We start from the raw sequence: 144,179 nt of genomic DNA, 5'->3' as shown, positions 1-144,179 counted from the left end.
ATCAGTGGTTAATATGAGTGCCCTCAGTAAACAGCGCAACAGATAGCAAACAGTTAGAAACAGTCACGCAATTGGCTTCTTAAGAGATCGCACGCACGCACGCACGCACGTTCTCGCGATCTTCCGATCCGCGATTGCACTGACTAGGCTACGGTAAAATTAACGGGAGACCGCGGTGGTCACGTCATGAAGCAGGATTTGAACCTGCGACGCTGGCACAATGCTTCAAGTGCTTTGCACAGCGACGTCTAATCCATTGTGCAACGGGAGCTCTGATTTTTTAGTGCTCGGTGTTCTATCCATTATTACAGTCTCGTAACGCTGGCCGTAGTGTGTAGGCCCAAGGCCGTCCATGTAAAAAATGATTTGTATTTCTCTGGCTGTTGCAATTGATATCAGTGGTTAATATGAGTGCCCTCAGTAAACAGCGCAACAGACAGCAAACAGTTAGAAACAGTCACGCAATTGGCTTCTTAAGAGATCGCACGCACGCACGCACGCACGCACGTTCTCGCGATCTTCCGATCCGCGATTGCACTGACTAGGCTACGGTAAAATTAACGGGAGACCGCAGTGGTCACGTGATGAAGCAGGATTTGAACCTGCGACGCTGGCACAATGCTTCAAGTGCTTTGCATAGCGACGTCTAATCCATTGTGCTACGGGAGATCTGATTAACGTAGTGCTTGGTGTTCTATCCATTATGAGTCTCAGTGTTCTATCCATTAGGACAGTCTCGGTGTTCTATCCATTATGACAGTCTCGTGACGCTGGCCGTAGTGTGTGTAGGCCAAAGGCCTTCCTTGTAAAAAATGATTTTTATTTCTCTGGTTGTTGCAATTGATATCAGTGGTTAATATGAGTGCCCTCAGTAAACAGCGCAACAGATAGCAAACAGTTAGAAACAGTCACGCAATTGGCTTCTTAAGAGATCGCACGCACGCACGCACGTACGTTCTCGCGATCTTCCGATCCGCGATTGCACTGACTAGGCTACGGTAAAATTAATGGGAGACCGTGGTGGTCACGTGATGAAGCAGGATTTGAACCTGCGACTGGCACAATGCTTCAAGTGCTTTGCACAGCGACGTCTAATCCATTGTGCTACGGGAGATCTGATTAACGTAGTGCTTGGTGTTCTATCCATTATGAGTCTCAGTGTTCTATCCATTAGGACAGTCTCGGTGTTCTATCCATTATGACAGTCTCGTGACGCTGGCCGTAGTGTGTGTAGGCCAAAGGCCTTCCTTGTAAAAAATGATTTTTATTTCTCTGGTTGTTGCAATTGATATCAGTGGTTAATATGAGTGCCCTCAGTAAACAGCGCAACAGATAGCAAACAGTTAGAAACAGTCACGCAATTGGCTTCTTAAGAGATCGCACGCACGCATGCACGCACGTTCTCGCGATCTTCCGATCCGCGATTGCACTGACTAGGCTACGGTAAAATTAACGGGAGACCGCGGTGGTCACGTCATGAAGCAGGATTTGAATCTGCGAGATGGCACAATGCTTCAAGTGCTTTGCACAGCGACGTCTAATCCATTATGCTACGGGAGCTCTGATTAAAGTAGTGCTCGGTGTTCTATCCATTATGACAGTCTCAGTGTTCTCTCCATTAGGACAGTCTCGGTGTTCTATCCATTATGACAGTCTCGTGACGCTGGCCGTAGTGTGTGTAGGCCAAAGGCCTTCCTTGTAAAAAATGATTTTTATTTCTCTGGCTGTTGCAATTGATATCAGTGGTTAATATGAGTGCCCTCAGTAAACAGCGCAACAGATAGCAAACAGTTAGAAACAGTCACGCAATTGGCTTCTTAAGAGATCGCACGCACGCACGCACGCACGTTCTCGCGATCTTCCGATCCGCGATTGCACTGACTAGGCTACGGTAAAATTAACGGGAGACCGCGGTGGTCACGTCATGAAGCAGGATTTGAACCTGCGACGCTGGCACAATGCTTCAAGTGCTTTGCACAGCGACGTCTAATCCATTGTGCAACGGGAGCTCTGATTTTTTAGTGCTCGGTGTTCTATCCATTATGAGTCTCAGTGTTCTATCCATTAGGACAGTCTCGGTGTTCTATCCATTATGACAGTCTCGTGACGCTGGCCGTAGTGTGTGTAGGCCAAAGGCCTTCCTTGTAAAAAATGATTTTTATTTCTCTGGTTGTTGCAATTGATATCAGTGGTTAATATGAGTGCCCTCAGTAAACAGCGCAACAGATAGCAAACAGTTAGAAACAGTCACGCAATTGGCTTCTTAAGAGATCGCACGCACGCATGCACGCACGTTCTCGCGATCTTCCGATCCGCGATTGCACTGACTAGGCTACGGTAAAATTAACGGGAGACCGCGGTGGTCACGTCATGAAGCAGGATTTGAATCTGCGAGATGGCACAATGCTTCAAGTGCTTTGCACAGCGACGTCTAATCCATTATGCTACGGGAGCTCTGATTAAAGTAGTGCTCGGTGTTCTATCCATTATGACAGTCTCAGTGTTCTCTCCATTAGGACAGTCTCGGTGTTCTATCCATTATGACAGTCTCGTGACGCTGGCCGTAGTGTGTGTAGGCCAAAGGCCTTCCTTGTAAAAAATGATTTTTATTTCTCTGGCTGTTGCAATTGATATCAGTGGTTAATATGAGTGCCCTCAGTAAACAGCGCAACAGATAGCAAACAGTTAGAAACAGTCACGCAATTGGCTTCTTAAGAGATCGCACGCACGCACGCACGCACGTTCTCGCGATCTTCCGATCCGCGATTGCACTGACTAGGCTACGGTAAAATTAACGGGAGACCGCGGTGGTCACGTCATGAAGCAGGATTTGAACCTGCGACGCTGGCACAATGCTTCAAGTGCTTTGCACAGCGACGTCTAATCCATTGTGCAACGGGAGCTCTGATTTTTTAGTGCTCGGTGTTCTATCCATTATTACAGTCTCGTAACGCTGGCCGTAGTGTGTAGGCCCAAGGCCGTCCATGTAAAAAATGATTTGTATTTCTCTGGCTGTTGCAATTGATATCAGTGGTTAATATGAGTGCCCTCAGTAAACAGCGCAACAGACAGCAAACAGTTAGAAACAGTCACGCAATTGGCTTCTTAAGAGATCGCACGCACGCACGCACGCACGCACGTTCTCGCGATCTTCCGATCCGCGATTGCACTGACTAGGCTACGGTAAAATTAACGGGAGACCGCAGTGGTCACGTGATGAAGCAGGATTTGAACCTGCGACGCTGGCACAATGCTTCAAGTGCTTTGCATAGCGACGTCTAATCCATTGTGCTACGGGAGATCTGATTAACGTAGTGCTTGGTGTTCTATCCATTATGAGTCTCAGTGTTCTATCCATTAGGACAGTCTCGGTGTTCTATCCATTATGACAGTCTCGTGACGCTGGCCGTAGTGTGTGTAGGCCAAAGGCCTTCCTTGTAAAAAATGATTTTTATTTCTCTGGTTGTTGCAATTGATATCAGTGGTTAATATGAGTGCCCTCAGTAAACAGCGCAACAGATAGCAAACAGTTAGAAACAGTCACGCAATTGGCTTCTTAAGAGATCGCACGCACGCACGCACGTACGTTCTCGCGATCTTCCGATCCGCGATTGCACTGACTAGGCTACGGTAAAATTAATGGGAGACCGTGGTGGTCACGTGATGAAGCAGGATTTGAACCTGCGACTGGCACAATGCTTCAAGTGCTTTGCACAGCGACGTCTAATCCATTGTGCTACGGGAGATCTGATTAACGTAGTGCTTGGTGTTCTATCCATTATGAGTCTCAGTGTTCTATCCATTAGGACAGTCTCGGTGTTCTATCCATTATGACAGTCTCGTGACGCTGGCCGTAGTGTGTGTAGGCCAAAGGCCTTCCTTGTAAAAAATGATTTTTATTTCTCTGGTTGTTGCAATTGATATCAGTGGTTAATATGAGTGCCCTCAGTAAACAGCGCAACAGATAGCAAACAGTTAGAAACAGTCACGCAATTGGCTTCTTAAGAGATCGCACGCACGCATGCACGCACGTTCTCGCGATCTTCCGATCCGCGATTGCACTGACTAGGCTACGGTAAAATTAACGGGAGACCGCGGTGGTCACGTCATGAAGCAGGATTTGAATCTGCGAGATGGCACAATGCTTCAAGTGCTTTGCACAGCGACGTCTAATCCATTATGCTACGGGAGCTCTGATTAAAGTAGTGCTCGGTGTTCTATCCATTATGACAGTCTCAGTGTTCTCTCCATTAGGACAGTCTCGGTGTTCTATCCATTATGACAGTCTCGTGACGCTGGCCGTAGTGTGTGTAGGCCAAAGGCCTTCCTTGTAAAAAATGATTTTTATTTCTCTGGCTGTTGCAATTGATATCAGTGGTTAATATGAGTGCCCTCAGTAAACAGCGCAACAGATAGCAAACAGTTAGAAACAGTCACGCAATTGGCTTCTTAAGAGATCGCACGCACGCACGCACGTACGTTCTCGCGATCTTCCGATCCGCGATTGCACTGACTAGGCTACGGTAAAATTAACGGGAGACCGCGGTGGTCACGTCATGAAGCAGGATTTGAACCTGCGACGCTGGCACAATGCTTCAAGTGCTTTGCACAGCGACGTCTAATCCATTGTGCAACGGGAGCTCTGATTTTTTAGTGCTCGGTGTTCTATCCATTATTACAGTCTCGTAACGCTGGCCGTAGTGTGTAGGCCCAAGGCCGTCCATGTAAAAAATGATTTGTATTTCTCTGGCTGTTGCAATTGATATCAGTGGTTAATATGAGTGCCCTCAGTAAACAGCGCAACAGACAGCAAACAGTTAGAAACAGTCACGCAATTGGCTTCTTAAGAGATCGCACGCACGCACGCACGTTCTCGCGATCTTCCGATCCGCGATTGCAATGACTAGGCTATGGTAAAATGTACGGGAGACCGCGGTGGTCACGTGATGAATCAGGATTTGAACCTGCGACGCTGGCACAATGCTTCAAGTGCTTTGCACAGCGACGTCTAATCCATTGTGCTACGGGAGCTCTGTCTAATCCATTGTGCTACGGGAGCTCTGATTAACATAGTGCTCGGTGTTCTATCCATTATGACAGTCTCGTGACGCTGGCCGTAGTGTGTGTAGGCCAAAGGCCGTCCTTGTAAAAAATGATTTGTATTTCTCTGGCTGTTGCAATTGATATCAGTGGTTAATATGAGTGCCCTCAGTAAACAGCGCAACAGACAGCAAACAGTTAGAAACAGTCACGCAATTGGCTTCTTAAGAGATCGCACGCACGCACGCACGCACGCACGTTCTCGCGATCTTCCGATCCGCGATTGCACTGACTAGGCTACGGTAAAATTAACGGGAGACCGCAGTGGTCACGTCATGAAGCAGGATTTGAACCTGCGACGCTGGCACAATGCTTCAAGTGCTTTGCACAGCGACGTCTAATCCATTGTGCAACGGGAGCTCTGATTTTTTAGTGCTCGGTGTTCTATCCATTATGAGTCTCAGTGTTCTATCCATTAGGACAGTCTCGGTGTTCTATCCATTATGACAGTCTCGTGACGCTGGCCGTAGTGTGTGTAGGCCAAAGGCCTTCCTTGTAAAAAATGATTTTTATTTCTCTGGTTGTTGCAATTGATATCAGTGGTTAATATGAGTGCCCTCAGTAAACAGCGCAACAGATAGCAAACAGTTAGAAACAGTCACGCAATTGGCTTCTTAAGAGATCGCACGCACGCATGCACGCACGTTCTCGCGATCTTCCGATCCGCGATTGCACTGACTAGGCTACGGTAAAATTAACGGGAGACCGCGGTGGTCACGTCATGAAGCAGGATTTGAATCTGCGAGATGGCACAATGCTTCAAGTGCTTTGCACAGCGACGTCTAATCCATTATGCTACGGGAGCTCTGATTAAAGTAGTGCTCGGTGTTCTATCCATTATGACAGTCTCAGTGTTCTCTCCATTAGGACAGTCTCGGTGTTCTATCCATTATGACAGTCTCGTGACGCTGGCCGTAGTGTGTGTAGGCCAAAGGCCTTCCTTGTAAAAAATGATTTTTATTTCTCTGGCTGTTGCAATTGATATCAGTGGTTAATATGAGTGCCCTCAGTAAACAGCGCAACAGATAGCAAACAGTTAGAAACAGTCACGCAATTGGCTTCTTAAGAGATCGCACGCACGCACGCACGCACGTTCTCGCGATCTTCCGATCCGCGATTGCACTGACTAGGCTACGGTAAAATTAACGGGAGACCGCGGTGGTCACGTCATGAAGCAGGATTTGAACCTGCGACGCTGGCACAATGCTTCAAGTGCTTTGCACAGCGACGTCTAATCCATTGTGCAACGGGAGCTCTGATTTTTTAGTGCTCGGTGTTCTATCCATTATTACAGTCTCGTAACGCTGGCCGTAGTGTGTAGGCCCAAGGCCGTCCATGTAAAAAATGATTTGTATTTCTCTGGCTGTTGCAATTGATATCAGTGGTTAATATGAGTGCCCTCAGTAAACAGCGCAACAGACAGCAAACAGTTAGAAACAGTCACGCAATTGGCTTCTTAAGAGATCGCACGCACGCACGCACGCACGCACGTTCTCGCGATCTTCCGATCCGCGATTGCACTGACTAGGCTACGGTAAAATTAACGGGAGACCGCAGTGGTCACGTGATGAAGCAGGATTTGAACCTGCGACGCTGGCACAATGCTTCAAGTGCTTTGCATAGCGACGTCTAATCCATTGTGCTACGGGAGATCTGATTAACGTAGTGCTTGGTGTTCTATCCATTATGAGTCTCAGTGTTCTATCCATTAGGACAGTCTCGGTGTTCTATCCATTATGACAGTCTCGTGACGCTGGCCGTAGTGTGTGTAGGCCAAAGGCCTTCCTTGTAAAAAATGATTTTTATTTCTCTGGTTGTTGCAATTGATATCAGTGGTTAATATGAGTGCCCTCAGTAAACAGCGCAACAGATAGCAAACAGTTAGAAACAGTCACGCAATTGGCTTCTTAAGAGATCGCACGCACGCACGCACGTACGTTCTCGCGATCTTCCGATCCGCGATTGCACTGACTAGGCTACGGTAAAATTAATGGGAGACCGTGGTGGTCACGTGATGAAGCAGGATTTGAACCTGCGACTGGCACAATGCTTCAAGTGCTTTGCACAGCGACGTCTAATCCATTGTGCTACGGGAGATCTGATTAACGTAGTGCTTGGTGTTCTATCCATTATGAGTCTCAGTGTTCTATCCATTAGGACAGTCTCGGTGTTCTATCCATTATGACAGTCTCGTGACGCTGGCCGTAGTGTGTGTAGGCCAAAGGCCTTCCTTGTAAAAAATGATTTTTATTTCTCTGGTTGTTGCAATTGATATCAGTGGTTAATATGAGTGCCCTCAGTAAACAGCGCAACAGATAGCAAACAGTTAGAAACAGTCACGCAATTGGCTTCTTAAGAGATCGCACGCACGCATGCACGCACGTTCTCGCGATCTTCCGATCCGCGATTGCACTGACTAGGCTACGGTAAAATTAACGGGAGACCGCGGTGGTCACGTCATGAAGCAGGATTTGAATCTGCGAGATGGCACAATGCTTCAAGTGCTTTGCACAGCGACGTCTAATCCATTATGCTACGGGAGCTCTGATTAAAGTAGTGCTCGGTGTTCTATCCATTATGACAGTCTCAGTGTTCTCTCCATTAGGACAGTCTCGGTGTTCTATCCATTATGACAGTCTCGTGACGCTGGCCGTAGTGTGTGTAGGCCAAAGGCCTTCCTTGTAAAAAATGATTTTTATTTCTCTGGCTGTTGCAATTGATATCAGTGGTTAATATGAGTGCCCTCAGTAAACAGCGCAACAGATAGCAAACAGTTAGAAACAGTCACGCAATTGGCTTCTTAAGAGATCGCACGCACGCACGCACGCACGTTCTCGCGATCTTCCGATCCGCGATTGCACTGACTAGGCTACGGTAAAATTAACGGGAGACCGCGGTGGTCACGTCATGAAGCAGGATTTGAACCTGCGACGCTGGCACAATGCTTCAAGTGCTTTGCACAGCGACGTCTAATCCATTGTGCAACGGGAGCTCTGATTTTTTAGTGCTCGGTGTTCTATCCATTATGAGTCTCAGTGTTCTATCCATTAGGACAGTCTCGGTGTTCTATCCATTATGACAGTCTCGTGACGCTGGCCGTAGTGTGTGTAGGCCAAAGGCCTTCCTTGTAAAAAATGATTTTTATTTCTCTGGTTGTTGCAATTGATATCAGTGGTTAATATGAGTGCCCTCAGTAAACAGCGCAACAGATAGCAAACAGTTAGAAACAGTCACGCAATTGGCTTCTTAAGAGATCGCACGCACGCATGCACGCACGTTCTCGCGATCTTCCGATCCGCGATTGCACTGACTAGGCTACGGTAAAATTAACGGGAGACCGCGGTGGTCACGTCATGAAGCAGGATTTGAATCTGCGAGATGGCACAATGCTTCAAGTGCTTTGCACAGCGACGTCTAATCCATTATGCTACGGGAGCTCTGATTAAAGTAGTGCTCGGTGTTCTATCCATTATGACAGTCTCAGTGTTCTCTCCATTAGGACAGTCTCGGTGTTCTATCCATTATGACAGTCTCGTGACGCTGGCCGTAGTGTGTGTAGGCCAAAGGCCTTCCTTGTAAAAAATGATTTTTATTTCTCTGGCTGTTGCAATTGATATCAGTGGTTAATATGAGTGCCCTCAGTAAACAGCGCAACAGATAGCAAACAGTTAGAAACAGTCACGCAATTGGCTTCTTAAGAGATCGCACGCACGCACGCACGCACGTTCTCGCGATCTTCCGATCCGCGATTGCACTGACTAGGCTACGGTAAAATTAACGGGAGACCGCGGTGGTCACGTCATGAAGCAGGATTTGAACCTGCGACGCTGGCACAATGCTTCAAGTGCTTTGCACAGCGACGTCTAATCCATTGTGCAACGGGAGCTCTGATTTTTTAGTGCTCGGTGTTCTATCCATTATTACAGTCTCGTAACGCTGGCCGTAGTGTGTAGGCCCAAGGCCGTCCATGTAAAAAATGATTTGTATTTCTCTGGCTGTTGCAATTGATATCAGTGGTTAATATGAGTGCCCTCAGTAAACAGCGCAACAGACAGCAAACAGTTAGAAACAGTCACGCAATTGGCTTCTTAAGAGATCGCACGCACGCACGCACGCACGCACGTTCTCGCGATCTTCCGATCCGCGATTGCACTGACTAGGCTACGGTAAAATTAACGGGAGACCGCAGTGGTCACGTGATGAAGCAGGATTTGAACCTGCGACGCTGGCACAATGCTTCAAGTGCTTTGCATAGCGACGTCTAATCCATTGTGCTACGGGAGATCTGATTAACGTAGTGCTTGGTGTTCTATCCATTATGAGTCTCAGTGTTCTATCCATTAGGACAGTCTCGGTGTTCTATCCATTATGACAGTCTCGTGACGCTGGCCGTAGTGTGTGTAGGCCAAAGGCCTTCCTTGTAAAAAATGATTTTTATTTCTCTGGTTGTTGCAATTGATATCAGTGGTTAATATGAGTGCCCTCAGTAAACAGCGCAACAGATAGCAAACAGTTAGAAACAGTCACGCAATTGGCTTCTTAAGAGATCGCACGCACGCACGCACGTACGTTCTCGCGATCTTCCGATCCGCGATTGCACTGACTAGGCTACGGTAAAATTAATGGGAGACCGTGGTGGTCACGTGATGAAGCAGGATTTGAACCTGCGACTGGCACAATGCTTCAAGTGCTTTGCACAGCGACGTCTAATCCATTGTGCTACGGGAGATCTGATTAACGTAGTGCTTGGTGTTCTATCCATTATGAGTCTCAGTGTTCTATCCATTAGGACAGTCTCGGTGTTCTATCCATTATGACAGTCTCGTGACGCTGGCCGTAGTGTGTGTAGGCCAAAGGCCTTCCTTGTAAAAAATGATTTTTATTTCTCTGGTTGTTGCAATTGATATCAGTGGTTAATATGAGTGCCCTCAGTAAACAGCGCAACAGATAGCAAACAGTTAGAAACAGTCACGCAATTGGCTTCTTAAGAGATCGCACGCACGCATGCACGCACGTTCTCGCGATCTTCCGATCCGCGATTGCACTGACTAGGCTACGGTAAAATTAACGGGAGACCGCGGTGGTCACGTCATGAAGCAGGATTTGAATCTGCGAGATGGCACAATGCTTCAAGTGCTTTGCACAGCGACGTCTAATCCATTATGCTACGGGAGCTCTGATTAAAGTAGTGCTCGGTGTTCTATCCATTATGACAGTCTCAGTGTTCTCTCCATTAGGACAGTCTCGGTGTTCTATCCATTATGACAGTCTCGTGACGCTGGCCGTAGTGTGTGTAGGCCAAAGGCCTTCCTTGTAAAAAATGATTTTTATTTCTCTGGCTGTTGCAATTGATATCAGTGGTTAATATGAGTGCCCTCAGTAAACAGCGCAACAGATAGCAAACAGTTAGAAACAGTCACGCAATTGGCTTCTTAAGAGATCGCACGCACGCACGCACGCACGTTCTCGCGATCTTCCGATCCGCGATTGCACTGACTAGGCTACGGTAAAATTAACGGGAGACCGCGGTGGTCACGTCATGAAGCAGGATTTGAACCTGCGACGCTGGCACAATGCTTCAAGTGCTTTGCACAGCGACGTCTAATCCATTGTGCAACGGGAGCTCTGATTTTTTAGTGCTCGGTGTTCTATCCATTATGAGTCTCAGTGTTCTATCCATTAGGACAGTCTCGGTGTTCTATCCATTATGACAGTCTCGTGACGCTGGCCGTAGTGTGTGTAGGCCAAAGGCCTTCCTTGTAAAAAATGATTTTTATTTCTCTGGTTGTTGCAATTGATATCAGTGGTTAATATGAGTGCCCTCAGTAAACAGCGCAACAGATAGCAAACAGTTAGAAACAGTCACGCAATTGGCTTCTTAAGAGATCGCACGCACGCATGCACGCACGTTCTCGCGATCTTCCGATCCGCGATTGCACTGACTAGGCTACGGTAAAATTAACGGGAGACCGCGGTGGTCACGTCATGAAGCAGGATTTGAATCTGCGAGATGGCACAATGCTTCAAGTGCTTTGCACAGCGACGTCTAATCCATTATGCTACGGGAGCTCTGATTAAAGTAGTGCTCGGTGTTCTATCCATTATGACAGTCTCAGTGTTCTCTCCATTAGGACAGTCTCGGTGTTCTATCCATTATGACAGTCTCGTGACGCTGGCCGTAGTGTGTGTAGGCCAAAGGCCTTCCTTGTAAAAAATGATTTTTATTTCTCTGGCTGTTGCAATTGATATCAGTGGTTAATATGAGTGCCCTCAGTAAACAGCGCAACAGATAGCAAACAGTTAGAAACAGTCACGCAATTGGCTTCTTAAGAGATCGCACGCACGCACGCACGCACGTTCTCGCGATCTTCCGATCCGCGATTGCACTGACTAGGCTACGGTAAAATTAACGGGAGACCGCGGTGGTCACGTCATGAAGCAGGATTTGAACCTGCGACGCTGGCACAATGCTTCAAGTGCTTTGCACAGCGACGTCTAATCCATTGTGCAACGGGAGCTCTGATTTTTTAGTGCTCGGTGTTCTATCCATTATTACAGTCTCGTAACGCTGGCCGTAGTGTGTAGGCCCAAGGCCGTCCATGTAAAAAATGATTTGTATTTCTCTGGCTGTTGCAATTGATATCAGTGGTTAATATGAGTGCCCTCAGTAAACAGCGCAACAGACAGCAAACAGTTAGAAACAGTCACGCAATTGGCTTCTTAAGAGATCGCACGCACGCACGCACGCACGCACGTTCTCGCGATCTTCCGATCCGCGATTGCACTGACTAGGCTACGGTAAAATTAACGGGAGACCGCAGTGGTCACGTGATGAAGCAGGATTTGAACCTGCGACGCTGGCACAATGCTTCAAGTGCTTTGCATAGCGACGTCTAATCCATTGTGCTACGGGAGATCTGATTAACGTAGTGCTTGGTGTTCTATCCATTATGAGTCTCAGTGTTCTATCCATTAGGACAGTCTCGGTGTTCTATCCATTATGACAGTCTCGTGACGCTGGCCGTAGTGTGTGTAGGCCAAAGGCCTTCCTTGTAAAAAATGATTTTTATTTCTCTGGTTGTTGCAATTGATATCAGTGGTTAATATGAGTGCCCTCAGTAAACAGCGCAACAGATAGCAAACAGTTAGAAACAGTCACGCAATTGGCTTCTTAAGAGATCGCACGCACGCACGCACGTACGTTCTCGCGATCTTCCGATCCGCGATTGCACTGACTAGGCTACGGTAAAATTAATGGGAGACCGTGGTGGTCACGTGATGAAGCAGGATTTGAACCTGCGACTGGCACAATGCTTCAAGTGCTTTGCACAGCGACGTCTAATCCATTGTGCTACGGGAGATCTGATTAACGTAGTGCTTGGTGTTCTATCCATTATGAGTCTCAGTGTTCTATCCATTAGGACAGTCTCGGTGTTCTATCCATTATGACAGTCTCGTGACGCTGGCCGTAGTGTGTGTAGGCCAAAGGCCTTCCTTGTAAAAAATGATTTTTATTTCTCTGGTTGTTGCAATTGATATCAGTGGTTAATATGAGTGCCCTCAGTAAACAGCGCAACAGATAGCAAACAGTTAGAAACAGTCACGCAATTGGCTTCTTAAGAGATCGCACGCACGTTCTCGCGATCTTCCGATCCGCGATTGCACTGACTAGGCTACGGTAAAATTAACGGGAGACCGCGGTGGTCACGTCATGAAGCAGGATTTGAATCTGCGAGATGGCACAATGCTTCAAGTGCTTTGCACAGCGACGTCTAATCCATTATGCTACGGGAGCTCTGATTAAAGTAGTGCTCGGTGTTCTATCCATTATGACAGTCTCAGTGTTCTCTCCATTAGGACAGTCTCGGTGTTCTATCCATTATGACAGTCTCGTGACGCTGGCCGTAGTGTGTGTAGGCCAAAGGCCTTCCTTGTAAAAAATGATTTTTATTTCTCTGGCTGTTGCAATTGATATCAGTGGTTAATATGAGTGCCCTCAGTAAACAGCGCAACAGATAGCAAACAGTTAGAAACAGTCACGCAATTGGCTTCTTAAGAGATCGCACGCACGCACGCACGCACGTTCTCGCGATCTTCCGATCCGCGATTGCACTGACTAGGCTACGGTAAAATTAACGGGAGACCGCGGTGGTCACGTCATGAAGCAGGATTTGAACCTGCGACGCTGGCACAATGCTTCAAGTGCTTTGCACAGCGACGTCTAATCCATTGTGCAACGGGAGCTCTGATTTTTTAGTGCTCGGTGTTCTATCCATTATGAGTCTCAGTGTTCTATCCATTAGGACAGTCTCGGTGTTCTATCCATTATGACAGTCTCGTGACGCTGGCCGTAGTGTGTGTAGGCCAAAGGCCTTCCTTGTAAAAAATGATTTTTATTTCTCTGGTTGTTGCAATTGATATCAGTGGTTAATATGAGTGCCCTCAGTAAACAGCGCAACAGATAGCAAACAGTTAGAAACAGTCACGCAATTGGCTTCTTAAGAGATCGCACGCACGCATGCACGCACGTTCTCGCGATCTTCCGATCCGCGATTGCACTGACTAGGCTACGGTAAAATTAACGGGAGACCGCGGTGGTCACGTCATGAAGCAGGATTTGAATCTGCGAGATGGCACAATGCTTCAAGTGCTTTGCACAGCGACGTCTAATCCATTATGCTACGGGAGCTCTGATTAAAGTAGTGCTCGGTGTTCTATCCATTATGACAGTCTCAGTGTTCTCTCCATTAGGACAGTCTCGGTGTTCTATCCATTATGACAGTCTCGTGACGCTGGCCGTAGTGTGTGTAGGCCAAAGGCCTTCCTTGTAAAAAATGATTTTTATTTCTCTGGCTGTTGCAATTGATATCAGTGGTTAATATGAGTGCCCTCAGTAAACAGCGCAACAGATAGCAAACAGTTAGAAACAGTCACGCAATTGGCTTCTTAAGAGATCGCACGCACGCACGCACGCACGTTCTCGCGATCTTCCGATCCGCGATTGCACTGACTAGGCTACGGTAAAATTAACGGGAGACCGCGGTGGTCACGTCATGAAGCAGGATTTGAACCTGCGACGCTGGCACAATGCTTCAAGTGCTTTGCACAGCGACGTCTAATCCATTGTGCAACGGGAGCTCTGATTTTTTAGTGCTCGGTGTTCTATCCATTATTACAGTCTCGTAACGCTGGCCGTAGTGTGTAGGCCCAAGGCCGTCCATGTAAAAAATGATTTGTATTTCTCTGGCTGTTGCAATTGATATCAGTGGTTAATATGAGTGCCCTCAGTAAACAGCGCAACAGACAGCAAACAGTTAGAAACAGTCACGCAATTGGCTTCTTAAGAGATCGCACGCACGCACGCACGCACGCACGTTCTCGCGATCTTCCGATCCGCGATTGCACTGACTAGGCTACGGTAAAATTAACGGGAGACCGCAGTGGTCACGTGATGAAGCAGGATTTGAACCTGCGACGCTGGCACAATGCTTCAAGTGCTTTGCATAGCGACGTCTAATCCATTGTGCTACGGGAGATCTGATTAACGTAGTGCTTGGTGTTCTATCCATTATGAGTCTCAGTGTTCTATCCATTAGGACAGTCTCGGTGTTCTATCCATTATGACAGTCTCGTGACGCTGGCCGTAGTGTGTGTAGGCCAAAGGCCTTCCTTGTAAAAAATGATTTTTATTTCTCTGGTTGTTGCAATTGATATCAGTGGTTAATATGAGTGCCCTCAGTAAACAGCGCAACAGATAGCAAACAGTTAGAAACAGTCACGCAATTGGCTTCTTAAGAGATCGCACGCACGCACGCACGTACGTTCTCGCGATCTTCCGATCCGCGATTGCACTGACTAGGCTACGGTAAAATTAATGGGAGACCGTGGTGGTCACGTGATGAAGCAGGATTTGAACCTGCGACTGGCACAATGCTTCAAGTGCTTTGCACAGCGACGTCTAATCCATTGTGCTACGGGAGATCTGATTAACGTAGTGCTTGGTGTTCTATCCATTATGAGTCTCAGTGTTCTATCCATTAGGACAGTCTCGGTGTTCTATCCATTATGACAGTCTCGTGACGCTGGCCGTAGTGTGTGTAGGCCAAAGGCCTTCCTTGTAAAAAATGATTTTTATTTCTCTGGTTGTTGCAATTGATATCAGTGGTTAATATGAGTGCCCTCAGTAAACAGCGCAACAGATAGCAAACAGTTAGAAACAGTCACGCAATTGGCTTCTTAAGAGATCGCACGCACGCATGCACGCACGTTCTCGCGATCTTCCGATCCGCGATTGCACTGACTAGGCTACGGTAAAATTAACGGGAGACCGCGGTGGTCACGTCATGAAGCAGGATTTGAATCTGCGAGATGGCACAATGCTTCAAGTGCTTTGCACAGCGACGTCTAATCCATTATGCTACGGGAGCTCTGATTAAAGTAGTGCTCGGTGTTCTATCCATTATGACAGTCTCAGTGTTCTCTCCATTAGGACAGTCTCGGTGTTCTATCCATTATGACAGTCTCGTGACGCTGGCCGTAGTGTGTGTAGGCCAAAGGCCTTCCTTGTAAAAAATGATTTTTATTTCTCTGGCTGTTGCAATTGATATCAGTGGTTAATATGAGTGCCCTCAGTAAACAGCGCAACAGATAGCAAACAGTTAGAAACAGTCACGCAATTGGCTTCTTAAGAGATCGCACGCACGCACGCACGTACGTTCTCGCGATCTTCCGATCCGCGATTGCACTGACTAGGCTACGGTAAAATTAACGGGAGACCGCGGTGGTCACGTCATGAAGCAGGATTTGAACCTGCGACGCTGGCACAATGCTTCAAGTGCTTTGCACAGCGACGTCTAATCCATTGTGCAACGGGAGCTCTGATTTTTTAGTGCTCGGTGTTCTATCCATTATTACAGTCTCGTAACGCTGGCCGTAGTGTGTAGGCCCAAGGCCGTCCATGTAAAAAATGATTTGTATTTCTCTGGCTGTTGCAATTGATATCAGTGGTTAATATGAGTGCCCTCAGTAAACAGCGCAACAGACAGCAAACAGTTAGAAACAGTCACGCAATTGGCTTCTTAAGAGATCGCACGCACGCACGCACGTTCTCGCGATCTTCCGATCCGCGATTGCAATGACTAGGCTATGGTAAAATGTACGGGAGACCGCGGTGGTCACGTGATGAATCAGGATTTGAACCTGCGACGCTGGCACAATGCTTCAAGTGCTTTGCACAGCGACGTCTAATCCATTGTGCTACGGGAGCTCTGTCTAATCCATTGTGCTACGGGAGCTCTGATTAACATAGTGCTCGGTGTTCTATCCATTATGACAGTCTCGTGACGCTGGCCGTAGTGTGTGTAGGCCAAAGGCCGTCCTTGTAAAAAATGATTTGTATTTCTCTGGCTGTTGCAATTGATATCAGTGGTTAATATGAGTGCCCTCAGTAAACAGCGCAACAGACAGCAAACAGTTAGAAACAGTCACGCAATTGGCTTCTTAAGAGATCGCACGCACGCACGCACGCACGCACGTTCTCGCGATCTTCCGATCCGCGATTGCACTGACTAGGCTACGGTAAAATTAACGGGAGACCGCAGTGGTCACGTGATGAAGCAGGATTTGAACCTGCGACGCTGGCACAATGCTTCAAGTGCTTTGCATAGCGACGTCTAATCCATTGTGCTACGGGAGATCTGATTAACGTAGTGCTTGGTGTTCTATCCATTATGAGTCTCAGTGTTCTATCCATTAGGACAGTCTCGGTGTTCTATCCATTATGACAGTCTCGTGACGCTGGCCGTAGTGTGTGTAGGCCAAAGGCCTTCCTTGTAAAAAATGATTTTTATTTCTCTGGTTGTTGCAATTGATATCAGTGGTTAATATGAGTGCCCTCAGTAAACAGCGCAACAGATAGCAAACAGTTAGAAACAGTCACGCAATTGGCTTCTTAAGAGATCGCACGCACGCACGCACGTACGTTCTCGCGATCTTCCGATCCACGATTGCACTGACTAGGCTACGGTAAAATTAATGGGAGACCGTGGTGGTCACGTGATGAAGCAGGATTTGAACCTGCGACTGGCACAATGCTTCAAGTGCTTTGCACAGCGACGTCTAATCCATTGTGCTACGGGAGATCTGATTAACGTAGTGCTTGGTGTTCTATCCATTATGAGTCTCAGTGTTCTATCCATTAGGACAGTCTCGGTGTTCTATCCATTATGACAGTCTCGTGACGCTGGCCGTAGTGTGTGTAGGCCAAAGGCCTTCCTTGTAAAAAATGATTTTTATTTCTCTGGTTGTTGCAATTGATATCAGTGGTTAATATGAGTGCCCTCAGTAAACAGCGCAACAGATAGCAAACAGTTAGAAACAGTCACGCAATTGGCTTCTTAAGAGATCGCACGCACGCATGCACGCACGTTCTCGCGATCTTCCGATCCGCGATTGCACTGACTAGGCTACGGTAAAATTAACGGGAGACCGCGGTGGTCACGTCATGAAGCAGGATTTGAATCTGCGAGATGGCACAATGCTTCAAGTGCTTTGCACAGCGACGTCTAATCCATTATGCTACGGGAGCTCTGATTAAAGTAGTGCTCGGTGTTCTATCCATTATGACAGTCTCAGTGTTCTCTCCATTAGGACAGTCTCGGTGTTCTATCCATTATGACAGTCTCGTGACGCTGGCCGTAGTGTGTGTAGGCCAAAGGCCTTCCTTGTAAAAAATGATTTTTATTTCTCTGGCTGTTGCAATTGATATCAGTGGTTAATATGAGTGCCCTCAGTAAACAGCGCAACAGATAGCAAACAGTTAGAAACAGTCACGCAATTGGCTTCTTAAGAGATCGCACGCACGCACGCACGTACGTTCTCGCGATCTTCCGATCCGCGATTGCACTGACTAGGCTACGGTAAAATTAACGGGAGACCGCGGTGGTCACGTCATGAAGCAGGATTTGAACCTGCGACGCTGGCACAATGCTTCAAGTGCTTTGCACAGCGACGTCTAATCCATTGTGCAACGGGAGCTCTGATTTTTTAGTGCTCGGTGTTCTATCCATTATTACAGTCTCGTAACGCTGGCCGTAGTGTGTAGGCCCAAGGCCGTCCATGTAAAAAATGATTTGTATTTCTCTGGCTGTTGCAATTGATATCAGTGGTTAATATGAGTGCCCTCAGTAAACAGCGCAACAGACAGCAAACAGTTAGAAACAGTCACGCAATTGGCTTCTTAAGAGATCGCACGCACGCACGCACGTTCTCGCGATCTTCCGATCCGCGATTGCAATGACTAGGCTATGGTAAAATGTACGGGAGACCGCGGTGGTCACGTGATGAATCAGGATTTGAACCTGCGACGCTGGCACAATGCTTCAAGTGCTTTGCACAGCGACGTCTAATCCATTGTGCTACGGGAGCTCTGTCTAATCCATTGTGCTACGGGAGCTCTGATTAACATAGTGCTCGGTGTTCTATCCATTATGACAGTCTCGTGACGCTGGCCGTAGTGTGTGTAGGCCAAAGGCCGTCCTTGTAAAAAATGATTTGTATTTCTCTGGCTGTTGCAATTGATATCAGTGGTTAATATGAGTGCCCTCAGTAAACAGCGCAACAGACAGCAAACAGTTAGAAACAGTCACGCAATTGGCTTCTTAAGAGATCGCACGCACGCACGCACGCACGCACGTTCTCGCGATCTTCCGATCCGCGATTGCACTGACTAGGCTACGGTAAAATTAACGGGAGACCGCAGTGGTCACGTGATGAAGCAGGATTTGAACCTGCGACGCTGGCACAATGCTTCAAGTGCTTTGCATAGCGACGTCTAATCCATTGTGCTACGGGAGATCTGATTAACGTAGTGCTTGGTGTTCTATCCAGTATGAGTCTCAGTGTTCTATCCATTAGGACAGTCTCGGTGTTCTATCCATTATGACAGTCTCGTGACGCTGGCCGTAGTGTGTGTAGGCCAAAGGCCTTCCTTGTAAAAAATGATTTTTATTTCTCTGGTTGTTGCAATTGATATCAGTGGTTAATATGAGTGCCCTCAGTAAACAGCGCAACAGATAGCAAACAGTTAGAAACAGTCACGCAATTGGCTTCTTAAGAGATCGCACGCACGCACGCACGTACGTTCTCGCGATCTTCCGATCCACGATTGCACTGACTAGGCTACGGTAAAATTAATGGGAGACCGTGGTGGTCACGTGATGAAGCAGGATTTGAACCTGCGACTGGCACAATGCTTCAAGTGCTTTGCACAGCGACGTCTAATCCATTGTGCTACGGGAGATCTGATTAACGTAGTGCTTGGTGTTCTATCCATTATGAGTCTCAGTGTTCTATCCATTAGGACAGTCTCGGTGTTCTATCCATTATGACAGTCTCGTGACGCTGGCCGTAGTGTGTGTAGGCCAAAGGCCTTCCTTGTAAAAAATGATTTTTATTTCTCTGGTTGTTGCAATTGATATCAGTGGTTAATATGAGTGCCCTCAGTAAACAGCGCAACAGATAGCAAACAGTTAGAAACAGTCACGCAATTGGCTTCTTAAGAGATCGCACGCACGCATGCACGCACGTTCTCGCGATCTTCCGATCCGCGATTGCACTGACTAGGCTACGGTAAAATTAACGGGAGACCGCGGTGGTCACGTCATGAAGCAGGATTTGAATCTGCGAGATGGCACAATGCTTCAAGTGCTTTGCACAGCGACGTCTAATCCATTATGCTACGGGAGCTCTGATTAAAGTAGTGCTCGGTGTTCTATCCATTATGACAGTCTCAGTGTTCTCTCCATTAGGACAGTCTCGGTGTTCTATCCATTATGACAGTCTCGTGACGCTGGCCGTAGTGTGTGTAGGCCAAAGGCCTTCCTTGTAAAAAATGATTTTTATTTCTCTGGCTGTTGCAATTGATATCAGTGGTTAATATGAGTGCCCTCAGTAAACAGCGCAACAGATAGCAAACAGTTAGAAACAGTCACGCAATTGGCTTCTTAAGAGATCGCACGCACGCACGCACGTACGTTCTCGCGATCTTCCGATCCGCGATTGCACTGACTAGGCTACGGTAAAATTAACGGGAGACCGCGGTGGTCACGTCATGAAGCAGGATTTGAACCTGCGACGCTGGCACAATGCTTCAAGTGCTTTGCACAGCGACGTCTAATCCATTGTGCAACGGGAGCTCTGATTTTTTAGTGCTCGGTGTTCTATCCATTATTACAGTCTCGTAACGCTGGCCGTAGTGTGTAGGCCCAAGGCCGTCCATGTAAAAAATGATTTGTATTTCTCTGGCTGTTGCAATTGATATCAGTGGTTAATATGAGTGCCCTCAGTAAACAGCGCAACAGACAGCAAACAGTTAGAAACAGTCACGCAATTGGCTTCTTAAGAGATCGCACGCACGCACGCACGTTCTCGCGATCTTCCGATCCGCGATTGCAATGACTAGGCTATGGTAAAATGTACGGGAGACCGCGGTGGTCACGTGATGAATCAGGATTTGAACCTGCCGCTGGCACAATGCTTCAAGTGCTTTGCACAGCGACGTCTAATCCATTGTGCTACGGGAGCTCTGTCTAATCCATTGTGCTACGGGAGCTCTGATTAACATAGTGCTCGGTGTTCTATCCATTATGACAGTCTCGTGACGCTGGCCGTAGTGTGTGTAGGCCAAAGGCCGTCCTTGTAAAAAATGATTTGTATTTCTCTGGCTGTTGCAATTGATATCAGTGGTTAATATGAGTGCCCTCAGTAAACAGCGCAACAGACAGCAAACAGTTAGAAACAGTCACGCAATTGGCTTCTTAAGAGATCGCACGCACGCACGCACGCACGCACGTTCTCGCGATCTTCCGATCCGCGATTGCACTGACTAGGCTACGGTAAAATTAACGGGAGACCGCAGTGGTCACGTGATGAAGCAGGATTTGAACCTGCGACGCTGGCACAATGCTTCAAGTGCTTTGCATAGCGACGTCTAATCCATTGTGCTACGGGAGATCTGATTAACGTAGTGCTTGGTGTTCTATCCATTATGAGTCTCAGTGTTCTATCCATTAGGACAGTCTCGGTGTTCTATCCATTATGACAGTCTCGTGACGCTGGCCGTAGTGTGTGTAGGCCAAAGGCCTTCCTTGTAAAAAATGATTTTTATTTCTCTGGTTGTTGCAATTGATATCAGTGGTTAATATGAGTGCCCTCAGTAAACAGCGCAACAGATAGCAAACAGTTAGAAACAGTCACGCAATTGGCTTCTTAAGAGATCGCACGCACGCACGCACGTACGTTCTCGCGATCTTCCGATCCACGATTGCACTGACTAGGCTACGGTAAAATTAATGGGAGACCGTGGTGGTCACGTGATGAAGCAGGATTTGAACCTGCGACTGGCACAATGCTTCAAGTGCTTTGCACAGCGACGTCTAATCCATTGTGCTACGGGAGATCTGATTAACGTAGTGCTTGGTGTTCTATCCATTATGAGTCTCAGTGTTCTATCCATTAGGACAGTCTCGGTGTTCTATCCATTATGACAGTCTCGTGACGCTGGCCGTAGTGTGTGTAGGCCAAAGGCCTTCCTTGTAAAAAATGATTTTTATTTCTCTGGTTGTTGCAATTGATATCAGTGGTTAATATGAGTGCCCTCAGTAAACAGCGCAACAGATAGCAAACAGTTAGAAACAGTCACGCAATTGGCTTCTTAAGAGATCGCACGCATGCATGCACGCACGTTCTCGCGATCTTCCGATCCGCGATTGCACTGACTAGGCTACGGTAAAATTAACGGGAGACCGCGGTGGTCACGTCATGAAGCAGGATTTGAATCTGCGAGATGGCACAATGCTTCAAGTGCTTTGCACAGCGACGTCTAATCCATTATGCTACGGGAGCTCTGATTAAAGTAGTGCTCGGTGTTCTATCCATTATGACAGTCTCAGTGTTCTCTCCATTAGGACAGTCTCGGTGTTCTATCCATTATGACAGTCTCGTGACGCTGGCCGTAGTGTGTGTAGGCCAAAGGCCTTCCTTGTAAAAAATGATTTTTATTTCTCTGGCTGTTGCAATTGATATCAGTGGTTAATATGAGTGCCCTCAGTAAACAGCGCAACAGATAGCAAACAGTTAGAAACAGTCACGCAATTGGCTTCTTAAGAGATCGCACGCACGCATGCACGCACGTTCTCGCGATCTTCCGATCCGCGATTGCACTGACTAGGCTACGGTAAAATTAACGGGAGACCGCGGTGGTCACGTCATGAAGCAGGATTTGAATCTGCGAGATGGCACAATGCTTCAAGTGCTTTGCACAGCGACGTCTAATCCATTATGCTACGGGAGCTCTGATTAAAGTAGTGCTCGGTGTTCTATCCATTATGACAGTCTCAGTGTTCTCTCCATTAGGACAGTCTCGGTGTTCTATCCATTATGACAGTCTCGTGACGCTGGCCGTAGTGTGTGTAGGCCAAAGGCCTTCCTTGTAAAAAATGATTTTTATTTCTCTGGCTGTTGCAATTGATATCAGTGGTTAATATGAGTGCCCTCAGTAAACAGCGCAACAGACAGCAAACAGTTAGAAACAGTCACGCAATTGGCTTCTTAAGAGATCGCACGCACGCACGCACGCACGCACGTTCTCGCGATCTTCCGATCCGCGATTGCACTGACTAGGCTACGGTAAAATTAACGGGAGACCGCAGTGGTCACGTGATGAAGCAGGATTTGAACCTGCGACGCTGGCACAATGCTTCAAGTGCTTTGCATAGCGACGTCTAATCCATTGTGCTACGGGAGATCTGATTAACGTAGTGCTTGGTGTTCTATCCATTATGAGTCTCAGTGTTCTATCCATTAGGACAGTCTCGGTGTTCTATCCATTATGACAGTCTCGTGACGCTGGCCGTAGTGTGTGTAGGCCAAAGGCCTTCCTTGTAAAAAATGATTTTTATTTCTCTGGTTGTTGCAATTGATATCAGTGGTTAATATGAGTGCCCTCAGTAAACAGCGCAACAGATAGCAAACAGTTAGAAACAGTCACGCAATTGGCTTCTTAAGAGATCGCACGCACGCACGCACGTACGTTCTCGCGATCTTCCGATCCACGATTGCACTGACTAGGCTACGGTAAAATTAATGGGAGACCGTGGTGGTCACGTGATGAAGCAGGATTTGAACCTGCGACTGGCACAATGCTTCAAGTGCTTTGCACAGCGACGTCTAATCCATTGTGCTACGGGAGATCTGATTAACGTAGTGCTTGGTGTTCTATCCATTATGAGTCTCAGTGTTCTATCCATTAGGACAGTCTCGGTGTTCTATCCATTATGACAGTCTCGTGACGCTGGCCGTAGTGTGTGTAGGCCAAAGGCCTTCCTTGTAAAAAATGATTTTTATTTCTCTGGTTGTTGCAATTGATATCAGTGGTTAATATGAGTGCCCTCAGTAAACAGCGCAACAGATAGCAAACAGTTAGAAACAGTCACGCAATTGGCTTCTTAAGAGATCGCACGCACGCATGCACGCACGTTCTCGCGATCTTCCGATCCGCGATTGCACTGACTAGGCTACGGTAAAATTAACGGGAGACCGCGGTGGTCACGTCATGAAGCAGGATTTGAATCTGCGAGATGGCACAATGCTTCAAGTGCTTTGCACAGCGACGTCTAATCCATTATGCTACGGGAGCTCTGATTAAAGTAGTGCTCGGTGTTCTATCCATTATGACAGTCTCAGTGTTCTCTCCATTAGGACAGTCTCGGTGTTCTATCCATTATGACAGTCTCGTGACGCTGGCCGTAGTGTGTGTAGGCCAAAGGCCTTCCTTGTAAAAAATGATTTTTATTTCTCTGGCTGTTGCAATTGATATCAGTGGTTAATATGAGTGCCCTCAGTAAACAGCGCAACAGACAGCAAACAGTTAGAAACAGTCACGCAATTGGCTTCTTAAGAGATCGCACGCACGCACGCACGCACGCACGTTCTCGCGATCTTCCGATCCGCGATTGCACTGACTAGGCTACGGTAAAATTAACGGGAGACCGCAGTGGTCACGTGATGAAGCAGGATTTGAACCTGCGACGCTGGCACAATGCTTCAAGTGCTTTGCATAGCGACGTCTAATCCATTGTGCTACGGGAGATCTGATTAACGTAGTGCTTGGTGTTCTATCCATTATGAGTCTCAGTGTTCTATCCATTAGGACAGTCTCGGTGTTCTATCCATTATGACAGTCTCGTGACGCTGGCCGTAGTGTGTGTAGGCCAAAGGCCTTCCTTGTAAAAAATGATTTTTATTTCTCTGGTTGTTGCAATTGATATCAGTGGTTAATATGAGTGCCCTCAGTAAACAGCGCAACAGATAGCAAACAGTTAGAAACAGTCACGCAATTGGCTTCTTAAGAGATCGCACGCACGCACGCACGTACGTTCTCGCGATCTTCCGATCCACGATTGCACTGACTAGGCTACGGTAAAATTAATGGGAGACCGTGGTGGTCACGTGATGAAGCAGGATTTGAACCTGCGACTGGCACAATGCTTCAAGTGCTTTGCACAGCGACGTCTAATCCATTGTGCTACGGGAGATCTGATTAACGTAGTGCTTGGTGTTCTATCCATTATGAGTCTCAGTGTTCTATCCATTAGGACAGTCTCGGTGTTCTATCCATTATGACAGTCTCGTGACGCTGGCCGTAGTGTGTGTAGGCCAAAGGCCTTCCTTGTAAAAAATGATTTTTATTTCTCTGGTTGTTGCAATTGATATCAGTGGTTAATATGAGTGCCCTCAGTAAACAGCGCAACAGATAGCAAACAGTTAGAAACAGTCACGCAATTGGCTTCTTAAGAGATCGCACGCACGCATGCACGCACGTTCTCGCGATCTTCCGATCCGCGATTGCACTGACTAGGCTACGGTAAAATTAACGGGAGACCGCGGTGGTCACGTCATGAAGCAGGATTTGAATCTGCGAGATGGCACAATGCTTCAAGTGCTTTGCACAGCGACGTCTAATCCATTATGCTACGGGAGCTCTGATTAAAGTAGTGCTCGGTGTTCTATCCATTATGACAGTCTCAGTGTTCTCTCCATTAGGACAGTCTCGGTGTTCTATCCATTATGACAGTCTCGTGACGCTGGCCGTAGTGTGTGTAGGCCAAAGGCCTTCCTTGTAAAAAATGATTTTTATTTCTCTGGCTGTTGCAATTGATATCAGTGGTTAATATGAGTGCCCTCAGTAAACAGCGCAACAGACAGCAAACAGTTAGAAACAGTCACGCAATTGGCTTCTTAAGAGATCGCACGCACGCACGCACGCACGCACGTTCTCGCGATCTTCCGATCCGCGATTGCACTGACTAGGCTACGGTAAAATTAACGGGAGACCGCAGTGGTCACGTGATGAAGCAGGATTTGAACCTGCGACGCTGGCACAATGCTTCAAGTGCTTTGCATAGCGACGTCTAATCCATTGTGCTACGGGAGATCTGATTAACGTAGTGCTTGGTGTTCTATCCATTATGAGTCTCAGTGTTCTATCCATTAGGACAGTCTCGGTGTTCTATCCATTATGACAGTCTCGTGACGCTGGCCGTAGTGTGTGTAGGCCAAAGGCCTTCCTTGTAAAAAATGATTTTTATTTCTCTGGTTGTTGCAATTGATATCAGTGGTTAATATGAGTGCCCTCAGTAAACAGCGCAACAGATAGCAAACAGTTAGAAACAGTCACGCAATTGGCTTCTTAAGAGATCGCACGCACGCACGCACGTACGTTCTCGCGATCTTCCGATCCACGATTGCACTGACTAGGCTACGGTAAAATTAATGGGAGACCGTGGTGGTCACGTGATGAAGCAGGATTTGAACCTGCGACTGGCACAATGCTTCAAGTGCTTTGCACAGCGACGTCTAATCCATTGTGCTACGGGAGATCTGATTAACGTAGTGCTTGGTGTTCTATCCATTATGAGTCTCAGTGTTCTATCCATTAGGACAGTCTCGGTGTTCTATCCATTATGACAGTCTCGTGACGCTGGCCGTAGTGTGTGTAGGCCAAAGGCCTTCCTTGTAAAAAATGATTTTTATTTCTCTGGTTGTTGCAATTGATATCAGTGGTTAATATGAGTGCCCTCAGTAAACAGCGCAACAGATAGCAAACAGTTAGAAACAGTCACGCAATTGGCTTCTTAAGAGATCGCACGCACGCATGCACGCACGTTCTCGCGATCTTCCGATCCGCGATTGCACTGACTAGGCTACGGTAAAATTAACGGGAGACCGCGGTGGTCACGTCATGAAGCAGGATTTGAATCTGCGAGATGGCACAATGCTTCAAGTGCTTTGCACAGCGACGTCTAATCCATTATGCTACGGGAGCTCTGATTAAAGTAGTGCTCGGTGTTCTATCCATTATGACAGTCTCAGTGTTCTCTCCATTAGGACAGTCTCGGTGTTCTATCCATTATGACAGTCTCGTGACGCTGGCCGTAGTGTGTGTAGGCCAAAGGCCTTCCTTGTAAAAAATGATTTTTATTTCTCTGGCTGTTGCAATTGATATCAGTGGTTAATATGAGTGCCCTCAGTAAACAGCGCAACAGATAGCAAACAGTTAGAAACAGTCACGCAATTGGCTTCTTAAGAGATCGCACGCACGCACGCACGTACGTTCTCGCGATCTTCCGATCCGCGATTGCACTGACTAGGCTACGGTAAAATTAACGGGAGACCGCGGTGGTCACGTCATGAAGCAGGATTTGAACCTGCGACGCTGGCACAATGCTTCAAGTGCTTTGCACAGCGACGTCTAATCCATTGTGCAACGGGAGCTCTGATTTTTTAGTGCTCGGTGTTCTATCCATTATTACAGTCTCGTAACGCTGGCCGTAGTGTGTAGGCCCAAGGCCGTCCATGTAAAAAATGATTTGTATTTCTCTGGCTGTTGCAATTGATATCAGTGGTTAATATGAGTGCCCTCAGTAAACAGCGCAACAGACAGCAAACAGTTAGAAACAGTCACGCAATTGGCTTCTTAAGAGATCGCACGCACGCACGCACGCACGCACGTTCTCGCGATCTTCCGATCCGCGATTGCACTGACTAGGCTACGGTAAAATTAACGGGAGACCGCAGTGGTCACGTGATGAAGCAGGATTTGAACCTGCGACGCTGGCACAATGCTTCAAGTGCTTTGCATAGCGACGTCTAATCCATTGTGCTACGGGAGATCTGATTAACGTAGTGCTTGGTGTTCTATCCATTATGAGTCTCAGTGTTCTATCCATTAGGACAGTCTCGGTGTTCTATCCATTATGACAGTCTCGTGACGCTGGCCGTAGTGTGTGTAGGCCAAAGGCCTTCCTTGTAAAAAATGATTTTTATTTCTCTGGTTGTTGCAATTGATATCAGTGGTTAATATGAGTGCCCTCAGTAAACAGCGCAACAGATAGCAAACAGTTAGAAACAGTCACGCAATTGGCTTCTTAAGAGATCGCACGCACGCACGCACGTACGTTCTCGCGATCTTCCGATCCACGATTGCACTGACTAGGCTACGGTAAAATTAATGGGAGACCGTGGTGGTCACGTGATGAAGCAGGATTTGAACCTGCGACTGGCACAATGCTTCAAGTGCTTTGCACAGCGACGTCTAATCCATTGTGCTACGGGAGATCTGATTAACGTAGTGCTTGGTGTTCTATCCATTATGAGTCTCAGTGTTCTATCCATTAGGACAGTCTCGGTGTTCTATCCATTATGACAGTCTCGTGACGCTGGCCGTAGTGTGTGTAGGCCAAAGGCCTTCCTTGTAAAAAATGATTTTTATTTCTCTGGTTGTTGCAATTGATATCAGTGGTTAATATGAGTGCCCTCAGTAAACAGCGCAACAGATAGCAAACAGTTAGAAACAGTCACGCAATTGGCTTCTTAAGAGATCGCACGCACGCACGCACGCACGCACGTTCTCGCGATCTTCCGATCCGCGATTGCACTGACTAGGCTACGGTAAAATTAATGGGAGACCGTGGTGGTCACGTGATGAAGCAGGATTTGAACCTGCGACTGGCACAATGCTTCAAGTGCTTTGCACAGCGACGTCTAATCCATTGTGCTACGGGAGATCTGATTAACGTAGTGCTTGGTGTTCTATCCATTATGAGTCTCAGTGTTCTATCCATTAGGACAGTCTCGGTGTTCTATCCATTATGACAGTCTCGTGACGCTGGCCGTAGTGTGTGTAGGCCAAAGGCCTTCCTTGTAAAAAATGATTTTTATTTCTCTGGTTGTTGCAATTGATATCAGTGGTTAATATGAGTGCCCTCAGTAAACAGCGCAACAGATAGCAAACAGTTAGAAACAGTCACGCAATTGGCTTCTTAAGAGATCGCACGCACGCATGCACGCACGTTCTCGCGATCTTCCGATCCGCGATTGCACTGACTAGGCTACGGTAAAATTAACGGGAGACCGTGGTGGTCACGTCATGAAGCAGGATTTGAATCTGCGAGATGGCACAATGCTTCAAGTGCTTTGCACAGCGACGTCTAATCCATTGTGCTACGGGAGATCTGATTAACGTAGTGCTCGGTGTTCTATCCATTATGACAGTCTCAGTGTTCTCTCCATTAGGACAGTCTCGGTGTTCTATCCATTATGACAGTCTCGTGACGCTGGCCGTAGTGTGTGTAGGCCAAAGGCCTTCCTTGTAAAAAATGATTTTTATTTCTCTGGCTGTTGCAATTGATATCAGTGGTTAATATGAGTGCCCTCAGTAAACAGCGCAACAGATAGCAAACAGTTAGAAACAGTCACGCAATTGGCTTCTTAAGAGATCGCACGCACGCACGCACGCACGTACGTTCTCGCGATCTTCCGATCCGCGATTGCACTGACTAGGCTACGGTAATATTAACGGGAGACCGCGGTGGTCACGTCATGAAGCAGGATTTGAACCTGCGACGCTGGCACAATGCTTCAAGTGCTTTGCACAGCGACGTCTAATCCATTGTGCTAGGGGAGCTCTGATTTTTTGGTGCTCGGTGTTCTATCCATTATGACAGTCTCGGTGTTCTATCCATTATGACAGTCTCGTGACGCTGGCCGTAGCATGCGTCGGTCAAAGGCCCTCCTTCTCGTAAAAAATTATTTTTATTTCTCCGGCTGTTGCAATTGATATCAGTGGTTAATATGAGTGCAATTAGTAAACAGCACAACAGACAGACAGCAAACAGTTAGAAACAGTCACGCAATTGGCTTCTTAAGAGATTGCGCGCGTGCACGCACACACTCGCGACTGCACTGACTAGGTTACCGGACACCGGTAAAATTAACGGGAGACTACGTGACAGCGGTGGTCACGTCATGAAGCAGGATTAGAACCTGCGAAGCTTGCACAATGCTTCAAATGCTTTGCACAGCCACGTACAGTCAGTCCATTGTGCTACGGGAGCGCTGCTTAATGTAGTGCTCGGTGTTCTATCCATTATGGCAGTCTCGTGACGCTGGCCGTAGCGTGCGTCGGTCAAAGGCCCTCCTTCTCGTAAAAAATGATTTTTATTTCTCCGGCTGTTGCAATTGATATCAGTGGTTAATATGAGGGCCCTCACAGCACAACAGACACACAGCAAACAGTTAGAAACAGTCACGCAATTGGCACAATGCTTCAAGTGCTTTGCACAGCGACGTACAGTCCATGTCAACGTTTTGCCGAGGAAGGGGTGGGATATGTGTAGACAACGGCCATATTGCTGTTACAAACTAACCCCATGCATTTCTATGGAGGATTTTTTGAGTGCTGTGTCTCCTCATTAGAAAGTCTCTGGTTATACTTAGCAACAGTCTGTTAGGCTATTGAGAATTAGCAGACCACCGAACGTAGGGAAAGCCCATTCAAGTGAAGTGAGCATTCTGCAGCACACTGTAACATTCTGCAGCCGTGTAATAAACTCTCATAAATGTCTTATCTTGGAGGCCATGTTTGGGCAGTATTATAGCCTGCCCAAACGTTGTAGGGTGGAAGACATACATGTTCTCGGTATTGGACCATTAAAAGTTTGTACTGCATGCGCATATAGTTTTATATAAGGCCCTAGATAATGGAAAAAGTGCAAAACTGGTGATATTGAGGGTCTTGTTTTGTATCAAATCATTATTTTGTCTGCAAATACAATACTTTATTAATGTTGAGCCCATATGTAAGGTCTCTGCAACAAATGCACATGAATATATTAAGGATAAAAACAAGGTGTGATTGCATTTTTTGGTAATGTTCATAGGACTAAAAAATAGGTTAGCTAGTAACATGAATATCATCGTGGGAATAGCTCAGTTTAGTCATTTCTTGTATATAGTGGCAAAGACACCATGTTTCATACATAAATACACTTGGTTACATTGTATACCTATGGGTTTTTATTCTTGGCCCTGAGGCAAAACAATGATTTTGACTCAATCTTTTTAGCTATACAACATTGGCACTTTGTACACTAAATGCCGACACACTGAGCTACTTTCACATAGATTTTTTAAGTGTCTGCTACCCCACATATCATTTTAATCCTATGAAAATTACCAAAAAATACAACCTCTCCTTGTTTAATCCTTAAAATAATGATTGATACCAAATGCGTACAAAAACAAATTTATACTACCCTTAAAGCTGCAGTTGGCAAGATTTTCTGTCTTTTCACTTCTACCTCAACCTAGAGCCTGTTATTTGTTTTGCAAAAATCCACAGCTCTTCTGGTCCAATCAGAGCAGGGCTGTGTGAGATCTGAATGTCAATCATAATCTGGTGCGCACTGACAAATACTCGATGAGCGGGTGCTTGGTGGTAGGGGAGGGGCATGAGTGTGGTAAACATTAAAAATTTAGGTAAGTCCCCTCAATCTGTTAGATTTGCCAACTGCCGCTTTAATGTTTTTTTTTGCACTATGAGAATGCTGTACAAACTTTTAATGGTTCAGTCATAGAGAACATTTGTCTTCCACCCAACAAAGTTTGGACTGCCTATAATGCTTTTCCTGATATCAATGCCCAAACATTGCTTACCAAACAATGTGATTTACAATTTCAAGGGCTGAAAATATAGTTATATGTTGTCACACATTTTCAAAACTCCACACAACCTACAATTGTTCACGCAAAATCCAAACTGCCTCAAAAGGACATTTCAACCATAAATCCTCTAGGAAGGCCTTGGTTTTAGGACACATTATAGACAAGGTCTGAACAAAATCTGAGATGGTGCAGCAACATCTTATCTGATTTGATGCAGATTAATCCATGCTTTTACATGGACAGATCCCAGACACTAAACATGCTCATTGATTACATAATCTATATACCAGTTATCTTATTAACCATTAGGTTATAGTATTGTAGAGATTTCAGTCAATCTTAATCATGTCAAATCAAATTGTTAGGTTTTCTGTTCTTAAGGACCCAATCGCAGACGGCTCAGATCAGTGATTTAAGTTTTCTTTTAATGAGCAAGACACAGGTATCAATTCCCACGGAACACAATTGCAATCTTCAACTCAAAAGGCAGGCAAAAAGGCAATGCAAAATCCAGGGCAAAAAATAATCCAAGGCAGGTTACAAAAAATAGGTCCAGAACAGTTAGGCTTCGAAATACAAAATCAAAAAACTTACAATGACCATGATTCGTCTCATGACGCAAGACGGCACGATCTAGCACAGATTGACAAGACCCCAGGGTTTAAATACTCACAAACTAATCAGGCAAACCAAGAACAGGTGAGTCTACAAAATGGCGGGAATTCAAACAAAGAGAGGGGCGGAGTCAGAAGCACATGGCAAACTCAAACAAAACCACATGGGCACATCACATGACCGTTCAAGATAAACAAAAGCACATATCAGGAAAAACAAAAACTTAGGCCAGAGCAGCATTAGTAACACAAATTACATCTAGAGGGTATATGCTTTTAGAAAATAATAGTTTAGGTAGTTGAATTAGTCTTCCATTTCATGTTAAATCAAGTCTAGCAATCACAGTGATTAACTCTGCCAGGTTTTATGAAGATCCTTGAAATAGCTCAGGAGATATCACTCAAGCAGTGTAGCATTAGTGAAAACAGGAGGTCTGCTTTTTCATGAATAGTAGAAACTTAAGAGGCTATAACATCACAAAGCTACAAGATCCAACTTGCTATCATGTAGAAATACACTTCAGACATACATCGCTTTCAGAAAAATACAGGGAGAATTTGTCCCCCAACTCCAAAGTGGTAGGCCTAGTGGTGACACCCTGTGGCTCTGGCTCATGGACTATAACTAAAATGTCCAGGCTGTTACACACTTATCGCTGAGTCTTCAACTCAAAAATAACCCCTTAAATGGTGACTTCTGGCAAGTTTTGTGGAAATGGACTTAAGGCAATTACAATGCATGATTATCACACATGTGACCCATGTTATTTGACTAAGGGGCCCCATTCAGATATCAGGAGTGAATAACATCCACCCCCATAGGTGGATGTTATAACATACACCCCCATAGTGTATGATTGAGGGGCCCTATTAAGATATATCACATAACATAACCCCTTGTTATTTAACTGAGGGGCCCTATTCAGATATCAGGGGTGGAGAACTTCAATAGTAGTGACTTCACACAGAGACTTGAACTTCAGGGCCCCCTGAGCCCTTGGGCCCCTGGGCCTGGACCCAGTAGGCCCGTTAAGTAATCCATCATGAATGGGACACTTACTTCCGGCACCTAACCGCTTTTTGGCTGTGAGCGGGACTGTGATGCTCTATTGTGTGCTGACAAACAAGGCGGGGTGAGAGTCTGAATCTGCAGCAGTGGAAGTGAGAACCGCCCAGCTCCACCGTCCAGCACAGCGCAACTCAGCTCAAATGTTGACCACTTGCATATTGGATTTTGCAAGGAATGCTATGGTTAGGCTAATAGCACTTTGTGAAATCCCACGATCCATCAACTGTGCCAATGGGTCATCGATATAAAGTGGAATAAGGTCAACATAGACACAGCCTGTATTGCAGTGTTTTCTTGGATTTCAGGGTAACTGTGGTAGTCATAGCTCACGATAGTCTTCCACTAATCAAAATGCATTTTGAAATAAACAAACACTACGTGGCATATATCGTTTAGAACTGAATGATTTATAATTCAATATTTTGGATAGCAAACAGTTATTACTTCAGAATTACTAAGGTATTAAAATAGTATTATGTACAATGAGACAATGAGTTCCACTGTCCAAACATTTTATGAGGTGATGTCAACATGTTAGCCATCCTGATGCACTTTCATCAATGTTTCTATTCAGAATGACATAATGCAATTACATGCAAGCAATGTGCATCTGATTTCTTTCACACCACAAGTACTGAAACATTTACAAATAATCGATCATTTATGATTTATTAAATCACTGAGTAATAGCTCTGGATATATTTGGTCCAGATATGGATTCACACATGGCTGCACAATGTAAACCATGAGAGCCATAATGACACAGAGCTCTCACGCCCTCCTGTGGCAATGCCGTTTATTGCAGAGAGTCCACTCATATTTTACAGCTTCATATCTAGTGGCCAAATATTCTCATCACCTATACTGTCTGTAAATATTGGCACAGACCCTATTAAAGCCATCCAAGCCAAGGGCATCCAGTCACCTTAAACATGGGTTCCATTTTCTTCAAATGACATGCTCTGAATTTCTCTCTGCTTTTTTATCACCTCACCTCATTGATGATGGCAGTTGATGGCGTTCTGCTTTATAGGCTTTTTTCCATGATGATAAATGAATTAATAAATACATGAAAACGCTTGGTGTATATGTGGTCTTTGTAGTGTAGTTAGAATCTTTCTTTTTCTACAAAAAGCTGCTGGAAGTAGGCTAGCAGTGGCCAGGCTCTGAGAGAGTGGGGGGGTTAAAGCAATAGTGAGGTCCTTATGGGCATCCTTTACTGTGGCACAATCTCATTTAGCTCTCTGCACCCTCTCCTGTCCTTTCTGACTCCATTTGTGCATTCATGTGGAGTGTTTGCCATTTGGGTCATCATCCCAAAGTCGCTTGCCGGGAGTTGGAGAGGCTATAAAACCAAGTAAGTCTGTTGTATCAAGAAGTCTTGTTTGCCAGATTTTCAATGTGCTGATACTCTATTGGAGCAGAAAGGAGGACATATACTACAGATACAACTTTGATTTGGGTTTGGGAATAAGCTAATACACATTTATAAGGATGTTGTGAAATGACAAAATAGTTCAAGCAAATAATTCAACTAATGATGATGGATAGCTTAATGCATTTAGGGTAGCATGAAGGGAACCATAGGTAGAGTGTCCATACCCCTTGATAAGAGGCGCCCTCAAGTGTTCAAAGAATGTTGCTCTGTTCTGACATGGTAGATAGGGCCATATAGCATGTCTGACACTAACATCTAGCCACAACACTGACACATGATGAAGAGGATTTAAGGAGCATGCAAATGTTTGACCTGCTGTTGAATAAAAAAAAAAAAACAGCTCATGCTAGATTCAAATTTAAAGACATAGGCCTACATGCAAAACACATTATTTTCAGTGTTGCACATAGCCAAATTTTACACGTACCCTCCTGAGACTTTATATTTTATACACATTAAACCAATCAGACTTTCTTTCAGATAATTCAAATAATGGCTCAACTCCCCAATTTGTACTCCATGCCACAAGGTGGCAACAGATAGTATTTTGAACTCTCTTGCGCCTTTAATGTCATTTTTCTACTGTTGTTTCCTTCATTGACATTTAACCTTAGCCTGTGCGGCTCTAATGAAATACATGCATGCGGCTTATTCCTCTGACACGTGGAATGTGTTATTATGAACAAAATACACACATATTTGTTTATCGAGGAGTATAGTTCCTGTAATTGCCGTAGTCATCGGCCTTAGCTATTAGCGGACGATGCATACTGTTCGCTTTGTAGTAACTTGCCAATGAACGTGTGTATACGTTAGCTAGCATGTAAAGACAGTTTTTGAGGGCACTTTTTGTTTTTCTAATCACCAGGGTTGTGATGTAGGACACACTTACCTTTTAAAGAAGCCGGTGGTACATGTTTAGTGTAAGTGCCAAACATGTCTGTTCCAGCTTTGCAAAATACGGCAGTGTTCTTTCGAAGGATACTCTCCCAGTTTCCTCAGGATATAAGTCTAGCGTTTGCATATGGGTCTGGTGTATTTAAACAACAGGGAACTACTCAAGGTCAAATGGGGGTAAGTCAAAATAAGTCTATACAGTTAATTTTCTCCCCGTTCATGCTTTTCATTCATCTTATTTCACAGGCTTTCCTTTGCCTAGAACATTCCTTTAGATTATGTGTCAACACACAAGTAACGTTTTAATGTAGGCTACTGAATAAGCCACCACTGCCTAACTTATGTAAATTACTCATGTCAAAGTAACCCTTTTCATTTTGACCTGCCAGTATAAACTTACCCTACTGCATACTGATGGAACTGTTTCATTATTTGTTTCAGAAAAACATGCTGGACTTCGTGTTTGCTGTGGATGATCCAGTCACCTGGCATACAATGAACTTGATGCAGAATCGAAAGCATTATTCTTTCCTGAAGTTCCTTGGTCCAAAACAGATCAGCACCATCCAGAATGAGCATGGAGCAGGAGTGTATTACAACACCTTAGTTCCCATAGATGGAAGGGTATGACAATGAGACTCTAATTTGTTTCAAAGATGATTTTGAAAAATATTGTTATTAAAGTGCTAGTAGGCCTACCAAGTTCCACATGGTAACCATTTCAATAATATAACTTTCTTGCATTAACTTTTTTTTTTTTTTTGCAGCTAATAAAGTATGGTGTCATTAGCACTGAAACCCTGATTGATGATTTGCGACACTGGAAGACCATGTATATTGCTGGTAGATTACACAAGCCAGTGAGTTTTCCCTGAAGTTCCCTAATTATTTTTCATCTTATTATTAACATTACTGTGGTAATACACATTATTGTGATTATTAGTTTAAAGGTGCAGTCAGCAATTGTACGCAATTTCAAGCCATCACATTTTTTGTCACATTCTGCAAACATCTCCTCACAATCCGCTAGCTGTCCATCCTGTGAGTACACTGTAAAAAGAAAAACCTCTAGACAGCCCAGGATTTGAAAACTGGAAGGAAACAGTGGGGGCAGCCTGTCTGCCATACAAATATGGAGTATTGAAGGGAACAGTGAGCTCTGTGTATGTTGTTGTGGATAAAGGCATCAGCTAAGAAATTTAAATATAAACGTAAACATAAACAAATGTGACATAATGCCCATTCGCTGACTGCACTTTTAAATGTTAACATTGTTAAATGTTAAAGCTCATTTTATTTCTATTACTTGTGAATGTGGTCTCCATGTGAAATAATACACTCACAGAGTCTGTGTATGTTTCTGTGTGCTCTGTGTTGTGGGTGTCTGTAGGTGCGTATCCTGCTGCAGGGGGACAATGGAAAGCTGCAGGCTGCCCTGGTGGGGAACCTGAAGAGTGCCGTCACTGCGTCCTTCCTCATGTTACCAGAGAGCTTCTCTGAGGAGGACCTCTTCTTGCAGATTGCTGGCCTCTCTTACTGTGGTGAGTAGATAGTAGCTTCTGTCAGGGCTTCAGACGAATGTGTTGCACTGGTTGCACTGACGTGCCTAACATTTAGATGCACCAGCACATAATGTGGGTTTGAAGTTAACTTTCATGTAATTAATGAACTTATTTATTGTTACACATACAAATGTCAGTGTTAAATGTCCATGGGAAAACACAAGGAGAGAATGTAGAATATTTAGCAAGAAAATATCATAAGAAAAGTGCTAAAGAGTACCAGACACATATTTGAAAGGCAGGAATTCCTTTATAATGGCTTTACTAAGGTACTGGATGTGCTTTCTTCCCCCAAGGGGATTTCAGAATGATTATTGGAGAGGATAAGTCCAAAGTGTCCAACATCGTCAAGGACAACATGCCACAATTCCGAGCCTTATACACCAACATTTTGCAGGAGTGTCCACAGGTGGTGTACAAGCCACAACAGGGCAGACTAGAGGTGAGACTCGTGCCACACAATAATACACACACATTAATACATTCCACTCATACCATAAAACATAACAGAGATTCTAGCCACAGTGACTATAAAACGAAGGAGGCAGACGAAAAAGTGAATGGTTGGTCCAGGAAAGTATTGCTGGTGCAGAGAACACCATAATTGCGTAAAGTTTCTAATGTTGGTTATTCATAGATTCACTCATCTGCCAACATTTTTTAAAAGACACACACACACACACACACACACACACACACACACACAGTATCTTTGTGTGTATATATATCATGTAGTTTAGTTATTTTATTATTTACTTATTGACCAGAGGGAGTCAGTATAAGCAACTTCATGCAGGGACTTTTAGTAGGATACGGTTGTGTGAATAAGAGATTAACATAGCCATTATTCCCACTTGCCACCCAGGAATAGGTTTCTTGTACAACCCGAAAAGTTAGCATTGAACTTACATGATACGATGCATTGGCCAACTAACCAACATATTACTATGTAAGATTGTAGCAATGTAACAAACTAACATGGCTGATGATGTATAGTGGGACTGGCACAACTGCAAATAACAGGCTTAATAAAGACTTTTGAGATTAATGACAGATTTGAAAGAGCTTTTATCTTATACATGCATCATTTAAATGTGCAGGTGAAAAAGTAGTCTACTTTGGTCTTTTAGCCTATATTTACTCAAACCTGCTGTCAGCTCTGACTCAGTGCAGTAAGGCACATGATGTCTCCACCAACTCATCTGAGGTGGCATGGTAATTGCGTGCCCAATGGGTTCAAATCCAACTCGAAGTAAAGGTTTAGTCTGCCATATTCCAAACACTGTTAATCTGTAAATCTATTTAATGTGCAGACCACATTATTCTCCTGCACCATGAGAATATTTTTATCAAAGGCCATACGTATTATCAATGGATTGATCAGAAGTGCACATCTTGCAGTATTGTCTGCAGGTGTGTGACTTTGCCTCGTGTGCACGTTGCTGGACTTTTATAATGCATTTTCTGCTTAAGGTAATTAAAAACATGCTTGTATGGTGGTGGTTAGAAGTATAAGATATCAGGAGCAACCTGAATGCATTTAAAGGGATACCAAGCAAGCCTGATGCTTTTTCTCCACGAAGCTCCCCCTACCGTCTGTACGTGTCGATACGTGTGAGAGCCCTCACTCGGTTTGAAGCTCTTTTCCTTTTCTTTGCATCTTTCGTCAAGGGTTTTCGCTGCTTATTTGCCGGCTCTGCCATTATACACACGTTTGCAACAATCGCTAGCGTTTCGTTAGCCTGCCTCTGTGCTGGGGATGCAGGATGTAAACTGATCCTGCTTCTCACAGTGTTTGAGACTTTGTGAGACTGAAGGTCGGCGGGTAGGATACACCGAACTTGCAAGTGGGATATTCTTTCTACAGGCAGTTGGGGCGGGCGAGAGAGCCTTCATTCGCCCCTTAATGAGTCATTAAACCATATAGTGACTTACAAAGATGATTAATTAACACGAAAACGTTGTCTGGTGTCCCTTTAAAGGCCTACTAGTTAATTTGAACACAAACAACTTATACCAATGGCGTCTTAGACATGAAGATCCCCAGTACTATGTTTCAACCCCAGGTCGAGAGCTGTAGTTCAAAGTACACAACTTAACCACTCTGTTTGTGAATGTCGTTTGAACTATAGTTTTGGGAAACACATGTTTCGCAACTGCAAAGTCCCAACTACGTAAGTTGCTAACTTGGGGCACGTTTCCCCAAAACCATAGTTGCTAACCTGTTAGCAACTTAGTTGGTTGGCAATGGGAAATTGCTAACTTAGTTAACAACTATGGTTTTGGGAAACGCGCCCTTGGTTAGTAACTCTCCTTTTGGGAAACGTACCCTAGCACCTAGCCTTATGTTTGATGTTTATTGGGTTGAATACTATAGGGTATGGCTTAATCCAAGCCACTTCTTTCCCCATTTACAGAGCCGGGAATGTGTATGAAACCAGAAACACCCACAGAATGGAAAGCTAGAGGACTGAGGAGCAATGCTTTGAATAAAACTACTGTCATGGAGTTTATTGCTGGGCTGCCATCTTATGCAAAATAATAATAAATAAAAATAGGATTTGTAGGCCACAATCTAACCATTTAATAATCTGAGGCATACCCATACCATTCCACATAGCAGCTGTGTTATGTTAATACAGCATAATATGCTCTCATAGTGGAGAATTATATATTTTTGGGTAAAATAGCATTCTCCTTGAAACACACCACCAGAGATTCACTGTTGATGTTGTCCACAACTCACTGCCATGTGTGGACTCACAAAATGCCTGGCCTGTACTTTGCCTTCAGGTGGACAAGAGTCCAGAGGGACAGTTTGTCCAGCTGATGGCCCTACCTCTGACCCTCCAGCAGCAGATCACACGGCTGGTGGACCCTCCAGGAAAGAATCGTGACGTGGAGGAGATCCTGTTACAGGTGGCTCAGGACCCTGACTGTGGAGCGGTGGTACAGCAAGGTGGGTTCCTGTAGTGCAATAGACACATCATGCTGCAGGTGTGTCCTATGAAAAACTATAGCTGCCTCACTTGTGGCAACCTTATTTCTGGTTAGTACCACACTCATATTTGACTGTAGTCAGCCAAATGTAATGTAATGTAATATAACTGCAGGATGTTTTCTGGGGCATTGCGTTGACCTATCCATTATTCATCACTGCAACAAAGTCTGCTAACCCAGAATTTACTGACCTGCTTTCAGTCACAATCTCACTCATGCAAAGTATGAAAACAATACCAATCTATGCACCAGAAACTTGATTTACTTGCCAGACACCTACAGAGATTGACCTCAGTGTTCTTTTCACACAGCAATAGCATCCATAGTGAAGATTTCCAGCTTGACACAGAGTGCCAAAGGAATAGGCACTGCAGGTAAGTTAAACAGGTTTGATTTTGCTGTTGAATCTTTTTTAATATATGTGTGCAGAGCTTTTTGTGAGTCAGTCTGTGACACATTTTCTATTTTCTTTTTACAGGGATTTTGAAGACAACATCGTACAGTGTGAAAAAGCTTAAGAAGATGTGGAAAAGTTGGAGGAGAAAGCCATCTTGAGCTTGGCTACTTTTGCGTCTCTTTCCTGTCTACTTCTCTGACACAGTGCTGAATTACCTTGTAGTTACAGTACATTGCACCTGATCCGTTTGTCCCTTGTGAAAACAGTGCACCACACTTTTTGGGTTGTAACGTACACTCTTTGTGATGGCATAATGCAGATGTGTCTTGTACTGTGTACAAGCACGGCAGAGCATGCATTGGTTGGAACTGATTAAAGAAACATGCCACTTATTTGCTTCCTGGTAGCATTGCATCATTTAGTGAGGCCCGAAGTGGCTCACGGGCTTATTCTCTGGATGTATGTGACGGGTCATCATTGGAGGCATTTTCCTCTCTGGGCCCAGAATGCAGTTAGAGAATAAGAGGCTCTAGCAACTTAAAGAAACATCACAGAGAATTTTGAAGAACATTTCTTCAGTGTTATTATCAAAATAACCACATTAAACATTATGATGTATTAGTGAAATAGATTGGTAAATTAATAAATTAACCATATAGGTCTAATCTCTTAATATATACAAAGGCATATCTTGATCCAAGTGATATCACTGATTGTTTTGGATTATCAAGGTGGAAAATCCAGTTTATATTGCAATTTATGAGATTGGAACACTATTTTTCTCAAAAAAAGAAGATTTTGAGCAAATGCAAATTTAAACTTGAAACTAAGGTTTCAAAAATATTAGCTCATAGTTTTATTGTCCATGATTTCAAATTGAAATAAATATAAATTCTGTTTACATTGTAGATTGTTTCTTGTAAGGGCTTTTTTTTACAAGTAACGATTTGGGAGCTCAGGCAGAACAGGTGGCTGTGGAGGAGATGGTGGAGGCTGGTAGGGTGTGACACTGCAGCTGGTGAAATGCCTCATATCAACTTGAGGGAGTCATCTGAGTATGTGTGAGTAAAATTTAAAATACAAACATTAACATACACTACCGGTCAAAAGTTTGGGGTCACTTAGAAATGTCCATTCCACTCCATTATAGACAGAATACCAGCTGAGATCAGTTGCATTGCATCAGGGCAGCAGTTTTCAGATTACATTATGTGCTTTCATAATTGCAAAAGGGTTCTCGACTGTTGTAGAAAGAAGTGGCTGATCTTTAATGCAATATCTACATTGCCCATTATAAGCAACCATTCATCCAATGTTCCAAAGGCACATTCTGTTTACTAATCTGATCATTTTAAAAGGCCAATGAGAAAACATTGGAGAACCCTTTTACAATTATGTAAGCACATAATGCAATCTGAAAACTGCTGCCCTGATTAAAAAAAACAATGCAACTGATCTCAGCTGGTATTCTGTCTATAATGGAGTGGCCTGTGTGATAGATGCAAAAAGGTAATCAAAATGTATCTTGATTTGAAGGCAATTAAACCATGAAATGTCAGAGCAACTCGTTTTCAGTCATGTAGTAGGCTATGACACAGTACTAATACATGAATAACGTCCTTGTTCATATTTTCTACTAATAGATCAACCTCAGACTACAACTTCCTTGATTTCTACCTGCAAGGATATGATGTAATTCACATGATTAACATAATTTATGCTGATCTCATTTTGTTGAGCTGAACCAATGAGAAATCTTCACTTTCACCACCTGCTAGGAAGAGAATTCCATCATTCCAAACATTCTTCCTCAGTGTGGCCGCTCAGTAGCCTACTGTGTGTGTGGCCAAGTTAGTTCGAGTAGTTTTTGTTTCTTTTCTTTGATTGAGCTCATCTGGTTGCCTTCTCTTCCATGACACTTTTTTAAGCTTGGTTCATACTCCCATCATCGGTAAACATACACGAGAAGGATCCAAAGTGGCGCTTCAAGGTGGTATGTAACTAATTCGAAAACCTTTAAGCAGGCTACCGAAAACTTGTCTTAGCGTGGATATTTATCAGGATGAAAGTGGTCCACGCACTTCGATGATGTGTCAGTGTATCTTTATTGATTCAATAAGAAACTTATATCAAAACATTATTTGCCAAAAATTATATTTAAGAGTACAGACTACCGCGCGAAAATGTAACAAGCTGTATGAAAGCGCTGCAGCCATTCTAATTCCCATGTACTTCCCTCCAGTAATGGAGGAAGCACTTGTTACAAGTATTTGCTTACGTTTGGAATGTAGGAATGTAACCATACAAACTAAATTTGTAGTAGCCTAGTAGGGTACTGGGAAAGTTGTCACAACTTCAGATGGATTTTATCGCGTTTGTTAACATTCGACGGTCTACTTCCTCTTGAGAGCACATAGCTAGCTTTTATTATGCAAACCTTACATTGAGTAAAATGATAAATGTTGAAAGTTGGTGATATGGTCGTCGATTGTGATCTAGAGCAACATAACGACTTATTTTGTTAGGTTTACCAATTGGATCGGGTTTATTTGAGTATGAAGTGTCTTCGTTGATTCTCCTTGGCAAAGCTGTGTCGCGTAAAAGTAATTTTCTTGCAAAATGCTGGAATGGTATCCTTGGAATGTTGAGTGTGGGAAGCAGCATGAGGCAGAGAAATTGCGCTCAAATACACACGTCTCCTAACTCCATTCATTTCACGTAGGCTTAAGGATACATATCTGGCGTGACTGTCTTACTTGTTATTACGTAAACTGCCGTACAGTAGCGTAGCAGCACAATCTCCACTGATTTGAACAGTAGCCTACACAAGGTCTTACTGATATAGGCAAGGTCTACTATCAAGTATTAGCTTGTGTTTTGAGTGTTTCAATTAGTCACGAAATCAAACAAACAAACAAACCTGTAACTTGAGCTGGTCAGCACCTGGAAGCAAGAGACATTTTTGTGTGGTTGCTTTTTGTTAATTGATGTTTCCCAATTGTTTCCAATAGGGTCTTGCCAAGAATGGAAACACCCTTGGATGTATTGTCAAGAGCAGCATCATTAGTTCATGCAGATGACGAGAAACGTAAGTCTAAAAGTATTTGATTACTAATTCGGGACACTATAACTTTGCCTAGCCTATTTGTTATTATGTGTGAGATGTGAAAGAAACATATTTTCAGTTCCCAGATAAGTTTAGCATAGTCATATTTTGGTACAGCAATTCAGTATTTTCCTAGTTCCATTTCTGACAAAGCTTGTGTTATCTCGGCAATGACTCAACTTTTTAATTAACATTTGGATAACAATAACAGCATATGAAGTAATGGCCCAGATTTTGTTGAAGGAGCTCAACTGCCACGGGTCTTATTGCACATATGGTGACAGTTCAGGAAGAGTCACCAAACACTGAAACATGCATGTTGTCTGATGCATAACCCCCCACTCCAAACACACACACACACACAGAGTATGTGATGTGAACTGCAGCAGTACATTCGCTACAAATTCTGTGACGTGAACTGCAGTAGTTCATTCAAAGTTTAGGATAAAACCCACTGGAAGGCCTCCAGTCCCAAGTACCTGGCGTGAGCGCTCAGCTCCTGTTGAAATGCCCTATGTTTCTGGCAGGTCTGTTCATTCCACCGCGTCCACCTCGTCTATATAATCGCACCTCAATTCTGTCCAGAGAAAATTCCTTCCTAGATTAAAGAGGGAGGCAAATCCTGCTCAGCAGGCATTGAGCCTACTTGAAATTTGGGTGTGCAAGGTCTTTTGGGGGTTGAATGGCTACAACCTCCAGAAAGCCTAATGTGAATTGAACTGCTGACTGGAAGAGTTGCTTTCTTCTCTTTTAGTGGCCTCAGCAGGCGTTTTAATTGTTACTTGTGTCCAATTATTTTTGCTTTGGAGTAGTTGAATTATCAAGTTGTAGGTTTTTGTCTGTGTTGATGTGGGGCTGTGTTGTATTGTGCTTGTTGGAAGTGAGCATGGGTTCTTTTACATTATTAAACCTGTTTAAAAACAGTTTCTTCTACAGTACCAGGACTAAGTCATGATATTGGCCAAACTATCCCACTACAAAATGCTGACCACATCTTCTTAAAATGTGCTATTCTTTTGAAGGACCAATGTGTCTAGGATGCCTTAATGTTGTCCATTCTTCAGTGACTCTGTTTGTGAGGTGGCTGCTTGAGTGATTGTGTGCAAGTTGCACTGGGAGCTCTGCAGCACAGCCCCCACGCCCACCCCCTGCTGTGTTTTGTTTTGCAGGGTGGTGATGTCATTCCGTTGTGGCCGTGCATGCGTCTTTGTTGCAGCACAATGTCCTCGACCTGTTTTCACAATAGTGCACAGGCTCCTCCCATTGGTTGTTTGCATTTATGACAAACCTTTGGAACGGTTCCACTCTCTGAAACTCTGGCAGCAGGGAGAAGTGTGCAAACCAAGTCCTTCCCCGCACATGCTGCTCACGCTTTGACGGGGTTAGGTCAAGCTACTCTGGTCCCTGAGGAGTGTCGGGAGAGTGCTGTATCTCCACTTGACAGAATTTTAGACATGGCCGAAGAACAAAGCAGAGGAAGCTCATTTAAGCACTGCATGCATTGGCAACTTCTGCCCATGTTTGAAAATGTTCTTGTAAAAGTATTTGAGGTGTGGTGTTTAATGACTTGGCTTTGTCTCATGGACCTCCGTCAGGTTGAGTGCAGGCTCGGGTTGTAAAACTCGAAGGGTGCAGCTTTTCCCCTGGAGCACAAAACTCTCTTAAGTGTCTTGAGTGAGAGAGAACACAGCTCCAACCAATTTAATGGCTTAAAAAAAGAAAAACACTCCTGTTTTCAGAAGTATGAGGGAGGTGGTGTTTGTAGAGCTTCCTCCAATTGAGGCCTGAAGTAAAGGAATTCAGCTTCGGGTTTCGGCTCTTTGCCAACAGGAGGTAACTGAGACAATACCTCCCCCAGACCCCTGTCTTTGCTTGGCATGTTTGTTTTGGCCATCACCTCTCCTCACACCTGCAGTCAAGACCAAACAGGATGCTGACCTTTTCAGCTCTCTCTCTCTCTCTCTCTCTCTCCACTCTTTTCTTCTTTTCCTCCGCCTGAAAGATTGATGCCTTTTGCCTTTGTTATGGTTGTTATGAGCCTGGTGCTCTGAGCTTTTTCCCTGCTGCTGTGGGAGTGTCATGTTAATAAGCGCTGGGCAGCTCCTTGTCAGCGTGGTGTGGATTACACTGCTGCAGAGCTACCAGCCCACTGTACTGTTGCTGCAGCAAACTTGGCTTTTGTCAGGACCTTGTGATGGGTTTTGTCATGACTCCCACCTCTTGGGTGTCTGCAGGCCTTCGAGGGGGCTTCCCCTTCAGGGAGGAAGACATTATTCCTCTGGACTCTCTGGAGCACCAAGATGTCCTGCTCTCCACACAACAGTTATCAATTAGGGAACAAAATCAATGCCGAGTTGTATGTCTTCAGATGAACTTTCAAAAAGAAGCATTCATACTTATATCTTACTGTATGATCAGTGTTTAAGTGTTACAACGTTATGTACATGCTACAATCTTTGTTAGTGCTGTAACTGAAGTATTCCTGTGTGAGAGGGAAGATCCTTGTCATTAAGGCTTGGCCGGTAGGTTCCTATAGGAAAGGAATGCATCACTGAATGATGTGAATACATAAAGGAAGGGTCCAGAAAGTCCCTTTTCTTCTGTGATGGACTGGACTTTTATCATCTGCTTGTGAAGGGCTGTCCATTACTGTGTAGAGCATTTCAGAAAGGCCAGGGCAGGGGATGGCCTTCTCTTTTGTGATTAGCTGATCTTTTAACTATGTGCCTGCATGGTTGTATGAGTGTCTCTGTGTTTGTTCACATGTGTGTATACTTGTATGAAGGTCCCACGCTTCCTCTATTGTTTGTGTTGGAGTTTGAGTGTCGAGCACAAAGGACTCCTCAAGTATTTTTGTGCCCTAGTTCATAGGTTAATATTTGGTTATGAGATGCTCTGTCTGTGACAACAAGAAGGACATAGCAATCAATACATTTTATTTTTAAATCATTATGAAGAAATACATGCAACCCAGAATGGTTCAACTGTGTGTGTGTTTGTGTGTGTGTGTGTGTGAGAATGAAGAGGCAGCTGAGAGTTCTTTCCTCTCTCTGGGCTCCTCCAGGTCCCTGAGGTCAGTGTGAAAGCAGCAGTACAGGTCAGCAAGGGCCAGGGGTCAGGGGTCAGACTGGGTAGGAGGCTGTGTGTCACAGGGGAGAGAGGAGGCAAGCAGAGATAATCCATTTTATTGTTGTGTCTTCAGGCTCGTGACAGTTGTTGTAACGGTTTTCAGCGATTAGCAATTGTATTAACAGATCTTTTGATTATTAGGCCAACATATGGGACACCGTTTGCAGCTTTGTTATATTCAAACTTGGTCAAACTTGGCAGTACAGTGCTAAAGGAATATTGTTTTGAGAGGTTTTCATATAGTTGATTTTGCAAAAATGGCATCAAGAGTGTTTCTGTTCCATGCTACAGTTTAAAGAGTGTTAATGGGAACTTAAAGGACCTGGGAAAGATTCTTTAATGGAGTTGATTGGAATGCTTGTTTGCCTCTGGTGCTGGCAGAAGCATATGGTTAATGTGTTGGACGCATGACTCCACCACAACAGATGCGACCTGTAGACTTTTCATGAGGCGCTGCACAGGTGGGATGTCTAATCATTCTACTGAGTAGAAGTTTCCAGGTGCAACTTTGCATGGTGTTATTGTGAATGCTGGCCACGTGTCTGGAGGTTTCCTCCAGGAATCTTTTCCCCTCATGCTGATATTTTCTTACTAGTAGTTTCATCATGAGTGGTTCAGCCCTCAGTATGTAAACACCAAACAAAGAAATGACCTAGACAATCTGATTTGCCCTTGTGTCAGAATGTGTAAACTTTCTACATGTGAGCGTGGTGTGTGTTTCACTCACTCTAAAAACGAGGCTGGACTCCTCACGGCGGCGTGTGTGTGTCTGCCTGAAGCCTCCACCCTTCTGTGACCTTTGTCTGCCTGTCTTGTGTTCCTTTCCCACAGTATTACTGAGCCTGCAAACTATGCACTATCACCGGGAGCCTGCGGAATGTTCTCTCTCTCCGCGTGTTCTGTGTGGTGGCACTTCAGACCTGTCGCTGTTTGGGAGATTTGATCAGAACTATGCCAAAGATGGATGCTTCTCGTGGCTAGCTTTTTTCTGACAGGAGTCTCAAGCATTGAGGTGGTGGCAGAGCGAGCAGCAGAGTAGGCGATCCGACAAGTCGATTGGTGACTGCTGAGTCACATTCCATTTGAGCTTGCTCTGTTGACCATGACGTTTCCCTCCAGCAGCACCTCTATCTCCCTCTGAAGGCCCTCTGCCCGAGATAATTGGATGTTCTTTTCGTACTTAAAAAGATTGAGCTATGCGCCCACACTAACCCTGAAGAGGGGGGGGGGCTGTCCCATGAGCCTCCACAGGTGTAGCCCTGGTGGAGAGCAGTCATGCATGACCGGCTGCCTCGTGTGCTGCCGCATGTGGGGCTTTTCTAATAGCCATTCTGGCTCTGCCAGTGAAGTGTGTCGTCTTTGACAGTCCACAGCAACCCTGCCCCATCCCCTCCTCCTCCCCACACCCCCGATGCCTGTCCACCCATGGGACGAACAAAGCATGCTGAGGCTGGAGCGGCTCGTTTGCTCGCTCCTAGCAGGAAACAAACAGAATGGATCACTGTGGTGGTCAGCGCCACCCCTGTTTGTGCATAAACAAATAACTATTGAACCCCCCCCGAGAGCTCAGGCATGTCTGTGCCTGTGTAGGGGGAAGGAAGCAGCACAGATATTACTGTATGGTGTGCTGATCGTGGATGTGTGTGTAGGCAGTAACAAATTATCCATCACATCAATAGTCTTTTTGAACCCACAAAGCCTATGCTTGAAAGGACGAGCTACATTTAGGTAGCATTGGTAATAGCAATTTTATTTTCGTATCAACTACAGTATATATAAATGAAGTATTAAACCTATTGGCAGAGGTCAACCTATATAAAGATATGATGAGCACTATTATTTGTTTACTATCATTCCCAGACAGAAGGTTGAGGCCATACTGTAAATGTGTCTGTGCTTTTGGAGAAAAGCAGCTCTTTATGTAACCCTCAACAAACACTCAAAGCCTCGCATTATTCAGGTCAGCTACACTGGAATGTCTTGCACCTCTGTGTCAGACCAGTTTCTCCTCAGACACCATTCCCCATAGCCACCAGCATGCCAGACATTTAGCCAGAGCCTCGGAGATAACTGGCCACGTCATCGCAAGACAACTCACCCTTATCACTGGCCCTTTTGTTTTTGGTCGGTGGCAGTTTGGGGAACAAAGGAGAATTCCCTGCCAGAAAGTCCCTTTCCATATGCTATGTGGTGTCCCAGTTTGGCGAGCCTGGTATGAGGTCATTTGATTAACCAATGTATGCGTCTCCAATAGTGTCTGGGTTGTTTGCCTGCAGGGGAAGGGGCATTGTTTTTCTCCATAGTGCTCTGAGTCAATTTTGGTCATCTGGACATTTTCAAGGAAGTAGGCATTCAAAAATATTCGCGCTAAATTCGTAGAGTTCAAAGGTCCACTCAACACCAGATTTAAAACAAACAGGCCCCAGACTTACTCTTATGTTATAAATCAATATTTAACAGGCAGATCACTGCATACTAAATCCTCCTCTTCAGTAGTTGTGAAGTCATTGCTTAGTTTAGCTACCAAGTTTTTTTTAAAAATAATAATAAATAAAAAAAACAGTTTCCCATGTACATTCCAGAGCAAGCTTGGATTTTACAATACCAAAGAATGCTGGCTGGATGACGGGGCTGTATGAGAAATGACCTCATGCTCTTAGTCACTGGACACCCTTAGCCAGGGAGTCAACTGCTGCACAGAAAGATGGGTAGAATATGTATTATGGATGTCGCAATATGCAGTTAAAAGGTGTTTTTGTTTGGAACAATGGAGGCTGAGATCCTGTGGCATTTAATGTCTTTGCTTTGGCTTGCAGTCAGTATAGCTGAGGTTTCATCTTACAGAAGTCGCAGTGTCAGTTGGCTCTCTGGTTGAGCTGTGTCATTTTGTGTGCTCTTCCACAGCAGAGAGACAGGTGGCTGAGGAGCACATGGTTTATGCGATTGGCGGCTCAGTGTTAGGCCCAGTGTCAGAAGGTAGCGCTAGTTTCTTTCTTTCTTTCTTTCTTTCTTTCTTTCTTTCTTTCCTTCTTTCTCTCTCATCAGCGTGGACAGAGACGTTGATGCAACAATCAAGCTCACACTATCCAAAGTCCTCAAGGCCTGGCACTGGGCTATCTCTCTCAGAGCGCCATCTCTGTGTCTGCACTGAGCAATTACAATGTCACCACCACACACACACACACACACACACACACACACACACACACACACACACACACAGTTACTGGAACTACAATAGCACCTCCACAGAGCCCCTTTTAGTCCAGATTAATATTTTTTTATGGTCAAGCATTTCTGAGGAAGTGTGGACCTCCTGGTGTTTTTTGTTCTCCGTCCATTTGGTTTGAACTGGAGTTGATGAGGTGTCCGTTAGCTCTCTTCACACAGAAGCTGCTTCCTGTCAGAGGCGTAGGAACAGTAGGACAACTGCAGGTATTCTTTTCAGCTAAGGGCAATGACAGGTTATTTTGCTGTTAGTGATAATTCATCAGACTATTGTTATTTGTATTAGTATTTTGGTACAGTAGCTATATTCATTAGTAGTATAAGATCAGTACATCTATTCTAGTGACTGAGCTGAGTAGTGACTGGACCACGTCCTGGTAAACAACACAATGGGATCTTATCTTCATAATGTACATGTAACAAGAACAAGAATAACAATAACAAGAAACATTGTGAAGCGTATAAGTATTTAGCCATTTTGCAGTTTCACTAAACGGAACCTCTTAGACTCTGGCTTAAGTCTGGCTTTGCTTTGCTACATACTGTATGTGGCTATTAGCGTTCTTTGAGCTTGAAGCAACCTTAACAGTACTAAACATGACTGGTACAACAGACCAAAAGTCATTTGATATTGATCAAATTGAACTCATGAGAAGCTGGTGGGAAAGCAGCATTGCTCTACCAACATCTGGTGCAGCAGTCAGTCCTGTAAAAGATAGATATTGTTTAGATATTATTTGTTGTTGTACATGACCTACAGAAATAATAAATAATGGGCAACAGCAAATGATCTGTTGTCCCTTTTTGTTGATGAGGTATAGGCATTTATTCCCATGTCGGTATGCTTTTTAGGGAAATAGAAATTGTGGTCACTGAGTGATAAGTGAGTGATCACCAGACACATTATTAAGTCACCACTCAAGATCACAGTGTGAATGTCACATGATATCTCAACTTTGTCCTGATGAGTGAACCTGTGGCCAACATTCCTTTTTTATCCGACAAAATCCCTGACAGTCTGACTTATTGGTCAACTGTTCATCCTTTAGTAAACCTTTCATTTTCTCATGTTCATTTGTGTAACAAAACAAAAATCCTTCAAAGCGTTTATCAGACAATGGATATATTTGAATGGTAGAATTCAACAATCACACAAAGAAGTCTGTTTTGCATTCACATGTATTTCCTGTTTCTACTGGTCAAGCACTCTTTTCGTCCCCTCGGATCACATGCAAAGGAGGGCTATTTGCATGGGCCATATCCCCAGGGGAAAGCGTTCCAGGCAGTTGCACATCAACAATGCCTGCTTTCACACTGGCAGTCCAGGAATGGCTGGCTAATGATCTCTCCTAAAGTTTATCATTTGAAAGCCGAACTGTATTTCCAGTTTCACTTGTAAAGGATCATGTGAGAGAGGCTGGGTTTGAATTGTGGTATGGTCCTCAGAGCATTGCTGAGCAACTTACAGTAGAGGGGGTGGGCTAGCCGAGCTCGGAGGTCAGGAGGTCAAATCACAGCTGTCTGCATGTGTGTCAGAGAGCTGAGGTTGCACAGCTGATTGGGCGCTTGATTCAGGCAACAGCCAAGACGGTGAGCCAACGAAGGAGAGTGGCCTGCAGCTGCTTTAGGGATTGTCGACGGGAGGGACGTCTGTGTAGCAAAGCAAGACAAGAGATATGGGGTGTGTTCCAAATGGAAGGCATCTGCCCTGTTGCCTTGCTGCCATGATAGAGATGTGCCTCATAAGATATGATTTTGTAGTTAAGGCATCTTTTAAGAACGGTGGTTTTGAACAGTCTTAAGATAACGTCGACACTACGGTATTGGTGTTTGCACGTGGCAAGAATGTTTAACAAGCTTTCGTAAGCTAGCAGGTTAACGTTAGAAAGTTTGCTCACAGATGCCACATAAATCACATGAGACACTATCAATGGTTACAGCGACAATATAATCAAATGGTACAGTATTTCTCACTAGATTTAAAAAAAAAAATCTAAGCAAAAAATGTCAAACAAGTGACATTTCAATACAATCAACAGCTGTAAGTAGAGTTGCATCCACCGTTTTGTTTACTTTTCACAGAAGTTTGAGAGCGTTTTGTGGGCAATAGGCAGCATAGAGGATGCATTGCAGCTGCCTTCAAAAACTACTGTTTTGGCGATGGTTTGAAGGTATCTTAAAAGGCATTAAAAGAGAATTTGTTGCCTCACTTTCCTGTTAGGTATCTTTTTAAGGGCAGCAGTTTTCCTGTCTGGATGGGAGCCATAGTCACCCATTCACCCTGTCCCCAAGTCTTATGGAACATATTCTTTTCACTCCTACCTAGGAGGTTATGTTTTCAATTTGATTTGTCTACTATGCGATTATGCAAAAAAAAAAAAAACATCTAGACGTTTTTTTTTTATGTAACTTGGTGAAGCGAAGTAGCCAAGGAAGGACCCATTATATTTTGAAGTGGATCAAGATCAAGGGATGGATCCAGATTTTTTTTTTTTTTACTTTCACAACATTGTGAAATGGCCTTGCGGGACTCACTCGCTTTCTGTGTGCCCTTGTTGTTTATGGTGGCTGCTTCTCAAAACTGCTCTGCCCCCAGTCCTCCTGCTCATATCTGCCATGTTTAGGAGAAAGTGGAGACTTACACGTTCCATTGCTGCATTGTCTGTAAGTGACACTGTATATCTCAGTCGAGTTGTGTTGTGTTGTGTTGTGTTGTGTTGTGTTGTGCGTTGTGATTTATGAGATCTGGTTAATGATGGTGGTGTATGGTCAGTGGATTTGGTTTGGTCTCTTTTTGGCCCTTAAGTGGACCCCTCTCTGGGATCTGCTGCACCCTTGCTCTGTTTCATCACAGAGTAAAGTGTCAGCTATAGCAAAACAAAACAAAAGTTACTCTGCTTTTCTTCAGGACACTGTCTGGGATCAAGGGTTTTGTAATCCCCTCAAAAAAATAACATTCAGGACTTTAAAGTATGTCCACACTGTCTGTGCATGGCCATGCGAGAGACTAATGTATGATCATACATCAACAGTCCCTCAGAGTTTATTTCCCGTGTTGCTGGAAAAACGAATATTGTTCATTCATGATTTACATTAGTATGTAGCACCTGAAGTTTGATCACATTTTCTCTGATGTTCCAATTAAATTTAGGAGATAAAGGTTGAGAGACATATTGTACAGTGAAAAAAAAAAAACCGTTAAAAGTTTAAAACTCTTTTCAGCAAGGTTTTAGCTAGTGTTTTAAGTGCCCTTCCTAAACACCCTGATAGTCAATGGGATTTACACTCTGGGTCAAGATAGAGTTTTATTTTAAAGTGTATGTTTTATGTGGTTGTTTTCAGATTATGTGTATGCCACCAAAGGAATGTCTTTTAAGGCTTCACATGTGACATATATTTGAAATCCCACCTACTATGCCAGTGATCTATCAACACACTTTCAAATTGAACTCTCGTATGAGTGATTAGACCTGTTTTAAACAATCGATGGAGCGATTAAAATGGGAAGGATTTGTGGAGGTGTAGGTGGTTTCAGAGTTGTGCCCTGGGTGGCCAGCTCTTAGAGCACCAAACTTCTGGCAGTGGAAATTCACCCAGGAGTTGTATAATCATTAATCAACTTACTTTGGAGTTACTTAACACACGGCGGGGCTGTACCACCAAACAAAGCTCTCATTTCAGCAACGTCCTAGCTGGGATTTACTTTTATTATTGGACTATATGGACCTTCCTGGGTACACACTAATCACTAAGCTCCTGCTAAGAGCTTGTTTGTTGATGCTCTCCGCTTTCTTCTGAGTTAACGTTAGCCAGTCTCTCATTTCTGGAATAATTCAATTCTTATTCCTTGGCACATGTTGCCTTGTACACTGATTGTGTCAAGATTGATCACTCCAAAGCATGGTTACATTGTTTTCATTGTGTTACGTACAATGTATTTGCATGAAGTGACGTTGAGAATATGCTTATGTGTTATGTTGTCGTGTTGTAGGTCCCTGTGAAATTCTACAAAAAACATTGTTAATAAAACATTGGCAAACATAAATGGGAGCTATCACAATTGATGGTAAAGAGCTTCAATAAGTTGGCCTCCTGCTAGTCGTGAAGAAATTCATTATGATGACAAATACTTTTCCATATGTTTCACATATGATTGAATGTGATTAGCTTATTTGAATATTGAGAAAGGGGAGTATCATGTTTCTGTATTACACTTAATGTACAGAGAATTGTGTTAGTGCTCATGGTGGATAGTGCAGATGTGTAATCAAGCACACATCCAAAGCCTTAGATGTTCCCAATTACTGAATATTGCTGCATCAGTTCTCTGGACTGTCTTTTCAACACCTCCTACAGAGAAGTATCCATCTCCCTATGTATGTGCACACATTGTAACACATGATCATCTTAAAGGCTCATAATGACTTTGTACTGAGAGCTGGATCAATACACCACCCTTCCGGCATCACATTCACATCAAATCACCGGCTGTTGTCACGCCGACGCCTCCACCAGCCCCTTCTCCCTGGAGGGACTGGGCTGTTCCAATTATACCCTGTGTGCCTGCGTTGTTGTCTCCGAAAACTACCCAGCGCAGAGGACAATGGGAGAAGCAGGCCGGCTGAATGAAGGCACTGTTCTGACTTGGCCCAGAGATGGGACTGAGTGTGTGAAACACGAGACAATGGCTCTTCCAAAGCATGGGGGGGGGGGGGGATTTACCCAATGAGAAGCACTGCTCTTACTGAGTGAGTAGGCGGAGAAGCACAACTGTGTGTGTGGGTGTGGAGGAGGAGGAGGAGGAGGTGGGTAGGGTTGGCAGGCCACAGCCCTGGGTAGGCTCCTGTGGATGAATAGGCTCCTCTAATCCCCCTCCTCTGCCATTGATGGGCGAGTCAAACAGAGGTCCCTGTAATCTGGATGCTGAGAGAGGACCGATGAATAGTCTGCTATTGCCTTTGAATAATCCCCTTTGCTCTGCTCCTTCTGCTATCTCTGTTTCCTGCCCGTGTCCCCTGCAGCAGAGAGGGCTTAACTGGGTGTAGAGTCTGTTGAGTTTTCATTACTACATAAACCAGTGCAGTGAGTGATGAGGCTCCCACTTCCTGGTTCACACCACATTTGTATTTATATAAGCATAACTCCTTTGATGTATGAAGGAAACCATGATGGATGCTACCTGATCTCTCTAAGGAACATGAATGTCAGAAACTCCTGCTTTTGTAACAAAAGATAGCACTTTGGATTCTACAGCACATAGGACAAAGTTGTGTAGGCCTAACACTCAACTAAGTTCAGAGCACCATGGCTGTTGCCAGCTGAATTGGAGGAGGGCCTTTAAGTGGTTGGCTTGGGTTGGTTGCCCTGGCTTGTCCTTGAAGGGCTCATTTTCAGTTTATTAATAATAATGATAATTAAGATCGCCACATCTGATGTATAGTTTATTTGCTCCAAGAAGAGGTATGGCTTCCCGAGCATTCAGCATGTTTAGGATCAGGACCATATGTCTCTTTATTGACGTGCTTAGCTCCCGGCTACAAAGGGGATATTTCTGTGTGTCTATCAACAATTCAATGCAGCATTCATTGTCCGCATACGGGTTAAACCCCTACAATGCACCACATGCAAATCTGCCTATGCTGACTCACTTTTCCGTGTCCCTGCTTAGGGACATTACAATTACATGATCACAAGCGCCAACAAACCAGAAGCGCCAATATTATGTTATGCACTTGGGACTTGGGACCAGAATAAAGCAACCCAGTGTGCCACTTGAAAGCTAACACCTTGTGCTTTTGTGGAAGAACAGGGGCACACCCTACTTGTTACATCCACTGTTATTAGCCTACTGTGCATGAGCCGTCCTACTGGTTTAACAGCATCATATGTCATTTTACTGACCTCTGAAATACTGATGCAACACTCAGCCTTGTCACTTTCAAATTATAATATCTCTTACCTGATGTGAGATGGTGGATCTATGTGCTACATGGCTATTATAGGCTATGGTGTTGTTTGTGACTTATTCGTCCATTTCTAATGTGACAAAATAATGGCCTTTGTTGGCAAGGTAAAATCTGGCTTTTGTAGGTTATGCTGTTTGTTTTGAGTAATTTCAATGACAAGATCTTAAATAAATGAAGGCAGATATCTTTTGACCTCACAATGATGGTGAGTGTAGTTCATGGCGTTATAAAAACACTCACCAGAGGGCAGCAGATCACCAAGAAGGCGACCTTGACATTGTTACAAAATAGTTCAGCATTCTGTCACGTTGTAACTAGTTGTCCTGCTTCATGAAGTTTTTTTTTATTTGACTGATAGATTCGCGGATTTTATGTCAGGCCTTTTTTGCTTCTCACTCTAAAATGTCTAGGTTAGATTATACATTTTTACTAACAAGAAAAGATCAACAACAAATATTTTTGCAGGCGAAGACGTAGACAAGCTACTTTGATATGGTTTATTTGCTTAAGTTAGTCGCTTTAATAGTTTGAATTTGTCTTACTTGGGGTTTGACGGTTTTTCTAGACCTATGTATGGAAAAAATGTGTGACGGCCTAACGTAGCCTAATTGATAAACGTTAAAAATAATCAAATCGTTTTCTTTGCTTGTTATTTTCGCTAGGGCAGCACTGTTTCCTGTCTGAATTTTTGACATAGCCCCTCCTTGTTTGTGCCTCCCGCTCTCTCCAGTTTCCCATTACTCTCTGTGCTTCGGTGCGTTCAGGGGGCTGATCTTGTTCAGGAAAAATCTCTGACATTTGAGGCGCTCTAGAGATTTAATGAGCATGCCCAGTGGCCGAAACCCCACATAGAGGAAACGGGTGTACATACGAGTCATACCGAGCATAGCCTGCGTGTCAGGGCAGTCTACTTACAGCTGGCTGTGAGGAGATCTGGCGCAACCCCTTTGTCCCCCCAAAAAATATTTTTATTTTCACTCTCACAATTGGAAAAGTTCTAAAAGTGTTTTCTCACTTTTATCCAGGCAGTTATTTTATTCTTTGTCGCGTCGGGGCGCATAACTCTGAGATTTAGGCTGTTAGCCCACTCTGAAAAAGTTAAAGGCTGGGCCTTTAGCTTTAGGACACGAATTCGTGAGAAACTGACCGGTCGCACCATTTCTCCCCCTGCCTCGATTGAAAGCAAAAAAGCTGGTCTTTTTGCTGGCCCGATAAATGCTTCTTACGAAGATGGACCTGTTGAACTATCAGTACTTGGACAAAATGAACAACAACATCGGCATACTTTGCTACGAAGGTAAAATGTAAAATTATATTTAATATGGTATAATATGGTATATTATACCATGTAAATATGGTATAATATGTCATGTAGCCTATAATTGCCGACAATGCATTTAATCTGAAGCTTTAAATGGTTGGAAAAGTGTATGATTTATGACGTAGCTGCATATTGTTCCAAAGCTTTGAAATGTGAAGTTGCGATTGGCTTTTAAAGGGAAGCCTGTTGTAAACACTGGTGTTTGGTTTATTTGTAAAGTCGACAGTCATGCATTATCCTTCTGTAAAAGAGAAGCAAAACTTAACGATAACTTCAGTGAAGTAGCGTTTTGATACTCCAGTAACAGTAACGGTAAGAGTTGATGTAGACTGGTAGCCTGCTCTCTATAAGTAGCCTAGGCAGTAGAGTGAGTAGGCTAGGTAATATATTGGCGACCTGACTTCAAACGGAATCAGGACAGAAAATATGATTATGCACTGTTTGATCACAGTAAAGTCTGTTATCATGCGAAATTCAACTCTGGAAGGCGAACGTGAGGTGTTAATAGCCAGCGTTCTTTTTCTTGTATAGGGCAGATAATGTAGTGTTTCATGTCAAACCACAGAGTGGCTGAAAAACATATGCAAGCCAGCAAGAGTATTTCGTCTAATGTTTGTAAGAAGGCTACTCGAAAGAGACTCATAGCCTACATCCCCACCCCACCTCGATGTACACAACTGATTTGTTGTAATTGCGTGTAAAGGAAATTGTCTCATTGTCACTGTCGTCGTAAGGTCTTAGAGGTCATAGGCTTGATTATTTATATTAAAGGTTGCTTAATTTTGGCCCTCTAGCAACATCTGTCACAACTGGATAGTTAGTTGCATAAAGGGATTGCATAATTGGGTAACTCCCTCCTCCGAGGGTAGGAGTCATTCTGAAGTAACTAACAAACTGTTCATGCACAGGCATGTGTCTCGTGGTTATTATTAATGAAGATTACATAGTTTCATTCATTCACAATGATTCAGTTATGGAACTGTTAGTATATTGTAGAATTCAAGTGGAATTAATTTTGTCCACTCCTGGCTGAGAGGTAGACATTATTTTTATGAATATACACAAAAGTGTGTGAAACTCTGAAGAATGTCAGCCATCAGAGGTATGGTCGGGGGAGGAGTAGCCTAGGAAGGGTTGTGCAGAGGAGGATTGGGTCTTCTCTGCACCATGCTGTACCAGCCTCCTGTTGTCACTTCTCAGTTGTCAAGCCTTTGGAAACATGATCCAGACTAGCGGGAAAAAATTAGGCTTTATACTTCTCCCACCCACCCCCCCCCCCCCCCCCCCCCCCCCGTTTTTCTGTTCTTGGTTACTTTGAGTAGAGTTTGGACAAGTGGTGGTACATGACCCCCCTCCCCCCTGCTTGTCCAGCAACTGAATGACCAGCCTAATTCCATTCTCCTGCTTGCCTTTGTAGACTGTCCTGCCTCTGTCAGGGCTCTGTGCTAGCTAGGCTCTCTGGAAGCGTTCCTGTCTGAAAGCCCTTAGTAAGCAGGCCAGGAGATGAGGAGTAGAGGCCCAGGGATCAAACCCTCAGGATTAGCTCAGGCCCATGAGTGCACATGTCATTTCAGTTGATTATATCTTCCATATACAGCCATCAGACTTCACCAAGCCTAACCATTTATTAACCACCACAGGCAACTGAGGCCAACTAGGATTCCCAAGTTTGGTCACCCGTAGTTACAGTCTGCAATATCAATATCAGCCATTAATGATGTGACAGATTTGCAATAGCTACATGTGCAGTTGTAGTCCTTTGAAGGTGGCTTTGTGTGGCGTTAAAGGGAGACACTACAGAGTGCTGCCTATATCTGTGTTCTATTCTTAAGGAGGTCATTGGTCCGGTCCCTTGACCGAGCACAAGAGCAGCTTGCCATGCCACCCAGTTGTTAAATGTTCTTGTTTTCTTTGACTTTCATTCCTTTCTTTCTCAGCTCTCTCTCTCTCTCTTCCCTCCTATGATCCCTCTATGTATAAGTGTCCATGATTCCTCACAACAATAAGTAGAGTTCTCCTCATCTTTCTATATTCTATACCGTAGCTATGATATTCTCTCTCCCATTTAATATTATGATTCTTTCTCAATATCTCTGACTATACTGATGCCATGTTTGATGCTGATGCCATGCTGTAATAGACTTGGAAAGGGCAGATGCAATTACAGTATATCCTGAACTTATATCTGTTACCTTGTGATGACCTTCACTCAGGCAGGTTCAGTGCATTGTAACTCTGCGTCTCACATCACCCAGCCAATACGTTTGGTTGGTAGAGGTCCACTCATTTTCATGGCTAACCTAGTTGGCCTAAGGCCAGACATATTTGGAAGGGAAATGATTGTCCATCATGACCATGCCAGGGACTGAGATCCCCACGAATATGTTCTTACTGCCTGAACAGTTACTCTGAAAAGGTGACTAGAGGAAACTGGGAGAAAGAAATGTTATCAGTTTACCAGACTGAAGTTCTGGTAAACTGATAACATTTTCTGAAAGCCGGGTTTCCTGTCTCTTCTGATGGTGATATAGCATGTGTGTGTGTGTGGTTGCAAAACAATTGTTTTGTGTTTTTTTTTTTGTTGACCCTGGTGAGTGGTGACTCACCTCTGTTTCCATGATAAGCCTGTAGCCCTCCAAAGATAACTGGCCTCAGTGGACGGAAAAACTCCTAGCTTAGATGTGTGGCAGGCATGATTGACATGTCTCGGATGGCGACCTGCCGGATCTCCGCTGAAGGTCTTATTATGAGCGCCATTAGCGCTAGCTAGCAGAATAGACACTGCGATTTTGCTGTGATTTTAGTCCCGATTCAATTGGATCCAACAAACATTTGGATTAGGTGGAGTTCCTGTTTGAGCAGGCTTACAAGCCCAGAGGAGAAGACCTCACAGTGAATATTCCAGCTCCGGGCTGTTCCCACTTGTGTCCTGGCATGTCAGAAATGTCTTGTGGTGTGAGCGGTCAAACATACGGTGTGAGCACAGCAAATGCATCTGATTGAAACGCATGGTGTGTGTTACCATGTCGAATATGCACAGTGTCTGCCTGACTTTAGTGAAGCACTGCACACAAGTCTGCACACGCACACACACACACACACACATACATAAAGGTGCACACATACACACAGGTATACACACACGCACAGGCACACTATGACTTGAGTTTTTCTTGTCATTTTGTTAAATTTTGATGAGCAAGGGGGGTGGAGAGAAGTTGAGAAGGATGTCTTGTCTTTGGATAGTATGTGCAGCAGGCGTATGTGTGCGGAGGTCATGTTATGTAGGGCGATACAGCACATCTAGCTCTTGCTCCCTCCTAGTTCTTCTCAAGCTCTTACGGCAGACGTGGGCGCTCACTCCTCAAGGCTCCAGAGCTGGTGTGGGGTGGGTGACCGGTGAGGGCGGAGGGGGCCGTGGTCACGTGACCCAGTGACAGCGGCTGGAAATACACAATCGGCAGAGCACGACAGGCCTCTCAGCTATTTATAATGGGCTCTGAAGAATTGCCCGCCAAGCACATGGCTAACCTATCTGGGCTTCTGTGCATGAAGCAGTGCATCATTGCTATAAATAGGCCTGCTAGTCCGTTGGTTCATCACTCAGTGTCCGGCTCTCCACTATTCAAAACCTTGACACAAAGAGCAAAGAGTGCATTTCACTACCTAGACAGGCTAAGAGGCATTTAGAAATATGTCTGAGAAGAAGTGTTATAGCCATATTATTTGACTGCTTAAACGTTTACAAGAACATGTAAACTTTGGCTTCACAGAGGTGACGTGCACCTCTAACTCCATACTGTATCTCTGCTACTGTGTTGTGTTCACACTGTTGCAGTATTTCAAATTCTGAGTGAACTCAGTTTCCAGAACAGTGTTTTGGAAAGACATGGTAGATAATTGTGTTATCTCTTGGACAAACTTTGAAGCACTACTATCACCAGTAACCTTAGGGCTAACCTGTCGGGACACAAAAATGAAGTGCACAGTGAAATATGGAGAAGTTTATTTGTAATGAATGCATTCAACGGTCAATGTTTCAACGTCTTTGGTGAGGGAATCAGGCTGTGCTTCCTCTACTTACTGTGCGGGGATACCAAATGTAACAGCCATGCACTCCCACACACTAGCACACTATGTGTGTACCTCAACATCACTTGCTCAACCCCTCACACTTAAATTAAGCTCCAGCACCTTGGCTCCCCTGCCTGCTGGAGAGCTTAATTTAATGTTGGAGCTTAATTTATGTTGAGGTCTTCTCTCTTTGGCCGGAGGTGGAAAGAGACGCTGCTCAACATGTGTTTGGTTGAGTTCTCAAAGTTTTCAAACTTCCTATTTCTCCACCCCTCAGCATGGACTCATTCATAGAGTAGGACAAGCTGGAGTGAAGTGTGTGTGTCTGTCAGAGAGAGAGGGAGAGAGAGAGCTGAAACTTTAATCTTAACAATGAGTAAAAGGGTGGAAAAATAAAGCGTAGTAACCCATATCTTTTAATGCCAACATCAGTACCACACACAAAAGCTCATTGTTGAGTTGTAAAGTCAATGCGCTCCTACTAATTCACCTCCAACCGTATGTTCTTTTTCATGAATGTGTTATGGGTCATTATATTTCAAAGGGTGTTCGTGTACAGGTGTTAAGCATTGTGAATGCATAGGAAGACAAGTTAAAACAGAGATGCTAAAAGGAGACCATTGTCCTGCCAACATCCTACTTGGGAGAATTCAAGCCAAGCCTCAGACGTCTTTTTTTAAATGGAGGTGTTTTTTTGCTCTGGGGTTCGGATTACAGCAAAGGCGTTTGCCAAAAATATCATTTGCAGCGGATGCCTCACTTATTTTCTGCTCTTTAAAGCAGCACTTGGAGATTTGGGGGTAAGGGGGTTTAGGAGGCGTACACCTCTGTAACCTGATCTCTCCTGCCTTCACGTTTGATGTCCCAAGTCGAGGTCGGCCTTTGATCGCGTTGCTCTTAATGACTGCCTCTCAGAACATCAAACGCCGGCGTGCGTCTCTCCTGACACAGATAGTGATCTTTATGGCTCAGCATGGGCCTTGCAAAAGTTACTGTACCAGGAGTCCCCCCTCTTTTGGCAGTGCTAAAACCTCTCTGTTGGTTTGGCTTTGTGCCCCCCCCCCCCCCCCACACACACACACACACACACACACACAAAGTGTGAAATGCAACAAGTATGGAAGAAGGGATCCTTTTAGTTGCTCTGTGGGGGAAAATCCCTGCTGTATCTGTTGTGTGCAACTCTTAGAGCTGGGAGGTCTTTGTGTGCACGGGTGTCCTTTAAAAAGAAAACCAGTCTCTCAAAGTCTTATTTTGGCCTTGTGTGCGCATCAGACCATACCTGCTCATACCCCGCCTAAACACATGTAGTGGCAAGAGTTTGGGGAAGGATTTGGGGTCAAATGACTTGATTAATGTTTCTTTGTTCAAGTAGTTTTATGCAGTTCAGTAGTGGTCATTTTCTGACTCACTGGCCATGCCGTGTTTAGCATTCCCTCCTTTTCTACAATAGTATGCCTTATCTGACTGGCCTGAAGGACAATAAACTACATTAGACGAGCAGTAAAAGATTACACGCTCATTATCTTACAATAGTGTATGAACACACACACACACACACACACACACATTCAAGTGGCTCACTCTCAAAGCAGAGTGCAGATAAGCTATCGTGTGTCAGGGACTCTGGCCTGAATGGCTGAAATGCAGTGCCACCACCAAGGCCCACAGTATCGTCTTTATTACAGAGCCCCTGCCACTGCCAAAAACAATGATGTCATACTGCTGTTGCCATGGAGCAAGGGCGGACGAGTAGAAACATGCCAGCGGGGGGAAAATAGGCCACTTGTTCTGAAGACACCTCGCGACAAGTTGTTTGTCTGTGGGGGAGTATTGTTTTGTATGTGGTGTTCGCTTGTTCACAGTGATGCTCTGATCACCCTATATGTGTTTTGTCTGAAATCTTCCATTTGTTTTTCAAATCCAGCTCAGCACAACTTTAGTCCATAGTAGGCAGGAGCAGTAGCTCAACCTGCATGATTGTGGATACTTCAAGCAACCATGACTTGATTTTGCTGCAGTTCTGAAAAAGTCAGGTTTATTCAGTTAATATTGACTTAGATTAATGTTACCGGTGACTGTGGCCCAGTGAATGCATTCTGTAAAATCGCTGTGTTGGGTCGAGCAAACCTCCTCCACAGTGGAAACTCCCAGTAGCCAGTGGCTGCCAGTGGTAATTTTCCTGCCCCTCCGTCCCCTCAGTTCACACTGCCTGCCCTGCTTGCTACTGCTCCAGACTGCCTTTACATAAAAACTCCACCTTGGACTGTTTACTTGTGCTTGCTGATTCCTTGGCATTAGAAGGTGTACCCATTTCCAAACTGGAGCAACTCCAAAATGTTATGGGAACTTGCATGGCACTTTTGTTTTTGCCTGTGAATTGAGCCTTAAACAGCTGGCCACTCTTTTTGGTTGCAGTTGTAGTGCAGTTTAAATGTTCCTTTTAGCGCTTTTAAAAAGCCAGGAGGGTGTATGGGTAGCTGCAAACTAAGCGGTCACCTAAAAAGGCTGTTTACGTCAGAGCAGGTTTGTAAAAAGCGGCTGAACTCTCCACATAAAATGGTTGTTTCAATCAGCCACTCGGTTTAATTAAAATGTTGGATGAGGTTTGGTTGTGCCTTTCGTTCACACGCTTTGTTGTGCACCCCCAGCTAACTCGCAAAACACAAGGATTAAGCGTCCCAAATGGCATTCATTAGTTTTTAAGTGCTTTTGCCTTGATGGCATTTCAACCTTTTGAGTTCCCTGCAGTTTTGCAGTTTTGTGTGTTTCCCTTTTTAATGTCTTCAGTGGGTTGTAAACAAACTCTGTCTCAGTAAAAATGACCTCATCTCACATTGTGCTCTGCTGTGTGTTGTGCAGGCGAAGCTGCCCTGAGAGGGGAGCCCAGGATGCAGCCCATGTCCCTGTCCTCGGCGGTCAGCAACCACCGGACCGGCCCTCCTCCCATCAGCCCCAGCAAGCGGAAGCACAGCGGGGACCAAGGCCACGACAGCCTGGACTGCAGCAACGAGCACGTGGCCAAGATGAGCCGGCTGTTCGCCGCACAGTTGTAAGCTCAACTCCTAAATGTCACGCCTGACTTTGTCCACAGGGCTCGGAGCTCCACAACGGGCTCTTTCCGCAGCGTGCCATTTCATAGAGGAGATGGTAGATAGCCCAGGGAAGTCCTGTTCCAGCAACACTAGAAGGATTACATGACTGACAAAAGGGAATGTGGAACACTGCACTTCCTGTTTGAGTGAATTAATCTAGTAGAACGCTAAATTCACAAAAGCATTTGAGTAAGGCACGTAGCATTCAAGATAAACCACCAATATGTACTTGTCCCAGATTTGCACCCAAGAATGTGAATTATGCACACTCTTAGGTCTTGGCAAATGTCACGTTCTGCCATTGAGCACTTTCTTTTTTTTAGAAGCAAAGGTGGAGGTTTTTCTGCAAGGTTGCTTTTTGGCCTGGAATGTTGAGACTCACAGCTCCTTCAGATTCCGTAGGGGAAGGCCTGTGAACGCGTACAGGAAAAGGATGGCCATGAAGTCGGGGATTCTTGGCATTCCAGATCCCTGTGCAGGGAGCACATGGTGCACTTGCAAGTGGCTGGCCAGGCCCCATAGCAGCCATGACTGGGCCTCGTGGATTCCCTGCATTCCAGCTCAGCTCCGCAGGGCTGCCATAAGCCATAGGAGCACAGCCATGGCTGTTGAGCGCTGAATGACCGGCCCCAGTGGCCCAGTCTAGCTGTTTGAGTGCTGAATGACCCGCCCCAGTGGCCGCTCCAGCGGTCCAGTCTAGCTGTTGGCCGGGCGATGCGTGGCACAAATGAGGGTGCAAGTGTGCGCTGATCTGAGGACTCTCCTCCTCAGCAGGCCCGGCCTGTGGAGCCCTGCCATGGAGCCAGGGGCATCTCGGCCTCAGCACTCCACCGTCTCCCCCTGCTGCTGTGGCCACTCGGGCCGCTCAGATCAGACGTGCTTATTGGAGTGCAGCTGGAGAACAGGGACCTGGCTGGAGCAAACTAGAAGGCACTTTGTGTCTGCTTTTGTTTGGGTGACTTTTGCTGCTGTTTTTGTTTTTTTTTAGGCCCCCGGTCTCTGGGGCATGTAGAGCAAATCACTTGGACTTCATCCAGTCTTGCTTTATCTTGGGAGGGAGAGAGGTTTAGTCTTGTCTTGTCTTGTCTTGTCTTGTCTTGTCTTCGATTAGATTATTCACAGAGTTGCAGTAGTAAACAAACTGACTGCTAGGCCAGCTCTTTTCACTGAGGTTCAGAAATATTCCCACACATTTACCAGACGTAATATTCCCAAAAATGGCTTTGTTTTGTGTATTTACTTTTTTGGATTAATATCGAGTAGTTCTGCTTTGGAGCAATATTATTCCAGTCAGGGGTTATCTGTCTCCTGCCACTGTGCTGCAGAGGTCCAAACACCAGGTCACAGGAGTTAACACATTGACCACACGAGTGGGATCGTCTTTCGTGAGGTTGAAACTGGGCCCAGATCTGCTCTGACCGCACGGCTGGCTGAACTCTGCCGAAGGCAGGGCGTAATCGTGGGCTGTGGAACAATGGCTACTTGCGTTAGAAGAACTCTCGTGCTCTGTAGACGCGCTGTGTCAGCACTCTGTGCGGGGTCAGGGCTAACCATAGTGATTGTAGGTGTTTATGTCCAGCACCCTCAGTGGCCCTGCACATTGTGCTGGTCAATCGGTCATCCTTAGTGTTTATATGCCACAGAACTCGTGCGATCATGTGCTCTGTGGTTTCAGTGGGCATTAATTCAACTTTATGAAATATTTCGCTGTTGATGTATATGTCAAGTGGGAATGGCACATGACAGGCCATTGTGTTAGACTCAAAGCCTGTATTTGTGTTGTTTGAAATACTATGCACTGAAATGGCAAGCCTCAGCAAAAAAAGCAGCACAAATATCTTTTGATAGGAAACACAGAGCCTTATCAAAACAAAACCCATTGTTGAACCCACTGTTGAAGCCTTTGTGTGTTTGTTTAGATGACTTTTTTTTTTTTTTTTCTTCAGCACTTTGAGTTGTGCTTTTCATTTATGTCAATCTCAACAGGAAGATCCGAGTGAAAACTTTTCAAGAATTCAAATTTGCAACTTTTGTGTGAGTTTTATTTAGTTTCTTTGGCTAATTGACACTGGTTTATTCAACTCTTGAGCTTGATGGTTGGGAGCTTGTTTATGGCAGCATCTTGCATTCTGAACATCTGAAAGACTGACTGAAGGGAGTGTAGTAGGATGGGGGAGGGGGCATAGGTAAGTGACACCTAACACCACAGACTGTGGCGGCAGTCTCAGCAGCTCAGGTTACTATTATGGCGCTCCACTTCTGGAGGCAAAACCCTGCAGTGGCCTGGCCTGGGGGGGGTGCTGGGGGAGGGGGGGGGTGGGGGTTGGGGGTTGGCAGCCCACTCTCCTTTTTATCTTTTGTCCCGAGAGTTGCTCTCTCAACGATATTCTCCTACACTCAGGCCTTCTCCAGAAGCACTCAGGTTTCAGTAGCTCTGGGGTAGCCTGCGGTCATTTGGGTTCCTGAAGGGCTTCTTTGTAAGAGCGGCACTCACCGTTTCGCAAGTTTAATGTGCAGTTCTATGTGCTGTAACCCACTTTGCGAGGTGTTCTCTCTCTCTCTGTGTAGTTACGCAGAGCCATTTCACTTTGCTGTAAGTGTGGCTGCAAGTGAGCTGTTGCGCAACAGCATTAAGGCTGCAGTCACATTGCAAGAGAGTTCAGCATTGGTGCACTCAGAAGAGAATTGGTGAGGGGACTTTTATCCCAGAGAGGTACAGAGAGCCATAACTCTGAAGAGTGTGTGTGTGTGGGGGGAGACACGGTGTTGTGGAGCAGGGTTTATGTCAGGCGGGGGCCATTTTCTCATTTTCACTGTGCTGCTGAAAACAAAGGGCCCCTTATCCTGTCAACCCACTGCGTGTTGGAAGCCTGCTCTGGCTTGTCCCCGTGGAGACGCGCCCCCCCCAACCCCCCCCCCCCCCCCCCCCCCCACACACACACACACACACACACACACACACACACACACACACCACCTCATACACACACCACCCATTCACTTCAGTCAGTCACCCCAGCCAGGACCCCTACTAGCAGCAGCCACCTGCACACCAAAAAGCAGTTGTCCTTGCTACTTGCTATCTGCGTAGCTTTTCAGGCTAAAGTGCGGGAGTCTGCTCTGGAGCTCAGCGATTGTTCCCCTGTTTGGGTGCTGGTGCTGGTGCTGGTGCTCCCACTAGACGGGCGCTGGGGCCGGCCGCGCTGCGGTGGACGTAAAAAAGAACAACAGCCCAAAAAAAAAGGTCCCCTCATAGAAGTGGGAACTCGGCCGTCCTCTGCTCTGCCTGCTGGGAACTTTGAGAGTGGTTGCTTCTCATGACTCCCGCCCCAGAGCCAAACGCAGAGGGAGGGTAGTCCTGTGCCAGAGTGGTTAGGCCCAGATGAAATCATAGTTTGCTGCTGTTTTACATGGAACCCTTTTCTTCGGCTGTAAAGGGCAGAATTTCATGCAGATCCCTTTGATTGATCCCGTTGAAGTCACTCATGGTATGCTCACACTGGGATTTTGGACTTCTAGCCTTCAGAGCAACATAATGGCAGGAGCTAGTGCAGTGCAGAGCTGTGTCACTACCTCTAAGTGTGACCATAAAAGTGCCTTTTTTGTTTCTCTTAAAGAGTGAATATAATCAGATGTGAAGAGCACTACATTTACAGGGTTGTGCTACTGTTAGGATTTGAATGGCGAGGAAATCAAAACTTTGAGCAAGACATTGAAATGGCCGTTGGTTGCTCAGGATAAGCTTAGATCTGTTATTGCCAGACCCATTACAGAGCTGAATTAGGATTTAAACATGATGAAATTGCCCCAAACCCAAACCTCTCTAAAACTAGCCTGCACAACAGGGCATTACCAGGGAGACTGTCTGCATAAACATCATTATTTCAGACTCGTGCTCGCCGACTTTGATGCGAATTAGTCTGTCTGCCAGAAAGAAGAAATTAGTCATTTCTAATTGCAATGCTCTTGAAGCACTAGACATTTGGATGTTTCATTGCTAGAGGAAGAACAAATAAATCAGATTCACCAGAGTCTTCCTGCTCTGTTGAGTAAAATGCATCATAATACCAATTCATGTCGGCATGTATTCCGTAGAAACATTTGTGTGTGTGTCGCTGGCTGCGTGTCCTGCCTACGCAGGACTGCACCAAAGCAATACTTAAGGACACTTAATTAAAGCCTGACCCTAAGGACGAAAGCACCAGTGATACCCAGCGAGACACGCCCAAATCAGTCAGCATGTGGTTTCCAGGGGGACTGGCAGCACGGCGCAGTGCAGCGTGGGGCTGTGTTTGTATCCTGTGGTTGGGGGCCTTCCACAGCCTGATCTCTCCCAGATGTTTCCTGTATCTCTTAGGGTGAGGTTCCAGGGTCTTGAACAAGAAATAAAACTCCCCAGCCTGCCAAGATTTGTAGTCAGCCCCCCCCCCCCCCCCCCCCCGCCTTCCCCGCTCCCTTGAGCCATGCCGAAACACAATTGTGAGAAAATGTGTCTTGTTTTTATTGGCTTACACCATTTCTTGCTACCCTGAAGAAAGTCTACTACTATAGACATCGTTCTGATATCTAACTGTAGGCTTTATACTGATTAGACATGTTTTTTTAAATGAATGACGGATGGCAAAAGTATGACTTTTGAATGCCAAGCCCTTTTGTGTGTTTTTATGAGTGGAGCACATGGGCTCTTCAGAGGATGACCTTAACTTGAAAGCAAAACCAAATGACATGGGAGCAGCTGCTCCACAGTGGGCATTAAACAGAAATGGGCAAGTGGTCATATTGTACAAGTCATGTGACTCTCATACTGTATCATACTGTACAGGGAGGATTTGTCCAATTTTTAAATTAATAGATCTCTCTGGGTAGCCGTTTTAAGATGCCACAAGATTCACCACTAATTGCATGCTGCATATAACCCAAGCACTTGTAAAAAAAAACCTGTTTCTTTAGCGCACTCTTGAGAATTATAAGACCAGGCTAAATCTGTCAATCACAACATACATATACTTTTCAGTTCCCGTAAAATGGGGCAGCAGTATAACTAAAGGCTTTAGCTTGGACTAGCCTAGGTAGAGTAACAGGCACAGTTCCAACTGCAGTGTGCGGGCCGCCACTTGTAGTAGTCATAGAACTTTACAACATAGGTGTGGCCTGAGCTACCCCCACCCTACCCCCACTCTTTATTTGTCTTTGTCAAACAGACTTCTTTCCAAGACTCTGAGGCTTTTCTGCAGGAGTAGGCTGGGTTGTCTTCATGCTTTCAGAGAGGGATTAATGTTGGGTGAGCACAGACCCCCCCCCCCCCCCCCAGCCCTTATCTGCCATTTCATCAAAGCAGCTAGAAGCCTCATATTTTTATATAAAGCTTTATTCCTGTTCCACTCCAGTCCCAACAGTCAGCTTTGATAAAGACGGCGACCAAAAAAGACCCCCCCCCCCCCCAAACCCAACCCCAGCCCCAGCCCCAGCCTCCCCCGTTCCCCTTCATCCTCCATCCTACATCCATCCCACTCTCTGGCTTTGCTTCTGGGAGCTGTTTCAGCGTCAGCAGAGCTGGTTAAAGACCCGAGGGAGAAAGTGAATGTGCGAGTTGTCCAAGCCAGAGAGAACATGTCTAAACTCCGCTCTGGAGCCCATTCATACAACAATATGAACACTCCACAGGAGCTGGGGAGAGCTGGCCTGGAGGCTTTGCATGAGCCAGATGAGCCACTAGTTGTTTACATGCTTCCAGCTTCAGTTAGTGGCTTTTCACTGGAGGTGATTTTTGTCTAAAATTTTTTTCCAAAAATGTGCTTTGTGAACAATGCAGCGTTTTTCATTGACTTGAAGCAACAACTTCGACAGACTTAGCTTTTTGTTTTCAGCTTCTTTTTCCCCTTTCCACCATTTTATTTTGGCAAAATAGACCAGTCACCAAAAAACTACCTCGGAGGTCCTAGTTTAAGTTCTCTGAATTTGAGACAGTTTTTTTTTTTTTTCTGAAACCGGTGGGAGCATTTGAAAAATCAACATTTGATGGGGGGAGAAGTTGCAGGCTTATTCTCCACTCAGGTTGTTGTCTGCAATCGAAAGGGTCTCTCTGCCTGTCCAGCTTACCCGATTTGTCTCTGTGGGAGAGACATTTCCGCTGGACGTAGCGGTGTACTGCAGATGCTTTACTCGCCAGTGCAGTTGCCTAGTAACAGACTATTTCAAGGACCATGGCCCACACGGCTGAACTTAACAAAATCTTTCCTCTGTGCCCTGACTCACGCACACCCCTGTATGAAGCGGACAAATCAGCCTTTAACCCGCCCTGGAGTTTTGCGAGGTCCATTGTAAAAAAAGTCATGTTTTCAGGGACCGTCCCTCGTTCTTGTAGTCTTTGCTAACCATATACAGAACGGGGGGATTTTAGATGCAATTTCCTGGTTGGCGCATGTATGATTAGAGGGCCTGCCTCCCCTATCCCCTTCCTCCCCCAGACCCTTGAAGGCACACAAAGCTCATTGTAAACTAATCAGGGGCTGTGTTTGTTGCCCCTTTCCCAGCCCCCAGTTCCTGCCTCTGCTCTGCTCTCTGCTGCAGCGTGTGGTTGGGGAGAGGGTATTAAGTTTTCCTCCTGTGAAGCTGAGACGAGAGCGCTGTGAGCAGCCAGGAGAACCGCCCCCCCCCCCCCCCCCCCCCCCACCCCACCCCCCTAAACGGGCCCTCCGCTCCTTGGTGCTGGCAGACGCACTCACCTCCTTCAGGAAGGGTGGAATACCCAGCGGAAGAGAGAGAGCGGGGGGAGAGAGAGAGAGAGAGAGAGAGAGAGAGAGCGGGGAGAGCGAGAGAGAGAGAGAGAGAGAGAAAGGGAAGGAGACAAAGCACTCTCGTTTCAGACTTGTATGTACTTCCATGTTCTTCCTGACCAAGCGGGACAGAAGGATGTGATTTGTTAAGCTGGAAACTGCTCATTGTGAATGGAATGACGCACACTGGTTCAATTGTTCAGTGTTTGACGGTTTCAGTATGAGAATTGTGTTCACTTAACTTCTCAACTGGAGAATATCTAGGAGTTCCAATTACTTGATGGAAAGGCCAGTATTTTTTTCTAAAAACTGACGCAACTCAATTCAAACTCGACTCAAGTTGTTGTTCCTGAGCTCCATGCTAAGAAAACCTTGAAAGCTCTGCTACTGCTTGTCCCCTTTGCATTGTAAACATTGTGAACCATCATAGCCACAAGGAACTTGAGTTGGTCCTTATCAAACAGCCGTGCAAACATTCATTAGACGTTTGCTGAATTACAGTATTAATAGTAGAATGCAGTCCAGCACTCACCCTGATTGGAAACTCACACTAACAAGCTGTGTGTGTGTGTGTGTGTGTGTGTGTCCATCTCCACAGAGGTAAGCCAGCCAATGGGGACTACCGCAAGGACCCTCGTGAGCGTAGCCGCAGCCCCCCGGAGCGAGTCTCCGTGCCGGCCGTGAGTTTGCACGCCGGGTCCCTCTACGGCCACATGCCCAGCCTGGCTATGGACCAGCCCCTCGCACTGACCAAACACAGCCTGGACGCTGCCCGCACGCTCGCTCTCTCCCCCAACGTCAGCCCCATCGAGCGGCAGCAGGTAACCACACCGCCTCCTAAACAACCAGGCCAAAGAAAGGCCCAACTGTGTGTGAGCAGGAACCTGAAAGCAGGAAATTCATTGACCGGTCACCTGTTTCTTTCCCCCCCGTCACTTCTCTTCACAAAATATAGTCTGTTGACTATTTTAAAAATGCTGTGTTTGTTTACTTTTTCAAATGTGGCTGAAGTGGTCCTGGAGATCTTGGTTGTTGTTCATGCAAGTTCGCATATCCACGCCTGTCCCTGTGTGTGTGTGTGTGTGTGTGTGTGTGTAGAATCGGCCCTCTGTGATCACATGTGCCCCGGCGAACAACCGCAACTGTAACCTCTCCCACTGCACTGTCTCCCACAACGGCTGCTCCTCTGGCCTGGCCTCCAACTACAGGAGACCCTCCAGCTGTAAGTAGCTCCATCCCTGACCACACTTAAACTCTCCACAGACACCACTGGCATGAGACCTTTAGGCTGGTGAAGGGGCGAAAGTCTTGTTATTCACGGAAAAAAACAATATTTCCAAAACTTTAAATTGTTGCCTGTCAACATGGACAGGTGGCTACATGTGAGAGTGAAAAGCAGTGTTTCTATTCTAATGCTGCATGACTCAATGCTCTATAAACAATGTGACCAATCACTCATCGCCCATCTGTAACTGACCAGTAGTTGCTAGTGGCCATTCTAAGCTTTTGTTATCAAGATATCCTGCCTGTATGTTTCCTGTTAGAGTGTTTCCTGTGTCAGAGTGAAAAAAGCAAAAGGCTAGCTAGCTTGATATTAGCATAAAAGAAGTGTATGCTCTGTACTTGCATACATACATACTGCAAGAGTGAATTGGAAACATTTTACCCATGTGTACCGTTTTTTTTTAAATATCAAATAACAGTAATGTATACAAAACATTAATTTCACTCCATATTAATCCCATAGCCTCTGGTTGCTACCTCGCTGCTAGACTCTCACTGTGTGTGTGGGCCCGATCAAAAGCCACACCGCAGTTGTGCATGACTCAACTAGCAGGAGTCAAGCAGCTGGTCACACTGTACAGGGCAATCTTTATCGCGTGAAGTAAGAGTGAGCTCTATGCTGGGTGTGTAGGGCTCATGAGATGGAGTCATCTGAATGAGTGTGAGAGAGGCCAGAGGCCTGCTGTTGGCACCGTAGCTCAGCACAGGTCAGCGGAGGGTCACGGGAAAGGAGCGTTCCCATCCCATCTGGGACTGGCGCTCTGAGATGAAGTTCTTACACTCTGGCACACAGGGGGGAAGATGCTAATACATTCCAGATTGAGTTGTGTAACTCCTGCAAAAAAAAAAAACGCTTCCTTGTTTTATGAACTTTATTATCTACCATATGAATCTCTCCACTTTCCTGATGCCCCCCTTAACTCTTTTTAGTGCTTTAAGTTTATCCTTCACAAAGATGACCATTGTCCCCCCCTCCCTCTCTCGGCTAGCTAACAGTACGGCCTGTGACCCTGTGATTGAGGAGCACTTCCGCCGCAGCCTGGGCAAGAACTACAAGGCGGAGGCGGAGCCAGTGACCAACTCTGTGTCCATTACCGGCTCGGTGGACGACCACTTTGCCAAGGCGCTGGGCGAGACCTGGCTCCAGATCAAGGCCAAGGGTGGCTCCACGGGCAGCCCGGAGTCCTCCCCCAGCAGCCACATGCTCAGCCACAGTCACTCCCCCTCCGTCATCTCCTGAGAAGAGGACCAGAGCCCACCCCTTCACCTGAACCCTGGAGCCCCCAGCCCAATGAGCCTTTGCTTCCGACAAACCATGCGTGCATGTTTTAGCCCCGAGCTGACCGCATCGCTAGTGTATAGCTGTGTACATAAGACAGAGGGGAAAAAGGAGGTGCTTCATCTGTAATTTTTGTATGTTTTTCTTTTTTTGTGTGCGTTTTATTTTACTTGTCTTTTGCCTTACTCGTTATTTCTTTTTAAGTATGTTTGCCTTCGTTTGCTTGGCATATGCATTGCCCACAGTGTAGAGAAAAAAAAAAGAAAACATGCTTGAACCATTTAGTTTTGAACTGGTTGTTAGCAGCTCGCATCTTAATGACCTGCTTGAGTTACCAAAGAACCTTCTGATGCAAACCTTTAGTCTGTTGAAGAACAAGCAGTTCCGTTATGGCACCCCTCCGAATATTTGATCTGGACTTGTGGTTGTCCTGCACCAGCAGGCCATGTGCAGTCCCATGCACTCTCCCTCTCTCCCCCTGCTGTGCGTGTGTGTGTACTTGGAAAAGAAGGCCTGGTCTGATTTGCACTATTGATGGAGGGACTGAGATTTCATGTTGTCAACACGGAGAGTGATATTTCATATTCAAAATTGATGATTGATAGGATTCTTTCCTCCTTTTGAAGTTTCTTCCTGTTAAAAACGTATCAAACATGGAGAGTGCCGACTGGCCTGGTTTGGTGGTGCATTATCCCAGTAGACGTTGTAGGGAGAGGAAAGGTGATTAATTAAGCCATCTCATACTTCAGAGAATTGTTTTGTCTGGTTGGTGCCAACAACTGGACTTTGTTGTTTTCTACACATGGGCATTTTGGAATCATTTTGGATGTGTGAGTTCCCCCAGGCACTGTGGTTTTGGTAGAGTAGCTATGGTTTGAAGGGTAAAACTAGTGCTTACTGATGCATGTTTGAAATAGCTGGTATCTATTGTTTAGACATTTCAATCTTCATTCTTTTATTAGCCTCTTTCAGATGTCTAGTTCTATTTTTGTCAGTAACAGTCTAGATAAACTTACTGCTGGTACAGTTGTACTCAATATTTTTTATTCAATATTCATTATGGTAGCAGCCAGCATCAGAGGATGGCCTCCGGACAGGTCTTCCATATTATTAACAGTTGGATTTGTATATCTTATTAATCCACGGTACAGGATGCTATCACATTTTGCATGACTGAAATAAGATGAACACTAGCAGCTGTGGACAGGTCAGCCCCCTGAGAGTTCTCTATCTCCTGGGGTAAAGAAACATGTGTCGAGACGTGTTCATTTCTCGTTTTGTTCTGTAGATGTCTTTTATCGACTTCTCTTAATTTTGCAACAGTTGCCTGCAGCTGTGGAGACCTCTGACGTGTCTTTTTCTTTTCAACCTGTACCAAGGCGAAATACATTCCTCCTACAAGGAACCTAGTACAGGTGTTGCATTTGTGTCTCAATTACAGTATAACTACTAACAACGAACATAAGTGATATGTAGTAAGGAGGTGTTAGAAACTTGGAGAGGCATGGACATACGCACTGCCCATTTTAAACATATCTTTCCCTTAAATCGTATGTCCTGACATTCCATCATCCCAGTTGACCCCATTGGCCACAACTAAATTCAGCCAATCACATTATGTTTGAAAAGAGTGACGATAGCTGCTAGACAGCAAATGTTTGCTTCACGCAAGAGCAATGACATAAGCAGAAAAAGTGAAAGTAAAAAATACTCCACAAGAAAATAGTTCATTTTGTATTTTTCTATGTATGTAATTGACACAGTAAAATATTGTATATTGCATAGTAGGCCATTTGAAATCTTCCTACTTCAGTATGCATGTCTACAGAGGGAAAGGGCATTGTGTCCCTAGGTCATTATGTACAAATTTCACCATGTTGTTTTGTTTTGTTTTAAACTAGACTCGCTTTCAGCTTTGGCACACAGCACCCTACACACTGTAGGAGAATCACTTAAAGAAAAAAAAAACTTTTTATATAGGTAACTATAAGACCATCATTACGCTGTGCGTAACGAATGTACAGAGAACAGAAAAATCGTAGTCATATTTTTTGAGGAACAATTAATTTGTTAATGATATGTAGCTATTTAATTTTTCCCTGTCCTTTTATTGTAATCGTGCATTATTATTATTATTTTTTTGTTTTTCTGAAAAAAGTTGATCTTTTTCGTTTGTAGATTTGTCTGTAAAAGGTTAAGTGCAGGAACACAGTTTATTCTATGAGAACAGGGCGTGTATCGCGCGACAGCCACTCCTGTATTAGCGCTGAAGGCTACTGTGCAGTCTAAACAACAGCACCCTATTCCCATGGGGCCGGTCTCTGGACCACACCCCCTCCCCCACACACACACCTCAGAACAAACATGTCCACCCTACGAGTGCACAAGCACAGGTGGGCCACATCCACTCATACCTGACTGTTTGGGAATAGAAACGCCTGTTTTCCTTACTTAAGCAGTACGTCTGGAGCAGGTGAGGAGAGGGAAAAGACAAGAAGACAAAAGTATCCGAGACTTGTCCAATTTCTCACTTGGAAGCAGCATGTTGTGTTCTTCCTCTGACAACTGAGTCTGTTTGTAAATCTGTATTATATCCTCATTTTGTGGCCTTTTTACCTTCAAATAAAAAAGGTTTTGGCAGGCCACCTTTTTGTACTTAAAGTAGCCTTGACGAACAATAAAGTGCTCTTAAACCACAACTCTTGAGAAGTGTCCACTATTGTGTGTGTGTGTAGCAATTACCATACTTCAGTATTAAGTCACTAATCCTTTAGCCTTGTAAAGCAGTGTGTTGCATTTATTTGCGACATAAGTGGTGTAATACAATGATAGTTAGTCATCAGATATGACGATGATATTATGTTTGTCATGTCCCTCCAAATCCATTGAGTATAATATGTTAGGGGCAGCCGTGGCCCACTGGTTAGCACTCTGGACTTGTAATCGGAAGGTTGCCGGTTCGAGCCCCGACCAGTGGGCCGCGGCTAAAGTGCCCTTGAGCAAGGCACCCAACCCCTCACTGCTCCTCGAGCGCCGCCGTTCTAGCAGGCAGCTCACTGCGCCGGGATTAGTGTGTGCTTCACCTCACTGTGTGCTGTTTGTGTTTCATTAATTCACCGATTGGGTTAAATGCAGAGACCAAATTTCCCTCACGGGATCAAAAAAGTATATATACTTATACTTATATACTATAGCCTAAATAACAGTTGAATATATAAAGTCTTTTTATGGAATTGAAAGAAAGGTCATTATAATGTATGGTTTCGCACATTTTAATGTTACTGTCAAAGTAACACTGAGTACAAGGACTTGACATACACCACCACAATAAGGTTAGAAAATAACACAAAAAACTTTGTGCACCATGAACCTATAGATATAGATCAAACTGATGGCTCAACAGTAAAGAAAACAAGACTCTTGTTGACTTTGGTTGCTGATCTCAAATGAAGTGGTACATATATATGAAATTGTAAAGTGTGGAGTCCATGTGATGTTCGTTTTTCCTTTTGAAGAGCCATTCTGGTGTCAATCAAATGGAGTCTTGTGAGTTGTCCACTCAAATGGAGCCTTGTGAGTTCACTTCATATGCTCTCATCATCGCTCATGTCCCAAATCTGAAAAAATATTATTGCTGTCAGTTATGAATTATAAAAGTTAAAATAAGCATACCTACAATTGAAAACACAAACAACATCCAATTTCCATATCACGACAAACAGGCTTTAACTGGCCAATTTAAAGATTATACTACTCAGACTACATACATACGTGTGACTGTTTTAGCTGTTTCTTGTGACTAAGATATCTGCTGTGACCAAACACAATAATATTAGCACTATTACACCATACCTGTCAACACTCCTGTTTTTCCATGGGTTTCTCCCGTATTTCAAGGTCATCTCCCAGCACCCTCCCGTTTTGTTATTTCTCCCGGAAAACTCCCGTAATTTGCATGGCCATTAAACTTCATTTTAAAATCATTGATCCATTCAGGTTGCCAGATTGTGTATGAAATACACCCTACACATACACGATCACTTAGTTTCAATTGCAACCGTTTTGTCAGAGGCTAAAACCTGGCAACCCAAAACCCAAAGCCTGAGTCTCGTCGTAAGCAAGCGGGCTAGTTGAATGGCCTACTCCAGAACTAGCTGTTGTGAAATTGTTGGGAATTTAATTAATTAACACATCACATAAACTGTTATTGAGTGTTGTTGATACACTGAACTTGTGGCCTCGGAACCAAATCTGACAGCAAGCAGCTTTGGAGTTTTAGAAGTAGGCTGCAGGCAGGCAGCTGGTGGATACATAACTGGCATGCGTAAGGTAATGGTAATGGTAAGGTAAAAGCAACGACCGAAATGCAGTGTTGAAACACGTGTATGAAACGTATTAAATATGCAAACACAGATCCGGTATAAACCCTGACCCCCCCCCCCCCCCAAAATAAAATCTCCTGTTTTTGGAAAGCTAAATGTTGACAGGTATGTATTACACGGAAAAAGTAATACCACTTTAGACAACTACAAAAAAACAACAACATTACACATATTCCACAAGATGTACCAGATTACACTTAAAAGGCCTCCACTTTCAAGCATAAAAAACATCAGTTCCAGATAGCTAGCAGTGAATGTGAACAAGGTGTTCCTTATTTGATAGGTACAAAGATAATAGAGGTGCTAAATGTACTGTGCAAAGTCATGACACAATAGACTCTGTAATAAGCAGCTGTTCAGGTGACTGACACAAACACACACACACACACACACGTGCCAGATGAGTTAAGAGACGGGACTGAAGCTGCTCCATCAGCACACCTGGCATCACGGGCAGCTCCTGTGCACCATTAACATGCTAATCAAATCCCCCACAGCCACAAAGAGAAAAACATAAAACGACTTCAGCTCCCAACAAAGCACTGTCCTCTAGTCAAGGAGCAGCTCTTCTCTCACTTTGAAGTCGGAGCCAGGGCAAGTAACGGCCCCAGAGAAAGTGGGGAGAGAAACCCTTCCTGACTCAGGGAGAGATGACAGAAGACACCAGGCGAAGAGGAGAAAGACAGGGCTGTTCTCCACTTCAAAGAGAGAGCCCCCATCTTGGGGTGTCACTCACGTCTGCTCCATAAAGCCCAAGGCCAGTCCTCAGGACATGGCGGGGAGCTGCAACCATGTCTCACCCCCATGTCATAGACACACTCAAGACCAGTAGGAAGCAAGTGCACACACACACACTTCCTGGCAAAGGCCTTCACCACACACCTCCGTCAGTAAACACTGTGGCTCCTCTGACGCTAGCAAATTCCTCACATTCCGTCTTCCTTCAGACTCTCTTCACATAGCTCAGGAGAATGAAATGACATGCATACCACACACACTGAAACACACACACACACACACACACACACACAGTCAGTCTCACACACACACACACACACACACACAATCAGTGTGACAGGCCTTTGATTACAGAGCTGAGCTTGAAAGCCTTGTCATACGTCTTATGAGGCATATTATTGGTGATTCAGACAACTCCATAAGCAGATACTCTATATACAGTTCAAACAAATGTGCAAATCAGAGATGGGTTCGGCAGACTGCTTCTACATGCTAGTTCTACATATCTCTACTTTTGCATTTACATTCACAATTCTTTTTTTTTGGATAGCCAGTGCCAGTGCATGTGCATGTGTGCAACCCTGTTCTGTGCACCTGCATGTGTATGTGCGCATTAGGCTTTCTTGACAACGCACCACTGGCACACTGCACCACTGACTTTGGAGTGGGTTTGGGTGAGGCCAGGTTTTCCTTGTGGCCAGGACATCAATGCACTGACCATGCGCCTGAACACACCTCATTTCAGGAAATCACATCTGCGGATGCATAGATGGTCAAACTGTATATTTGCTCTGCTGGACAGGGTCATTGAGTCACGCCTGGCGCCGTGCACAAGATAGGGCCCTATGTGTCCAGGATGGGCGCATACACGCATACACACACACACACACACACACACACACACACACACACAGTGTTTTTGGCATCAGGACCTGGTCTTGTGTTTTGAGGAAGAGGCAGACTATAATTACATATATCATTATTTTAATTAAAGCTTAGTGCACGGACCTTTAAACTATTTCAGCCCAGCCTACCACAAGAGTTCATATACTGCTGCAAGTAATTGTGATGAATGTTTACACGCTTCACACAGTGGCTTCCTGGTTGTTTTATCTATTTATTCATTCATTGTTTTGATTTCTACTATTTAACACTACAAGTGCAATAGCATCACATGTTATTCATGTACTGTTCTGCATAGCCCCTAGCACTGAGACTAGACTACATGATACACTGGCAAGACATCAATGATGGTTGCATACTGGTGTTACATAAATGTAGTTTTTTCCTCAATGATCTCCTGCACTGACGCTAGGACTTAGAGCTAACCATAGAGCTTTATATAGTGGAAGGGTTATGACATCTGTGGATGTCTATTTTCTTTTAGTAATAGAATTTACGAAAGATATTATCAAGATTATTTTAAATAGTATCCATATATTGTCCATTCTGCATTCAGACTGATTTAATATGATCTAATAACCGACTGAAGAAATTATATTGGAAAGGGGTACAACAACCACTTTAAACAAATACTATTCTTGCTATAAAGCTCGTACAAAATCACATGCATATTCACCCACTCACTCTCTCTCACACCCACATGTTCCCTTTAAAGCAGCATGTCAACTGCTGTTATTTAGAAGTATAAGTTTAGTTGTTTTTTGGCATTGTGTCCACTTGAACATGGTGTTTTTTGGGGGCTAAAAATGTATACTTCATACACAGTCTTTACATGATCATGTGGAAAAGCAAAAATGAACATCTCCTAACTAAAAGCATGCAGTGTTTCTTAAGTCCAAAAAGATATCAGCCCCCAGCCTCTGAGATGGCAGAGAGGTAACATGCTTCAAATGAGCGGCAGCTTTGAGGAAGGTTAGAAGATAGGGCTGTCATGCCTAGAACAGACCTGCAAACCCTGGAGTAGTGAAAAAGGTGACAACATACAAAACCCTATTCACTTCAACTACCCTGGTTAACATAGAAACGGTGACTGTAGCCAAAAGGTGACAAGTTTGCAGGTGTGCTAGAAAAAAGATGGCATCAAATTTAAATGACAGCCTTGTTTTCATAAATGCCATTCAAATGCCACTCAGACTTTTGTAGGGATGTGTGTATGTATGTGTGTGTTTGTGTGTGTGTGTGTGTAAAACATTCTGTAACATAAATATCTTAACTTCACTATCAGCTAAATCAGTTTACTGCACATATTAAAGAGAATTATTTCTCATCCTTTTTAAATGCAGTGCAGCTTCAAAAATGCTCTTTTTCTTCATCCTTCAAAGAAAGTCTACAATGTTTATTAACATTTATTTCATACCACTTCCCCATGAAAAGTACGAAGATTTGTTGGTAATTGAAAGCAGGTTTTAGACAGACTATTACAAACGGGAATGAAATCCATGGTGCAATATTTTGGATGTGGTGGATGTAGATAATAAAACAACACAGAGGACATCAGAGATTAGAAATGAATTCCTCCAGGACCCTGGAGATGATGGCCCCTACACACTGAGGGAAAACAACCTTGAGTTACTAAACAAATAAGCTGCTTATTGCTGCTTAATAAGCCGACAACCATGTAAATAAAATTTCTGTCCACGTCATTATCACCAACAGCCAAAGACAGTAAAAAAAAGATCTTCACAGTTTGAGATCTGAGAGTAAATCTTCTTATCTTCAGGGGTGTGTGAAGTTCAGTCATAATCCTGAAAACGAAGACTGAAAAAAAATGACTCCAAAGTAAATGAACAAATGAATGTTCTGTATCTTACTGAACTATAGTTCCCATCATGCTCTCTGCAAGAGAACAAAGACTTTTCTCTGTTCAGCTGATGATGTGGCGATTCAGAGTGGAAGTGGCAATTGGTGAACGGATTTGGACACTTTCTAAATAAGGTCACCCATGTTAACGCTTTCCTTCCTGTGTGGCCTTCGGTTGATGGAACCTTGAAAGTAAAACGCCTTCACCTCAGCCAATGAGCTCCACTATCTGCAGTGATTAGGCATAGAGCTGCTTAAGTGCCAATATGGAGCGCCCGACAATGCCTTACACATGCTCACATTAACTTACAGTAGACAAATTACCACGATTTACCACCAACTGCAGGTCTTTAAAAATGAAACACAATGTCCATCTGTTTCACATATCTTAAATGAAAAACATTTTGCACAGGGGCCTTTACACCCCTTGGCCTTTTATCATTGCACTTGGCCAACATGGAGCTAGTTAGCAACTTAAGGACCACACAGGGTGAGCTAATTATCCACTGTTTGCCATGCCGACAGTGAGCTGTCTGGCCATTATACCACTGCTGTCATCAGTGCGGAGCTGCTGAATTGATTTTGTACCGTACAACCGGAACAAACTGTGATGTGCTAATAGCTAACTGAGTCTTTCAGAATTAGCCTGAATGTTTCCCATTCTGGCAGGTGTCGACATGGTCCAATTACTTTGGCCTCAAAAGGACAACTAGCTGTTCCATGAATCAGCTTTTTCACACTTTTTAAAACTTTTTTTCTGTTTCCTGTCATTTGGATCAATATGGAACTCTTGGCCTTTGAGAATTTCTTGGACTTTCTTGAAATTCTGCACGTTTTAGGTTTCTGCTTCTGTCCAACGCTTTTGAGAGGTCAACATGACTTCCTGATTCTGTGTGGTGGCCTCATAAAAATGGTTGCACTGCCTCCTATTGTTTTTTTACTCTTGCTGTTTCCCCCATCAAATGGTGGAACAATCACTTTGTCAGCTACAGTATAGAGTAGGTAGATGTGGATCTAGCTGGAAGAGATTTTCCTGAACCATTTAAACCAAAGATTTTTGAGAGCTTTGCCAAGGCTGCTGTTGAGCATTTTATAAATAACCTATCAAAGCTAACAGGCCATCTTCAGGTTTTAATCATCCTTAAAATCCTCCCCACGAGTCAGACTTCTACCTGCTAATGCCTCATTATGCCTTTGTTTCATCTGTTGAATATAAGCCTAATGTCAAACTTTAGCTTCTAAATGGATGATTCGTCATTCTGTTCTAGGATGATTATTCTCAAGCTGAGTGCAGAGCTTTGATTAGCCTAAGTATCACACTGGCGCCTCATTTGCTAGAGGCTGCACCAGTTGATTGCTAATTGAGTAGAAATGTCTGGAACAGAGATCTTGAAGATCACACGGGAGAAACCACACCGAGATTGATATAAAGAGAGCTCAGAGAGCTGAGAAGCAGCAGTCTTTGCAGGCTACAATACTATAGGCTCCAGCAAGTTCTACCTAAATCTCCAACTCAAAGTTGAAACATAACCTGTGGAGTGGGGTGCTGAGGAGCTGGATGGTTTGCATCACAGTCTGCATTTGCGTAACAGTCCGTTTGTCCGTTATTCAGTGGTCAGTTCAAAGTCCGAGATTTGCATACGAAGGAGGAAACAACCGTGTTTCCGGTTCACAGCTTTGTGGCCATGTACTGAGCTCTCCTTATTCAACAAAGCCAAGGTAAACACGGTTTTCCATCCTATAGCATCTTTAATAAACTTGATTAGATCGACCGTCCTTTATGTTTACAAACTCATTCAGATAAAAAAATGCATTTAACATGGGCAAGCCAAGACAGACTGGTACCTTTTCAAATGCAAGGTTGTTTTTGTCAAATGCCTTTTGACAGAGCTTTTAGCACCCTTTAACACCCACCCACACAGACATTTCCCCAGGTGCTGTACACACTGAGATCAAGTGCATTTAGCGCAACTATCTGCGTGAGGAGATTTACAGGCCTGACGTGTGCCTGCGGTGCACCATCTCTGGAGCTGGCCTCTCTCCAGGTGCAGTCACTGAGTTCACATGCATCCACAGCCCTGACACCTGCAACATTAGACTTATCTACCACTGCATGGAAACTGTTCCACACTGTTCTATTTTGCACAATTTGAAATACAACTCTCATGTTGGATTTTGATTATATGGGGAAGACAGTCACATGTGTGTAGTTGATTTTGATAGTTCTTTAAGTTAAATAAAGTGTTCCCTATGCATTCTATATACTTTACATTTCGGTCAACATTGGTGTGAATTATATGATAATAATATATCTCATATGAAGTAGAATAGCTTCATTTTGTTACACCATTCCTACACAAAGTGTATCGTAAAATTCTACACCTTATAATCATTAACAGCATTCAAAAATAACTGAAATGTTTACATTAGTGCAATATCCATGCGAGTGCAGTCCAGTCCTGTGGATTAAATCGCGTGACAGTGTTGTATGCAAATCAGAATAAAAACACACGTATGGCCCGCACCTGGGTATTAACAGCATCGCTGAAGACATTTTGGAAAACCAATGTATTGTCTCAGTTAATAGACAGGAAATTATTGTAAACACCTACAGTCAGCTAAAGTTGACCCAGTTGAGCTCTAACAGCATGGCCCCTAATCTAAATGACTATTTGTTAATTTAGTACCATCAGCAACATCCTAAGCACAACACTCTTGGATGCCACATGATAGTTTTAGTTCATGAACAAGACACTTGGCTTTTTGCCTGACCATGCAAATCATTTGAATTAGGGCGCTATGCAACAACTGACCACTTTCCAAGGTATGTCTTGGCATCTACTGCTTTCTACGTCATCTTCACATTGACTTTAATGGAATATGGTTTTGTGGAGGTCATTCACCTGTCGTTCCTGCTAGCAGACCAGGCTATGCACTATGCAGTTCTGTGGCTCTGTGAAAATGGAAGAAAACTCTCCACAGCATGACATCGCTAATAATATCGCTAAAAGGTGACAGTTAGTGTGCTGGCAAGCTTTTACCAGTACCCACTGGGCTATCCTAAGTGGTGTACTAACTTAGTACCTAAGTGGTGTTTGCCCGGTTTCTAATTTTTATGTGGTTTAGATGGCAGCTTGCTGGGTTTAAACCAAACCCTCATAATGCCTCTTTAACTTATAACTCATTTGTTGTTTTAAAACTCGACAACAAACAACAAACAAATAGCAGTTTCTTACTTATTTCTGCACTAAACTTTTAACGGGTTAACTGTCTTTTCACAACTTCCAGTAAGTTTGCTGAGATGAATGGGTGGCACCACAGCAACATCAAAACGCCTTGAGAGGACAAGCCTGATCAGGCTGGGCTGAGGGTGTTGCAAAAGAGCAGCTGGCTGTTTGAAAAGTTTATCCTAAAAGACAAACTTGCTGTGGCCTGAGCTTTGGGGGGACGTTTGTTTAAAAACCCTGTGTTAATTTGGCCTCAGTGTTTGGTTAAAAGCGGCGTGATGCTTATAGAGGGAGGCCCGGTCTTTCCACACATGTTTCATGTAGGCTTCCATAGGTTTATGGGAATCCATGTACATCTGGGTCTCTTTTAAGTAAACCCAAGCAGCAAACACATAATTATGAATTACTAAGGGACAAGGGAAGGCTTTGTAGTGGATCAGGTCTACCCAGACCAAATGCTGCTCTACAGGGAAACAATACTCTTCAGAAAGCCACTGTACACCAATTAGCCTTGTGTATACTGCTCCAGTAGGTCAACGTTATGAATGCTGTGAGACTTGCTGTAGCAGATTTAATGTCCTAAACTTGGAAAAATATCTGCAGATCAAATCAAACAAATATTTTCTATAAGGCTTCAAGAAAATGATAGTTGGATAGTTGGAAGATGGATTTTCTGGAACCCTCCATCAACCCAATCCAAAACTCCGAAGTAAATTAACAAACGTGCTCTCCAGTCAGTGCATCATTCATTGAGTCTATAAAAATATAATTTAAGTGCTAGTGTTACTTAAAAAGAATAAATAGAAACATATAAGTGAAAATATAAGAAAAGATAAACACACCTGACATTCACACTAACTACCCAGGTTATTCGCTATGTAGTTTTGCCACCTGGGCTTGACACTGAGCCACTTTTGCAGCTGGATGTGACCAAATACATTCCCAAACATCAGTTAGCAAGCTTACTAGCGCTGATGAGTGCCAGCGCTGCTGCTGTCAGGGTTACCATGCCAAGTCTGTTGGCTTTAGGCTAGTCAGCTGTCTAGTTTGACACGTACAACAATCCTTTCTGCTGCTTTAACAAAATTGACAAATTTGATCTTTAACTCTGTCCCCCTGCTCTGCATTTTCGTCACCTAGACAGGAGCCAACCCTTTCCCGTAATGTGCGCCATGCCAAAGCTCTTGGGGTTACACCAACAGCCTTGACATCCCGCTCCTGCTAACGTCATGCTGGGTCATTATCGCTCCACCAGAGAGCCATCATTACGTCTAGCAGGCATTTCATCCTCCCCAAACAAACTGCCTGCGTGGACCGCTGGCTCTCTGACACAACTCAGAGGCAGAGTTGGCGGAGCGGGAGGGAGAGAAGGGAGGTGGTGGCCCCAGCGTGAGCTCCTCCACCACTGTTCCTTATTAAAGGCCCGGTCCGGAGGGATGGCCAAGCTGGAGTGGACATTTCCCTCGCTTTCCAAGGCCGGTGTCCCTGGAGAGAAGCGAGCTGGAGCCCTGGACACACGTGTCCATGAGAGACAGAAAGGCTGGCCTTCCACACTGCTGCGGATGGAGCAGGAAAAAAGACTCCATGTTCTCCATTGGTCTCAGACTGAATACAAATGCTCCTTTGTGGCCTGTGACCTACCAGCATGATTGGAGCTCACACACTGTCTCCTCCAAGACACCAGGCTGGCAGCATGTCATGGACTGCACACATCATAGTCATTCACAAGGATTCAGCCATTTGTACCCATCATCCCACTATCCCTATGCACCACCTCCCATACAATCATGTGTATGTGTGCAGATATGGAACTAGCCGATGGGGTTGGAGAGGCCGGAGAGGAGGAGGCTGGGTGCTGGGAACAGGCTTTTACAGCCGATCCCAGCTGGGGTCAGACCTTTTATTTTGGTAACCCCATCAGCAAGGCAACTTAAACAAAGAGGCCAGACGCAGGAACTGCAGGAGAGCTGGCCGATGCGAGGGGGAGGACGTGCTGTGCAGACCGCTCTGTGCGCACCAGACCCGGGTTTCCCCCTCATCTACTGGACCTGCTGCACCAAACCCGGGTTTCCCCCTCATCTACTGGACCTGCTGCACGTCTCAGCACCCAACAGCTGTCAGCAGGCCGGAGCCTCCAGTCACCTCCTCCACACACACACACACACACACACACACACACACACACACACAGTCATGTTTGTCACTCCCTCAGGAACATGACTCACACCTCTGCTTCACTAAAGCTCCAATAGCAACACACTACCAATACACACATCTGAAGTCTCCAACTACAACTACAGTACCAGCAACAGACAATCTGAGCTGCCCCAACCTCTCATTCTAACACATACTGTCTACTTGTGTTGAGAAACACTCAAAATCAGGGTACAAAAAGGCATGCCAACATACATATACCTACATAAAAATCACGTACACCTATTAGGTCAGTGATCAAAATGGATATATACAATTATATACATGGGTGCTTACTGCTTAAGCACAGATGCATAGAGAAGCACACACACAGTACTAAAAGTGCCTCCTCCATTTGGAGCAGATTGACTGAAGTGCAGTTGGAGAAACAGGCAGATCGCATGGGTGGGGCTGCCCAGAGAACTGCAGCTGTGGTTTGTTGTTCCTCAGGATAGAGGGGTCTCACTTGAGACTAGTTTCTCTCCCTCTCCTCTCTCTCACACACACACACACACACAGTATTTCTCTCTGACACATTTCCTGTCCCACATATCAAGGAAAACCCTTCCAAGCGATTAGAGGCTGCTATTTTTCCAGAGTGGAGTTTGTTTCCCACAGGAGATAAACAAGACCTTGCAAACAAAAGCAGACAATTTACTACAAACCTTTTGTACAGTCAACATTTAAATCATTAGTTAAAAGTCCATTTGACTTGGCAGGTATGGCTCTCAATACAAAAAACACTCACCAAAAAAACAACAAAAAACAAACCATAAAACCTAAGCATACTGTAGTACATGCCTATACAAAGGTCAAACTGCAAGTTTGCAAATTTGTCTGCTGAGCCCATTCCGGGCAGGAAAAGAGAAATTGCTTTGAAGTATTCTTCCCTTTGCTGGTCTGTCGTTGCAGCCACCACTGATCCTTAAAGCGCAGGTGTAGTGGTGAGGGCTTTCTGAACACTGTGGGGGGAGGAAGGGTGACTGCTGTAGCAGGCCATGCTGAGGAGATCAGAGATCAGAGAGCAGAGCCAAGCCAGAGCTACACACATGGCACCATTTTACACTCTACACTAGGCTTTACATCAACCACATACTAATTGTACAGTCAAATATCTATCTGTAATTAAAATGAAATTACTTCAAAATATGCTATTCATATCAGGGTCTCTACAGCTTTTTTGCAAACGTTTGGAAAAGCAGCAAGACGATTTGTGTGACTCAACCCACCCAGACGTCCAGGCTACAGAATGTCTGTTCTCTCAGTGTACTGTAGCTACAACATGCCTCACGTTGTCCCCTAACCATCATGACAGAACTGAGGCTTGTGTAAATATAAAAGCTGGCCTGGTGGGACATACCATCTTAAATTACAACCTTTCGCTTTTTCTCAACATAGCCCATAATTTCTGATTTCTCTGACGGTAGATAATCCAGCTGTTCCTGTATAAAGGCGAATCTAAACAGCAGTCTTAATTTAGTGACTTAGAATCATACCTTTAGGTTAGATTTCCAGTGAGATACAACACTTGGATGGAATGCAACCACAAATGCTAAGATCTCCTCCTTCACAAACGATTCATCAAGATATGAGGTGTGTGTGTGTGTGTGTGTGTGTGTGTGTGTGTGTGTGTGTGTGTGTGTGTGTGTGTGTGTGTGTGTTCTCATCTTGGGCGCTTGGACGTCATATACAATGTACACTATACGGTGAACCATCAGAGACCTAAAACAAATTATACAGTGCTCACTATTTTAACCTCACTGCTTTTTATATAAGCAGCAGACATATCAAAGAACTCCCTGGCAATAATAGCACATGCTCTGCAAACAGCACCATAAATAATAGACTCTGACATCTATTTTTAAGGAGTTGGCATGATTAATTATTTGGACTAATTTTGAACACTTTGATGGCCTCACGTAAGCTCACTGCAAGTTAGCATAAGAGCAGTTAGCATACCACTGTAATTAACTTCCTTACAGCAAAACTGCTTTGAAATACACAATTCCCTCTCACAGTTTCAACCTGCCTTTTAGCGCCGCTTGAGTGGGATAGAAGACGGAGGCTCTCTTTTTGGGGACAGGTCTGGGCATGCAGCTCATCAATCAGAACAGCAGCCCATTTACGCCTGGAGCTCAGCAGACGAGGGGAGACAAAACACATGCATACAAAGCACACACACACACACTCAGTTTCACATAAACACACACACACACACACACACACACACACGACAACAGCACTCACTCACATGCACAAAGGGGCTTGGAAGGCTACATGTTTAGCTTCATCAGCTAGAGCAATGACGAAGGCCTCGGTCCTTTGAGGATCATCAGATGAAAATAGGAGAGAGGTCAAATCAAGAGGCTCTCCGCAGGGCGTGTGCCAGTGCAGACCTGCACTTGTATTAATTACACATGTGAGGCACATCCAGCTGACGTGTGGTCAGATACAGAGTGGAAAGCAAGGCCCCTGGCTTGGCCTCAGGGCTCTCGGGGAAAAACACCCAGAAAGGGAGGAGGAGGGGAAAAAAACTTTAATGAAGGACTGGATGAAGTCCAAAGACTGAGGCAAATCATTTGAAAACAGAAATGTGTTTTGGAAGGGCTACTCTTTATCTTGGATCAGAGGAGCCATCCCAACCGCAGGCTGCACACTAATCTGTTTGATCCCCCTGTCCCCTCAGGACCATCCCACAGTTATGATCTTTGGAGGCGGCCCATTTAGATGCACACCTTTGGAGAAGATTGCCCAATGGCACATGATGACATGATCTATGCTTGACATGACTTTGTGCTAACCTCACCAGCACTCTGCTAAAAAACAACACGTGACGACATTGATTTTGGAGCTGACTGGAGGTGAACGTTTTGAACGCTTTCTCCAAGAAGGGAGCACAACAGTTCACTAAAGGAAAGTTGTAAAATTGAAAGTTCACACAATGATCAAAGCTCAGCCCAAGAGCCAAAGCTATAGAGCAAAACACAGTACGGATTGAGCTCGTCAGACAGACACACACCTCAGCCTCGGCAAGTCTGCTGTTTGAACAAAGAGAAGTTTGAACACAGAGCAGGGAACGTTGGAAAAAAGTAGCGTATGAAACTGGAGAGATACACCTCAGAGGCGGCGGAAACCAAGAACAGAGGGACGATGCTATCTTTCCGCTCCATGTGTCGCTTGAGCAATCAGGCCAGAGATAAGGCCGGGTGTGTGGCTCCCGTTGGATCCTAGGGACGGGCTCACCCAGCAGATTACAACACCACTGCCCTGTGCCAGGATCGCTCCTGCCAAGCCTCCTACATGGGCACTGATAACCACCCACCAACCCACCGGTGTGACAGTCATGGGCCAAGTTTCCCAAGGCACACATCCTCCACTGGGTCACCATCCAGACTCTGCATTTGTCATGCTGAAAGTTACCCAGATGCCATCTCTGGCAAATGGCTTTGGTATAATCCAGCCCTACTTATTTACTTATGTTCTCTTTCCTCTATACATATAGAAAATGGGAGAAGATTTGATTATTCTCAAATAAACCTTAAATCAGACAAAAATGTATAGTCAATAGATATAGATCAAACATATTTGTTTTCAAACTTTGAAGTATCTCTGATATGAGGTAACTGGTACAATCTACATCATTTTGAGTAGTGCACATTACTGTAGCACACCACTGGAGTACTTGGAATCCAAAGGAGCAGGTGATTTAAAAGAATATAATAAAGTCCAAAGGCAGAGTAATAAGATGATTCTAGATAACCAGGAGTGACCAGCCAGTTCTCATTCAAACCAAGCTTGTTAAAACACAACAGTAGGCATATCTATAATCACTGTTTTAAAAACAGTAATCTTCCCATGCAGAACTCTGAGTAAATGACTGTTGGAGTAATCTAAATGTTTGCGCTAGACATGCAGTGCTGCTAAATGTGAACATATGCACCACTGTATGGCCACAGGCACAGTCATACAGGCACCTCCGGTTGAAACCATTCGCAAAATAGTTCTGAACAAATGGTCCCCAAAAGTGTCGTCCCCAGTGGCTGCCACTACTGCACTGTCTCTCATTCCTCCCCCCTCCCCCTCTCCTCTCCTGTTACATCCACAGTGCATCTCACTTTAGTCCTGATGTTCCCCTCCATAGTGCCTGGCCTCCAACATGTAGTCAAATGTCTATGGTGGATCTAATCTGGTATTACAGGTGCTACGATGGTGTCCTAAAAATGGTCAAGGATGCTAAAACTGACCGGCGATGTGGCTTCATAACATGTGTGGGATAGAGCTGCCTCCAGTCAACTGCCTGCAACCGGATCTGTCTGGCTGTCCATATACCCTCACTCCATGGGAGGGAGAGCAGGACATAAATGTGGGGTGGCGCCGGAGCTTGGCTACCATCTATAGCGTCCCGCTCCACAGCTCTAACAAGGACTCGCCGCTCCTGCCACCCATCCGTCCGTCGGCATCAGGTTTCCACGATGTGCCTGCGGTATTATTTTGGCATCCGTGTTTTGTAAGACAAGTTTTTCAAATCAACAGGGGCCACGGCGAGCTGCTGAGATGGAAGTGAGCTGGGAGACCACAGCATGGGATTGACCCCTCTGGTCAGTGCCAGCTTTGAGGCCGTGGTGGGTGGGCACTAGGGGAGGTGAGACAGAGGTCAGTGAAAAGGTCCTAAAGTTGTGTGTGTGTGTGTGTGTGTGTGTGTGTGTGTGTGTGTGTGTGTGTGTGTGTGTGTGTGTGTTGACAGTTCCTTCTGTGATCACAGAGGAGTGTGAATATGAGAACGCTCTATGCTCCAGCTACTCCGCTGCCCCAGTTAGGAAATCCAACCAGACGCTAGTTGTAAGAACTGGACAAAGATCATCTTCCATATGATTCCATCAATGTATACACATATGAGCCAGTAGCCGTTTCCTCTGGAATGCCATGACACATTTGGCACAATCTTTTGTGGTGCAAAAATAACTGTGATCCCAAAATATTCAAACAAACTCAAATACCTTTCCAATCCAGCACATTGCAACCAGAGTATTTTCAGAGGCGGACTGACTGTCAACACACATCAGTCAAATGTCATCCAAGTATGAAGACATGTTTATTTTGGGAAGATAATGTAGCATCTTATCTTCATTAATACAGAGATGCACTGCTTACATGGTTGAGTAGTACAACAACACAGTCCAATGTTAAGACTACTAGAAGTGGAGGTGGGTTAGCCCAGTTAACCCAAATAAGCTCTATAAATAACCCTGTAAGCTAACTTGTCTTACCCACTTCTAGTGAATTATGCTAAGCTAGGCTAACGGTGTCAGACTGAGTTATTGCACACAGAGAAAAGAAGGATGTGTCCTCTTATCTAACTCTGGGGTTAAATGGCAAATACGATCATTTCCCCAAAAGATGGCGTGTTCCTTTAACATACCTACCGACGCCTGTATTTCCTGGAATAATGTATCTGTTTTTTTACTCTCACTTATCTCTTCATTGTCTATACACAGACACCATTACAAAGATAACATGCTGTTTAGAATCTGACATGTTGTATACCTGGCGTAGGTCCGACAGCACCAGAAAGATTTTTGTAGAAAAAGGGGGGAAAATACAGCATGCAAAAGTTACTGCATTGAGATGCAATCTAAACATGCAGTGAGCAGCATATTTACTGCAATAGTACCAAATCCTAGATGATCTGTTTCACTTGATAGTCATCATTAGACACTAAGCATGCGTTGTAAAGTTACCAAGCCGGATTATGGAGGAAAAAAAAAAAAAAGTCAGCATTAGCAATATCTCGCTTTAGCAACTTGTGCAATTTTGTGCTTCCCTGAGCGCTTACAGGCGAATTGCTTGGAGGTGATGATTAACCGCATGGCTTATGCTCCAACTGAGCAGCCGGGAACCTGGCCCCTAGTGAAACTTTGACAGGGGATTATGGCGCTCCCTGCTAGCAATCCCACACTAGACTGGCAAGAACCCAAACCACTGACAGGAGAGCAGCCCCCGTGTTATCAGCCTCCCCCGAGCTCTCGGACCAGCGCGCTCCAATGAGCTCATTCTACTTCATTAGTTATGGGGCTTCCATGACTAGCACTCTGAAACAAGGGCACGGGTTTGGAAAAGGGGCCCAAGGCTCCCCTCGCTCCTAACCTGGGAGCATCAACACAAGCCCAGGAAGCTGTGTGTAAGCCGCTGGGAGAGAGGCCGCTCCACCCCCAGGCACGCCACCTCTGGCTCCAATGAGAACATCAAAACGGAAAAGTACACAAGCGCACTCCCATTAAACCACAGGTGCCTGGCACACACTCCCGCCAGGAGAAGGGGAAAAAAAGTCAGCAGAGGTGTCTGTGTTTTGTTGTGGCTCCTGGAGGATGACAGGTAAATAGAGGAGTAAATCACTCTGAGAATCAGAGATCATAAATCTGCTCGTCTGAGTGGGTGCCCAACAGCAGTGCGCAATAACAACCATCTCAAGATGGCCGCTTTTCAGCATATTACTGTAGAGATGAGATGATCTCACGCTATGCTACATAATACAATGCACAATCGCCAGACTATTATAGCTCATCCAAATATTCACCATCTAGTAGGGAACTGAATACACAATGCCCGTGAACATTCCTGCTTCCAGGAAAACAACAGTCACAGCAGTAAGTGTGTAGCTGAGCACGCAGATCACATGATGGGGGCGGGGGGAGGACTACTCATAGGGGGTCTGGGTCATCACACACACACACACACACACACACACACACACACACACACACACACACACACACAGAGTAGTGTGGCAGCAGTCAAACTGTGCGCTTCAAACACCAGTCTAAAAATACACAGGCTTTGCTGAGTCTCTCTGAATGGATCTCTGTTTGGAGTGAGGCTCCTGAGCTTCATGGGCTCATGGAGTCCGGCATAATGCAACAAGAGAAGAAGTATCATTTTGACCAGTGACACACAATGGAGTCTTTGTCACAGTTGGGCAGATTGGCAAACTTTTGGGGATATTAGAGCAAGGGGGACAGCAGGACACTGGGGACAGAGACCCTTTTGTCTCTCGGGTGTTAAAACGCCTCGGCGAGCTGTTGGGCCTGGGGATCTGGCCTGTGATGACCGCAGTGCTTACAGGACCAGTGGGCGTCCGGGTGATGGACGGTGGGACTCACTGAGGGGAAGTGAGGCAGTTTGGGGTGACAGAACTGACCCTGTCCAGCTGCTACATCATGCTAAGGTAACCGAGAGATAAGGGGCTGGTCGTTTTCAGGTTGTTATCAAGATTGCCACCACAAGGTGAAATTGGCAAAACTAAGACAGCCCATGAAACTAAAACAAAGAATGAATAAACAAACAAACTGTAGAGAGTAGCATAATGTTGAATTAAGTGTACTGTAATACCTCTCTAAGTGTACTGTAATACCTCTCTACTGTAATACCTCTCTAAGTGTACTGTCTAAGTGTACTGTACTACCTCTCTAAGTGTACTGTACTACCTCTCTAAGTGCACTGTAATACCTCTGAAGTGTACTGTAATACCTCTCTAAGTGCACTGTAATACCTCTCTAAGTGCACTGTAATACCTCTGAAGTGTACTGTAATACCTCTCTAAGTGCACTGTAATACCTCTGAAGTATACTTTAATACCTCTCTAAGTGCACTGTAATACCTCTGAAGTGTACTGTAATACCTCTCTAAGTGCACTGTAATACCTCTACTGTAATACCTCTCTAAGTGCACTGTAATACCTCTGAAGTGTACTGTAATACCTCTCTAAGTGCACTGTAATACCTCTGAAGTATACTTTAATACCTCTCTAAGTGCACTGTAATACCTCTGAAGTGCACTGTAATACCTATCTAAGTGCACTGTAATACCTATCTAAGTGCACTGTAATACCTCTCTAAGGCGCGGATCACATTAGCCAGTGGCAAGTGGCAGGTTTCCTATTGTTCTCTATGGTTCGGCAGCGAAGCGGTGGCAACACTGGTGTAACGCTAGCGTTGAACAAGCTGAGCGTTGAACTTGGTTCAACTTTCAAAGCGCAACACAAACATATTCAATTGACAAACTGTTTGTGTTGCTTAGGAACGAGATAAAACTTATTATGGTCTGAGCGTTGCGTTACGTTTGCCGCTGCCGCTTGCCGCTGGCTGATGTGATCCTGGCCTAAGTGCACTGTAATAACTCTGAAGTGCTAAAAGAGCCCACAGGCTACAGCATCCAAATCACAACAAGTACAGCAAGAGCAACCAAAGGAGCTCAGCCAAGTACATAAGCCTTTTTAAAGAAAGTTTCAATATAGAACCCACATGGTTGATAGCAAGTGGCTCATTCTGGCTCTATAATTCAAGTGGACCCAACCGAGAGTTCTGAGAGTTTAGCATCCAAAAGTGAGGTGAGGAAGAGTAGTCTGGCAAATGATATTATGGCAAGTGGCGCCACACGATTCAACCCACTCTGCATTTATGGCAAGGGAGAAGAGAAGAGGAGGAGGCAGAGCAGGAGCATTCGGAAATGAAGGAAGGCTGGAGGTCTAGGCAGCGTGTGTGTGTGTGCGTGTGTGTGTGTGTGTGTGTGTGAGTCACCATTCCTTGAACACCACTGCTGCCTGACAAACACACCACACACCAAGGAGAGAAGGCCCAACGAGAAAAAAACATAGAACACATATAGAAGCTGGAGACAGAGAAAATGAGAGAGGCCTTCACACACACACACACACACACACACACACACACACACGTGGGCAGAGACTAGCGCTTCCGTTGGCGGGGGCTGAAATAGGGTTTCCAACCAGAATCCAGGAGGACGCGGCATGTTGATCGTGTGTGGAAATCCACAAACAGGTCCCTGACGTACGAATGTAAATATGAAGGGCGAGCAAATAAGGCCCTCTGCCCCAACAGCTTCCGCCAGCATAGTGACAGCTGGTGAGGTGACATCTCTAATCTTTATACACAGCTCTGGAAAACGGTGACCACAGGGGTAAACGGAGGGAAAAAAACAACACCCTCCATAAAAACAGCTGTGGACAGGAAAGAGGGAGGAAGAGAGGAGGTGTGGATGCTTGAGTCATATCGAGTGTAAGCACCTGACGTGGCCTGACGAGCTATTTGAACATTCCCATTCCCCTCATGTGTAAAACGCCATCGACTACGTTCTGCTGATTGTTTGTGCCACTGGCAAGTCTGGACAACACAGTCAGCCTGAGGGCACTCGGCAATCAGAGACCTGTAGTGGCTGAGCATGACGTTCCCAATCAACGTCATCACCCTTCTTTATCAGGACACGTCAGCCCTTTTGCCATAGAAATGAGAACACAATTCCAGGTACCACGAGCCAGTGAGTGTCTGTGTCTGTGTCCGCGTGTGTGTGTGTGTGTGTGTGTGTGTGTGTGTCACATAGGTTTGTGTGCTCCTGAGTGTACTGTGTAGTAGCAAAGTAGGCGAAGCATCCTGTTCAGACACTCATTTCCTCCCAGTCTGTGTGTGTTGTGTTTCCTGAGGCTCAGCAAGAGGGCAGGACCCACCAGGGCACAAGTCTTTAGAGCAGCCGTCCATTCCCACTCTGCTAACTAACATGAGGAGCCAACAACAACCAAGTGCCACCGAGTTCCTGGCCCATATTTGGGGGCAGTGTATTTCTGCACACACATCATTCTGTAATAAAAACGAATTTATTATTGAAAATTGTTACTTAATGCAGGTTATTATTTATTATTTATTATTTATTTGATGAGAAAGCAACTCTGAAAGATCTTGTATACCGTATCATTTTGAGAAGTTACAAGTTATAACATACATCTACAAAATGAATTGTACTGTATTTCTGATGGAAGTTGCAATGACTGAAAAGAAATGAATAAGCATAATTCAAAACAAACGTTTTAGCTTTCAGTTTCCTGGTGATTCATTGAAACAGACCAAGAGTATGTCTCTGAAAAGGAACAATGAAACAATGAAGCACTTCTGAGCTTATTCCAGAACAGAGATACTACACAATCTGACAGAAATGTGTATTTCAGGACCAAAGAAGACAACTATAAATCTGTTGTGTGGAGCTTAGTGGATATGGAACCACCTGCTTAGGCGGAGGACTATGGGAAAACTGAACTCTCACATGGGAACTTAGAGGAGACAAAGGTGTCCTTCATACAAACATTGAGACAAAGAGCGAGTTGAGGCCTAGTTACAAGAATCAGTCAGCACTGGCTATCGCTAACTCTCGTCTCCCTGTCTACCATGGTCTCTGCCTATGTGTGACTGCAAAGCTACACTAATGCAAAGATGGAACAGAACCCAAACCATTTAGTTGAAGCCAGAGAACCTCAATATAAAGAATTGTCAACATTTTTTAAAGAACATTCCAAAAACTCTATCCACCACATAAAACCAGCTCTTCAATTCCCAGCATGACTAAAATAAGCTTAAACACATATTAAGTGTGACTTTAATCACACTATATTACACTCCTGCTAAGTGAACTGAGCCATACATCTTGTGGCCTGGGACATGTTTAATAAAAACATTTTTTTCCATTATTAGAATGTACTGTATTTGTTTAGTAATATTTACATGCCTCCTAGTCAACATATTTTGAGAGACATTGTCAATGTTAATCCATATATATATATATATATATATATATATATATATATATATATATATATATATATATATTATAACTATTTATTTGATTTTATACATGCAATCCATAAACTTGTTACTGCATGATAATACAGTACAAACATAATTTGTGTATATTTTAATATGCGCATTACATGAAATTGAAAATTTTTTTATACCAGCATTGACCTGGAGATAACCAGTTGGAACAAAACTGGAGATAACCAGTTGGCCAATGTGTAACACTAACAGGTCATCCACATAAAGCAAATGTTACCATTGACTCAAATATGACAAATTTTGATAAACCACAAAAAGAACAATCAAATATTAAGATATGAGATTACTAATAATTATGATGAAAACATGTGGTCATGATGCCATAACGTTTGGGTTTAATATGTGCCTAAGTTTAGAGTTTCTTACTCAACACAGAAAACAATCATTTAAAAACCGCAGTTCAATTGTATGTTTACTTGTGGACTAAGTCAAAAAAGACTTGTTCAAATGGTTCATTGTGTGTACAGTTGGAAAAAAGACACCCACGCAGAAATGAAAAAAGTACCTAGTAGTTATTGAAATGTACTGTGTTTCAAACCAACCAAGGGACAATGAGCCTGGCAGCGCAAATCTGGAAGGTTCCCCCAAACTGCTCCACCACTGAGGGGGCGAGACCAGCACTGACGTGGGACTTTCCCACAGTCTCAGAAAGCTCTCCACAGCCTTATTTGTCATAAGAGTCCTGCTGAGGCCATATACCAACGCTCTGGCTGTCGTTAAAAAAAACACAAAATGTTCCAAAAGAAACCAAATGTGGACAGTTCCTGCCAAGAATGTCTAAATCATACATGTAGGTGCACATATGGTGAGAAAGTACAGCAGTGCCAGTCTCTAGCTTTGCATGAATATGGGGATATGGACACAACTGTCATTCCACAAATTGCTAAAGTTTTTGTCCTTGATATCTCGCTCTGAGAAAGCCGAGTACTCCACTCGTTCATCTACTGTGGGATTTACCCCTCTGAGTCATATACGCCAAAGCTTCATGTTTCCACGCTTCTGACTGAGAGGACTTTGGCTTCTCACTCTACTGCCTCAAATAATCATTTTGCCTCTCTGTGCGGGATCTACCAAGCTTATGTAATGGTACCGAACAGGGCCTTTTCTCAGTGCCTCCAAAAGACACCTTCTGATTCAATGCCCCAAAATCTGAGGAAAATTAATTTCACCTTCTGAGATGTGAATTCAGAACTGGACCAATTGCAGTATGTTATAGAAGGTTTTTAAAGATCCATCTGGCAGTGAAGACCTGTTTAAAAAGTAATCCTGAAAACAGTTCCTGGCCATTAATCTCCATGCTCAAAACAGCCCAGACCCCGGCCACTCGTGGAAATCTCTGCAGTGTTATTTCTTAGCTCTGACGAGGTCATGTTTGGAGAAAGGAAAATCGGCTCCAAACCGAGGGGCCCCTTCCCTGATTCTGGATCCTGGTGTTAACATGCTTGAATCATCACTCACTCATCTCTAAACAAACACTCCAATCTGGAGAGCTTGCCCACACACAGAAAAAAGAAAATCCTGTTAATTTCCGACATCCTGCAGTCTACTGATGCAGATGATCTCTGCATCAGCTAGGGTTCCCACCAAAAGCGAATGACTTGTTTGTAAATGCACCAAAAGTACAGAACTGCATCATGTGGCCACGACACTGCTGGCATTGATGGGCTGCCATGATTAAGTTAACACCCCCTCACATAATTCTGGGTTATTTTACCTATTACTTTCACAAAACACAACTAAATTGTTGTTTAGAATTGAACTAAGGCGCTATGGAAAGGAGTTATGTCACAGCTCTAACACAGTCCATTGCCAGATTGAATTTCCTGCTGACAGACATACTGTAGGCAATAATAATTGAAAATGTTGTGATGTGAAGGGTTTTCATTAAGAAGTCTTGTTGTACTACTTAGTACTCCAAGTTTTCCTGTTCTTTGGGGTATGCTGGATGATGAAGGAATGATGGATAATACACTCTTGTACCAGTAATGTCCAGATTCTTTGCAGATGTGTTTATCAATAAGTGTGCTGTGTCCCCTGTGGTTCAGACCTAGGTGTGAAATAAGCCTCTTGCTCTAACAGTAGGCCTGCTGAGGTAAATCTAGAAAGGAAGTCTACAAGGATGTTTTGAAAGAGGACACGATAAGAAGGCGACGTTTAAGATCAGTAAAGTGATAGAATGCAGAATGTGGGGAGACAGACGCCAGGGGAAGCAATGGCACATCAACTGATGGACAGAATGGTTCAACCAAGGACCAGCCAGCTGGGGGAGGGCAGGGGAGGGCAGGGGAGGGAAGCGAGGGAGGGAGGGAGGAGAGGCTCTCACCTCAGCGGCCTGCGTTTCCTGGTGCAGCAGCGTGAGCCCGGTCAGGTCTTCCAGGAAGGAGTGGGAGGAATTGAAGACCTTGGACAGGAACTGGAAGCCCTCTCGCTCATAATGATCAAGAACCTGCAGTTCAGCACAGGGCAGCAACAACAGACACTGAGTCAGAAGGATAGTCATAAACAGTTGTATAAGTGAAGATATTTCATTACAATCGCAGGGGAGAATCCCTCATAGCTAGCTGCTATCCAGATCTGATTAGTATAAAATATTTCCTATTACATAATACTAATGACACAGAAAATACACAGAAAATGCTGACATGGCTCTGTTTAATAACCTGCCTGTGATGTGTGAATTGCAACTATGTCAGTGAGATAAGTCATCTTATCCAAAACTATTTTATCAGAGAGAAATACAGCTTTTAAAATGAGTTGGTCCACAAAACACACCATTCTCAGCTACTCTGAAACCAATGGCAGCAGTTTAGGTTGATGCCATACTGTAGCTCAGGTGAAACCTAAAGCTTTTGTGTGTGAGTGGTAGAGAGGGGAGTGGGTGGGGGGCGGGTGAGAAGGTCGGATCACTTTTCACTCTTCACAAAAGCCGTCGGGAGCTGCTGCAGACATCTGGCACCACTGCATGTCCGGGTGGAGCCCTAGTGTGCCTCATCTCCAACAGACTTCCTCCCTCTCCCCCAGCACGGCTCCACGGCCCTAGAAGGCCCATTATCACTCTATTCTCTCTATAGCAGATAAAGACCCTCCATCCCCAACATAGGAGGAATACATTACTGAGTTAAATGGCGTCTGCTTTTAGTGTCCCAGACAGGAGAGAGAGAGAAAGGGAGGGGGAGCGGGGGAGAGAGGAAAAAAGAACACTGTTGTGGAACCTTTGGAACTTTCTGGGTCTGTGTGTTTGTTCCTTGTTTGTTCTTCCCCTTCGTATATATGCCTAATATTGTGCTTTTGAATATTTGGAACCTGTGCAAACAACGTACTTCCCTCCCTCCCTCCTTTTTGTAACATAGCAATGGGTGTGAGAGCAACTTTTTACAAGATTTCATTATGTTTTCCAGAAGTGGATCCCCCCCTTCCGAAGTCAGTGCTTTTTGATTGATGCGGTCCTATTAAACCATGGCAACTGTGACACAGAGGGGGATGGGGGTTGTGAAAGTGGAGCAAGAGGAGGAGCGGGGGGGGGGGGGGGGGGGGGGGAGAAAAGCACATCTGGTTTGCATACAGTATGGCTCACACAGAGTTAGATGTGGTCCGCCTTTAGCCTCTCATAACTTCCCTTCCACAACTGTTTCGTGAAGGAGACAGCGAGAAATAGAGACAGGAAAACTGGAGGAGGTTAAAAAAAAACACAGAGAAAAATTGGAACGTTCAAAATGGCCCTTTGAAGCTGTCTTGTCAAGAGAGCAGTCATTAGCCCTTCTAAAGCAACGCCAACTGAGGACCGGAGACCTGGGCTCACGGCCGCCCACACCGCCCAGGCACAGGGCTGCTGGAGGCTTCAAATAGGCCAGTGGACAAGCTGGACACTAGCTGTCAACTTGGCAGCACTTCAAGTGCTCCAGATACAGAATAGCCAGGACTACGTCCACCCCCCATGCACGCTGGGCGCAGGTCGGCTCCACAGAAAAGCATTATCATTTTTTTAAAAAGAGATCTGCAACAACATTCACAGCCCTGTTTATTTTCGAGAGATGTTGTTTCAGCCGTTTTTCGTTTGGCGTTTGGGGGGGGGGGGGTGGGAGTGGGGTGGTGGTGGGGTGACACACAGAGGTGAAGCGAGACAGAAAGAGAGAGAGACAGATAGAGAGAGAGACAGAGAGAGAGACAGAGAGTGAAAATGAGAAACAAGCTGAAATTTACAGGCTCTCTGCTGAGAGGCGAATTGTTTTGTTTCCATGGTTTCCTGGTCCCACACAGCTGAGCGTGGAGCAGTGTTGTGGTGATATATATGCTCCCAGGATGTGAGACACAGACAATAGGGCCACAAACTCACAGCCGGCAAAATGGACTCTCACAATAAAGCCAGCACCACCTGACAACTTTGAGAAGAACTAACACAATTGTGCTAAAATACGTGGAGTATTTGACAAATCTGTATTTGACTTCTGCTAATATGTTTGTGAGTCATGGCCAGAGCTTGTTGAATAATAAAAGAAATCAGTTCGCCGTCTCACACACAAAACTCTCATTACACAAGCTATTAGTCCAATGAGGTCAATGTGAATCAGGAATTACTTCTCTAGCAAAACAATTTCTCATTTGACTTAGATGCTTAGATGCAAATATTAGGTGCTTCTATTCAGAATTTCCTCTTTGAATGGTCCAAATATGCATTAAACTGCTGAATGCAACCCCAGGTACTTACTATCATTCTTACACAAGCTGCCTAGGAACAGGAGCCTGAGAGGAAGACCCAGTCCACTGTTATGAAGCTCTATGTTCCCCTCAGCACGAAGCTGTGAGCGTGGGTTGAGAACGTGGGTTGTTAGCGTGGGTTTTGAGCGTGGGTTGTGGGTGTAGGTTGTGAGCGTGGGTTGAGAACGTGGGTTGAGAACGTGGGGTTGAGAACGTGGGGTTGAGAACGTGGGGTTGAGAACGTGGGTTGTGAGCGTGGGTTGAGAGCGTGGGTTGTGAGCGTAGATTGAGAACGTGGGTTCTAAGTGTGGGGTGCGAATGGCGGGTGCGAAGGCCGGGGTCATGAAGCAGCCCGGGGGTCAGAGGTGTGCTGCTCACCTCACCACTCACCATTCACACATGAAAGTGCCATCTAGTGCCACATCTAAAGCTTTTATGACCCTTTCATATGACTACAAAGGAGGCATTCAGCACCACTGACAGAGAGAGGGAGAGAGAGAAAGAGAAAGAGAGAGAGAGAACAACACATGAAACAACAGTGAGAGAGCTGAAGATAGTGAGAGAAAACAGACCATGAAGTAAGGGATAATGCCCGACGAGGTGTCCATTATCAGAAATAAATGGACGACGCGGCGGCGTGAACCGTCCGACGCAAAGCGGAGGCATTTAGCATTTATTTCTGACATTATCCCGTTTATACCATGGTCACTTACGAAATAAATAAATATGAAATCTATTAATACTAAATGAGTTTTGAGAGTTAAAATCGTTAGTTTTTTCAGCTGTTTATCGCAACGCTGTGGAATGTTGAATGTTGATTGACAGCTGAGCGGACTAACTCAGGGATTGTCAAGCAACGTCATAATAATTTTATAGGTGTAGTATATCACTTTTTAAACGACACTCTTTTCAACCATGGTATAATACAACTACAAATGAGTTTAGGTGATCTTATGTAGCCTGGCTAACGCCAGACCTCATCTCATTGAGATGGGGTCTGGGAACTACACATTAATTTTCTCGTATATAAGACGCGGTTTACGAATGCCCAGAGACGTTTATTGGGTGCTACGAAAGCCTATCAAATGCGTCTGTACGTAACTCATAACCGCTTCGGTGTGTCGTCATAGTCTTGCTGCCCCCCCTCCGTTCTGTGATTGGTTCCTTTGTTGAGGTGAAAATCGGGTCCATGGAATCCAGGCTGCCTAGCAGCGCGAATAAAACCGCTCAGCAGCATGGGAAAACCCAGGCCAGTATTTGTGCTGATGTATGTCAAGAGTCTACGGAAGTGCACTTGAATGTGTGTGGGGAGGGGAGGCGGAGCTGGAGAGGTGATGGGAGCTGGAGAGGTGATGGGAGAGGGAATGCTGGAGAGGTGATGGGAGTGGGAGAGGTGATGGGAGTGGGAATGCTAAAGAGGTGATGGGAGTGGGAATGCTGGAGAGGGGATGGGAGTGGGAATGCTAAAGAGGTAGGGAGATGGGGAGCGAGTCGAAGGAAAGCACAGACAGAGTCATGGATGTCAACTGAACTGTGGGTTTGCTCCTAGTTTAAAGCACAGACAGAGTCATGGAGGTCAACTGAGCTGTGGGTTTGCTCCTAGTTTAAAGCACAGACAGTCATGGAGGTCAACTGAGCTGTAGGTTTGCTCCTAGTTTAAAGCACAGACAGTCATGGAGGTCAACTGAGCTGTGGGTTTGCTCCTAGTTTAATGCCTCTGGCCTGGCTGGCACACTCTAACCCTTAACAACCAATCAAAACAGTGTGCCATGAATACAACAGGGCCTTGCTGGGAAGGCTATTGTCCCTGTGGCTGAGGAGAACAGACAGAGAGAGAGAGAGAGAAAGAGAGAGAGAAAGAGAGAGAGAAGAGAAAGAGAGATGAAGAGTGCAAGAGGGCATGAAAGACAGTTGAGAAAAATGAGAGGGGAAGAGAGAGGGAGGGACAGAGAAGAGAGTGAGTGAAAGACAGCAAGAGAGAAAGAGAGAGAGAGATCACATCCACACATGCTGAAGAGATTAAGTGGCTTCCCTCTGTGATTTATAGAACTAAGGCCCTTCGACAGCACCAGGTCCCCAGGGAAAAAACACTTCTGTCCGCCATTTAATTGTTCACATACGACAGTGACATCAACGACCAACTGTGGCCTGATTGGGACCATATGGCCTTTGCTTTACCCCAAGACGCTCTCTAATTTCCCCTCCGAACGCCATGCATTCATCTCCGCATTCAGTCACTCTGCAGAAAATCCATGGCATTCAAAAGCCATGCTGCTCCACGAGGGGAATTTTCTGCAGAGTCTGAAGTGGGATGTAAGAATGTGAGGGAGAAGTCCAACATGCAGTAGAACACGTGTGCGTGTGCAGTACACTACTAGGAGGACAGTGGGTTGACTACTGAGCACAAGCATGACAAGATAGAGAGTGTGCCATGTGTAAGCAATCAGCCTTGTAATGAGCTTGGGCTGCACAGGAGGAGACTGTGTGTTATGACATCGGCTATTTCAGGCCCAATGTTTATGTTTCAATCATCGAGCGTTTCACTGGAGCATGTTACGCAGTTGGGGCATGACTTACTATCGGTGAGCAGGCGGTACACTTGTCAAAGGCCAGACTTGCAGGAAGGACGTTGTCAAATCGGGACAGAAATCCTCGGATCTGCAGTATGAAAAGAATACAGAGAAGAGTCTTCTTTAGGGTGACACAAATTCTGCATATGGAAAGAAATGGTTGACCACAGCACCCCCTGCTGTTAATAACATATATAACACCTGTCTATTCTCTTTATATGCCATACACATTACTTCACACTGCAGATATATAAAATATGCTTCAATCCAAATGTAGTACATTAACTGTCTTTCTAGCTAAATTTACTCATCAGCATCTTCCCATGATGCTTGCACAGCAGGTGAATCAAAGCCTCCTCTGCCTTCAATTAGGCTGCCGTGCTGTGGCCTCTCTGGAGCGGAGCAGCTGAGCGGATCCTCCAAACTCAGCCCGCTAACACGTCTCCCTCTGCTCACTCAAGCAGCTTTATCTCCATTGAAAGGCAAATTAAAAGAAGCTCCCCAGAGGAAGATAAAAGACGTAATATGTGTGTTTACGCGTACGTGCGTGCGTGCGTGCGTGCATATTTGAAATGGAAATAGCCTCCCTGAAGAGCTTTCGCAGAGGCACAATCTCTGCGTCACTTCCTTGCCCTTGGAGAACCACCCATTTTTGATTTAATCCTCCACTTGAAATAAAATGGCGTTGTCTTTATATATTATATAATTGTCAATTATTAATAAAAATTGGCTATTGGCCACCATGTTGTCTTCTTTCCTGGGGAGAAGAGCAGAGCTGAGGCTAAAGCTGCAGGCAGAGGGAAGTGGACATATTTTAAAGGCTCATTTGCAATTCTCCTTCATAAACACCAGGGGGCAGTGTGGCTTCACAGCTAATCACCACCCCCACTCCCATCCACATGGATGAAGGCACAATCATCTCCTTCCACTGAGCCATCTTGTCAGAGACACTCCCACACACACACACACACACACACACACACACACACACACTGAGCAAAGATGGCAGCACAAAAACAGGCGCTAGAAGAGACAGCTCCGTGGAATGTGATGCTAATCTGCGACAAGCTGAGGGAGGGATGCTGTCTAAGTCGTCCAGGCCCCCCCCCCCCAATCACATTTCCCCATCTCCAGCCTGAATGCCCCTCTCATACGTGGGTGACAGCACCACGTCGCTGACTAATGCCTCACTCTAATTAATCGGGTTAAGTGTGGAGCCCAGGCAGCGTTGTTGGGTGGGCAGTGTGGCGGGCGGTTGGAAGGGCCAGCCGGCGCGCTGCGACACGCACAGTGGTGTGCTGCGGCTAATGAAGCCCTGCCCTCCCGCTGCGGCCCGCCCTCCGAGTGCCCTCGGCACCATCGCTGTGGGCACTGGGAAGGTCGCTTCTGGTGCCACTTTTCGTTCAGCCACGTTGGAGCAGGCGGTCAAGTAGTGGGCAGACACGAGGCTGAAGGACTACCAATTGCATTTAGGTGCGTAATGACGGAACACTTTCAAGTGGAAACTGGACAATGTGGTGGATATAACATTAAACAAAAATGATCCACCAAACATTTCAGGAATCAAGAGTTTTGAATACAAAAAACACTACTTGTTTAAGTAACTGATCACACATTCATCACTTAACATTATATTGAATTGTATCATGTCAGCTAGCTGACTGTTCAGAACATAAACTTCTTTCCACAAGACCCCAGAATGCATCATCCAGAAAGCCGCTAATCTACAGTCCTGTTAGTAGTCACCAGACAGACCTACTTACAGCCATGTGTCTTATCACAGCCACTTTCACTGACACTTAGTGAACTCACACACGTGAAGTGCCTTTGAGTATATGCATTGATTAACCCAACATCCGTTCCTGCTCTGTCAGTGCTGGTCGGGAGAGGTGATATGCATATGCGCTCTGAACAGAGGAAGTAAGTGGTGCGTGTCCATTGTCTCCCTCTCTCCATCCCCATCATTCGCCCTTTCTGCCGGCTCCAGGGGATCACAACACAGGACAGAAAAGGCTCGCTTGTTTCCTGACGATAAAGCAAATAACAAAGTGGGACAACCAGGCACTCAGCGGGGAGCTTTCCCAGGAAACCCATTCAGCATGGATTATCCAGATGACTTTCCCCAAGTCCGCCCTGCTCCTCCATAGGGAGCTGAAACGCCCCTGTTCTCTACCGCTGTACCGTCTCCCGCAGCAGAGCCCAGCAGAAGGTGTGGGGTGTAGGGAGCGTCTGGAGGTGAAGAGGGATGTCAGTGTGTAGGAACACCTGTGTGTGAGAGGTGTATACGTTTGTGCAAAAGAGGCAGGAGGTCTTGCACTGATAAAATTGGGAGGATTAAAGCAAGAATGGGTGGTTCTCCAAGGGCAAGGAGGTGACAGAGATTGTGCCTCTGCGAGAGCTCCTTCAGGGAAGCTATTTTCATCTATTTCTCACACACACACACACACACACACACACACATATATATATATATATATATATATATATATATATATATATATATATATATATATATATATATATATATATACACACACACACACACACATAAACAGTCACACACACACAAACTCAGGCTCTTGCTAACACATCTACAGACACAGACACATAAACATCCACACACATATACATACACACACACACACACACACACACACGCATGCTCAGCCTGATGCTGATCCGTTCCGGCTCTTTAAGCGCGGCAGGCAGGCATGCGCTCCATTCCCTCAAATATGTGCGTGAGGAGGCTATTAAGCCAAACAAAGATGCAGATAGAATGAGAGAGAGAGAGAGAGGGGAGGAGGGGACCAGAGCAGAAGTGAATGAAAGAGACAGAATGCTCTAAATTCTTCAAGGCTTCCGGATATGCAGCCATTTCAAGTCACAATCGCCCTGATTGCAGCTTCCACTGCTAATTGGCCCGAATTATGTATGTTTGTCAGTGTGTGTGTGTGTGTGTGTGTGTGTGTGTGTGTGTGTGTATGTGTGTGCGTTTGCATAGGCATGCGTGTGTGAGTGAAGTGGGTGTAGTGGTAGGATAGTTATGGAATGCAGTGTGAACCAACTGCTTTTGTAATTGGCTGTGCTGAGTCCCACTTGTACTTGCTGGGAAACAAGTGCAAGAGGCTGCATGAACCAACTGGAGACTATGGGTCCTGATGGACCAGTAGAGATGGTCAGAGAAGTCCTCCTGGCAGAGCACTGGTCAGACTGAAGTGGACCTCCTCAGCCTCTCTAACTTCATAGAGTGGGGAGTGTGGGGGAGTGAGAGATGTGGTGTGGGGTCAGGGAGTGGGGAGTGTGGAGGAGTGAGAGATGACTGACCTGATGTGGGACCAAACCCAAGGACGTGGGAGGCTCATTCATGCGGTCATCACTGCTGCTGGCCACTGCGTAGCCCCTGCCAAAAAGAGAGAAGAGGAAGTCAGGCAAAGAAAGAAAATAGAGAGAGAGAAAGAGAGAGAGAGAGAGAGATTTCAGACTGACAGGGTTCAACCACTGAGGAGAGAAAAATTGGGGGATGGACAAAGAGACAGAAGAAGCACATGTTCTAAAACAGTAGTGGGAGATGTCTGCATGCCTCAGTGTTAGGGGAGAGAGAGGCACCCGTCCCAAACTGAACACCATGCCATGCGTTCACCTTCAGGCTGCCCTGCCACTGGGCAGCAGAGAGATAGGTGTCAGAGTCCAGCTGCCTAAAACTTCCCAATTGAACACCACAGGCTGAGTGTTCCAGTGAGTTCTATGTGAATAAAAGAGCCAGCATCATCCCTGACTTCAATGTGAACTGGTGAATTGTAATGGAGAAGTAACAAACGGCAGGCTAAATGATAAGCGACCCTCGTCAACCATTTTTGCATGCAACTGAAACTGAAATCCACTGTGAATTGAAATGATGTGCTTGTGCCGTGTGGGCCGCTAGCGCACTGCAGGGCTGTTGTGAACGTTGGCTCCCTGTCTTCACAAGCTCCTCCGCAGGCTCCGCCCTCCTTCACCACACTTCCCCTCTGACAGCACACACACACGCGCACACGTCACACACACCAGCACCTCAGGCATGACACGGGCTCCGCCAGCCCTGCACACCCTCCCCCGTTAATCGGCCCTTGATGACTTTAAGCACCCTCATCAATTCCTATTGGCCCTTGTGATCCTGGGCTCTGAGGAGGAGAAGTGTGCTCTTCCTCTATCCTCTCAACAGGCCAGAGGTGGAGCACTGAAGCACAGTTGCAGTGCAGCCATCATGTTTATGGCTAGGAGAGAAGCTAAAGAATTGTTTATGGCTAGGAGAGAAGCTAAATAATTGTTTATGGCTAGGAGAGAAGCTAAAGAATTGTCAAACTGGATATGGTGCCACAATCTTTTCTTGGTTTTTAAAGCAGACATGGAATAGAAAAGTGTTTGTACATTGAGTCTGTTGCATAAGGAGAGTTCGGAGCAGGGCTACAAAGCTACCATGAACCCAAAATACAGGTCTGTGTTTCCTCTTTCATTTGCACATCTTGGAATTTGAAATGACTGCTAAAAACGGGCAGAATGCCAAAGGACATCTTGTGTCATGTGGACACCCACTAGGATAACAGGTTACTGCGCACCACAACACAGCAAACTGGATGAGACCAACACGGGCCGACTATTTACTCTGGTCATCCATCACTTCACCTCATTATGCAGCACACAAACACGACCGGTCACACCTGTCCAGGCCCTTATGCCTAATAGCCCGCTTGTGCTGTTAGCACTGGGAAGTGGACTAGATTGATTTCCATTAGAGCTCCTGCATCAAAGGCCCTCCAGAGAGCTGTGAGTCATCAGCACAAACACAGCCCTGGAGAGGTCAGACGTGCTCACGGCTTCCCGTCATGTGTTCCCTCTGTCCGCACATCTGTGGAAGCGGCTTCCTTTACTTTACCCGTCTGCCCTTAAGACCAACACAAGTGACCTGCAGCTGATTCTACACCAAACAATTTACTATTTACTGTCAAAGGGCACGTCTATGAACGACTCGAATGAATGTTTGAGTAGGCGGTGCCAATAGCCCATGTTTTTGTCAGCTAATGCCGATTATAAATTGCCACTTTTCCGTGAGCGGTCATGGGAGAGGGTGGCAGATGGCATTTCAAAAGATGTGCGCTATATGGAATGCGCTGTGACAAAGCGTCTCTCTCTCCCATTTGCAGCAGCTCTAGTCTTTCAGCCTCCTCTCCACTGAGCCTTTTATCTGGCCCAGGCAGAGGCCTTCCATCCCAGAGCCTAATGCATCCAGAGAGACGCTCAGTGAGGGACCAGCTCTATCTTTGGCAATGGGAGGTCCCATTCACAAAGGCTGTCTCAACACAAAAACACACACACACAACCAAACACACACTTAAAACAAACACAAACACACACACACAATTGCAAACACCCTTGCATTATGCACACTAAATACAGATGAAAGAACCTATGCCTCACAAAATAAAAATAACTTTTCGATCTCATAATTTTAATTTCAGAATTTTCACAAACTAATCATGAAATCCTTTTTGGGCTAGTACTAAGTTAACACAGAATGCAAATAAAATGATGAGCTGTCTGGTGCAGCATATCTCCCAGCTGGTGAGAGCTGATTGTTATTCACCGTTGCTCTGATGACGCTGTGGATGTGCTGGTGCCACTTGTCATGTCAAGGCTGTCAGTCTGCAAGGGCTTTGCTCAGAGCCCGAGACCAGCAGCAGCTCAGCAACAGCCCGCCAACCAGATGAAGACTGGACTCTCTCCAGTCCGGAGGTCATGGGAAACTGTTCAAGGTCCATAGCCCTGACTGAACCAAACTGAGTGAAAATAGTGCTGTGTCACCTTTCCCCAAGACATTCATTCAGGGCTTTATAGTTCAGTTATTTGGTCGGCAGCAGGCAATAAATTGGTACAATGTTGCAAACAAACTTGGTCCAGTTCGGTTTCACACACGCATTGTTTCTAGGCGGACCACAACGCGTGGGAATTGAGCAGACAGCTCCCTCAGGTGTTTCTTCCAGCTATTATGAGCTATTTCGTTGTAGGCTACACACTGGAGTGACAGTTTTGCGGGGCGATCTTGGCTCATTGTTTCCATTTGTGACTTTTGGAAAATTGTGGAGTTCGGAAACGAGTCGTGACTAGAAAATAATCTGATTTACTCAGCCGACCATACATGTATCAAACATTGTTTGTATCTCCTCACGCATCCACATTTGTCCATGTTTCATGTTATAAGGACCTTATCACGCATGCCATTTATGAAGTGAAAAGGAAATAAAATGTACCTAATTTTACCAATGATCCAGTGAACTTAACTTCCATAATTCACTACAACTAGACCATTGGACCTGTTTGTTTCAAGTTGGCTTTCTCACCAGCAGGACTGCACCAGAGTTTGCTAGATGGTGCGGACCGAGACCACCTGTTTTTGGAAGTCTCGGACCGATCAATTTGGTGCACACCTGAGTGCAATTATTGCATCCCAACCAACACGAACAAACCAAAACAAGGGCTCAAACGCACTCGGGTTTGATTAAAACAAACTAAAGGCTCTCAGTGTGAAAACTGTGCTAACACTTAAGTCATACATACAAGATTGGCATAACCATGTCACAAATGTTACCATTTTACCAACCTGACATTTAAAACAGTTATAACCTGACAACCTGATTTAAAACAGTTATAGTCTCTGCACCGTACCCTTAAGACAACTATCAGTTGCTGACACATCACTGTTACTTGCCACTGATTGTCATAGCCCTTCTGACGGTGTATGCCATGGTTATGTTAGCTCAATGACAGAGATTGTAGTATCTCTCCTAATTGCCACATGTCAAAAAATGCATGACATTTCCATGGATTTCCTACTGTAAATACACTAAATATGGACAGAAGTATTGGGGACACTTGGCCATTGCACCTACAGGAGCATTTATGAAATCCCATTCTAAATCTATAGGCATAGGACAGCTGCAGCAGCTTCCAGTTTTCTGGTAAGGCTTTCCACAAGATTTTGGATTCTGTCTGTGGGATTTTTTGCCCATTCATCCAGAAGAGCAGTAGTGAGGTCAAGCACTGATGTTGGATAAGAAGGCCTAGCTCACAACATCCGTTAGTTTATCCCAGAGGTATTCGATGAGGTTGAGGTCAGGGATCTGTGTGGGCCAGTCAAGTTCTTCCACACCAAACTCACTCAAACATGTCTTTATGGACCTTGGTTTGTGCATCCTATGACAGTACCATGTTTGTATTCACTGAGATCGTCAGAAGAACCCATTCTTTTCACAAATGTTTGTAAATGCAGACTGCATGACTACGAGCTTGATTTTATACATCTGTAGCAATGGGTTTGAATGAAACATATGAATTCAATGATTAAGTGGTTTTCAGTGACCCCATACTTTTTGTCCATCTAGAGTATAATATTACAAATGATTGAATCAGCATAAACAATCCTTTTTGAAATGATAGTTTCAAGCAGCACCCACAGACAAGTCCTAAGCCACAACACCACATATAATGTAACGATTATTCATAGGAAAGATGTGATATGACTATTTGGCTGCATTGTGATTGGTGTGCAAACACTATAAGAGCACTAGAAGCCTTTTTTTTTTCATAACAACTCTTTTTCACAACACCATAAATGGTCATATAGGGTAGACCCGTTGCTTTTATGAGGCCCGTCTTTGGTGAGTGGAGGAATGCCTACCCCTCTGCATGCTGGAGGATGGACACCATCATCTCCACAGCCAGAGCTCCAGCGATCATGGCCAGGCCTGGTCTGCTCACGGTGCACTGCTGGTCTAATGTCCGGTCCCTGGTGGACTGCAAACACAAATACAGAAAAGAAAAGCCTAATCAGCTCCAACTGAGTTTCATATTAGAGTTAATAGAGATGATTATCTTATTGATTGACATCTAATGCACTTCTGGTTAGACGCAAACTGCATTTCGTTGTCATTGTACTTGTATTCTGCACAATGAAAAATAAAGTTGAATCTAATCTAAAAATCTAATCTAATAATGAAATGGCACTGTTCACCTACTTTGAAAGCATTGAAATGCTGTGTGCACAAACTCCTGAATAGAGAGCTTAATTTAGCAACCAAAAAATCAATTGAATTGCTTGTGTTTGTCTCAATACTGCGCTAATTATGGTACAGCTCTTATTGAAATGATATTCCATATTCACAGCTGTGGCCCACAGCACATTAACAGTCTGTGTCTCTCCTGACAAGGTTCTGGGTGCAGAGTTCCAGTAACGGACGAGCAGCGTTTTTTGGAGTCCTGTGCGGGAATGTTCCCAGTGAGCTAGACCTGCAGCATTACTCACATCGCCTGGTGCTACCACATCATTGCAGAAGTAGCAGCCCAGCCGGTGGCCGGGGATGTTGGAGAACAGAGAGGCTCCTGGGAGAGAGGGCGCCGCGGGTGTGGAGGAGGATGAAGCCGAGGCACTGGAGGCGGACGAGGGGCTAGAATCGGCCGTCTCGCCATGAGGCCGCTTCAGACCATGCCGCATCACCACGAAGGTGTCGAATCCCAGGGCAGCGTTCACCACGAGCTGGAGACACAAGAGAAGATGTATGGTCATTTACAGCAACACTCACTAAAGACTAGGTTATGGCCATAAAGTGAGGCGCTTCTCTGTTTGAATGACTCAACGTTTGAGACTCAAAATTGTTGTAATCATTTAAATATAATTTCGTTTTATCATCCTGTTGAGATTGATATGCGATCCAACAAGTATGATAAATCTGACTTTGCGTTTTGCTTGTGTTCTGCAACTGTCTTGGGAGGGTTGGATTTGGCAGGCAGTGGTGACATCGCCAACCCATGTAAACTCCTACATACCTGGGTTGACCTTTTAGAGCTACAGCATGCATCCCAGGAAGTACCAACACTCTCTACTGGATCTCACACCCGAGCGTCTGATACAGAAACGCATTTGGAGAGAAAGAGGATCAAGAGAGAGAATTAAGAACAGGCTAAGGAGACGAGGAAGTAGGCTGCCATTACCTGCTTGTTTTCTCTCAAATGTGCATCTCTGTGGAATAAACTGGATGAGTTGACAGCGACAACCGGTCGGAACACAAGACTACTGGATTACCGTCCGGAACACAAGTTTGTTTTGCTCCACTGAAACATGGCTGTCTGAGGATATTAAAGTGAGTTTGGATGGATATACATTCATAGGTTTTGATCGAGACACTAGCAGAATAGTAAAATCAATCGGGGGCAGTCTTTGCATGGCTGTAAACGACAGATGGGCATCATTTACTTCATGAATTCTGATGGCTGACTGTGACTCTTGCCCCTATGTCCCTATGAATACACACACCAGGTCCAGGCAATCATAATAAAAACACACAAGGTGCATTCAAAAAACACTCAGGTTTGGAATAATGACTGAAAACACTGAGGCGGTGTTTTGAACTGACTGGGAAATGTTCTTCCAGACAAGGTGAGGGTGACCTGAACATACTCAATGACTCCATCTGACCATACATGTCATTCCAAATAAACAAGTCAGGCTATACTCCAACAACAAGCCCTGGGTAACCAGAGAGATGAAACACTATCTCAACCTTAAGAAAATGGTATTTTTACAAGGAGAGAGAAAGAGATTGCCTCCATCCTCTCCAAGCTACATCTGAGGAAAGCCCCTGGACCAAATGGGTTCAAGGGCAGAATACTGTGTGAGTGTACAGCACACAGGGTAGTGAAGTGACTCAACTTCATCCTGAATACTTCGTTCCCCTGGCATGGAAAGAGACAACGATCATCCCTGTTCCCAAGAAGCCTCAAGCCAAAGCCATGAATGATACCAGAGGCGATTCTAGAGTCTGTGGGGGCCCCAAGCAAAAATTCCAAGGGGGCCCTACCGACAAGCGTTATCACCATTATGTTATATCACCATTAGGTTATTATGTTAAATAATAAAAATACAAAAAGCGTATTATACAAATTCTTATATTTTGACATGTATCTCACCACTGCAAGCTGGCAGCTCGACTTGCCTTACATGTGTGTGTAGAGCAGACTGTCCTGAATCTGGCAATATCATTGCCATGGTGGAGGGATTCTCTGGGGCTGAGCAATTTACAGACATTATGTGGTGTGCGCCTTACAGAAATAAATGTCATTTCTTTTATTTAGTGATGAAAAATGACCTTTCTGCACTCCATATCTGTGACATGAACTGATCTGACTTGACTTGACCCGAGTTTGCGTGTTAGCCTGTGTGTGCCTATGGTGTAGGCACTCATAATGATTCTCTACAACAACGTTTTACTGCATTGCCATGAACAAAGTAGAGGCAAAAAAGGGGCTTCTTTGTTGAACAAATTGGGATGCAATGTGAGCCTTGAATTGGATGCCATGCAGGAATTTGCTAGGATCTCAAAACAGGGATGTGTCTTTTAAATCTAGCAACACCGTTTTAAATACTGGGGTCCCACAGGGCTATGTCTTTTAAATCTAGCAACACTGTTTAAAATACTGGGGTCCCACAGGGTTATGTCTGGTCTCCCATTCTTCTCCACATACACAAATGAAATCACCTACAGCAACAATGGAATGTCACTTTTCAAATAAGCTAATGACATGGCCTTAGTGGCCAACCTTACATACGAGCACTCCCTGCCCATATTCAGGCAGTACATAAAAACACTGTGGTCCTTTGGTTCATAGAGAGCTCCTGGAATAGCAAGACCAGTGAGCTTTGACACCCCACACCCTCTCTTCAAACCACTCAGGCTAGAGGAGCAGGCAGTGGAACAGGTCGAGTTCTTTAAGTACCTGGGCACAGACGACCACTCCCTGTCCTTCAGACAACATGGAATTTATGAAAAAGCACAACAGTGCATGTTTCTCCTAAGGAGCCTGAAAGGTTTTAATGTTAGACAGGACATTTTTAAAAATGGTACACCAGGCACTAATTGAATCAGTCCTCACATTCAATATTGCATCCTGGTAAAACTTGAAAGAGAGAAGCAAGGGAAAGTTTGCAAGCACGCAGTCCGGAAATCTAGCGGGCGAGATGCTAATGGCCTAATCCGATTCAGTGATCTATGCTAGGCTGGAGCTAAAAGTGGTATCGCCAGACTCAGAGAAAGGCTGGATGAACTGGAAAAAGGTAAAAACCAATTGTTTAACTCGAGGGGAGGTGGAAAATGAGCGTAATTCCCCAAATGGAATATCCATTTAAAGGCTCTGGAAACCAACATTTCTGTATTATAACCTCTTTATTCTAATATTTGAGAGATATGAAAGATCACTTTTTGAACTAAATTAGGGGGGGAAATGAACCACGATATTCTAATCTTTTGAGAGCCTCCTGTAGAAAATAAAATTTTTGAGTCCTTGAAGAAAATGTTTTGAATTTGACACAGTCAGCAGTGAAAATATAACCATGGCAAACTCTGATTCTAATCTTATCCTGATGAAAGACACAACTAGCATGTCTTAATTCCACATTTAATTTTGCCATTTGATGTAAACATGCCAAGAGGAATAACTGCAGCATTGGATGAAAAGGTCCAAAACTGTTTTTAATGAAGCCTATATGCCTACTGGGTGTCTTCAAAAAATAATGAGATGACTTGCATATGATGCAGAAAAACATCATACAACCCTGCAAAAACTAGCTATTCTTCATAATCTCTGCTAGTAAAGACTATTCAATTTTATACTGTTTCATTACTGTTTGTAGCATTACAAGTTCTCAAAACAATATTCCACCAACGTATCTATTACATTTATTCTCCTTGAAAAATATGTTTCATGACCAAACGAGCAGAACACTGATTTGTTCTCTGTGTGCAGTGTTCCCAACACTTCCTGTAAAACTTCAGTTCTGCAACCTCCAGTTGTCTTATCTATAACAGATTGCTGTCTGACGACAAATGGAATGAATATGTGATAAACAAATGTCTGTTGCCTGCAGATACAGACAGCGCACACACACACACACATAATAGAAAATTTAATTTTTGATAAGGGGAGACCATTTGTACCAGAGAATGGGGCCGTCAGCCAAATGAATGGGGCCATTACCGATCTGTTTTCGCCCCGTCTAGGAGATTCAACTGTTCCGAAGACAAGGTAGAGAAAAACAAGTCTTGTTTTCACAACAATTTTGGGGGCTGTTTCAATGGAAGAGTCCATTTTTTGCCATCCCATTTTTCATCCTCAATGGCCTTCAGGACACAAACTCGCAGGCTCTCTGTGTCTGCCAGAGTGTTGGTGAATCATCCAACACCTGGCTTCCCCTGATGAATGTTTGACACTGGGATCTTGATTTGCTTATGTGGAACCCACCGAGTGAATAAACACACACGGAGATGCGCCTCCCTGCTCCTGACCCACCAGTCAGAGGTCATGACCCCGCCCTGCTCTGCCTTGCCGCCCGCTGCGCCTCCTTGAATAAAACTATCACAGTATTAGTGAGGCATGTAGAGTACTGCAGTACATGTTGACAGAAAGGGCCCTGGGACTTTATAATCTTGTAAGAAGGAGAGTCGAAGTCAAGGTTTTGAAGAAAACCAGATCCTTTGTTAAATATGAAAGTTATACTAAGATGATAACTAAGATGTGAAACAGCCACACCGGAGAGCCTCTGGATGACCTCAGATATCTAAAAGGGACCAGGTCTGGCCCATGTGAGGCTATTGCTTTGTGCAGCCACTGTATACCTGTTACGAGGTTATAAAACAGCCTAAAACATCGTCTTGGGCCACATCCAGTAAATGAACACATCCATAAAGATGAGCTAATTTGACTTTAGATTTCATAACGGTGCCAGGAATAGTGCAAAGGACCAAAAAAAAATGGCAGAAAAATCTTATTAGCTGTTGTAGCTGTGGGAGTAGATATCCTCTGACCTTTCTAAACTATTGGACTCCAACGTGTAGCCAAATCCCATAGCTCTCTCAGGCATCCCAGCCCTGCTGAGGTGCAGCTACAGATATCACTACTGTGGCTTCTGTACAACACAAATAAAGTGGCTTGGCTACTCCCACCGGTCAGCCTACCGTCTAAACACTTCACCCAAGTAGCACCAAGGAGCAAGAGTCCAGGTGTCCATGATGAGGTCAGACTGGTGAGTCATCTCTCCTAATCAGAAATGTTTGACCTTATCGGCCATCAGAGAATCAACAAGGTGGAGGATGCCTGAGGATGAGTCAAGCATTTAGTCTGCAGTTTAGTCAGTGCTAAAAGCTAGTTTATTCCCTGCACATGGGAAATGACCATTAGCACATGCATTAAACAGAATGAAAATACCTATGTACATGTTTTAATACAGAGACACACACAAACACGCACACATATATTTAAGCTGTGTATATGAGTGGCTCACCTTGCGCTTGCTAGCTGCGAGGACAGTGGGTAGCCAGCGGCTCTCGCGGGTGTCCATTAGGAGGAAAACGACGTCATGGGCGGAGATGAGCGCCTCCAGCTGCTCCACGTCACGCTGCGCCTGGCCCAGCGTCACCTGGGAGAAGTTCACTGGGTGGCCAGGCATGGGGATGCTCATGTTGAAGCCCTCTGCGTTCTGCTCCACACACACACACACACACACACACACACACACACACACACACACACACACACACACACACACACACACACACACACACACACACACACACACCACACATACAAACAGATCAGCATTGCATGGAAGTGTGTGAGGTTAATAGACTTGCTGGCATGTGTTGCTGGCAACACAAAAAAATAATAAGGGATAATGTAATGTAATCCACTGATCACTATTGGAAAACAGGGCGAACAGGACCCAGATGCGAAGCATTGACAGCTGTCAATTTTTTAACTGCGGTCATTTCATGGGAATTATCGGAATGTTGGAAAGGCCCATACATGTTAATGTCACTTTCTGCAGCATTCTCAAGAGCTGTGTAATAATTTCATTTATTTAACTTACTGAAATGTAAATGCAAGGTGAGGGGATTGTGGTTAGGTCAAGCACTAGTCATATTCTCTACAAAAAAGTAGTGCATTTAGAGCCATATTTTACACCTGTATCTAGTATACAACCTGCATCGTGACGCCATGATGAAACGCAAGTCTTGTTCCAATGCAGTGATGATTTTTAAAATGAACAATGCGCTCCCACAGGTGGGTCAATGAAAACAATAGGTGTGGTCAGGCGTCGCTATTTTAGCGTAACCTTAGTACATTATAAGGAAAAAACAGGGGAAAACAGTACCAAATGTGCATAAGAACTATCATCCTAATATAATGCATTGATTATACCGTATATGCAGAGGACTGCCCAACAGTAATTCAAAGAGAATAGTGGAGATGTGCAAAAGGCCATTCAGCAAAAAAGAGTAAATGAAAACATTGTTCCCATGCAAAAGTACAGAGACTTTATTAATCATCATTTGGGATTTACAGTGTGAAAACGCTAGAATTTATAAAGAGACGGGGAGCACAAACACCGTAACCGCCCTGCTCTGATGAATAACTTGTTTATTACTATTCATAGCAAGGCTGACACCAACGGAAGCCTCTAGAGCTGAGCCAGTCCAGCTGAAAGCCCTAGACATACATCTACAAATCAGTCCTGTTTGGAGCTCCCTCATTCTGCTATGTGATTGGAATGAGTAAGGAAAGGAATGAGTACAGTCTGAGGTTGTGTTGCGATGAGTCTGGTGTGTGTGTGTAACCTGCGTTGTGTTGAATCTGCGCGATTCAGCCCTGCACACGCCCAGACTCGAACCCGCGAACAGCAGCACCTCGGATCGGGAGGCGAGCGCGCTAAAAATTGAGCCAATAGCCCAAGCTACTGGCTCGCATGCCAGCAGCACTTGAGGCGTCGGGGAGTGAGGTTTACCAACGTTCCACAAGCACAGCTAAGCTAGCTGGCATCCGTTACATGTGTACCAAAGGGAAGAGTAGGCTACTATTCTGGCAAGTGTGTGCCATGTGTGTGAGCAGTCTTGACACTAACAATTTGCAGTAGGCTATGTGCTGACATTAGAGTGATTATTAGCGTGTCTCAGGGTTTCCGTTAATTGTCCGGTAATTACCGGACATTGGCCGGAAAAAAAATTAAATGTCCGACAAAATTAAATCTCTCCGGTCAAATTGTCCGATTGAAATTGGCTAATAATCCCGTCCCCTAACGCAATCTGAATTTGAGAATAAGCCTATATTATACGTCCTCTGGCTATGTTTTTAAATGAACAGGCTCTGCCGTTTGAAAAGTAAGCTATTAAACAACACGCATAGCCTATGCTGCATTTCAAATAGGAAGCGCACGCGGCTTAAAACGTCCATGTTAAACAACAAACAAATGAGTGAGGCGGTTCAAACATGGCCAGGCCCAAGCAGACTAGCCTTAAAAGTTTTTTTCAGAGGCCAGACGCGATGGATGATGATAAATTCCACCACCACCAGATAAAAAGCAGAAGTGTCGGGCGTATTGGAAGCAGAAGTGTCGGGCGCACATTGGAAGTGGAGTTGCGGGGGGTGCGGCCGCTCCAAGTCATTCTCCGTGTACACTGGACATGCAAAGTGTTCTTTATCCAAAGCATACAGTAGGCCTATGCGTTCTCTGTCTATGATCTGCAGGGTTAGGGCCTCCTCGACAATTTCTGGCACAATTAAACGGTATCATTGAACTGCGGCCGAAAGAAAAATAAACTAAACATTTCCCAGAATAGGAAATATTTCTTAATTTATTTTTATCAAATAAAGAGGCATAGCATTAGGGGGTAGTGGTGTGAGCGCTCATTCTTGTGTGTGCGCATCTGTGTAAGTTAAACAGTCACCACTGGAGATAACGTGGGTAGCAGCAACACAACGTAGCCTTTTTAAACCAACGACCGAAGCGGACTCTTGCTGTCCATGAAAATATACTGGCTAGATCTTGTTAGGCATGTTTAAGTTAGGCTAATGAACATGTTGCATTCTATACAGCCTGATTATGTCATTCTTTAAGCTACATAGCCTGTCTCCAGTTCCTCAATTTGACTAATTAAGAAGGGATAATAGGATATTTGACCGGCATATCATCAAAATGTCCGGAAAACGAAACCTCTGCCGGTCACTTTTACCGGCATTTCTTTCTAGCGGAAACTCTGGCGTGTCTGTAAGATCGGTGCTCAGGCACAGTCAGTGTAATTAACTGCCTGTGCTCTTTTCCCTCCTTCCTTCCATCTCCCTGTCAGTGTGTGGCGGTCGACAGATGTCCCTAATTAGCCCATCATGCAGTGGCTCTGCACAGGTAAACCCACAGCCTTGAGCTCATTAGGTCTGTGGGAGCCTCAGGAATCAATAAAGGATCCATGATATGAATAAATGATGAACTCTGGGATTGACTTGAAGTGCTCATTTTATCACTGAAGGTATCTAGCCAGCCAGCCACCTGCTACTGCAAGGGACAAAGTGTGAGGAAAAGGAAGACAAGCTGCGAAGGGAGAAGAGAAAGAAAAGAGAGTATGGAGTTGGATGGTGGGATGAACAGGGAGAAGAGAAAGAAAAGAGAGTATGGAGTTGGATGGTGGGATGAACAGGGAGAAGAGAAAGAAAAGAGAGTATGGAGTTGGATGGTGGGATGGCTCATGGTCAGAACCACTTCAATTGTCAACTGGATCCATATCTGTGCTACACCTAGGATCACTTAAATCATCAGCCATCAACCCTTCAAAAACTGGTGGGGGTAATCCTCCCAACATCAACAAAAGGGACACGCAATAGGGGAGTAATAAAACATTGCAATGGTACATGAAGACTATATTTCAACACTGGACAAAGTTTAATATACCTGCCATACTTAAAGGACATACTACTAAAAACCTTATTAGAGCATTTTCAGGGACACAGAAAGGAAGGAGTGCTTGAAAAATTATTACAGAGGAATTAGCAGATGGAGATGAAAGCAGGACAGTTGTGGGCATGGAGTGAGTAGTCACCGAGCAGAATCCAGTGAAAAGGATAGCTCAAAGAATTTCTCCACCTCACTAAGTGCTTGAGGATTCCCCTGCTTGTGAAACTCATTTGGTTTCCCTGGCCTTGTACTGCTCTTCTGACTTACTCTGCAGAGTTTCTCAACTCCTGTCTTCTTTAGCATCCTCCTTTTGCACCTCATTATTTCAGCAGTGATCCAACAACCATAATTAAAACACAGAATCGGTCAACAAAATTAACAGAAAGTGTGTCAGGGCCTTACTTGCATCGAATATGGGTAACATTTTAAACTGAAATTCCTTGACATTTAAATTGGAAACATCCAACCAATAACCACAGAAATAGCTCACAGGTCAAAATCATTATTAGCGCATGAGGTGTGGCTATTAAATTATGAAACTAATGCTGTAATTCAATACTAATGAAGCAGCAGCACATACATACCTGTGATTAGATAAGCATGAAAAAAGTAATATTGTTTTTCAATCAATGACGCATGGTGACAATAAAATATATCCTTATGCAAGTGCACAACTGCACATTATACAGTACACACCACTGACAGCAGAGACTACAGCATTCTATTCTTCTCCTATGGCCAGTAATGAGTCAGGACACTGGGCAATTAGGCCATCTCACAAAGGGCAGAAGGCAATAGGTCTAGGGCCACTAGTGATTAAGTCTTTCTGAAGTAATACACAATTATCTACACATGTATTTTAAACCATGGCAACAAAACACTTAGAGAAAAACATGGGAACACATTTATTTAAACTACAATGGGACTACAGTGTAAAAGGACGTAGTGTCATCTCCTTGGTGACCCTCTACTTGACACAAAAATAGACCCTTGAGAATTTTTATGGAACATTTTGGTTTTCCAAGTAGGTTACATAACTTCCAGATAAGCTTAAAATGACAGATAGATGGAACTGAAAGACATGCAAAAATGATCTTCATCCCCTGTGGGATTTGGAAAAAGGATTTTTGGTTGGAATTAGGAATATCTTTAACCAGCATGAACAAGTATTAAACAGGAAACTTGCAATTTAGCACACATATGCTGTCAGCAAATAACAAATAAAAGCCTCACCACACCAGGGAAGATCTTTCTCAGTCTCTCCACTGCAGCAAGCGCCTTTGACTTGCCTCCGCCGAGGCAGTCGTCAAACTCATAGAGGGGCTGACGCACTGGGTTGGAGTAGGAGATCTTGGCATTGTCCACAAAAGTGATGTGTCTCACTCCCCAGCCCTGAGAGCACAAGAGTCAGACAGAGCTCAGTCACCACCATCACTCACACTCAACCAGCCTCCACACTTCCCAACAAGGAACACAGCCTTGACATCCACTTGTAACAAGCAGCAGAGGCAGCTAAAGTAACAAGTAACAAGCAGCAGAGGCAGCTAAAGAAGGTGGAACGGCAAACAGTGAGAGACTGGATCAGGCTGGACATCAGGCTGGACTCTCACCATGAGCGTTCGGGCCACGTTGCACCCGAGTGTACCAGCTCCCAGTAGAAGACACTTGGTGGAGATGACCTTATCGAGATCCAGGGTAGGGACCAGCCTCCAGCGCATCAGCTTGAGATTCAGATCTACAGAGGACTCGGCCAGTCTCAAAAGTGCACACAAACACACACACACATATACATAAGCAGACTAATAGATTCCAACCACCTGCATTTCACCAGAGACAGAGAGAGATAACGTGGAAATAACGTCTAAACGTCTTTAACGTCTAAAACTTTCAACAGAGCTTGTGAGGTTCTCATGGCAGTACCTTTTAGGGTCCATACATTCGCTCAGATTGACGCTTCTTGGTCCCATGGCACCTTTCTGGTTCTTCTCCCAGCCAACACTTTTAGGACAGTCTGTATGGAAGTGAAATGGAAGCCGAATGTGTTTGAGGGGGAAAGATTATTTGCAATCTAGACAGATAGAGCATCAAAGTGTTAGAGACGATGATGGATAGATGAGCAACCATAGATATGTAAGCAACGGTGCCTAGTCATGTCAACCTAGCTTGCTTTGGTTGATTTCGTTTACGACAAAAAGCCTGTCCTTAGTGTAGCTAGACATTTATATAAGTTACTATCCCGTCTGTTGTACATGATATTGACAGCGCAATAACTTAAAAAAATTAACAGAAAACAGCGATTTGTCATAAAGGAGGATGTTTTGACTGTTGATCGGTTAAAACACCCCATAATCACGTCCCAATGCCAACAGTATCAGACTCACATTCTGAATACAATTGAATATGGCTATGTCAGGCTATTAGATGTACTGAAAAACTGAAAGAGGAGATGGGAGAATTTCAGGAAAAACAAGAAAAAGCCTTGAACATCATACGAATAGCAACAAACCTATCAGCAAGCTAGTAGTAAGCTGTGTTCAAACACAAAATAGTCATCTATAGGTAGGATATAATTTTTTTCTTTTTATTTAAACTTACAGAACGACCTAGAATAGGTTCACCCCTGAGGGGTTAATCAAACCTGAACCAAAAAGCCTGCTCCGAGGACAACCACTAAATATTAACATTTAAATAGCTTTCATCCCATTCACTGTAAGATAAAAGGAAAGAGTTCCTTTTCTGACCCAGAGTGCAGGCTCAACCCTACTGGGGGAAATTACCTGTGCTAGCAGAAAGATCTTGCAGCTTGACCTGAAACATAATGCTGTGTTGCACTGAGCGGGTGCCTTGAAGTGTCCTATCCCTGAAGCACAATATCTCCACCACATCCAACTGGGCACCCCTAAAATACACACACACACACACACACGTGAGTGTATACAAATAAAGCAAACTTTGTAGATGTACTGTACACTACTATAATCACAAGTAAGCTTTTAACTATGCTAGCTCATCAGAAATACTGTTAATTGTTTAGAGACTATTTGAAATTCTAGTGGTTTTAAATGTTATACCAGTAATTCAATTCCTCATATGACCTTTTAAAAGCTACTGGTAATATATAATTTCTCCTGTTTGACCAAATGTCGATCAATGAAGTGAATTTTTATTTGGCCTTGGGCTAATAAAGCAATTTGGCACGATAGGATGCAGCTGCATAATGACTACATAATAAAGTCTTCACAATGTCTACAGTTTGGCAAGAGAGTGTACCTTTATTACTCTCCTATCTAGCCTATGATACACAGGCATATTAACAACTGTATTCTTGTACAACAAGTAATCTGGCCAAATAAAAAGTATTGTAGTTTCTTCTAATATCAGGCTGAGTAGGTGTTTGCTTGTTCTCTAAATACATAATCTAATAATCGGTCATCAATTCAGCATCTGAGACTAAAACAATTCCATAAACTTCATAATCTTCACTTATTTAATTTACAAAGCTATAATAAATGCCATTTTAGTAAATACAATGAAGGACCAATTGGAATGGGCTTAAATGTTGTCTTTGTAGAGCAACGTCTGTTCTAATGGTACAGGAGCTCTGAATATCTACCATTTGTTTGCGATGAGAATGAGTAGATTTCGGAGTGGCCAGCCAGGGTGCTGGGTGAGTGAGCAGGGGTCATAGACTCCAACAGTGACCTAAGAAAACAGGCACAGGACATGAGTCTGACACTGACTTAGACATGTGAGCAGGAAGTGTCCTTGCTGCACTGACTTAATAAACAGACTTGTTCTCATTAATGCCACTGTGTTGTGTTGTGTTGTGTTGTTCTGTACCATCTTAAGGTCTGTAAAGAAAGCCTCCCACTGATGTAATGGAGCCACCCTCACATCCTCCTCAGTGTATTTGATAAGGAAGTAGGGGACAGCTGTGGTGTTGTTTGTAATGCAGAGACTGTCATAGGCTCCTTGGAGGGCAGATATCTGTGAGGTCACAGACCGAGAGAGAGTTAGAGCAATACTCCTTCATGCAGACTAAAACTACCAATAGTCATTCCAGTCATTTATAGAGTAAGCAAAATATTAAATATTGTCGGGTAAATTAAAAACAGCTCATACATACCTGCTTGGGAGAGAACTTGTCGTTTAGAGACACAGGCTCTTGGATCATTGATATGCCTTCAGAGAAACAAAGCACTGGGAAGCAGAACCAATAATAGAAGTGATACTTCTTCAAATCCTGAAACAGATTAAATAACATGTTAAGTATCAAAACAATACAACGATTACACCAGCAGGAACTAAAAAACAACAACACTGTACTCACAGCAAATGTCAACAAAATAAATTTGTTGAGGATTGAGGGATTTTCTAGAGCAGCATTGGACTGGATTGCCTCCCATATCTGTGGTGAGAAAATAAAGTCAAAAGCCACACACAGCACTAGAGCTTTCAGCATCCCTTCAGCATCCCTTCAGCATCCTCTCTTCAATTGAATCAGCTGTTACTGATGGGATACTCTTTTATGGTTATGGTTAAGGTTCAAAGCGACAGAATATCAACATTACAATAGCTAAAATTAACAGTAAACTGTTTTTTTTTTAAGTAAGCCTACATTACAATAACAATAATATCAATACAATATCAATCAGGTAAATAAATAAACAAAAATATACAAAGCTCTAAAACTCTAAACATTAATGAATTACGTGTAAGCTGAACAGATAAGTCTTTAGACCCTTCTTGAAAGGCCCAAAGCTATCGCAGGAACACAGAACACTAGGAAACACCAAGCTGCTAAGTGGACAGATGAAAGTGTGGCTACTGTTGTACGTTGATTCGGGCAAAAGCATCTGCAGCAAGTCACAGCTACATTAATGAGCTCTAGAATGCACATATCCTACACCCTGGTGAAAGATGTCATCGTTGTCGACCATACTCTGATCTGATTAAAGCAGATATTGTATCACAATCCAAGCGCCAGGCATATATATATATATATATATATATATATATATATATATATATATATATATATTAATCACACTGGACTTCTAGAATATTTGGTGAGACCAATGGCCGAGACCAAGACAAGTCAAAGTCCAAACACAAGCGAGTCCAAGACAAGTCTGAGACCATTAAAAAAACATCTTGAGACTGGACTGGAGTACTACATCCCTGCAGTATGTTCACAACATGAACACTGCATCAGAAGAGAATGGCTTCTGAATGTTCCTATCTTTACCTCAGATGCCTCATTATCCAAGAGAGCTTTCTTGTCAATGGATCTGAATGCCTCTAATGTGTTAGTGTTGTAGAGTATGCCTGTGGCTGGACAGCAGCGTGCCGGAGTGGGACCATCACTGAGCAAAAACAGAAAGCAGAGTCCTATGGGTTCAAATCTAAGACACAGGTGATAAGACACACTCTATAGAAGTAAAGCTATCAAATCAGATCAGACAACTAAAATGAATAGCAGAAGCATATTTGTTGCCTAAACTTCTGTTTCTCAACTGGGGGTTTGCAATCCAAATGCTATTTCATGTGTGACTTACTGTGCTCTGAACGCAAGGATAAACGTATGATTATGTTTATATTGTTATGTTTATTGTGTAGAGTTACACTTTCAAGGCTGGACAAGTTTTTAAAATCAGTAGGAAACTGAAACCTGAAACTTCCCTTTTATGCACGTGGTTTGCAATGCCAACCATTAACTTGGACAACATGGCAAAAAATTTGGTAATCAACAGCCAACATTAGGAAATTGTCAAAAAAATAACATTATAAATAACTTTTTAATCTCTACAATTTCAAGACTTTATAAAAGAACAGAAAGACTTAAAAAGTAAAAAAGTTTAAAAAAAAAATATGAATGAATGTCATATATTCTAAGGCCATGATTACACTTACACTTCAAATGCACTGAACTCCAGAGTCAAGCGTGTAGGGAGGCCAACTGGATCCCCTGTGCATTACAACACAAATACACAAACAGAAATTAACCTGTCCTCTATCTCTTAGTGAAATATAATCTCATAGCTCTATACCTGTTATACTTTCCACATAGGAATATATTTACAGGCAGTCATTTAGTGACGTAAACAGCCAGGACAGAACAGGCCAGATATTTTACTGAGGCCAATGAATTGAGAAACTCAAACAATTAAAGGGGTGTGTTACCAGTGTACCTTAGACAAACAAACTGTGTTGCACTGTGAACACTTCCACATATGGTTGAACAAAGTAAAAGAACACAAAATACAAACCCAATAACAAATACCACTACTACATACTACATAAACACTTAAGTATAAAAACTGTTCATATGTTACCATTGTAGTAGTATCCTTTGATGCTTTTAGGACTTTCATCAAGGCGATAGTCATTGAGTTTTTTCTGTGTCAACTGATGCCAGAATCCAGCCTCCAAAGCGCTGCAGAACGGGGCAAACTGCAGCTTTTGAGTACCTGGGCCCTTAACAGTGGAGCCATCAGCCATTCTGAAGCCAAGGTCTATCTCACTGTTCAGTAAGATGCTAGACAAATACAGAAGGTAAGGTTTTTGACAACTGTTGCAGAACCTGAGCAAATGATGTCTATTCCCCTGAATGCTGAGTTTATGCAAGTTTATGCAATTCTGGTCAGAGTGACAGCACAGTGCTGGCAGAGGGAGAGAGACTAAATTGAAATTATAATTAGATGGTCGTTCCAGAGTGTATTTTCTGAGAGTTGCAATTGTACAGCAAAATGACACGATGTGATAACAAAAGCCTTTTCTACTCAGAAATCTATTTAAAACCCTGCCCATTGAAGTCAGTTGTGATTCTATGGTAAATGCACTAGTTAGGCAAGTCATTTCCAATTGTCACTTAAGTCAGTTGCATCTAGAGGAACTTACCGTAACAATACAAAACTCAGATCGACAATAAAAAAAATCAATGAATTTTGTGCACTGATTAATTACTGGGTGGCACACGAAAGTCATGTGATCGTACTTTGCATAGGCTACATATGAGAGGAGTGTGAGCGCCTAATATCAGTTAGTGAGCTGTACCTCTTCATGTGACAGACTCGGTTTCATGTGACAAGGCTAATGAATCAGTAGCCTCTTTGGCCATATAATAATCCTGAATTAAAGAGCTACGGGAAGAAAATACTATCCAAATAATAACGGTGCTTTGCAGTTGGCCAACACGTAAAATCGACAGTTATTCCACGGTGTAAATGTTTAACAGTATGAGTCAGACATTTAATCCTGAAAAACACAGACAGTATCATCAACAACCTCACTCACCAAAACGTTGACTTCCTTGTTCAAAACACGTGATCCGCTGCGAGCAATGACGTCACACAAAAATACATCCTGAAATTAGCAAATAGCTAGCTAGCTAACTGGCAATGTAAACATGCAGCTTTTAAAGAAAGCAGAGACGTTTAGTTGCTTTATTTTAGTCTTTTGACTGTCGTGTCAGTTCCTTGGTGGGTAAGGACGATGCATAGAGTGAACCAAGTTACATTAACTGTGGGGCTATGACAACAAAGTTTGCGAACTAGCTAAGTGCATTAATTCATTCTACAGGCTAACGTTAGTTGCGCAACATTTGTCTTAAGTTCTGATCAGATGACATTTTATCCCATACTAAAATCGAAATAAAGACATTACACTAGTGCCTGTACACCAGTGTGTGCTGAAATATTGGCCTTATCTCGTTTACTGGATCGCATGCATGCTAAGCTTGCTCCAAAGTTCGTTACGGTGCCAACAACATAGAATAAAACACAAAAAACCAAAATACTATCAAGAAAACACAAACGGCAAGGCAAGAAAAAACAGACAAATATCGATAAGTTCCGTTTCTTTTCATCTCTAGAGTTTGCCCTGTGGCTACGAGTAGATAGGCAGTTTAATAGCTAAGCACTTAAATTACAACTAAAGGAATGTGTGCGAAAATCTGCTCATTGAAGGTGCGTTTAGCTCACGAGACTGCAGCAATTCAAAGTTCCACTAATGAGTTCTAGAATGCACATATCCTACACCCTGGTGAAAGACGTCGTTGTTGTCGACCATGCTCTGATCTGAATATTTAAAGCAGATATTTAGTCCACTGTATCATTCTGACAGTCGAGTGTAACAGTAGTCTAGACTAGAAAACAAGGACTAGACCTATAGGTAAGGCCTACAAAGAAACAAGGATAGGCCTTGACGTCACAAATTCTTTTTTCACCTGTTCATGAAATGTAGGAAATTTGAAGGGATGGGCATACCTGTAGGAAATATTGCTCGATCTTTTTAGCATAGCAGCAAAATAATCACCTGTATCTTGCTTTAAATAGAATTAAGGCCTAGCATTTCAGCAGCCCATGGTCATTAATATTAAGAGTGGCTTGTTTCTAAGCAAAAGTTGGTCTCCCAAATTAACCATAACCTAATGCATGAAATTAACCACAATGCATGACTGTCATTGAGACAAATAAGAATATTGATCAGAGCTTGCTTAATTAACCTCTCACCTGTCAAAAAGGGCACTTAAAAAGTCACGTGTGACAACATATGATTTCAAATCCTTCTAGGTTTCATGTAGGCCTGTCTTGGTGTCATGGAAGACCAGGGAGGCTAAACGCAAGTAAACACTTTCATCCACCTCTGAAATTTCAGAAATAGTTTATCCACCTCTTATTAGAGTTTATCCACCTCTCAAGAGTTTATTCACCAATTGCAATTTTTAACATTCAAAAATGACACTGTATTATCCACATTCACAATATGTACACTCATCAACACTCTAGGAACCATTTAATACCACTGGTATGATTATAAACATTGGACAATAACCTTCGCCATCATCAAACATGTTCTGAATGCTTTTTAAATAAATCTGATATGGCATGGTGCAGTCCACCTCACCGAGATCACAGAATTCATAGTTTACCCACCTCTTATTTTACCACACCCCTGTGGAAGACCACTGTGTGTAGGTCTGCTCTGCAATCTAGGCCATTAGTTTTGTGAAGCCTTCATGCAGAACTGCAGTGCTCTCTAGACTGGTCACACATATTCAACTAAAAATATGGACCTTTTGGGCAATAAACCCGAGGACATGTTTCTGCACTGACCTATCAGGTGCACAACCAATAAAATGGTTTCTTTGGTTATCTTTCCAAAAACATCTCAAATAGCCATCAAATAGCTCAACATGTACCTGTACCATTGCAGTTCCAGAGACTTGTTGTCTAATCTCAAGAAATGAAATCATATACTTAATGACCTTAGGAGGAATTCTATTCAATACTACAACATAATGTTGTCCTCTAAAATACCTGGCACAGTATGTCTTACCTCAAGGAAATACCAGAATAACACATTTATTCCTATTTCCAGTTCATACATTATTCTCAGATACATTATAAACAGATAAACTAGATAAAGTATGTCTGTAGCAAAAAATGAATGTATACTGAGGTTCATGTGACCTTTTTTCAAAACCTTCTTTACTTTTTTTAAACATCACAAAAACACAACTGATCTTACTGACTTATTTAATGTTGTAAATTGTAGTAACTCATAATAAGCAGCATTATGCAATCTCTGCTCCACCATGTTGGTCAAGCAGTTGGCACATTTCTGTCATTAAAATGTATTTAACTCTCAACTTATAAGCAAAGGTAGGTATACATTTCAGATATTTCATATAAAGTTTCCACCCGATACAGATTATGAATAACCGTGAAAAGACTTAAACAGAAATTCACCAACATTCAAGGTCTTTTCTTGGGGGGAGTAGGTTATATTCCTTGGCAGTGGCCAATTATTATGTTATTATGTTTAATTCACTTGGCCAGATATAGTATTTTTTCTCAGTATGCTTTGTGGAATGACAAATGGGTATTTTTGTTTACTGAGTCAGGACTGAGTCAATACACACAGTGTATGAGCTACACTCTCTTCTACATGTGCATGTGATGCCATGGATTTTGCCAAGGCCAAATGTTATGTGCCAATATGAAATATTCGTTTGAACACCCTTTTGAAATTCTCATTACACATGGGATATATGAAGGGGTTCAGTGTGGAGTTGATATATCCAAGCCAAATAGTGAACATGTGTAGGTCGTGATGGACACAAGTTGTGCAAAAAGCCATCACCATGAAGGTTATGAAGTATGGTATCCAACAAACCATGAATCCAGTGATGATGAAGCCCAGTTGTTGTGCTGCTTTACGTTCCTTGTGAATGCGCATATTCTGGACACACTGCCTGGACTGATCACGAAACTTCTGCCAGGTATGTTTAAGAGCAACTGCTTTTGATGTGTCTAGTTTTTGGCTTGAATCTTCTGACAACGATCCCCTAAATGGTTGTGAAAGGTTGTTACAACTCACTGCATGAGCTAATTGGTGTACTTTGGATGTTAGCTCACAAACACCAGTCTCAGAGTTTTCTACCATAACATTGCAATTGTTAACTGACACAATATGTTTTGGATCATCCTCATCCTCAGCTGACTGCAGAAAAGTCATTGGTAGCACTGACCCCTTCGATGGGCTCTCACTCCCTAAATCTTCATCTCCAATTGAGCAAAAACTGTTCTGAGTGTCTCTCACACTTTTTTTCTTGCTTTTACCAGAGACATGGAAAAATGAACCATTTTTGTGGAGGGACTTCCTCACAGTCTGATGTTTTTTTATTCCCCCCTCATTCGTGTCCCTGGATTCAAACTGCTTCTCTAGGCTGTACTGATCTAACAAGCCCTGGGTGTGCACCATAAGGCTGCCCCTGTGAGTGACTTTATTAACTTCTTTGTGTCCACTTCCATTGTTCGCAGAAGAATCCTGTGAACTGAAAATACTCTCCCACTGCCGATAGTGTTCTCGTACAGCAACAAATATTCTGGAGTAGAACCACAGCATCAGCACAGACGGGACATAGAAATTCAAGGTGGCTGTCAGAACCTTGAACCACGTAACAAAACGGAAATCTGTGTCACACTTTTTCTCAGTCTCAGGTTTTCGATCGACATAAGTAAATGATCTCCACCCAAGAATGGGTATGACCCACATCAGGGAAAGAAGCCATGCCCCAGAGATCATGAGGGTCGCTCTGCCCCTCGTTCGATACCTGAGGTAGCGAAGTGGATGCCGCACTGAGCGGTACCGGTCCAGGCACAGGATAAACAGGCTGAAGATCGAGGCCGTGCTCGCCACATAGTCCATGACCAGCCAGAATTGGCACACAGCTCGGCCCAGCTTCCACTCATCGTCCAGCAGGTAGGCCAGGTTCAGGGGCATCACTGTAGCGCCAACAATAAGATCTGCCACAGAGAGGCTGACAATATAGAGGTTACCCACGGTGTGCAGCATCCGCTCCCTCCTTACAGCATAGAGGACCAGGATGTTCATGAACACAGTCAGGACTGCCACACTGCCCAAGAGCACGCCCAGAAATCCACTGTGTAGCTGATGCTGGAGAGACACTGACGCATTAGCCTGAGTGCAGTCTGTTTCCGAGAGCTCTGGCCATGTGCCATTATGTTCACAGTCTACATTATGTACAGGCTCCATGGGGGTTATCCAAGTTGATGTCACATAGTGGCTGAAAAAAAAGTATAACCACATCAGGAAGATTCAGTACCATTGCAGGTCAAACACTTATCGTGACATAATGAATGGTTTAATTGTTTAATGGTTTTATTGTTCTAACACATTGCAAATGGAAATGCACATATATGCCAAACCACACAATGATGAACATATCAAGTGTTTGCTTCCAAAACGCTATATCTCCGTTTTTAAAAGCATTAAAAAGTCATGTTATTTAGTTGTGTATTTCAGATATCAATCAAATTGAAGTTGTGTTGTTTTGATTGAGTAAAGATAAATCAAATAGCAATACCCAATTACATTACTACCGAAATTACTTGTAAAACAAAATGTAAAACAAATATATATGAAAATTCATTAAAATGGTGGACATAGCATTTTGGAACCAAACTCTTCATATCCTTACAAGTTAATTAAATGTTTAAAAGTGTAATTACCCTAAACATAGCTTAATATTATTTAGTCTGTAGAGAGACTGAAACAAATATATTTCTTGCAATCACGGGTATAAATGGTAGCTGCCTGTGGAAGCATGTTTACCAAACAATGCTGAGCCATCCATGAACAATACATAAATCGTGTTTGTTGCCATGAAAATATTTACACAAGAACTGGGTCATTGATATTAAATTAATATTATCTGTCCTTAAGGTGATGTTACAAAAACACAATCACTTTTATGGCAGTTTACAAAAATGTAGATTAAAGTTAGGAAATTGCTGAAATATCTGACTGTCAATACATTGTTTCAGATATACAGGCTTTTTAAGTGTTCTAAAGAGGGCTCTGGGAAACATCCAATTTACTTAACAATGTATCCTTGTGAACCCTTCTATTCATCACCCTTCACAGCACTAAGCCCATCATTGCTTTCCGTTGTCAGTGTTCTTGCTGGTGAACAGATTTTTGTGCTGTGAAACACATGGGAGTCTGATCAAAGAATTGGCCTAGACTTTATGTAACCTACTGCATATTAAAGTAGACAGTTCATAGGCTATAGTTCACTAATGGGAAACGAATCCATCCATATTTTCACACTAAACATTGAGACATTTTGTCTTTTCTTTTACTTTGAAAAACACACAGGCCATGTTTTTGACATATTAATATTCTAACATGAAGGATTACATCCTTTCTTCAAGGTTATTTGTTATTTATTTGTGTTAGTCATATAATTTACGCATTTCTGTTAGGCTATTAAATAGTCACGTGAAAGAAAAATAGTGTATGACAGCGTTATTTTTTTTTTAAAGTACCACCTGTATGTGTTCATTGTGTTGATCTACACGGGCAGGCTTGTATATTGGTCTGATGTACACATGGCAGCCCCAAGAGATCCGGTTATACCGTGCGTCCGCGCCTGATTGTTTCCAAAGTCCACAGCATTCTGACAAGCTCTTTCCTCATCAAAATGAGTGATATGCGTTTTGGCGAATGTCTATGTTCTTTCCTTTATGTGTTGTAAACTACAATACTCCTGTGACTACACGTGTCCTATTGGACTGCCTAATGCTCTTCAAACCACCTGTAGAATTGCCGACCTGTCATCAGAATTGTCAGAGCCGTCCTTCGAACTATATCTATATTGAATGTTTTAATCTCCATCTCTGGCCACTGGAAAAAGTTGAAAGAAAGCGTCTTGTTTTCGGTTAGTAAATTAGTCTATATCATCTGGAAGATTAAAAACAGATATAGCCTAATCCCATAAATCGACGTGAATATGTAGCTATGCACTTTTTATACAACTCTCATGAAGTCAACCTCCACCGTAAGTTTTCAATGATCAGCTGAATCTAAGCAAACAAGCGTAATTAAGTTAACGAAGAGGAAGTGACAGCCAAACTTACCGTACGAATCTATTTCAGTAGGCTACACAGAAGATGCGGTCGTCTGCAAATCTCTTGCCTCGAGAGGGCTGATAGTCTGAAAGGTAGGCTCCCAGTACTGCAAGCCCACACCCACTGAAAGTGTTCCTTACCGATATTCTTAAAATTAGGCGACTGCGTTGCATGGTTTGGTACCAACCAATATATAGGCTATATTGCGCTTTGTAAGTAACAACAATACATAGGCTACAAACGTTTTGAAATTAGCCCACTTAAGCTGACCCCACCAAAAAAGCGATCCATAAATTCAGTGGATGCCACATGTAGGAATATATTGAACATTACAGTACAAAGTGCATGTTTTATGGCCTCTTTCCATGCAGTCAGTCTGTTTTTCCTTACTTGAGTTGGATGTGAAGATTGCTCTGCACATAGTGTGTGGTGATATCTGTATTCCACGTCTTACCACAAGGTGTCAGTACCGGTTCTATTAATGAGTGATTACTGTTATTACAGATTAAATTTAGCATGGAGATCATACAAACAAATTGCTGAATACAGTTCATTTTATTGAAATGAAGAACAAAACATGGTACCAGGAGTGAAAGACGTAAAGTGAGTGAGTTTCGGTTTCGGGAAGACGGTCGCCATCGCCAAGAAATTCGACAATGGAGTTGATGAAACCACGGGGACACCTGAAGTTGACCGGGAATGTCGACAACAATTGGCGCACTTTTCAGCAGCAGTTTCGGCTATACATCGAGGCAACGGGGCTGGACAACAAACCGGACTCAAGAAAGGTAGCTTTACTGCTAACTGTAGCTGGGCCACAAGCCATTGAAGTGTACAATACCTTCGTATATGAGGAGGGAGAAGACCGATCAAAGTTTGACACTGATAGCCAAGTTCAAAGCTCATTGCTCTCCTAATAGTCTAGTTGACAGAAAGGTGAACCCGGAAATGTTGAGTACACCAAAGTTTTATGATAGAAATATATAGTATGGGTTCCCAGCATGCAGAAACTGCCGGATGCTAATTTGCATATGTTGGGCAATTTGTGTAATTACGCTAATTAGCATACATTAGCATAATATTGATCATATTATAGGAGCTGCTTGGCCAAAATGGACAATGTTAGTATGTTTTTAGGGGTTACTGGAGATGCTGAGTCAAATCACTATTTAAACATGGTTTGGTCAAGTTATTTTTTTCAAGTTATTTCTGAATTCCACAATAATTTTGGAAATAGCTATTCACTGGCCCTCTGCTGTGACTCACAATTGAGTAACAAAGGGAAGAACTAGTCTCTACTACTCCTCCTGTTCTCATCCGTTGTCCTGTCGCCATCTTCTCCAGACTCTTCATCCCTGTCCTTCTGCTCTTTTAGCTGTGTATATATATATATTGCAACATGTAACATCACTGCCTTTGCAGAAACAATAATTAGTACAGGCCAGGCTGCACTGCTGAACTAACCAGATACATGTATACACAGTTTTAACCCAGCTTTGCAGTTACAGCTGATAACATCTAACAAGTCAGGAGGAGCAACAGGACTTGAATCGAGGGTGGGCGAGTTCCTCTCCTTTCTTCATACCTGTCTTCTTACTCCATCCAAATGCGGTGATATCCACAGCCAGTGGATCAGGGCGGTCTGCTGCTTTCCAAAGCAGCACCTGTAGATGGGCACGTTTTCCATGGAGGAGTAAGTTGTGTTCTGAAGGAGACAGTGTCTTCAGTGCTAGGGGAGCCGGGAGTGGGAGGCCTCAACGCCAGGGATGGATTACTGCACGGGCCTACCGGGCCCAGGGTCAGGGGGCCCTGAAGCCCAAGCCTTTGCATGAAATCATTGCCTCAATATCAACACATCAGGATGTATAGTGTATGAATCTGATTGAATTTAGTCCATCCCCAAAATGCACCAGTATACAGGAAATCACATCAAACAAATTAAAACATTTCTGAGGAAGGACCCCCAAACCCCCCTTCCACATGCGACAATTAGTGGGGGGCCGTTAATACATCTGGGCCCAGGGGCCCGAAAGTTCATAATCCGTCCATGCTCACCGCTAGGTGGAGGCCCAAGCAAAAGGATCCGAAGAGAGCCCTTGTAAGGGGTACTAAGAAGCTTACAGAGGCCTTCAGTAGAAGCCGCGGGAGGAGACCAGCCGTCGCCTGGGCCTGGCTACGGGAGGAGTGCTAGCCTGAAGAGGATCTCAATGCAGTGGACACGGCGGAGAAGAGCTTCACGCGACCGAGAGAGGGCCTTGGAAGATGAGGTGGTGACGCCGTCCTGGGCGCTGACTTCACCGTGAGAAGACCTTGAGCCCCTGGCCCCGCCAGGCAGCTTTAGGTTGGAGTTGGCGGGGGCCCTATCTGCGGAGCAGAGCAGAGGTGGAGCGGCAAGGAGGTGGTGCCTTGAGGATGAACGGTTGGCGGAGCCGTTTGAGGCACGACGGTTGGGCAGCTCCGGCGGAAGGGCCCTCTGAAAAACGGAACTCTAAGCCTTTGGGTGCGTGTGGGAGGCACCATGCTGTGCGGGCGCCTGTTCTTGTTGGCCTGTTCGCCGGCGCTCTTTAGAAAAATAAGGGGGAAAAAAGTTTGTTGTGTGAAATCCAATGGCACGAGCCAGAGAGAAGGTCTAGGCCTTGGCGCAACCGTGGCGGAGTGGAGCGGCCGGGAACAGCGGAGGACTGCAGCGTGGTCCGGCTACAATGGAGCTGGAGTCTGCTGCTCGACTGGCGAGACGACGGAGCAGAGCGTTGGAGGTGCGGTGCCAGTTATGGTGTTCAGTGGTGGGGAGTCTGTGCCAGTGGAGGCTACGCCCCGCCAGGTGTTGGAGGAACGTCGTGGTGGTACACACTGCGAAAGTGCGACCTGAGGGCGTTCTCTGAAGGGAGCTGGGGACGAGCGGCGTCAGGCCAGGTGACTGCCAGCACTACCCGCATTGGGCTGCTGGTGGTTGTGGTTCCCCTGGGTGATTAGGGCTCTTGCGGTGTGTGCACCCCACCTGCTGTGTGGCAGTGCCAGAGACTTTGCTGGACTGGATGTCCCGAGGACGGCAATGGCTTGTTGGGGGAGCTGTGTAACGTCAGCGTGCTGGACTGTGCTTGAGATTCCCACAATGTTTCGCGTTGGGGATTCTGGGAGAACTTTGGGGTTGTTATTATGTGTGCTTGTGCCTGTATGGTGCAGCTGCGTCCAACCCTATGTGTGTAAGGTGCCAGTGTTCTTGACTTACCTAGCGTGTGCTATGTTCTGTGCCGATGTCCCTGCTCCCGACCTTTAATAAAGCTTTTGATTAGACAATGCTGTCTCATCAATCATTACACTATTAAAAAGGATATAAAATAATACAGATATATTATATTGTAATCCTCTGGTGTTCTAAGGCAGGCTATTGAAATGTCTAGCCCAACCCCTCCAAAAAAAATCGAAGTTCGTATCAAACCGTGGGTCAAAAATCGCGATACGAATCGAATTGTTAGGTTGGTGTATCGTTACAGCCCTACTGTATATCGCTACAGCCCTATCCTCCAAAAATCTGTCTAAATTGGACCAAAAAACTATTAACTAAAACTAAAAACTATTAATGAGAGTAAAAACGTGACCAAACCAAGTTAAAATAGTGATTTTGAATCTTGAAAATGTCAGATATGGACTCAGCATCTCCAGTAACCCCTAAAAACATACTAACATTGACCATTTTGGCCAAGCAGCTCTTATAATATGATCAATATAGGCGATTATGCTAATTAGCCCAATTACAAATTGCCCAACATATGCAAATTAGCATCCGGCAGTTTCTACATGCTGGGAACCCATACTATATATTTCCATCATAAAACTTTGGTGTACTCAACATTTCCGGGTCCACAATGGGGCTCTATGGGCTGTCCACCAGACTATAAGAAAAACGAGACATACGAGATGTATTCCGTTCGAGGCTACAGCAGCCAGGAGAAAATTTTGACAACTTCGTCACAGACCTGAAAATAAAAGCACAGTCATGTGATTTCGGCACTTAGGAAAAACTCAGGTTAGGGAAAGACTGCTAAGGGTGAATGAACTAAAGCTATGCGAAACAGTGAAGATTGGCCAAGCTAGCGAGCTTAGCAAAAAGCATGTATGACGTTCAGTGAAGCAGCACCTAGCAATAAAATCTGAGAGAAACGGCAGACGTTGGCGCCATATCCAAGCACCACAATACACGTCAAGGAAATTATAGTGGACAGAAAAGAGAAACAGAGAGGAAAATCGGTGAATGTCGTGAAAGATACGGAATTAGGTGACACATTCTTTATTTCCATGGTGAACTGTGAAGATGAACCAAAAGCACAGATAAACGCTGTTAATTCAGACAAATGGATAGCACCACTGCAAATTAATGGGACTATAATTACACTGAAGCTAGATACAGGTGCAAAAGCAAACTTGATCAGCGTGTCAGATGTGAAGGCCAGGGCTCTACACTAACATTTTTTTTCAGGAGCACTTGTGCGCCCAAGTTAAAAAATGTAGGAGCACAGACAAAAATTTGGGCGCATGCATGCCAGTGCACCAATTGCGAATATTAAGAATGACTGACAACATTTAGGCTACAAGAAACAGGATTTTAAAGATCAGTGCCTACTTTATTTTCAGTCTGTTCTATTTTCCTACATTTTGTTAATGTAAAATAATATAATACATTGCCATATTTGCATTTAGCCTGTATATCAAGTATCCTGCCAAATGTAGGCAAATTTATTTATTTGTGAATCCATCTATAGCTAAACCAAATATGCCCATGACCTATCTGACTGCATACTGCCTAATACTACTACTAAAACAGTAAATTTTCTCTTCCACAAAACCCAACATAGGCTAATCAAGGATATATGTTTTATACTTTTAGTTTTTATTTGAAATATCTGCATTGATAGGGGCAGTAGGCAAACGTTAGGCCTACTTTCGTTTTGCACTTCAGCTTGAAGTCGGTGTAAACAAACAAGCATGCGTGGAAGCCTGGAGTTGTCAGTAGCGTTCTACCTTTGAATAAAATGGGAGTATTACGGGAGGCTACTTTTGTGCCGGTTCGCTACAGCTATATTGCATATTGCAGCCAATACATCAACTGGGCTAAAAGGCATGTTAGGTTACCTTTCCTTCTCTCACTGCATTCTCAGAATCTCATCCTGTTCCTCCTATATCCAATGAATTCGGTGGATAGAAGAACTAATTTCTTCCATCTTTGCATCTTGGCTGGCTAGTCTAACTTTCCGCTTTTTCTGCGCGCTCTTGGACTTGATAGAAGCGACTACTAGCGTGTCACAACGCGAAACTGCTAACGTTGGTGGGAGTTGTAGTTTTTATGCTGCATTCGCGACGTGATTCTATGGTTTGCACCAGTAATGTTTCTCGATGTTGCGGTGTATTTTGTAGACAAACATTGACCTAGTTAGAAGTCATTCGCACCAGTGCGCCTAAATATTTTTTTGCACTCGCACGGCATCATTTTTACTCGCATGTGTGAGTGAAATGGGCGCACTGTAGAGTAGGGCTGTCACTTTTGTGAAAAAATCCTGTTCGATTTTTGAGACATAAGTGTTCATTGAATCGATTGTAAAATCGATTTTTTATGTCTAAAGACGTTTCCATTTTCAACGCCAAATATAGGCCAATCCACAAACAACTGCAGGACCAACGTAAAGAGGGCGCTTGTAGACGCAAGCCAGCAATATTTCTGATTTATTGGTGTGAAGTTTCGTGCACAATGACAAACAGAAGTGCAACATTCTCGAAAACCAGTAAGCCGAGTGGACTGCCATTACATCAGTGACATGACTGCAGGCTTCAACCTAGCTGTGTCTGTGTTTACGATTAGAAATGTCAAACAAATTTCGCCTACGTAGAACTCGATTGCACAGTTTGCGTAGCCTACCGCTTTGTTCTTCTCCATAGTTTGATATACCAAAAATCCGAAGTACTTCCACATCGAACTCCTCAAGTTATTAGGGCCCATCACTCGTCTCTCTACATGTCGCACAGGTTGATCGCGTTGTCCTCCATTTTTTGGCAAAACACGAGCAGCATAGCAGCTGATTGAAACAGCTGTTCCCGGTGCGTAAAATTGGTGGTAATTTTCTTTTTAGCGTTCGCAATGCTTTCTGCACTTCGGAATTATTTTATATTTGGTTAAAATCGATTCCCTATTTTAGTTTTCGAAACTTGTGTTGTTTGGTCCAATCGATTGTGCAATCGATTTTCGAACGTAAAGTGACAGCGCTACTGTAGAGCCCTGAAGGCAATGAGAGAAAAACCAAAAATACAGAAGAAAACACTCGCACTGAAAGACTACAATGGACAGAGCATTGAGTGCTTAGGCACATGCAAGCTGAAAGTCACAGTCAAGGATAAAGTGCATCACCTGCTATTCTCAGTTGTTCCTGAAGAACTCGATTCACTGCTAGGGGACAAAGCTTGTGAAAGCCTGGAGCTCGTGAAAAGAGTGTATCGAATCAACACCAGCATGACTGACTCACCTGACTCTGCTGACGCGATCGTGCAGAACTTCTCCGACGTCTTCAGAGGTTTTGATATGCTGCCATTCAGGGCCGTTTCAAGGAATTTGGGGACCCCAAGCAAAATGGACATTGAGGCCCCCACCCACCCACCGCACGCAAAGCCTACAGGAACCACAGCATAGCTATACAGTTTAAATTCACCCACACTTTATATAAATAAAAAATGTTGACAGTGCAAATACGCTGTGCATTAGTTTTGAACATTTTGAACATTTGCAAAAACACCACCGTACCATAAAATCCAATGTCAGCTTCTTCCTCATGAATGGAGGATGAAGTTGATGGTGTACCTGGGAAAATAATTGAAAAAAAAAATCTGAGATTACCTGTGAAGTACGTTTGACCATTTCACTGTTAGCATTTTGGAAATGGTCATTAACAGCTCAGTGAGAGAAATTCACTCTACCTTCATCAGTGGAGGTATCCTTAGGAAGAGCCTGAGGGCTGAGAAATTTAAGCAAAGCACCTTGAGGGAGAAAGAAAAGATATGTTAGCATTTCCATATTTTGATATTTAGAAGGGATGCAGCTGCTTTCACAACTACCAATGCTTACTGTAAAAACATCCCAAGCTAATGTTATACATTGACCCAGGCCTACTTGTATCTTAACATAGCATTTAAGCATTCTGCTGTTTGAGAATTAGACAGACGCACCCCGTGCTTTAAAGACAGTAAACAGCTGGCGTGCATGAATACTGCTAAACATGAATGTTCCAGTCTGCTTTGATGCACGGAATTTATCGTGTGGTTTTCCTAACCCCGATTTGGTAAATAGATGATCACGGTCGATTAGTAGCCTATAGCAGAGAAGCTATGCCACCTTCATCAAAACCTATCACAAAGCTATAGCAATGTTATTTCATTAAATACGATAAACAGTGATTCTGGAACAGATCTGCGTCTTCCTTATCCCGTTAATAAACATATTACAGTATGTAACCATATTACGTCCGTTCGAAGAAACAAAAGTTGTGCTAACTGTTCTAGTTTGTTACAAGCAGCATGGGCCGTCAGGCAGGTAGTTAACATAAAAAATGTTTTTGCTAGGCTAGCCTTCCTGCTGCGACATTACACCATTTGTACAAGACAAGTACAGCTATTTTATCCAGTGTAATTTATCACTTACCACTATCTTGTTTTTTCTTGTCATCCTCTTCCTTTCTCTTCTTTCTTTTCTGGCTTCCGGACGCATAACTCCGCTTCATTATGACTGCGAGGTTTTATATTTTCCCGGCAGCAGAGATCACAAACTTGGCTGGCTGGCTGCTGTCAGCGACTAGCCCCCCCTTGAGGGGGATCCCGGTATTGCCGGTAACAGTGTCGTTGCACTTTACTGCATTGACTATCAAAGGGGCGCTCACAGTTTGTCGTTGCATTTTATTCTTAACCAGTCGTTGTCTTGGGGCCCCTGGCCAGCTCAGGGCCCCAAGCAATTGCTTGGTTAGCTTGCCTTCTAGCGACGGGCCTGCTGCCATTCACATACAAAATTCAGCTGAAAGACAATGCACAGTCAGTTGTTCATGCCGCAAGAAGAGTTCCACTGGCACTCGGAGACAGCTTGAAGAAAGAGCTGGAGCGGATGACGGCGCTTGGAGTTATAAAGAAGATCGAAGAACCGACAGAGTGGGTTAATTCCATGGTCTGCGTAAAGAAAAAGAATGGAGAGCTGAGGATATGCATGGATCCAAAAGACCTCAATGAAAACATCAAGCGTGAACACTACCAAATACCCAAGCGAGAGGAGATCACCAGCGAGATGGCAGGCACCAGATACTTCTCCAAACTTGATGCGTCACAAGGTTTTTGGCAACTGAGGCTGGAATCTTCCACTTCCCCTTTGGAATCATATCTGCCTCTGAAATCTTTCATAGGGCAATGGAGCACATCATCGAAGGCCTGGATGGAGTAAGAGCCTATGTCGATGACATTATCATATGGGGGTCCACAATCCAGCAGCACAATCAGAGACTGACGAATGTTCTAGAGCGAATACAGAAGAATGGATTAAAGCTCAACAAAAACAAATGCCAGTTTGCTGCTCAAGAGATCGTGTTCCTCGGAGACATGCTCTCAGCTCAGGGCATACAGCCAGATGAAGAAAAGATTAACGCCATACTGAACATGCCAAAACCCACAGACAAACCAGGTGTCCTACGCATCATGGGAATGGTAAACTTCATCGGGAAATTCATACCCAATCTCTCAGCAAAAACAACTTACCTGCGTGAGCTCCTCCACAAAGAAAACAACTTCGACTGGACAGTCAACCATGAGCGCGAGTGGCTAAAAGCTCAAAGATGCACTCACTGCCACACCTGTGCTGACATTCTTCGACCCAACCAAAAGAATCAAGGTGTCTACAGATGCTTCGAAAGATGGAATCGGTGCAGTACTACTACAAGCTGAAGGTGAGCACTGGAAACCTGTAGCATATGCATCTAGGTCTATGACAGAGACTGAGTGCAGATATGCACAAATTGAGAAAGAGTGTCTCGGATTAGTGTTTGGCCTTGAAAAGTTTCACAGCTATGTATACGGCCTACCCACCTTCACGGTTGAGACTGACCATCGTCCACTCGTTGCAATAATGAAAAAGAACCTGAATGAAATGTCACCACGGATACAGCGCATGATGATGAAGATGCAGAGGTATGACATTGAACTCATCTACACACCAGGCAAACACCTCATTCTCGCTGATGCACTGTCAAGAGCTCCTGTCAAGGGTTGTGCGAGCACGACTGAAG

General features: G+C 44.2%; 4 protein-coding genes across 12 annotated transcripts; 2 read left to right on the top strand and 2 right to left on the bottom strand.

Moving 5' to 3' along the window:
- Positions 1-34,882: 34,882 nt before the first annotated feature.
- On the top strand, positions 34,883-40,530 carry tamm41 (TAM41 mitochondrial translocator assembly and maintenance homolog). 2 transcript variants are annotated; one of them, XM_042089012.1, is made up of 8 exons: positions 34,883-35,356; positions 35,621-35,803; positions 35,947-36,039; positions 36,570-36,720; positions 37,038-37,183; positions 39,595-39,700; positions 40,053-40,115; positions 40,220-40,530. In XM_042089012.1, exons 1-8 carry the CDS (start codon positions 35,219-35,221, stop codon positions 40,294-40,296), a joined length of 957 nt encoding a protein of 318 aa, XP_041944946.1. In that variant the 5' UTR covers positions 34,883-35,218; the 3' UTR covers positions 40,297-40,530. The 2 variants fall into 2 exon arrangements, with proteins under 2 accessions (XP_041944946.1, XP_041944945.1); XM_042089011.1 differs by having other exon boundaries at positions 39,535-39,700.
- Positions 40,531-41,908: 1,378 nt separating this feature from the next.
- Positions 41,909-76,095, top strand: vgll4b (vestigial-like family member 4b). Of its 3 annotated transcripts, none has more exons than XM_042089016.1 (6): positions 41,909-42,128; positions 43,150-43,226; positions 63,825-64,014; positions 71,432-71,654; positions 71,932-72,055; positions 73,107-76,095. In XM_042089016.1, the coding sequence occupies exons 2-6, from the start codon at positions 43,163-43,165 to the stop codon at positions 73,355-73,357; spliced, it is 852 nt and encodes a 283-aa protein (XP_041944950.1). In that variant the 5' UTR covers positions 41,909-42,128; positions 43,150-43,162; the 3' UTR covers positions 73,358-76,095. The 3 variants fall into 3 exon arrangements, with proteins under 3 accessions (XP_041944950.1, XP_041944949.1, XP_041944948.1); XM_042089015.1 differs by having other exon boundaries at positions 41,910-42,131; XM_042089014.1 differs by lacking the exons at positions 41,909-42,128; positions 43,150-43,226 and adding an exon at positions 56,320-56,864.
- Positions 76,096-76,652: 557 nt separating this feature from the next.
- Positions 76,653-129,606, bottom strand: atg7 (ATG7 autophagy related 7 homolog (S. cerevisiae)). Of its 4 annotated transcripts, XM_042088995.1 has the most exons (20): positions 128,888-129,606; positions 128,735-128,771; positions 127,774-127,976; positions 127,352-127,406; positions 126,687-126,804; positions 125,769-125,846; positions 125,565-125,681; positions 125,279-125,425; positions 125,052-125,140; positions 124,216-124,337; positions 123,359-123,449; positions 123,049-123,193; positions 122,672-122,830; positions 118,001-118,195; positions 112,973-113,203; positions 112,349-112,464; positions 107,962-108,037; positions 104,645-104,725; positions 99,696-99,818; positions 76,653-77,013 (listed from the first exon to the last, which is right to left on the bottom strand). In XM_042088995.1, exons 3-20 carry the CDS (start codon positions 127,937-127,939, stop codon positions 76,981-76,983), a joined length of 2,142 nt encoding a protein of 713 aa, XP_041944929.1. In that variant the 5' UTR covers positions 127,940-127,976; positions 128,735-128,771; positions 128,888-129,606; the 3' UTR covers positions 76,653-76,980. The 4 variants fall into 4 exon arrangements, with proteins under 4 accessions (XP_041944929.1, XP_041944930.1, XP_041944928.1 ...); XM_042088996.1 differs by having other exon boundaries at positions 128,735-129,606; XM_042088994.1 differs by lacking the exons at positions 128,735-128,771; positions 128,888-129,606 and adding an exon at positions 128,495-128,517.
- Positions 129,607-130,963: 1,357 nt separating this feature from the next.
- Positions 130,964-141,597, bottom strand: hrh1 (histamine receptor H1). Of its 3 annotated transcripts, XM_042089003.1 has the most exons (4): positions 141,390-141,597; positions 138,729-138,854; positions 138,107-138,148; positions 130,964-133,031 (listed from the first exon to the last, which is right to left on the bottom strand). In XM_042089003.1, coding segments are annotated over exons 2-4 (1,647 nt in total). In that variant the 5' UTR covers positions 138,731-138,854; positions 141,390-141,597; the 3' UTR covers positions 130,964-131,428. The 3 variants fall into 3 exon arrangements, with proteins under 3 accessions (XP_041944937.1, XP_041944940.1, XP_041944939.1); XM_042089006.1 differs by lacking the exons at positions 138,107-138,148; positions 138,729-138,854; positions 141,390-141,597 and adding an exon at positions 135,268-135,356; XM_042089005.1 differs by lacking the exons at positions 138,107-138,148; positions 138,729-138,854; positions 141,390-141,597 and adding an exon at positions 134,887-135,147.
- Between the last annotated feature and the right edge of the window lie 2,582 nt (positions 141,598-144,179).

Source organism: Alosa sapidissima, chromosome 4, assembly GCF_018492685.1.
Source record: "Alosa sapidissima isolate fAloSap1 chromosome 4, fAloSap1.pri, whole genome shotgun sequence".
Classification (NCBI taxonomy): Eukaryota; Metazoa; Chordata; class Actinopteri; order Clupeiformes; family Clupeidae; genus Alosa; species Alosa sapidissima.
The sequence above is the reverse complement of the archived record's forward strand: the minus strand, read 5'-3'. Positions and strand labels throughout refer to the sequence as shown.

Coding starts and splice junctions, on each gene's coding strand:
- hrh1 (XM_042089003.1), bottom strand. Junction 133,032..138,106: donor CAGAACATAGCACACGCTAG/GTAAGTCAAGAA, acceptor CTTTTTTTTCAG/CCACTATGTGACATCAACTT.
- tamm41 (XM_042089011.1), top strand. CDS start 35,219: ATGTCTGTTCCAGCTTTGCAAAATACGGCAGTGTTCTTTCGAAGGATA. Junction 37,184..39,534: donor CACAACAGGGCAGACTAGAG/GTGAGACTCGTG, acceptor CTTTGCCTTCAG/GTGGACAAGAGTCCAGAGGG. Junction 40,116..40,219: donor CAAAGGAATAGGCACTGCAG/GTAAGTTAAACA, acceptor TTCTTTTTACAG/GGATTTTGAAGACAACATCG.
- atg7 (XM_042088994.1), bottom strand. Junction 126,805..127,351: donor GAGTTCAGTGCATTTGAAGT/GTAAGTGTAATC, acceptor GTTTTTGCTCAG/TGATGGTCCCACTCCGGCAC. Junction 118,196..122,671: donor GAAAGATCTTCCCTGGTGTG/GTGAGGCTTTTA, acceptor TGTGTGGAGCAG/AACGCAGAGGGCTTCAACAT.
- vgll4b (XM_042089014.1), top strand. CDS start 56,783: ATGCTTCTTACGAAGATGGACCTGTTGAACTATCAGTACTTGGACAAA. Junction 56,865..63,824: donor CGGCATACTTTGCTACGAAG/GTAAAATGTAAA, acceptor TGTGTTGTGCAG/GCGAAGCTGCCCTGAGAGGG. Junction 72,056..73,106: donor CTACAGGAGACCCTCCAGCT/GTAAGTAGCTCC, acceptor TCTCTCGGCTAG/CTAACAGTACGGCCTGTGAC.